Raw genomic sequence first — 144,179 nt, 5'->3', positions numbered from 1 at the left:
CACGGGCAGGGCAGCTGGCCCACGGGCAGGGCAACTGGCCCACGGGCAGGGCAGCTGGCCCACGGGCAGGGCAAGCCGAGCCCGTCCCGCGGCCGGGACACGCGTGGGGCTGCGCATTCGCGCCCGCCGCCAGCGCTGCCGCGGAGCGGGGAGAGGAGGAAGGCGGATACGCGATGTTTGCAAAGCAGGTCACTTTAATCCTTCACACTGAAATGTCCAGAGCCTCTTCTATTGCACAATAATAGGAAATAATAACTCAGGGCTGCTAATTGTTTGCTTTCGCTGAAAAGGACCTTCCTGTGGTCATATCGGATAAAAGGAGTTTTATCCATCCACTCAGTCCAGTGGATGACAAGAAATCGTATTAGACCTGGAAGACATCTGCTATTAGATGTCTCCTCAGAGGACAAAAAAAAAAAAAAGTCAGTCAGACAATAAAATCTGTGCATGGGTATTACTGTCTTTTAGCTATGTATGTATGTAAGCAAAATGTTAGTTTTTGAAGACATTATTTTAGGACGTGAGAAAGCTTCAAGACAGAGCTGTAAACCTGAAGGAGGTATGAATAGCAGATCAGAGTATGCTGATCTGATTCAGATCAAATTCCCATTAACGTTTAGCACTGGTTTGGGTTTAGTAAGGACTTTGTCCAGGTCTTTGGCGACAACAGCTTACCAAAAAGCCTTTGCTGACAATTGAGTCTCTGTCTTATTTTGAATCATGGACCAGCTCCAAGCCTCCTCAGCATAGGAGGTTTGCTTATTCCTATTTACCCCAAACAGGAAATCAATGAGTATTTCTAAAATATTTCAGATGATGCATGTTAAGGCCAAAATAACTTTACACAAGCGTGTAAAAGCCTTATCATGTTAACTTAAGTGGCTCAATTTCACAGCTCTGTTGTCTGAGAGCTATTGACAAATGACTACTAAACCCTGGGAGTCTCAAGCACATTCAGACTGTGTTACTTTGGTCACTTCGAGTTATATCAGCAAATTATTATTTGCTGGAGCCTTTCAATTGAGTTGGTCACTTGTGAATTTTCCCCTGTATGTTAGATACCCACCCATGTTATAAAGACATAATCTCTAATGGGACTAATTGAGACGTAGATCTTTTTTCCCTATCAGATTGATACCCACCTATGTCATTAAGCCTTAATAATAAATTGAACTAACAGGTTTGTTTGGGTTTGCTTTATTTGATTTTGTTTCTGTTTGTTTCGATTTGTTGTTGTTGTGGAGGTTTTTTTGTACATACAAAACAGAGACTGATATTAAACAGTCTGAGACGCTGTGTTTCTGCTCGTTTTAGAATTGTCATAGTGACTTTTTCATTTTTGATTTTTTTTTTTTTCATTCCTGAAGGTATTGTTCAAGATGTCAAAGATAGTAACACAATTCTAGGAAAGAGATATTCTTATATCTCTTACTGCTCTCCAGTAAGCTTGGTAGGAGCAAACCAGTGTAAGGATATGTATTAATGACTAAGAATTTATCTTCTGACTTTTTACCAGACAATTGTTAGAGTGGGTATGTGTGCAAGAATGTGGGCTAGACATTTTCAAGTAGCTGTTTAAAGGAGCAGATTTGTTCAAGGCTTTTGTCTGAGTACATTTTGGTGAAAACAAAGTCAAAGTCAAAACAAATTGCTGTGGTGGCCTGTAGGAAATGAATCTGTGCTCACAGTCAGCTAGAAATACTGAACTCTAAAGACAAACTGAACTTTGCATTTGTTGGTACAGTTTAGGCAAATTATTTGGGTTAAAAGACTGAAGAGGAATGAAAAACTAGCTGCCATCTCATCAGCCTTAGGGAAGGGGTCAGTTCCAGGAGACCTAATTCAATCAAGCTTATTTAAAGACTAAAAATCCCATCTGACAGACATGTAGACCTCAAAACTTTTAACATGGTTTTAGCAGGCTGAATTGCAGTCAGTGAGGAGCCCAGAATATGACCTGCTAAAACTTGGCAGATTGTATCAGTAGATTCTTAGTAGGTCTTGCTTTTGAAAACAGAGCTCCTGACTGAACTAAATCAACTGAAAAAAAGTATCCCTTTTCCCTTGTTGCCTAGACAGACCCTTCAGGATTTCCCTGCACTTCAGTCAGTGCCATTGCTTTGAAGACCTGTGTGGAGAAAATTCTTACTGATCCTTCCCTATGCTATTATACTCCTTGGCTGTTGCAGTGGGCATGCCATTGTAAGGAGTATTTTGTCCTTGTCTAGACAAGAAGAAAAGTTACATTTGTAGAATGACTGAGCAAACACTTTTAAACATCTTTTAGCATTTGACTTGTCCTGTCTATGCAAGGTTTCAAATCATGGTAGTCAAACCTTGTTAGGTAGTATCTTTTAAAACACAGTTTTTATCCTAGTCTAGACATACTGAAAGTTCTTGTCCTGGAATACACCCACATGAGGGTAAAGCCATTTTAAAATGAGTCAGGACTGCCCACTACGCTGCAATTGGATCTCAATGACTTACTGCAGCTATCAGAATAAAAATCACAGGTTGAAAGGGGAAGAAGTAACTTTGTTTTACACACATCAGTTCTTCCACTTCCTTCTCTGTGTAATAAGGAACCCTCTTACACAGCCAAAAACCTAATCTAGCACACAAAATCAATCAGAGACCTGTAGTAGTCCTAAAGTATAGAAGGACCCAGTTCTGCAAAAGGATGGACCAGTGGCTGAGATTACTTTCCAGGGACTTATCCTGGAAGTTCTTCCCAAACGTACCTTGGAAGTAGCCCAAGCTGCTGTAAGGAGTTTAGAGATGATAACCCCTTAAGGGAAAGGTGCCTGCACTAATTTGGTTCATTTTGGCTGGTGGATGTTGAAGCCCTGCCAGCATTTCAGAGAAAGTTTGGCTCATTGAGGATGTTTTGTTGGTTGGTTCTGGGGTCCATGGTAGAAAGACACCAGATTAAATTTATCTCTGAGCATGTTGGTGCCAGTTAGATGCGGGCAGGAACTGCGAATGAGTTGCTCTGCTGGCTGAAAACAAGCACAGGGCTGTATAAGTCAGGGTGAGAACAGCCAAGGGAGTTGAGCTGTAAGTAGTAGAGGTTTCAGGGGCCCAGAGGCAAAAATAATGGGAAGGGACAGTAGCTCTGCAGCCCCATGGCATCCTTGATGCAGGCAGTGGAGCAAACCAAAAATTTCTTCTGAAGTTTGACAGAAAATGGAAAATTATTGTTTTGGGTAAAGGGCAGAGACTGATCTGACAGTCTGTCAGGGACTGAAGTTTCCATCCCAAGTGAGATTTTGGGACAAACTAGTGGGCAGTACAATCCCTAGGAGATGGGGCTGGTCTGCCCTGCAGAGCTAAACCCTTTCTTGTGCCTTTGGCTCTGGGGGCTCAACAGACACTGGCTTGGTCACCAGTAATGTACCTGGTACAATATTGTCTCCTTGGTGCAATATCCTCTGAAACTTCATTCTCCCAGTGAAGCATCCTAATTTGACTCAGTGGAATAGCAGCAATAGTGGCAGCAGCAAAGCTGGCAGCTCTTGGCAGTCTCTGCCACCTGAACTCACCTCTGCCAACAGGCAGGAAATGTACAGCACTTCCCAAAAAACATTTCTCCTCATGGTAACTCTTTTTTGGGGGGAGGACTGAACCCCATCAGATCACTAGTTGCTTTTGAAAATCTCAGTCAGAGCTGTATGCAGATAGTCTTTGTGTTGTTCACCACTTCCCATACTGTGGTACTGGAAGAGAACGCTGACACTGCAATAGCTGAATAAAAGACACCCATTTTCTGCCCGTGTTATTCTCATAATGAATATTGTTCATGCTCAGTGCTGGTTTGCTGCCCCAGCTACCCCTACCCCTCACACAGCCTTTGGGAGTGTCTGGGCAGCCAGGGTATTCTCACAGAAAGTGCAGATGGTGAATATCAGCATACATGAAAACATATTTATGTCTTAATTACAAAAACTTGAGTTGAAAAGTACAGTTTTTTCTCCCTTTTCAACATTTGCCTGGTATTTTTGCTGTAGCAAAATATATGCTACCTGCACATGGAAACAAATGTTTTTCTAGAGAAGAGAATTATGCCACAGAGGCCTGTGGATAGCATGACAACAGAACTCCTCTGAAAGTAGTGTGTGGCACGATGCAACTGGCCAACTTCAGAGTCTTTTGCAAGACAGCAGAAGTTCCCTGTGCTCAAAGTCATAAATATCTTACATATGCACAATTGTGGCTGGGGAGGGCAGTTTATATTGATTTATCACCAACCACTCCAAAATGAGATTGCTGTGTTGTAATATAACCCTTGGAAGGGGTTTACTGACCAAATTATTTTCTGTTCTTTTGGGTTTTTTTCAAAGATGAAAATTTTGCCTCATGACTGTCTCCTGAGCTATCAACAGCAGGATTCATTAACACAACCTGTACAATCTTATTCCCGTACAAGGAATAATCTAGCACTGGCAAATGAGGCACACACGATGATACTTTAAAATGTATGTGAAGTATTAAGTTATTTGTTGGTAGCAGCAGAACAGATGTAGGATAAATAATGTCATTAAATAACAAATGGATTAAGGCCTTATTTTTCTTAGTTGATTACGGAATCTGCATTACTACATACTTTCCATTATTTGCAAATTACACCAGACAGATTGAATAAATGCTTTAAAATGGGTCCTGAACACTGGTTTAGAAACAGAGAGGAAGTGGTTTCTTAGACAACTGCTACCCACATATTGATTTAATAACAGAGAGGTGGAGGGGCAAAGATGATTATGTTGATGTACTGAGCTGTTGATTGTTTAATTGAAGGTAAAATTTTTAGCTTCACTAGTCAATTACCTGATCTCATTAAGTTCTTAAAAATCACTAAAATACCATTCTGGCTGAAGCAGTTGCACTTTGCTACTATATTGTCTAAAGCATTAAGAAAATCATTTGCTAATGGTGATTAACAAGTGTAAACATGTGATATTTTTAGCATCTGAATAAGCTTTCTCCATGTGAGAGATTTTGAAACACTACCATGCACCAGGTATGTAAGGGCAAAGAAGGATATGAAGTGTGTTTTATGCTTCCTTAAATGAACCTTGAACTTCTAAATATTTTAAGTTTTTTTTCTGTTTGAACCTTATCAACAGGGTGGAAATAGAAGTAGAAAAGAATGATCTTTTAATATGAAAGCTGTTTCAAACATAAATGCAAGAAATTACTCAGTGCCTGTCAGGTAACAGAGGTTGTTTTAAGGATAAATGTAAATTGAGATGGCATTTGGCATCCCTGTGGAGGAAGAAGCCCCACGCTGAAGGTGCTGAAGATGCTGGAATGGCAGCACAAGGTGATGATGCTCTGAGGACTCCAGAGCAGCAAGAACAACTCATCCTGGGCCTCTCCTTGTTACTTTGGAAGCTTCTGGAAAAGGACTTTGCATAGCACCCCCTAGATTCTATATGCTAAAATGTGCACAGTACTGATCAATGGCATTTTTTGTATTTCCAAACATCATAGGAACACATTCTTTCAGGTTAACACATTTTCATTTTGCAGGATGCCTGTCCCAGTAAAGGTAAGTGACCAGTCAATGGTCATCCAGTTATGTAGGAGCCTTGTCCAAAACCTGTGTGGCAAGAATTCTGTTCTTGTGTATTTTGGTTTTTAAATCAGCTCAGAGAAAGACAGCTGGTTTCCATGGAGAAGGAATCTGGGATGAATTTCTTCATTCCTGCAAGCAATGTCACATGAGTCACATGAACTTGATGAACTCTCAGAAAGGAGCTAGACATGTTTTTCTCTCACTGCAAAGATGGAACAAGGTTATGAACAAGTCCCAGAACAAGAGATGAAGGAAGACCTGGGTAGTATTTTTCCCTCTTCACAAAGGGTTAATGAGACAGTAGTAATAGAGAAATAATTTAGAAGAATTCCAGTAACACCAAGATTTCCCCATTTTTGGGGATATTCCCACTGATGTCTGGTTCTGTGCCACTTAAAATCTCTTTGGAGTGAACAATGACTGTCAAAATATGAAAATGGGACAAAAGCACACAGCACTGAATCCCCAATCTTAGAGCATATGCCTCCAAACTTCTCAGGAAATATAATTATCTTCCTATAATTACCTATTGTTGCTTGAAGTGCCCATACATGAGCAACTCCTAAACTACCAGTTTGGTTGTTACGCAGGTTTTTAGTTATTTGAAGTGCAAAGTGCAAGGCAAATCAAACTGCTAGTGTTGCATTTTGATATTATGTAATTGGCAATTACATTCTGCACAAGGCAGTGATATAAATTATGAGATCAACCCAAATTTGGAGACATTCACAGGGAGTCTTCCTTAATATTAAGCAGGTGCCAGAAAGTATTTTGTGTTGTAACAGAAGACAGTGGGCATGAAAATGAAAATCCCAGTTTTCTGTGAAACACTGATTTAGGTCTTTCAGACAGCAAAACTACTCAGGGTCTGGAGTTTGGGTTTGTTTTCTATTTTTTTGGGTAATGCCTTTTTAGGGTGTGGGGAGAGGGATGTTTTGGCCCTGCACTGTTCTTTATTGACTGTGGAATTGGGCAGAAAGAGTAGAAGCTGTGTAAAGCAGTTCCACAACTCACTCACACTGTCAGGCCAGAGAAGTTTGTTGTACCAGTGTTATCATGATCAACTAGTCTGTCCAAAATGGTGCTGCAACCTTTCTCAGGTTAAAATAGCACAAACCCATTTTTGGATGGGGTAGAGCCTGTGTATCTTGGTTCACCACTGCAGTTTTTTGGAATGATAGCAAATTTGGCTGTGATTTTTTAACAGGAACAATTAAACCATTTAAAGCACCAATTCAAAGGTAATTCTTGGTGATAGCTGGTATCAACAGTGGGTTGACTTCCTACTTGGTAAGTGGGCCAGGAAAGCCATCCTGGTGGAAAGGAGAGCTGGAAGGTTTCCTGTGAGCCAGGAGATGCTGCAGAGGGGAGCTAAGGGAGCAGCCAGCCCAGGAAAGTGCCTGGGGCCAAATATTTGCAGAACTGTTCTGAACTATCGTTCTGCTTAGGGTCTTTGTGGTTTTGAGATAAGGAAATGAGGAAACTGAATAAAAACAACTACCCCCCAAAAGGGTGAATTGTATGAGGGTAGCACTCGTGTGTGCTATCTCCTCCCCTTTGCAGACCTGTGCACTGGCAGAGGCTGCCTTGCTACTCTTGGTAAACAGATTTGAGGTGTTTGGCTGGCATTATAATTCATGCAGCTTCTCAGATGCCAAATATCTTGTAACCTGCACCCTGAAGATTGCACTCTGATACACAACCATCTATTTAAAATCCATTTAATTTCTATTTTTGAAATAAAATAGAAGAATCAAGGTGTAATTTTCTTGAAAATAATGAGTACTTAATTCTGAAGTTCACCTTTTAAGGTCTCCTTGGTATGTATTTTTCTTTTTTTTTGTTGTGTTTGTGTGTTTATTTATTTTTATTCTGCTTTTATTTTCAGTGATTTTTCACATTCTTCAGAGTAGGAAGAACTGTTCTCTGGTAGCATGAGCTGTACCAAATCCTGCAGGTTGCACTTAATGTTGATTTATGTGTCAAACTTAGCAAGGAGTGTCAGCTTCACAAAAGAGAGATCTTTTCCCTAACAAATAAATATACACATTTCCTATAATAAAGGTTGCAGATGTTTACTTGTGTTGTGTTTTTGTTTTTCAGTTGACTTGAGCTTATGCCAGCTTATACAGTGCTGGATTGCATTTAAGTTTTCTAAAATATATTCTCTAGAAAAGAAGCAATTATAGTGCAGTGTATTCTGAAACTACAAGAGTCTGAGGTCAAAGTACCTGCCTATAAAACACATTTCTCAAACTTCTGTCTTCCAAGAATCAGCTAAGGCATAATGCTGGGAATATAATGTATAATGAACAAAGATATTTCAGTGATTCATGAAGATTTGTCTCATTCTATTTCTAGATAAGAATAGGTCACTAACCAGCCTATACATATGTATACATATGTATTTAAAAGCAGATTTTTCCCTGGCCCACTAAGATCAGTAATATATGATACAAGAACACTGAAATGTTTCATCATATCTCAGCAATAATCTTTTCTCTAACTAGGTACATCTTATTCCCAAGACTATAAAATTTCTGACAAACCTTTCCATGCAATCACTCACAAATATTAATGCTTTTAATAGTCACATCATGCAATGCTTATATTGGCCTAGCCAACATTTATTGTGAATCTATTAATGCCCTGCTTTTAATTCCTAATGATACTAAAATTAAATTAGCTATGAACTCCCTTACAACGTCTGTCTCCTGGTCTGGAAGACTGTTTATACAAGCAATCAGGGAAGTTAGCTGCTCACTGGCAGGGCAAGTGTCTGCAAATAGTCTCTGCAATAACATATTAGCCACTGCAAATGGAAGAATATGAATTAAGCATATAGATTTTGCACTTGTTTCCTTTGTGCCTCCCCTCTTTCCTTGACATGTTTACTAACACATTTATAATGTCAGAAAGAGCTCTGAATGTTGAGCATTAATTACATGTGGGAACTGGAGCATAAAATAACATCTACATTTTATCCTTTTTAATCAAGAGGAAATGCTCTAATGTTGGATTTAGATTTAATGCAAAACTAAATATTTGACTCACAATATATTATGTCAGTAGATTAGCTGGTATTTATCACACTTTTCAAAATTTGAGCTTTAATGCCTCATTTGACATGATTTTGTCAGTCCCTGACAGAAAGCTGATAAAATGTCCATTTGTGCCATTACAGCTGCCTCTTGTAGCACTTGTGCTGCTATGGAGAGGGGTCAGTTGTCTTTTGCCTAAAACCTTTGGTTTTGATAATTTTATAACAGGTTGATCTCTAAAGTTCATTTGGCTGTATTACAGTAGATAAGTCCTACACTATAAATCAGGTTTTAATGGTACAAAAATAGCTTAAATTGACTAAGTGGCCAAAAGTTATCTAAATACTACATTCTTTCTGTCAAGGTAGCTGAAACTGGAGTTAAAACTACCACTGAATTTCCATTTCTTCCCTATTTTGAGTTTCTTCTTCACAGGAACCTTTTTTTCCCTTTACTTGGACATTTTTAAAAATTTCTTTTTTTGCACTAGTAGCAAGAAAAATGGTTTTCCACAAAAAATGGTAAAACTGAAATGGACCAAATTATATGATCCCTGCTGAGCAGAGAAGAAGGTCCAGAGAATTTTGTAGCTCTAAACTGCCCTCCAGGTGTGTGCTTTTACCCAGGCAGGGTTGTCAGAATGGCCAGGAAATTACCCTACACCCAGCTCATACATATATTGTGGGTATGCCAGTGCTAGGTACCCTGTGCTCAACAGATCTGCATTGGGAATATCTTGTTATAAACGCAGCAGAACTATTTAACACTTATTTCTAACCCACCTCCATCTTTCCTGGGTTTAGAAGAGGATGCTGTGTCACCCATCTACTTCTGGTTCTCCCCTGATACCTTCCATTTCATCAGGCTCTGCTCACATAATCAGAGCTTTACTAGTTCTAAAATTGGTAAAATAATAATAAAAAGACAAATGTGTCACCAGCAAGAGGGGCTGCTCAAATATGCAGTGCTTGGTCCCTCACCTGCCCTGGCAGGGACTGGCTGAAGCTCTCTTGGATAATTAGTGAGTTAGTTGCACAACAGCCTCCACGTCCAGTGTAGTAACACCATTAGAAATGTGATATGTGTGTCTGTTGAGGAAGACTGGCATATTTTACTATTATCTAAACAAAATGAATTGCTGTATTTCTGGTCAAGCCTGAACTTTGTCCTGTCTCCAGAAGTGCTAGGACAGTCAAGTCACTGACTTGTAAAGTGTACAACTCATCCTGCATATTTTCTTTCCTTTTGTTCCTGACTGATCCCATTGAAGCCAGTGTCAGCATCTGCATGACCTAAAGGAGCATTTACCTTTGGTGGCTGGATTTTGGTAAGGAAAGGATGTGGAGCCAGCTAATCAGGATGTTGAACACAATGCTTTTCAATTTACTGGCATTAATTAATTTTTCCCCCACCAAGACAGAAGGAAAAATAGTTTCATCACTGATAGCTTATACTCTGTGGAGATGTCCAAAATCTGAGGACACAACCTGTTTCAAGAAAAGCAGGTGCCACTTATCTCTTTTCCTGTCCTTGCTGATAGTGTTCAGCCATCACCAGCCCCAGGGTACAATAATCCTCCTTTGTGACCAGTGGCTGTTTGGGCAATAGGGCTTTGGCTTCTTCCTCTGCTTTGGGAAGGGCAGAAGATGGGGAATTAAAACAATTTCTCCAGTAAGACCCACTAGAAGGTGGGAGGAGAGTCATGCATATTTGTGCATGTTTGCAGTCCACCCACTCCTTCCTTCCCTGGGCTCACCCTTCCGCCCTCTGCGCTGTCCCCAGGGGCGCGGTGACTCTGCCTTTGCTGGATGCTGTGGCAGCATCTGGGGGGTTTCAGAGAGCCTGACGCCCCTGCAGGGCCTAGGACGAGGGGCAGAGATGCTCTGGGGGCCAGGAGTCCTCCTCCAGCTAGGAAATGGAGTCATCTGTGTAGCTAAAAGTGATAAAGAGCTTCCCTTCTACCAACAGCAACTCCCTTGGTATGGGTTTGACAAGCCCAGGTAGCTTTTTTCCTCCTGTGCTCCAGGCCCAACAACTGGAGCTACAAAAATCTCTAATATAACATATGTTTCTGGATCATTGTCAAGACAAAATTTTCTGTGTATTGGGTTGAGATCAGCACTTGTGCTGGCGTGGAGATTGACATTCTCATGGGAACCTGCAGAGGTGGCATCAGCCTCTGGGACCACTGGAACAGCACCTTTTGTTTGCTGACCTGGTGGAAAGGCAGCTCTTCTGTGCTCAGCAGTGCCAGTCAGCAGAGGCCTCAGAGCTTGTGGGATCAGCACTTTATTCACATGAAAGACCTGATGCCTTTGATTCAGTACTTCTGTCTTTCCAGGATGATGACACCAAAGCAAAGGTCTCTGTGATCTCACTGCCTCAGCAGCTTTCACATGTGAGCTTGGTACACAGAGAGTTGCCCCTCTGGCATCTATTTACTCAGTGGAAAGGGAGCAAAAAGGCACAGGCTTGCCCAGGGTCACACAGCAGAGGTGTCGCCAGCTCTTTGCAGTGCACTCCATTGAACCAGGTTTTAGAGTTCATTTTCAGTCTTGTTTCTTGCTGTTGTGTGATAAACTGGTTTTTCATTAAAAATTAAAAAAAAAAAAAACTAAACTAAAAAAAAATTTCAAAGATGCTCTAACACTGTCAAAGAGAAATTAGAAAATGTGCAGCTTTGGACTAAAAGCATCATAATGCAACTAAGAATCTATGTGATGTGTAAAACTAATATGCTTTTCTCAATTTTCTGACTTTTCTGGAACGGGGCAACTCACAGTTTTGACATTGTTACTGGAAATGGTGAATGTTATGCTTTGAAGTCCTCTAATGTGCTGAAGATGCTCCTGTTCACATGCACAGTTCTCAGGGTTGCCCTGGCCACAGCTTTAATGGGGCGATGATGTGGGTGGAGGCACCAAAAAAAAAAAGACACAAACCAAGGGCAGGAAGAACTCACACAACTTCTTTTTTCACTTCTTGTCTCCTCTGATTTCCCACACGACCCCAGCTGCTTGTGCCACACTCATTAGCTGATGGGCCAGCTCGGTGTCTGGCCAGTGCATTTTTTATGTAAGCACCATTTAGATGGGGCAGGTGCAGTACCAAACCCCAAACCTTTGTACTCACCTAACAGAGCAAAACAGGACAAAATAGCCTGACAAGGAGGAGATTTCCAAAAGTATTTGGTTTTAGTCTAACTGCTTCCACTGAATTTTTGAATAAAATCCCTCCCTGGCTATGTGTGGAAAAAGCCATTCTGGCCTCGTCCTGGAGATTTGATTGTCAGCAATGTCTCATCCTGATAATAACACAGCTCCAGTCAGAAAACCAAAGGCAGACACATTCTTAGGTTATGATATAGAATAAAATTATAAATACAGATAAAATTTATAATCTCAAGTATACACAGAAGGAATAAAGGAGAAGTCATCAAGATGCTCTGCAGATTTCAATAGACTTAGATTTGTTCAAAATTTAAAGCCAATGTTTTTAATGGAGAAGACTTATTTTTACTTAGCTTCTCTAATTAAACACTGAGAGACACTGTTCACCACATGCCTTGATCTTGTAAATGCTTGCTATTTACCCAGGCAGCTGACAGGACAGAGAAACACATATGGTTATGTCCTTGCCATCTTAGGCTGAAATAAATGAAATAAAACATTGGTTTTGTTACATGGGGAAGTCTATTATGGTTCTCTGATAAAGCATAAAGAATGTCAAAACAGTAGATTTAAATCTGCAGGTCTAATTTCTGCTGCATTTTATTTGATAAATATGAAATGCTATTAATTCAGACATAGGATTACAGTAAATAACTATGCAAGGTATGCAGAGTGAGGGGAAATTTTTTGTACTTGAAATTTGTCATGCCTGCTATAAGAAACTAAAGAATTAAAGACTTCTCTTAACTTTGCCAGCCAGAGGAGGAATAAAGTAAATAAAATCCCTCCTTGGGGAAAAAAAAAAAAAAAAAAGGCGCTTTATCCTAAATACTACGTATGTACATATACATACTAAAATTTGGAAAAAGCAATAAGCTTTGGTTCCATTCAGTGACAGATTCAAATCATACTGTTGAGATGTTGTGATGGTTAACTGCTATATACCGACTTGGAAGGGGAAAATTATGTGTATTTTAACCCATTAGGTAACATCAGAATTTTGTATTGATTTGAAATTAAAGAGGCACTAAAGACAGCACTCTGCATTAACATGTGCCAAGTCAAAATCATGTAGCCTAGAAAATAAAATAACTGAATGTACTAGACAGGTGAAACATGACATATAATAATCTCTTCATGTTCCAGTGTAGAGGAGGGAAAAGCTAAGTTTAATAAAGACATATCCCCCAGGATTTCTTATGGGGTGTGAGTTTTGCTTCAGGAAATGACAATCCTACTACCCATCTGCCACAAACAAAACACCTGTTGTCTCTTTTTCCTTAATTTACTTTTTATGGTCCAGTTTGCTCCCTTGTTTTCCTTCTGGAGACCTTCTATGAGGGCTAGTGCTTGGCTCTTTCTTGTCCTTTAGCATTTCTGATGAAATAAGTAGGTAAGTGTACACAGTTGTAAGAAATTATTTCACCTTGCTCTGTGTTGTTTAGTTTTATTTTTCTCCCATTGTTTTGATCTTGGCTTCTTTCTTAATTATCCAGCACAGTTGTAACTCCTGGAGGATACTTGTTTACGTGGAGTTTTGGTCTGACTCAATATGGCCATTTTTACATTCCCCAGTTATTAATGTCTTACAAAATGAGAAAGTCTAAACACCAGGAAAATGGAACTGATTGGTATTTTTTATCATCTTGCTGTGACAGGTAGATTTGTCATAAATTTCTCTTTTTTTTATGCCTGAGTAAAAAAAAAAAATCATGTAGATTCTCTATAATTGTGAGTTCAGGATTATTAAACCCCTATGTCTTCAGTCACACTGGCTGCTTCTTTTGCTATTCAAGGTATTAAAATAAAAGGGGAAAGTTCTGTCCACTGTCTATCATCGTGGGTTTTTTTTTGTAAAATAATTCAGCATTAATTTTAGAATGAGTAATACTTCCTGTTATGATAAAACTGGCTTAAGAAAAATGGAGCTAGCACATATCTGTTTGTCCCTTCTTTGTGGAAAAACCCACCTGATTTGGCTGCTTCTCTTTTCAAAGAGAATTCACACATCCTAATGATCATGTAAAAGTCACTGAAATTGTGTAGAACTATATATTCTCTAGGCAGCAAGAACAAAGGCTCCTATATGCGCTAAATATTGTTTCATTCAGGAAGTTATTCTTATGTGTATGTTTCCACAACTATTATCAGTAGAATTGAAGGGTAGCAGCAATATCCACAAGCTGTCTGATTTCCTTCCCACACTATCAAAGATTGAAAGAACAAAGATGAAAATGTCAGGGAAATGCCTTGAACCATGACAGAAATTTCTTTCCAGGAAAGGTTTTAGGAAGTTGCCTTTAACATATTGTTTACAGTATGGCACTCCTGCCTGAAAGAGTTTGGTTGTGTTGGATCTTCTAAGCATTTCCCAAGTCTGGCCTCAGGATGTCCTTCACTGGGTTATGTTCTGCTCCTGGTCAAGGTAGTGGAATCTCAAAGTTCCTGAACTGTTTTTATGTTGTTTATTCTGAATCCGTGCGGATGTATCTGAAATTGAGCTGTAGCAAATGTCTGTTAAATGCCAGTTCAACCAGCTCCAGAAAGTTCAGAGGATAAAATGACACAGGAAATTATTATTCTTATAGTGTTTATTTTATTTAATAAAGTTCCATCATTAATACAGATTATTTATTATTGTCACTTCTCTCGCAATGTTTACTAGCGTCTGTGCCTGGGGTATTATGCAGCAGGAAACTTTAAAAAAGAGAAGCTGCTAAACTCTGTGGCACTGATGAGATGTTGGAGCCTACATTTTCAGCTCCTGTTCCTGTCATTAGGACAGGACAAAAGCTTTCCTAATGTTCATCACTTTAGATTGCAATCCATGCCCAGTGAATGGGTTCAGACATTGCTCCACTCCCTTTTACGACTTTATCTTGTGTAAATGTCGTGGGTCGGTTTCATGCACATCCTGGGATAGGAACTGAGAGGAAGCACTTGGCATGCTAGCTAGTTGGGAAAGGCAGTAAAACTGGACATCCAGATGTTTCCTTGATTAAGATCTCCAGACTGGTGTTCCCCTGGAGCCTGGGAAGTGATGAACTGAACTGTTGCCTGCCAGGACACAGGTTGTCCTTCTCCTCCAAAGAACTTCTGTCCATCCTTGTCACTGCCCCACTCCTGGGCTCTGCCAAGGCTGAACAAGAACAACTGCAGAGATCTGTGAACCCCTGTGAAGGAGCAGGACACAAAGAGACCCTGAAGCGATGTGTCACCTGAGCCCTCAGGTTTGCTGTGTGGTAGTGTCCTCATCCCCTGTGGCTGCCATCACTGCTGTCCTGCTGCAAGATCCTCACAAGAAATACCCGATTCTGATGAGTCTTCTTTCTGGATCAATAAACCAGCATTTCTATTAGTGATTAGAAATGCTTGTGAGCAGTAAAAAAATAAGCACCTCCATAGCATCAGATAGAAACTGGTGAGACAAGATATTTAAGATGTGTTGAGGTGGGCAGCAGTGGTCAGATTGGGAAAGGCCTGCCTGCTCAAACACACAGCAAAGGGTCAATGCCAGGGAAATTAAATCTGCCCCCACTGTTAGGGGAAGGACCTGCATTACACACTCAATAAGTTTCAATGCCTCAGTTCTGCCATATCTTTCTTGTGTGTGATATTTTTATCAAAAATGAACAATATACATTGCCCAAAGTCTAGGTGAATGAAATATAGCATATTTGGAACTAGCTGAAAGAAGAGTTTGGACTTTTTTAAAAATTAAGCATATATTATAAATAACTGGATCCTCAGCTGGAAATTTTTGAGAGATGAAAACAGAATTCTGTACATTAGGATGTTAAGATGACTTCTGCAAAAAGAAAAAAATACTTACAGGCACCACTATTAATACCTAAAACAGGTGAAAATGAATCAGTACACACCAATCTTACTCAGTGGACCCAGTTGCTTTGTGCACATCAGCTCTTGTTACCTCTGTGGTGTCACCTCATGTTAACTCTGCAACCTTCATGGTTCCAAGGGCAGAAGCATCTTGTTTGTTTGTTGTAGGAGAGGCTATAAAACCACAAGATAAAAATACTTAACAACCAACTAGCAACTCCCTTTAGAACAGGTGAGATCTGAATATCCATTACCTCACTGTGTGTGCCGTCCTTCATGTCAATACAAAGTGGTGTGAAGGAAAGGCAGAAGTGCAGGATCTGAAACTATGATAAAGTGGGTGTTAATCTGATTTTTACCACTCTATACAGAGCAGTAAAATTTTGCTTTCTCAGCTGCGATATATATATGTGCTTTAAAGCAATGACAAAGATTTTTGTACCCTTATGTAATGTATGTTTGTAAAACGGAATAAAAGAAAATACTTCCTCCTCTTTCGATAGAATTATAGCTGTGGTTGTTTTCCCAGCTGGGAGTGGTATAACTTAACAACAGCCACACAGGGCTGTGCACACTCCTCTTGACTTGTCAGGGCTGACAGAACCGTGGCTCCCTCCTGTATCTCGTGACCAGCAAGATGCTGTGCAGGGTGCAGAGCCCCACCACAGGCACCAGCCCTGCACCCCCAAGATGTGAAACTGCTGTCAGACTCTGCTGGGGCTGCAGTCACATCTAAATGCTACCTTGTGCCTCTGCTGGGTTGCCCACCTTGTTTGCTCCCAGCAGACCTACAGGTGCCTCCAGGAGGGCGCAGAGCCCCAGGGGTGCTGCTCCTGTGCCTCTGCTCTCTGTGCAGCAGAGCAAGCACGGGGTGGCTACGCAGCTGCTCATTTGCCTAACCTGCTAGTAAATGCTCAGGGGGCATTTCTCAATGTTCTGCATGTTGGTCACAATCGATTTGTTAATTAACATAGTGGTGGGCATCAAGGATGAGTGATTTTGTTTTTATGTCTCCCTTCCACTAAGTTGCTTTTTGCTTCAGGCAAACGACCCAAGCTCTGTCCACATCCTCAATCCTGTAAGACAGGAGTGATAATACCCACCAAGGAGCTGTTTGGGAGCTTTGCTGAGCTCTTTAGCATCCTCAGCAGGAGGCAGCATAGAAACATACAGCAAACATACAATTTCAAAACAACCCGGTTTAAATAATTGCAAAGAGCTCCCACTAAGTCCGGGCATAGCTCCCAGTCCTTCCTGATGGTACCACCATTCCTTTAAGAAGTTGCAGCCAAAATAGTGTTTCTGGCCCTTTTCTTCCCTGTCATTGTTCCCACACACTTAGTAAAAACTCACGCTAGTGACAACTAACCACTTTATTTGTATTTTTTTCAGGTTAATTTTCAGCAGAAGTTCCCTGAGCTGAGGCTGCATGGTTTCCTGACTGCTCATACTCAGAAGCAGCACACTAAGAACACTTTGCTGAACAGGTACAGGGCTGCATCTTTCAGTCACAACACTCATTCGGGTTAGCTAAATTTGCTGGGAAATCTCATTTTCAGCAAAGCTTCTCCAGGTAGTGGTAGGTAACCTGAGCAAGCCCTTTGGGGCACATAACCTCACAATGTTTGTAAACCGTGCATCTTAAGCCTTCAGCACAGGTGAACATTTGATGCTGTGGGTTAGCAGAAATTCCCTGATCCACCATCTTTAGAAACAATGAAATACACTAATTGTACAATATCAGCCTTTTCCTGGCTGTCCTGCTGGAGGGAGAAGGGAAGCAGGTCTGGCTTGTGCTCTGACACAGTTGTCTTTGTACCCCTGGCTGAGCCATGGCCTTGCAGAGGAGGAGCAATCTTGGTATCTGAGCCCTGTGCTCTGGCTAAGCTCATTAAAAGCTGCGACTCAGCTGAGGTTTTCTGTAATCCCCAGGTGAATTGGAAGATAAATGGTTTATATAAGTTTGTGAAAGCCACAGAGTTAAGGAACTTTTCTGGGACAGTGACAGACTTCACTTAACACCTTGGAGACATAGTAAAGTAAGTTAAATAGAGTATCAAGAATGTCTCACATAGTTTTCTGTGCTGTTGAAGACCCTCCCTTCCAGATAACAGGATAGTATAAGCAAAGTACTTGAATCAGCATTCCTAGCTGCTAAGGTAAAGATCTAGCAATAGTGCCCATTATTCCCATTATTCAAAGTGCTATTTCTATTAAAAAAAAAAAAAAAAAAAAAAAAAAAAGATGGGAAAAGCATTGAGGTTCCTGATTTGTTTTGGTTATTTTGTTTTGTTTTTTTATTACAGAGGTATTTTTTCAGAATTACTGGGGGCTTTTTGTTTAGAAGTGTATGTATCCCAACAGCAATGGATGACCTGCATTATAAAGTAGTGCACCATTAAACAAATGTAAATGTGGAATAAAGGTTTAAACAAATGCTGGGAAGTTTCTGAAGATGGAATTGATAAAATGGGCTTAGTAACTAAGTATCTTAGTCCAGACAAGATGATAGTAAGTGTTCCCTTAGTAGGAGGGAATGGTAATGGGTTTTTGGTGCCTGTTTGTGAGAAGCTGGCTAGCTTTTGTTCAGTTCTGAACACAACTGCCCACCATCATGGTGGCTGGAAAGAAACAATCCAAGGTGATCGAAAAGAAAGTACTGCAAATGCTCCTCCTGCTAGAACGGGTCCTCATGGTGAAGTGTGTCCATTAGTGTGCACAGTGAGCAGCTAAAGGCATTGAATTGCACTGTTGAGGGTTTAACCTCCTGTGACGGACTAATGTGGTGCTTGACCAAGAATTGGTGCACTTCAGGTTCTCTTCAGGTTTCACAAAAAGTACTATAAGATGGCAGTTGGTAGCTTTTTGCTGAAGTTTAAATAAATTACACTCGACTGATCAACGTCCAGAGAATCCCAGGACTTTACAAGCAGGCATTGAAAACAAACCCTGCCACTACTCTTGGCTTTGCCAGAGTAAGTCTATGATAACATTAAAAAGGTCACTGCGTAGAAAGCATAGACAAATACATCAGCTTTGGAGTCACTGTGATGAATAGTTCTTTAAATCCAGTGGAATTACATGGTCCTAGAAGTCTAGTCTGCTTCAAGGAAAAAGTTCAAAATTGTCTTTTACTTGCAGTTATTAGGAGATCCTGCCATGTCTCCCAAAGTATGTGGAAATTATTCGAACTTATTTTTATATTTTGTTCCTTTTTTCTGTACATATATGATGGAAAGAAAGGACACACAACTCATAGGTCATGTTAAAATGACCTTTGAAAAGTTTGAGATGCTCTCGTTTCTTTGCTGTGGCGTCCTGAACAAAGATACTGGAAAGCTGAGTTGTATCACAGTAGTTTGCATTATTCTTTTACCTTCTTGATGGTTTACTTTCTTGATTAAGAAACAGTGTCTCCCCTGGGAACTTCAGACAGAGAGTGCTCTGACAGGAAAATATACTGAATCCTGTAGATCACTGGGTTTTGCACAGATAAAATACTGTGGAGAGATGAATTGTTAGAGAAACTGCTGATATTTTAAAACTTGTACACAAGTCACAGGTTTTCTGGCTTTTTTTTTTTTTTCTTTTTTTTTTCTTCTTTCTTCAAGCAGCTTATTCAGCTGTAAAGATTTGGGTTTGCTGCTTAATTAGCTGTTTAGAATTGTACACTTTGCATAATCACTATTTGACTACACTTTGATAAAAAAAGGAAGTTCAGTCTCTTTGTTACTCAACTAAAGCAATCTAAAAGGCCAATCATACTTTCTGATTTCTCTTCATTGCAATGGAATTTTGAGGTAACTAATTGTTCTAGTCAAAGACACTGACTTCTGCCTGAGCAGTATTATTTTAGTCTTGTGTGTGGTCTTATCTTTCAAGTAGAATTTTCTGTAAGGGGAAGTCAATATATTTCAAGGTACAGGGACATGAATAGATTACTTGACTTGGGGGATATGTGTGGAAACAGCAAACTGCTCTTCAGTGTTCAATGTAAAAAATCAAAACACAAACTGATATGCAAGTATGTGTGTGAGTTCTTAATTTCCAAGATTTTTCCATTTAGGCATACAAGTGTATGTGTATTGAGGTACATAAAAACCTCTTTAAAATGCTTTTTATTCTTTGCTTTTGACACTGCAGAAGGATCTGAGCACACCTGCCAAAGTTCTTATTTTATCATACTAGAAGAGAAAACTAATAATAGTTCCCCCCAAATTTTTAAACATCTTTTGTAGCATAGTTAGCTTAATGTTATCAGCATTTCTGAATTCTTCTCAGCGGCTCTGAAATGTGCAGTTCAGATTAGCAGGACAGTTACAGTCCATTCTGAAATCCTCTGTCAGATTATATTTGAAAGAGCCACCTTGATAACTATAAATGCTAAAATGTGCTGGAGTCTGAGCCAGACATCTCCAAGAGCATTTTAGCAGAGCCCTTTCTCTGCCATCCTTGCACTCAGATTTCTGCTCCAAGCTCTCCTGTCCCTTTGTCCTGCTTGCAGACCCAGGAGGTGCCTCCTGCCCGTCCCTTGCCCCTCCGGAGGGGCAGCAGCTGGCCCAGGGTTTGTGCCTGGGTGCCCTGTGCTGTCTCTCGGGGGCATTTGGGGCACTGCCACTGTCTGAGGACATGGGCTGAGGGGGCTGGAGGGGAGGCACTGGGGCTCCAGCACTTCCAGGCAGGTGCTCACAGAGCCTGCAGCAGCATTCCCCAGTTCCTGTTGTGACTCTTGTCTGTATTGATGAAAAGCGCCTTTCATGACAAAGGCAGGAAACTTTTAACATGAAAACGGTCAAACTGTTGTCACAATTCAAAGCAAATATGAAGTCTGGATAGAAACACAATATAAACATTCCCAGGAGAGCTTTTTGAGACTTGTTATGCAGAGCAAAGTTGGCACAGTGTTCCATTTGCAACAGTAAAAATCAAATGGGTTTTTGTTTGTTGTTTTTACAATATTTAAGTGACATTTTATTTATTTTAAGGATCAGTTGCTGACGTACAGTATTCCTGTGTCCACTGGTTCACATCAGATGAGCGCTCTTTCTGTAGCCACAAGTGTCTGCATGGCAGGCTCGTATTTGCAGTTGAAAAATCAATAATTAATTCATAGCCAAGATAAAGAGCTCAAGCCCATTAGGAGATTACCACCAATGGGAAGATTTTCAGTTGTATTCATAGTAAAGGAGGAGGAGACTGAGAATGTTTGCCACTTGGAGTTTAGTCTACTACCTATTTTTGTTCTTTCTAAGGTGCCTATCACTGGGCTATCTAAGTAACAATAAGCTAGTCACTCAAGTGTTATACTAAATATTGGTTTCAAGATAACTTAGTATAATGAAAATGAAACTTGTTTTGACAATGATAAAAATGTTTGTTCAATAATTTTTACCACAATTCCCAAGTGAATAAGCAGCCCTTGAGTTCCCCAAAGACAAGTAATTTCATTATTTTTTTATTCAAAAACAACTTGCACCTGAAACATATAAACTGTTATCTAACTGATTACATTAATTTATCTACAAGAGAAATCTCTCCAGGGAAGGGAATATACAAGAACTCAGAATAAATTTAGCAATTGTGTAAGGTTAAAAGGAAAGCAATCCATTTTGAATTTGATTAAGAATGAGTTAGTTTCTATATTTCTAATATAATGTAGAGACAATGGAAAAAGGCCTAAATTGATGAGCAGTTTTGTATTTTATTATTTATTTTAAATTTTTTACTTATTGCTTCCACTATGCTAGTTACTGTCTCATAAATCACAGGAATCCTGTAGTCATCCATAACATTTTTTTCTTTGCTCAAGTGTGTGGCTTGAGAATCATTTGGCCTGCTATTTTCTGCAGCAGCATACCCTGACAGCATAGTTATCAGCAATCACTGGACTTTCATTTACCATTTCTCCAGAGTCAAATCTGATTTTCCCCTTCTCCACCCTGCCTGATGCAGAGATTACTGCCAGGGCTGTGCCCCATTGCTGTGGCTCTGCTCTAACCCAGCCTTCCAAAATGGGACAAATAAAAAGGCTGCTGAAAAGGTGTTTTGTTTTTAATAACTTGGTGTTTCTCAGACTGGAAGCCCTGTATAGCTCTGCCTTGGTTGTGCTGCAGGCACCTTCAGCACTGCTCTGAGCACAGCTGGCTGCTGTGGACACAGCTGGACACTGGTGAGATGTAGCCCCAACAGCAGCATGTGGGGTACAAGAGGGACCAGAAGAAATTATGATATTATGGCTCTTTTTGTGTCTGTACAGGGCAAGTCCTGGAGAATATCACCAGAAAGCTGTCACATTAATTTAATTAATCATTGTTACTTCTCAAATTGCAACAGCAGCAGAAAATATTTTTTAATGTTTCAAAAATAGCTGGCATTTGATTGATTTTTCTACTACTACAGTTGCTTCTCTCACTTGTAACAGAATGAGCTCCTGCAAAAAATAGTGTAAATAGAAGGTTAAAAAGTGGTGCACAGAACTGATGAATGTTAGCAAAGATACTTTATACAGAACAGGTTGTGATGGCCAAACTCTGGAACTTTCTGGTGCCTCAGAGGTCAAGGCTGGTTCTAGGACATCCCCACGAGATGTGAGAGGAGATGTCTGCATAGTAGGTGAGCTCTTGTAGAAGCACCTGTGGAATATCTTCCAGGCTTCAGTGATTTCTCTGTGCTTTTGATAATGTGTAAGTGTTTTTCAAGCGTTGGTTCACACTTGAATAGTTTATTATGAATTCTTGATACTTTGTATTAGAAATTGTGTGTGCTTTGGAGCTTAAACTTCCATGGGTTTTCATTTTGTGTTCTAGTCAGTTTGTGTAAGAAATACTTCTGTATTTCAAACATTTTGTAAATTCTTATAAAAAACCCAAACAACTTCTGGTGTATGTTAAATACTCACATTTGAGGCTCATTTTCCCCACAGCTTTCAGTGTGAGGAAAACTTGGCTGCTCAAACAATCACAAAATTAATTCAAAGTAATAATAAATGTATTAAATTTCTTGAAGTTTGAGGTGACAATGATGCAAAATTGGAAGGAAATTCCACAAGAAGGAATGAATCCTATTTCCTACAGGATTTTTCCATCCTAGAAGACAAATCTAGCCTTATTCTTTAAACAATCCCTCCTTATTTCTCCATTTGACTAAAGTTTTTAGTTTAGCTTTCTTTAAAACTTTCTTTAAAATTTAAGTAAAATATTAGCTAAGAGGTTTCTGAATTGCAGGGCTGCAGCTGCCTTTGGGAGAACATGGATCTGGAGCTCAGAATTAAGTGCAGTTCCTCAAAGAATCATTTCAGCAATGTGTGAGTAGAACTGCTTTGCAGCTTACTGAATCTTAGTCACTTGTGCTTTGGCTTTTGCAATAGCCACGTGAAAAAGAAAGGGTTATTTATTAAGAGCAGAACAGTTCCCTTTTAGTTCTGTAGCAATCATGTCTCTTTTTTTCCATTCCATGGAAAGTGTTATCTCAGGCAGCTTTGTGCAGGAAGTTCTGTTTATCACTTCCTCACAGTTGCAGTTTGTCCAGGACTTAAATATATGATATCAGATTGCATCAAAATGTGGGCCTTTGTGTGCTTAACTCATCAAAGGAGTGGACCCTTAGGACTTGATATCACTTCACTGCATATGCAGTCATGTAGCAAAACAAAGTCTATCTAAACAGGACAGGACTATTTCTGTTGGTAGTGTAGCAAAGCTAGCAGAATTGGTGTAGTTTCAGGTATCTGCACTGTTTCACTTCTTGTTTTTAAATTTATCACTTTTTAAACAGTGACATGGTTTGCCTGTTTTTACTATGTAAACTACAACGAAAACAAAAATATTGTTTCTACAATGAAAAAAAAAATAAAAAACCCCAGACTCAAACAGTGTTTACTTGTTGTACACTGTTGGAGTGTCTGCTTATGTTACAAAAAAAAAAAAAAAAAAAAAAAAATCTGAAGTTTCGAATTCTTGTATTTTCAGCTGTCTATTGTTCCCACAAATCTGAAATGGTAGATGGTTATCTAGACAATTCTGTGTCAAATAAGCTTAATGAGGCTATAACAAATACCAGCAGTTACTGCAGGAGGCTGGGTACAGGTTACAAACCTGCTCTCCCACCTTGGTGGTTATGTTTCTATTTTCTAGGCTTGCCAGAGGAGTTCCCTTTCCAGCACAGCAGGCTGCAGTGCCAGATGTTGGCTCAGGGCAGCCACAGGAAGTCTATTCAAACTCTGCAGCAACACTTCTGCTCCAAGCAGCAGCTCCCGGCGCTGACTCTGGTTTTTAACACACCCTGTCCCACGCCCCTTGCAGTATCTTACTCAGCTGGCTTGGCCCTTCTGCTCCTCACAAATTGGCTTCATGTTGGCTGATAAAGGTCCAGGCACTGCACAGCCCCATATCCTCTTGCCAGGCTGGGAAACTGCAGCTTCAGGTCCATTTCTGCTCTTTCCCACTCACTTCTGGTGTGTGTTTTAACCATGTGATAGATGCAAACCTGAGAATATGAAATTAAGATTGTATCCACTCTCGGGTCCATGATGTAACATGCCCTCCGATTATTAAAATCTACTACTACTATACAAGAAAGGAAAAAATGTTTAAATTACTCAGCAGTAAAAGACCAAGTAAAAATCTCTCTTCTCTTCATGTTCCTTTTTTTTACCTGTGAAAGAAAAAACAAGTTGCTATTATTAGAAAGTGGACACAGAAACTGATTGAGGGCTTTTTCCTTCTCCTTTTTCCGATTATTTTAACTGTGTATTGGTTGATGAACACGATCAGGAGATTACTCCAAATCTCATCAAGCAGCTGCTGGGGGAGCCGGTCAGCAATGGGACCTGAGCAGAGCCACCCCATCTGAACAAAGGCACCCCAAAGCCAGACCTGCAGGGGGGACTCAATCTCCTGGCAGACACTGGTGGAATCCTGTCTATCCTTGAGTGCAAGCTGGGAAATAATCGAGTTTTCTAACTCCACTCTTCTCCACTCTGCCTTCCTGTGCCAAGGAAACCCTAAAATGCACTATATTTTGTCTTTCTGCCCTTGGTTGCTGCCTCCTACCACTTTTTCCACAGAAGGGGTGGTGTGGTCCTTAGCATTCAGTAGAGCAAAGGAAATTTTTGATAAATGTAGGACATGCTGCTGCGTGCTGTAATTTTGAGCCTTGTCAGTCTTTTTTGAGGAATGAACTCACTGCTGGTCAGAAAACAGGAAAGTGCATAAAACCAAGGACTTTTTTTAAAGAAGTTGAGCTTTTCTCCCCTTTCTTTCAGTTAAATTATATAGCAAAAGTGAAAGTCAGGAATCTACCTCAAAAAAAAAAAATTGTCCTGCTCTTCAAAACAGTTTTACTTCAAAAATAGCAGTACTTTGCAGGAAGTAAATGTGCACTGCTGCCTCATGAAGAATATGTCCATTTTCACTGTGGGTGAGGGAAACCCTGCTTTTGTTAGTCAATATGGATAATCAGTGCTGTGAAAAAGACTTTACAACTACTAATCAGCCATATAGTTTTTCACATACACACATTTGCACAGTGAAAAGTGGAAGCTTGGTGTAGTTCTGCTTTGTGGATCCTCACACTACCCTACAACTGCACTCTACAACTCAACTGCCCCTTTTTCAATTTTTTTTTTTAATTTAAATTCATAAAGTCTGAAATGTTTAAACAGGTGATGGTATCCTGTGTGTCACTGAGGATGTACAGCAGGTCCACATCTCTGGAGAGTCTATGGCTTGTGGACTTATGGACTCGAGTAGGCATGAAAGGTCTAAAGAACTTAATTACTAATTACTTTTGTTAATTAAGATGATGCCTTTAAATAGAAATCCTTCAGTAGTTCTCTTAAATGTTATTTCATTTTTATTTTTAGAGGGTTGTTTTTTGGGGGGGCATAAGTGTCATCCACTTTGGGGTTTTTCGTTCCTGATTCACAGCCCCACATCTCCTCTTAGAAAAGCTTGTAAGGTGATGTCAACTCTGCTTAAATCCAGCCAAGGTTAGCCAGGAGGAAGCAGCACCAGCTTAATGATTTCTTGGCTTGGGGCTGCTGTAGGACTCCCAGGGATGCAATGAATGTTAATTTAAACTTCTTATCACTACACTAGCAAGACCGTTCACACATTTTCCAGAGCCACCACAGGATTTAGGCTGTTGTCCTAATTGCCATTGTCCTGGCTGCTTGCTATTATATTTACCACAAGCTGTTTCCATCTTGTTGGGAGCATGGTGCTAAACTGAATAACACCTATCTTAGCAATTTGCTGCCTTTTGGAAACTGAAGCAATTAAAGCAGAGTATGCAGACAAGCTTCTATACAATGTGTGTGAATTTCTGTCTGTGGTTCCAATAGATAAATTTGAGTTCCTGGAACCTTGTACCTGATTGGAAATGTAGGCTCCATAACATAAAGCACAGCACACAGTCTTTCTATAAATGTCAAAGTTATTTTTATTTGATTCTTTTAAAAGATTAAATATAACAGATTTGGCAAGATGTATGTGATCATGGTAAACCATCTTGCCTGATCAGGTCTGAATTTATCCTGCTAGACTGTCTAAGGGTGAACCCACAACCTCAGTTTGTGTCTGTTTTCACTTAATTACTGTCAGAGACGGATTTCTCTATCCCACAGAAGCTGTAGCTGCTCAGAAGACCACAACATTTGCACAGTCATGGTGGCACCAGTCTGGAAAAAACACTTCAGGCAAGTAAGAGCAAAGGAGAGAAGCCTTTCTTCATCTCAGTCTGAAAGAAATGGCTACCTTAATCTGGGACCAAATTTTTCTCACTTAATGGAGTTTTTTGTTAGATCAGCTACTTGTGGCAGCCACATGATATGACAAAGCACAGTTCCCTTTCAACCTTTGTGCCACAATTTTCTGCTGCTTTTTGTGCAATGTCTGTCTGACCCAGCAGCCACCCAGCTAAGAGATAGACAAACAAAAGAAAAGCAATTGTATCCAGTATATTTTCTGCCATTCTCATTCCTTGATCTGGTTTTTGGAAGGTCAGGAAATTTTTGCCCTGGGCAACAGATCCAACATTTTGGGAAAAAAATGCTCCATAAGATTATGCTCGCCCACTAAATTAAGACTGAACCTTGAAGGTCTGACTTCCTAAATTGTTTTCTTCTCTTTCATATTTTTAGGTACTTTATTCACCTGCTTTAACAAGCAAATTCTTATCACAAATCCTAGACTTTTATTTAGAGATTAATTTGTCCTGGAAAAAAAAACCAAAACCAACTTTCTAAGTTTAAACCAAGCTTAAGGTTGCCAAAGAAGTTTGGTTACATGTGCATTTGTTTCATTTTTCATTATCATCTCCACTTCCTTCTTTTGCTGGAATATTTCCAGCTGCATGAGAACCTGAAAGTAAATAAATCAGAGGCACCCATTCTTGCAAAGCATAGGTCTGTTTGTGCTGAGAATCCTGGGCTAGGACTTGGGAAATCTGGGTTCAGTTTTCTGCTTTGCAGTTTGATATTGGATAAGGTATTTAATACAATCAGTCTATGCTCCAGGCACCCCTCTGTGAGACAGCTGCTATCTCCTTCCCTGGAAGGAGCAGGAGTTGGTTGGAGCAGGGATCCACAATGCTGGGATCACAGGTTAATCCATGTACAGGCCATTCACTAAAGAGCTGGACTCAATGATCCTTGTGGGCCCCTTCCAACTCAGAATATTCTGTGATTCCCTGTAGCTCATCTGGTTCCACACTGCTGGGGCGATCAGAGCTGTTTGTGAGCTCAGAGAGGCTCTTCAAGAAAAACAACAAAAAGCTGTCACATTTAAATAAACACAGGATTAATTTTTGTTTCCCAAATCATTGTTTTTATCTTGTTTCAAGCAGCTGGAGAACAAGCTGTTGTGTTTGTTTCTGCAGACATGTTACCCCAGTCCTAAGCAGCTCTGTGTGTGTGGTGACAGTGTCACTCCTGGCCAGGGGACCTGCAGTGGGATGTGCCCACCCTCAGTGGGGCTGTTACAGGGACTCACTGAAGATGTACTGTCTTCAGTAAGACATTTGTAATGTTTTTTTCTTTAAGATCTAAAGGTTAGCAAATCTTGAGCAATAAGTATATTCATGTTTGTATTCAGCTGTGAGACTTGCTGGGCAGTGCATCTATAAGATACATGTCTGGCTCTGAGTTCAAGCAGGGAAGGGATGATCTGACCCTAAGATTAGAGATCCTGGCTCTGGAGATCAACTTGTCATCTCACATACTCAGTTTCTTATGACCCAGTCTGAGTGTTCTGCACATGGAGAGCTGTATTCCCAGATGCACAGGAGAATGGTGCATTTGAAAGGTGGGACATAAATAAATGTCTAAAGGGTACCTACCTTTTCATCAACCTTGACTCCAGTTAATGATCCAAAGAATGTGCTTGTTATCTTGGGGAATGGCGAATCAATTCACCTGCCAGTTTTAGTGAAAGTTTTGCACTTTAGAACTTGTATTTGCAAAAATTAATAGAATAAGTATAGCACAGAGCCAGGTGTTGACAAGGATTTTTTAGCACTACAAGAACCCTCAGCTATTATATTATTATCTTATTATATTACATCAAATTCCATGGCCTTTCTTCCATCAAAATATACTAGGAGGCAAGGGTGTAACTTATTACAGGTATGAATAACACATTATTAACACATTACCTCTTTTCATGAGTTAATACTTTGAATATATCCTGTTAGATTTCATGAGTCAAATTTTTGAAAGGTCTAAATAAAGGCAAAAAATTAAAATATTTAATCCTGGACATGCCATTAGTTAGAAATTCAAACAATACAAACAAAACTAATTTCATCAAACTACTCAGCAAAGTACATTGTAAAAGAAAGTCTTACAAATAATTAGATTCCCAGAAAAAATTTAATCACAGCTGCCTCAGCTGTTAAAAAAAGACAAGTATCAAAGTTTACTATAACCTTGCTATATAATGGTTTACAAATTTCTGCTTAAGAAGAACCCAGACTTTGAAAATTATTCTCAAGCAAATGACTGAGCTCTTTATTAAGTGCTACTGTACCCACTGAGTCATTCATCTTCATTAGACAATGACTAAGCTATCTTTTGAATCTTAGCTATGTACCTGGATAAATATATTGCCATCATACAATTACTGTATTACTCTATTTTAAAATTTTCAAAGTATTGTCCACTTTTATATCATGTGGTCTTTGAAAAACTATCTACAAGAGGAACATGTGTATGCACACGTGAGTTTAGTTAGAAAGGCTGAAGTTGAGGTCAAAGGCATTTTCATTGCAGTATGTTCTAATGATGAATGAAAGATTGCTTTGAACTTGAAGCCAATTGCACATCCAAAATGAAGTATTTTCATTGTAGGTGTAAAACCTGGAACCTGAAATTGTAGCTAGCTGCTTCAGAAGCACTAAGAAAACCAGAAGTTGAGTAAGCTGGAGTAATATGATGCAGCTTTCAGTGTTGACACACTTATCATTCTTAGATGAATGCTGGCCAAAAGGAAATGTGATTATTAGTTACTGAGGTGTTGTGACATTGTATAATTGACATAAGACCTTTGAAAAACTAAGCAAACAGGTTTGGGTTATGATTGGATATGTTGCATAGGTCACATATGTTTCTAAACAGTTGCATTGCACTACAGAAGTGATGGGTGAGGTCCTAAGACTAGATTCAATATTGAATATAAACCAACATTAAGAAGTTCAAAGTTAGTGCCACAATTTTTAAGAGTTTGACAGTAGTCCTTGTCAGAATAAATTAATATCTGGTGAACTGTGTATAGAAGACCTATGCCTGTATGGTTATGAACACTCTGATTTATGAAAATGTGGGGGTTTATGCTAGACAAGAGTTTTTGTGGGTGACAAACATTCTTCACAACAATCATTGTCTCAAAATCTTCTTGTAAAGCTGTTTTTAAGAATTGAGTTTGGAGGCTGGGTTGGTTTTTGAGGGTTCTCCTGTTTGTGTAGATCTCTCTGCTTCAAGCTTGTGAGTAGGATATAAAAACCAGGACTCTGCCAAACACTCCCTTTTTTACAGCCTGTCTAGACCTCTACAAATTGGGAGTGTCCAGCACTTTAACAGCTGATGGCTGAGTGTGTGTACAGACTTGGTTAACTGCATAAATACCATATCAATCCTTAACTCTGAATTCTTGGCACCTGTCAATGAGTGATTTACTCTTAAATTAACCAGCAAGTGCAGTGAGGAATATCTCACCAGGTCTGCTGTACTGTACCATTACCAAAAGGTAAGTACAAGTACACCAGCCAGAATCAGCATTGATTCACAAAATATCCTGAGTTGGAAAGGACCCACAAAAACCATGAAGTCCAACTCCTGGCCCTGCACAGGAACATCCCTGAGTCACACCATGTGTCTCACAGCATTGTCCAAACACTTCTTGAGCTCTGTCAGGGTTGGTGCTGTGACCACTTCCCTGGGGAGCCCATTCCAGTGTCCAAACACCTTTTAGGTGAAGAACATTTTCCTAATATCCAACCTAAACCTCTCTTGGCTCAGCTTCAGGCCATTCCTTTGGGTCTTGTCACAGGTCACCAGAGAGGAGAGATCAGTGTCTGTCCCTCCTCTTCCCCTCACCAGGAAATTCTAGACTGCAGTGAGGTCTCTCCTCAGTCTCTTCCAGGCTGAACGAGTAACTCAGGTCACTCCTCATACAGTTTTCCCTCAAGGCCCTTCACCATCCTTGTTGCACTCCTTTGGGTGCTCTCTAATATCTTTATAACTTTCTTATATTGTGGCACCCAGACCTGCCCCAGCCCTCGAGGTGAGGCTGCCCCAGCTCAGAGCAGGGTGGGACAATCCCCTCCCTTGCCTGGCTGGTGATGCTGTGCTGGTGTCCCCCAGGACACTCTTGGCCCTCCTGGCTGCCTGGGCACTGCTGATTCCTACACAATTTGCCATCAACCAGGAACCCCAGGTTCTTTTAGCTATTCTTCACTGTATTTAGTGCAGGGCCTTTTTTTTTTTCTTTTTTTCCCCTCCAGCCATGAGGTACCAGCAGTGTCCCCTTGCATGACTGTGTGTAACTATGACATCAAAACAATTTAGTTAAAATACACTCATGTGCTACCTGTAAGGGACTTTAGCAGAGCAGAATAGTTCTGCTCTTGTCTAAAAGATTCAGCTTTATGCACATAGCCAAACTGTTAAATGCCACTAACCTGAAGAGTTGTACATCTTCATTTTATTGACAGGTGCCCCAATACATTTGATTATTTGATGCCAGTTACATTACTAATGCAATCTGAATGTTTTATCTGGAAATTATTTCTATATTTTCAAAGTTCCCTGGATGGATTTCAACAATAATTCACTAGTTTAGAGAAATGTCACTGCATTGTTTTGGTGGAGAAGATCACAGTTACAGCTAATAGATTTGGGGTTCTCAGAGGGGGAGAGTGAGAAGGAAAATTCAAGGTTTCTGCTTTCTTAACCAGGCACTTCTGAATTCAACAAAGTGCTTCCATTCTGCTCTCCTAAGAAATTTAGGATTTAACATTAAAAAGAATTAACCAGAACAAACCAGTGGCCTATAAATGTGAACTCTGTCTCAAAAAGTGTAAGGTTAAGTAAGGGAAATGTAGATGGGATAATTTTCTGAAAAAAGAGACAGAAGATAAATGTGATTCTTTGCATTCGTTGTCCTAATAACATCACATATCTGATGTTCCCAGAAGTTAACATGCAAATTTGCTGAAGTCATTCAGCAGCTTCCTGGTATCCACACAAAATCAGAATGCATTAAGTCCTTGTCCTCATGTTAGAAAACAGAAGTGATGAAAAATTCAATTTTTTTCTGTAAGATAAGAGCTTTTCCTAACGTACAAAATGAGAATTCCTAGGAAGAGACACAGCAGGGAGAGCTTTTCTTCTATTTTTGAGTCCTTCAGCCTGGGAAACCCACACAGTTCCCAAATCCAGCTTCAAGACACACCTGGTCCAGGCTGGAGCAACGTGTGGTGGCCACCTTGGAGGTTTGGCTTCCCTGTGAAACAAAGAGAGGACTGTGCTTCTCCTGATTCTTTCCTTACCCTCCTCAGAGGCTTCTCCCACAGCTGGCTGTGGGGATTTGAAATACTGAGATTTTTTTTTTCATGACTTGATTCAGCAAAGTTTTTGAGGGAGGAGAGCTTGGTTAATTTGTTCTGAGACACTGGGAAGGTTTTTTACCTGGTGGGATATTTAGGGACAGGGATTACAAGGGTGGATCTTCAGCAAATACTTCCTGGTACACTCTTGGGGAAATGAGGCCATACAGTCCAGCAGGAGATTGATGTGTGGATTGAGCTGTGTTGTGTTCAATGAACACCTGCCTAGGTGAAAAGCTTGTGCTGGGGATGCCCAGGTGAGGGATGCTCACCCTGAAAACGGTGCTGCAATGAGCCCTGTAGCAAAGGAAGAATTGAAGAGCTCAAGAAAAAGTGTTCTGAGACTCTCAAAGATGTTGACTGCCATTGGCATGGCACTTTAAGAGGCCCCAGCAATAAGCATCTCAGTGATGCACTCAACTATTTAAAGTGATCTTAAAATGCTTGCTGTCTTGCAACCAGTAGAAATGTTGAAGTAGCAGGCAGGGAGATGGGGTCCCTTATTTTTCTGGATGTTTTGGAACTGTTTCAGCTCTGACAAAGCAAATCCCATTGTGAATAATGAGCTTGCTTTAACTCTGCTTGCAAGGGGTCATCCTAAAACTGAGAGGTAATCCTGTCTCTGTCTCACTGCTAAACTAAGATGGGCTTCAGTCCAGCTGCCAAAAAGAAAAAAATAGGAAATAAAAAAGGAGAGGGGAGAGTTTATAAAACTTATTAAAACAAAACAAAACAAAACAAAACAAGAATGTTCAAACTACTTTTTTAAAAAACCCGCTTAACTGGCTGGATTCGAACTAGCTATTTATTGTCCAAAGTTTATTTTTGCTCTCTCATTTTGAATCTCATTGATGATTAAGTATTTTAAGTAGTATTGGTTAGTTCTTCTTTCTTATTAGAACATTTCCCTTCCTCTTCCCCCTCTTCATCTCATGCTTTATATTTACAGAGAACATCAGGTAACAGGGCAAGTCTGGCTTCTGACCAAAAAGGCATTTTAGCTAGAGATTCATTAGTGTGTATAAAAACAGGCAGCCTTGTTTAAAGGCACTTCTTAGACTAGAAGAAAGGGTTTCAATTACCATATTTCATTTAAAGTGAAGATTAAACATCTTTACCAGGACAGTGCACTAATCCCATGAATCCTATTTATGTTGAAATGTAGTGCTATTGGCAATAAACAGCAATTTGAGAAGTCATAACCCAAGGAAATAATTGTCAAGTGACTTTAGAGCTCCCTATAAATTTCCTCTTCATGACTTTGGCAGTAGTGTTCAACAACAGAGTTAAATATTTGTTTTAGGTGCTCCTGCCTTTCACAGACTAATTAAAAAGATGGAATTCTTTGATTCTATCTCAAATAATTTTACTTCTAATCTCTCTCAGGCAAAGTCAGCTCTGTAAATGGAACTAAACAATTTTTTTTCTGAATAGAGACTTTGCAGTATAGCAATAAATTCAAGCACTGGGAAAGTAAATGCAACTGAAGTACCCTTAATGATGCTATTGTGTAGTTGTTATGGTTGTAATCCCATTACACAGACCTTTACCTTGAAGGTCATAAATTCTTTGAGAAATAATTGTAATGGAGAGGTGCATTACTTAAACATTGCGCTTCAAAATGGTGAAATAGACAAGTCACACAAACTGAAGTAGTAATAATGGAGGGAGATTAAACTTTTGCCTATCATGCAAAGCTTCTAAATTTGTATTTCCTGAGAAACTGCGCAATGGAGCTGTTCCCGAGCTACTTCTTGTAATTTGCATCACCCACATGCCTGGAACTTGCCATTAAGGATCAGGCCCCCATTCTGCTCTATACCTGCAAATTTAAAAACTGTACCTGAACTGAAAATTGTCAGTCTAAATACCTGACCCAATGCCCAGTGGAAGATTTTTCATTGATTTTAATGATTTAGTTCAGGAGCTAAGTAAGTATTTCTAAGACAAAAATCAATATTGTCCCACAGTGGTAATGTTTTCATGTGTTTCTATTGATCCTTTTGACACAGATTACAGGATACCTTGGCACTGTCAACATACCAGGTTTTAACAAACTGATTTGATTTATTAACACCATTTGATTAACATCTGAAGTAGCAAGTATTTATCAAATGTCAGCAAACAAATGTTCAGCAGACGGGTCACCACAAAAAATGACTTGTTGCACAATGTAGGCTGAAGTTTAATAGGAAAGGGCTTTCTGTAAAATCAGTTTATGTGAGAGCCCTACCATGATATGCACAGTATGAGCTGGGTATGGAATAACTGTTTTCATTTTTTTTTAACCAACTATGTTATCAGGCCTAAAAAACACTCTTGCCTCTCCTGGAATATCTTAATTTACCTCCTTACATGAGCAGTGAAAAAAATATTGCCATGAGAGCACAGTTGTAAAAATTACACAAAGTTTTTCAAATCCAATGAAACTTCCTTAGTCTGTCAGTTATGTTTTATTATTTTATAACCCATCTTCTAAATAAATACAGTGAAATGCATAATTCTCTTTCAGAAAGACTGCAATTCATTGTGTATGGAGCATCTGACTTACAAATAGAAGTTCTGGGGCATCAGAAATGGGACTTGTTGTCAATGATATTTACAATGTGATTGCTCAATTGACAGCACTGTAATTTAGCTTTGTCCCTTTATGAACCAAGCAAAACCCTTCAGTCATTTCTTGAGGCTGACTCTGAAGGCACTAATTCAACTTGATTTTTGTATAGCTTTTTAAAAATAAGTAATTAATAAAATTTAACAATTGTATAATAATAATCTAATGGTGCACACCTTTCTTACTACATGAAAGAAAATCTATTATTTTACGACATCAGACTCTTCCACATGATACTGTTTCTCAAATTACTAATAGTCGCCAGAATGACCCCCAAGTTTAAAATATAATTTCCTCTCTTTGAAAGGGTCTTTTTCTCCTAGAAGAATATTTGAAACCTTTCATAATTTTCCTGATTCAAACCCAAAACTACAAGTTATATCTGATACAGTCTAGGATAGGTTACATTCTTTTGTATTTTCCAAACCAATGTAAAGCCTAATTTGCTAATTGAATTGGTAATCATTTATCACACATAACCTGTTACAGTATGAATATCTCTAACAGTTAAATCGATCATAACAAAAATGTGGATATCGTGTAAATCTTATCAGGATCACTAAAATAATGGGGCTTTTGTTTACAAGGTGTCGATTGGTTTTAGAAGCTTTGATAATGACTCCAGACAGTCAATAAATACAGAGACTTTTACACAGCCAGTAGGAGCCGAACTAAACTATCTAATCTTTTTAAAATGACAGACAACACAATGAACTCTGAACTTAATCCCCTCCAAACATTAAGGAGACAGTTCAGTGCTTAAAGTACTATTCAGACTCAAACCCTACATTAAAACAAAATCATTAAGTGTCTGATTTAAACACACAGGAAAATTCAGAGGCAAGGCTGATTTTCCTTCCCATTGTGCCTGGGCAATGGTCTGTGGTGGGCTCCAGGTCTGTCGGTTGCTTGTCTTGGGCAAGGAAAATACCTCTGTGCCTTTTGAAAGTTTGTAGTCAAAGCACTAAAAAACTGAAAACTTAATTGTTTTTTGCCTCTGTCAGGTAAAATTTCCCATAAGATTTTGCAGCAGACATGGGAGGCAACATAATATGCTACATTTCAGGCTGCAAAATTTGCACAGTTGGGCTCATAACCTCTGAAAATGATACATTGCCTTTAAGAGGAAAAGGAAACTGTAAATGTAAAGCTTATGTTACACTGGGAGGTGGGGGAGGAGAGTGGCAGGTAATGGCTAACATACAAAATGTGTATTATGAACATATAAATATATTAAATCACCCTTTATTTCAGCTTGTCAGTTTTTGAAATAGATAATAGGACCATCCCACTGTAGGTCAGTTTTATCCAGAAGTAATAAATTAAGAGAAGAGAAAATAAAAATATCTTTTAAATTATCACCAGCAATTTTTCTGATATATTTTTTAGCTTTCTAACATTATTAGAATCCTTATTTGCAGTGCAAATCTGAATCCTCCCAGTACTGCTGAAGGTTCATTATTGCCTTGTTTTCCATGAATTGCATCTTCTCCGTGGCTTTTATTAGTTTATCTTATAAATGTACTTCTCTGGATGATGAAAAGAGGAATTAATCTGTTCTAAGCTTTTCAGTGCACCCATCTTGCTTCCTAATGTAAAGCCTATGTGAAAAATGCTTTTTTTTTATTCTTAACGTGATCTAGATATCTTTAATGTCTTCCCAGCCTAATCGGAGATAGGATATATTAAATATCTGAATTTATTATTAATTAATTCCATTGAATAGATAATATTTCCTGAAATCATACTATCTCAGGTAAATTGCTGTATAAAGAGGTAAATACAGTTAAAATCATCATTTGGACTTTAAATTTTTTAATTACCAGAATCTGCTTACTTTGTAAAATGCAATTTGTTGTTCTATAATTTTGTAATTTTGTTTCATAGTACCCTCATTGTCTTGGAGAGTTCAGTATGCAAATAGCTTAAAATATTTTATGTTATTAACAATGATTCTTAAGTCAGGAATTTCTGATATTCCCACTAGCTGGGTTTTGCCATGATTAATTATTTAATCTTGTCTTTCCTGCAGTACTTGATGAGCAGACTATAGCTTCTTGTTGATGAGTTGTCACTCAGATGAGTTACATTATCAGGACAGCCTAAATCTCACAATGGATTGCTATCTGTGTTCTCAGGATGAGATCAACCAGCAGAAGTGAGAGTGTATTTATTGGCATCAATGTGTGATATTTTAAGCCATTTTCTAAAGTCTGAATTTACAATAACTGTATACAAACTCTATCTTGATTTCAGACTCCAGTCATGCTAATAAATTTTACTTACTGAACACAACGTCAAGATATTCTAATTTTAAAAACCTTCTAAATCCTTACATTAGAGTATTTTTATAAGTTTGACTGACATGTTTTTTGATAATCATTACTATCTCTGGTGATCATTTGTAGTAGAATTAGCAGAATTTCATGACAGCTTATTGCACAGAACTTTTCCTTAGCAAGAGTTGCCTTTCTTTTCCATGGTTGTGTGATTAGTATTTCCTGAACCAGAGAATAGCTACATGTTTCATAATGAAAAAAAAAAAGGAAGATAAAGAACCAGAGCTCTGCCAGGTCTGTGCTGAATGAAAATCCACAACTGCCAACATATTTGGCTTCTGTTTTTTTCCTTCTTGATTTCTTTTAAACTTTTCTTAGTCATTCTAACAGATTGCTTCCTAAATCTGCCCCAATAAGTTACCATGCATTTAAGGACAAGTACTGTAGAAAATCTTACAATAGGAAAGTTTGTGTTAAAGAACTACCCCACTGGTTGTCAATAACATCTAACCAATATTCAGCTAGAGCACAGGTGTCTAAAAGATACACTGCAGCATCTTTTGCTCTCAGAAGCTCCTTGGTACATGTTTTCTCTCCTGTTCTCTTTCCTCCACCATGAGTTCCCAAATCCACTGCATTTGGGCACTGCCATCACACATCAAGTTATAACTAAGATTAGTTGAAGGCATTTGTATGTTTTTTTCTCTATTTGTCCCAGTGGTAGCAATGAAAGGTTTCAGAAAGCTGAATGGTGGTTGCTGGCACTGTGGGCAAAGCATCCTTGGCATGGGCTGGATGGCAGAGGACACTCAGACTCACTGTGTCACTCACTGTGGGCTGTCCCTGGTGCACTTTATGTGCCCCAGCCCCAGCTCTCCTCGCCGTGCAGGGCAGTGGGGACCCTCCTTGGCTGTGCTGCACAGGCTGCCCCGCTGGGAGAGCCAAGCTGTCCCTGTGCCATGGGGTGTGCTGGCCTGGTGACATCCATGTCCTGGGCTGGGCTGGCTCTGCCTGCCCTGATTCAGGTTCCCTGCCCAAAGCATGCAGCTCTCCTGTCATTTGTAGCAGCCCCCTGTACTGTGGAGGTCCTGCTCTCCTGAATGGAAACCAAGTATTGCTTTTTGGATAAAATACCAGGCATGCCATGGCCTGTGAGCTTCCGAACCAAGAAGAAAAATAAAGATGACTTTTTTTTTTTTTTTCCTTCAAAAAGAATAGCATTTATCATATCTTTAATTCCTAACTGCACAGCAATTTCAGGAATACCTACCAGTTTTCCAATTTTTAAATTGATCAGACCCTGCTCTTACTTTGCCTGACTGTGTGTATTCATAGCAGTGTAACACTAAACCAGATTTGCCTTTGTTTTTGTGATTTATGCGTTTTTTTTCTTGAACAGGAAAACATTTATTATCAAATGTTGTGAGAACAATACAGTAACTGGAGGTTATTTTATATGAAAATATTGTTGATTGTTCCTCCTCTAGAAATCTTTCTTGGCAGCTCACTTCCTGCCAAATGAATCAGCAAAAGCTGCTCATGAAAGTTGTTAATATATAATACAATCACCCAGCACTGCACTTGCTCCTTATCTATAAAGTCCTTTCGTGATCAATGATTCACATCACCTTTTGATTATAGTCTCTGAGCACAAACAGTTTCTTAATATAAATTAATGGCCTTGGAATTTCTAAATAAACATTCCCTTTTGTTTAGCATCATTTCCTATTTTCGTACTAAAACAGAGTCTTATTGTAATTGTTCAGTTTTCACTGGAAAAAGTGTTTGTGGCCTGGAATGTTCTCAAAAAACAAGTGGTTCCTTTCAAAGCTAATAGTGTTGATTTGCAAGGTCTAATGTGCTACGTTAATTGGATATAGCTAGGAAATATTACAAAAAAAGCAGCTAGTGTGGTGTGATACTTTAAATAATGATTCTTGTACTCATTTACTGGAAAACAGGTTTTCTCTTGAAGTGTAGTATTATTTGGCAATGTTTGCTGGGTTGGTTTTTCTTTTTCTTTCACAGTAATTAAGACCCAGTTATCTAAGCAGCAGATAGTCAAGGTACTTCCTTTAAATTTCCTGATTGCTGTTAACACTACTGAATAGGCATGGGCTCTTCAGCAAAATGAATACTGAAAATTTCCTCTGGCCAGATCTGACTAGAAGAACAATTAAATACCAACTATCGCACAGTGGTAACCCAATGTTAACTGTTTCCTCTTACAAATTCCAGGGAAGCACGAGTGGAGAATGTACCAGAAGCATAAGCCTGACTTGCACAGAACTGCTACAAAAATCTATCTGATAATATTCCTTTCTAAGGCAGAGTTATTTCACTTAAACCAATTAGGTGGAGTTCTAACTAAACTGAAATAAGAACCTGAGAGACTGAAAATGCCTATGGAGATATTTAGTTTAATTAATTATTAGCTAAAGTGATTCAAGCCTATATTCAGACAAGTTTGGTTTTTTTTCTTCCTGAAGTATTGAAAGAATAAAGGCCATGATAAAAATGATCACACTTAGTGGGTTGTTCATAGTAGTTTCAATTAAAGCATTTCAGTTTTCAGTGAGAATAGACTCAGAGTGGGCACCATGTCTGTCACTCACTGTGGCTCAGCTGACAGAGCAGATCATCAAGCTGGGATCACTTGGCCATCACCAGTCACATCCATCATGCACTAATCTAACCTCAAAAGTAGTTTTATTTTCTGACTTGTTCATACCTCAAACTAGAACAGGAGCTGTTTCTCTCAGGAAAGTTCTCCTCTTACATAAGGAATATAAATGATGTGGCTGTCTAAGATTGGATGCCCTTAAAAGTGTGGAGAAAAACAAAAGCCCTCCTGAACTGCTGAAGGAAAGTCACATCCTTCAGAACAATATCTGTAATAGAGATCTTCATTGCCTATAAAGAAGCAAAGCCCTCAGGCTCCCAGGATATGTCCTTGACTCAGGATTTTAGTCAATGCCTGTTCCTTAAGGTAAACAGAGAGAAAATTTTTTTGTGCATGAGTGTTCTGTAGAGTGATAAAGATGCTATTTTGTAGCATCATTCAAATGCTATGTTAAAAATATGGTTTGTATGTTGAAATGAAAAAGTAGTTGTTCTTCAATGGTACCAAGCATTATATGAACACATGTAATGACAGTGACTCTCCTTCCCACTGCAGCCAGACAGAAGTGCCTCTGTTCAACCAGTAGTTTCGATGCCTTTATTGACTCTTACAAAGATAACATCAGCACCAGCTGAGGAGCTCTCCAGATAATTTTAGGCACTTGTAAGATGTCAGAAAAATGTCAAAAGCAGTTAGTGATGCACTACCCTTCCAGCAGGAAAAGATGTGTGCTGTTCTGACAATTTACAATTTCTGACAATTTACAATTAAAACACCATGTGAAATAAAACATTGATCATTCAGTATTTTGGTGAAGATGGTTATATACACTGTCCAATTCTTAAATCTGGTGTAATTAAAAAAAAACCAACAAAACCCATGTATTTATGATTTTGACTATTATTCAGAAAAATATTTTACTTAAATGCTCTGAAATAAAAAAAGGTAATTTCCCTGCTGACACTTAACATACTGGCTCTATATTAGGTAAAAAGGTAAAAGGCAAAAAATGGCAGTGGTAATTCCATCACCTCCTTTCTGCTTCTTTTCCCCAATAAGCATTTGATAGAGCTGTTGCTACCATGCTTCATCTGATAGGCAAAAATGGATCTGGCTGTCAGAAAAACAGGCACAAGGGGAATGGGAGCAGCTAGTTCAGTTTCTAGGGAGAATGAGCTGGTTTGCAAGGGTCCAGTTTGGGGATGAGCCCAGGAAAGAAGGCAGTAGCAGAGCAGGAGATGCCAGAGAAATGACTAATGGCATTGTTGTCCTTATGGAGGGATGTAAAGAGGAGATATCTGGGCAATGACCAATGAAGTAATTTGTTATGGATGGCATTGCATGTAAAAATTATCTATAGTAATTCCATTTGAGGATGGACATTTTCCCTCTTCTCTCTTTTCCATGATTCATTCAAAATGGATTCCAATCCAACTGGGAAAGAAAATTAAACAGACTCAAAGATACTAATTGTGCAATGGCAATTTAAAAAAAAGGAAGTAATCTGTACTGGAATTGCATACCCTGTAAAGACCCTATTCTACAGCACATTCCACTTCTTGTAATGGTCATGTGGGCAAAATGTATTTTTAAAGTATCAACACAGGCAGGCAAGATTTAAACCAGCAGTTCTTGGCCCTCTGGTATCCCATCAGGGTTGGGGAAAAGCAGGAATTAGTGGAGGAAGGGGAGAAAGGACATGGTGAAAGTGGTTTTGCTTTAGATAAGCCTCTGCATCCTGTTTCACAATATTGTTGATAATTTGCCTCAATTTCCCCTCTTGCTCTCTTCTGAGCTGTGAACCGTTTTTGCACCTTTAGCAATAAATAGGTGTTTTGGATAATTTTTTCAAAGGAAAATCTCAGGATGATTGATAAGATGGCAACAACTCTCTTTATAGCTTACAGGGCCAGAGGTTTCTGCCTGTCCAGATAATGAAATACTTCCTTCACAGAAATAGCGCGAGTTTAACCACTTCAGAAAATATCTTCTCTTTTTCTGCCAGGAAATTCTAGAAGATTAATACCTTCTCAAGCTTCTTGACCTGGTTAAATCTTAACTAGTAAAAGTATGATACCTCAGAAATGATAACGTCTACTGTAACTGACGTCTAACGTCCTTTTCTGCATGGAGAGTACCATAAATTTAAAAAAAAAAAAATTACTTAGCATTGTCTTTGCTGACAAACTATTTAGTTGCACCTTCCAAGTATGTTATGTACAGTTGTGAAGCAAAGATACACTTTTCTGCCAGAAGCGGATGTAAGTGCCTATACTGAATTTGTCTCTTTGTCTTTTTACAAAAATACTTTATTTCCTTGAACAAGGCAGTTCCCTAAAGCCTTTTGAGAGTGGCCCTGAGCTCAGCTGGAAAAAGGGAAAGCTCCTGTATGACTGAAAGATGTTGGGAACATCTAATCAGCACTGGAATTATGGTGGGGAGGAGCAGGTGACAGAAGTGGGGAAGGGAAGCACGGGTTGCACAGGCAGCACAGGGCAGAAGCAGGGTCATCTGCAGCAGAAAGGGCTTTTGGCAGGTGTTAATGTACTCCTGCCCAGGGATCTGAGGTCAGATACACATCCAGCTCTGTACCTTGGATCCTTCTTTGGATGTCATGGTCTCAGACAGGTTCAGGGGCAGTGTAACACACTCTGGAGAGCTGAGCAGCCAGGCCTGGTCTGATCCTATCCAGACAACCAAGGTACTCCAACACCCACTGCCTCAACCAGAGAGACTGAAACATCTGCCTATTTCTTGGTCATTCACCTTGTATTTGTTTGCTTCTTTTTACATTGTTTTGCTTTGTTATTAAACATATTTATTCCCAGACAGCTGTGATATCAACAAGAACATTTGCACAGATTCAGAGTCCTGTTTATTTGGTTAGTTGATTTCTGAAAGCAAGATACTGTTTAAATTTTTGGGAAAGGGGGAAGAAGAAATTTTACCCAAAGCCTCTGTAAGAATCAAAATAATTTAAGATCACATAAATATATTCATAAAAGCATTTGATATAAATGGTCATGCTTCCATCAGTGCATTCTATTTTTATTGCCAGCTGCAGTGTGTGATGGCTGTGTTTAGCTGTCTGAGACATCTCTGACTTACCTGCCCTGTCTCTGCTCTTCCACAGTGGCAGCAGATGCACTTTCTTCTATCACATGAATAAGCTTAAGCTTGTCACAATATTTGCAGCTTACTTCCACAGTATCACCTCATATTTGTTAAATTAATACTCAATCCTGTGACTGTTAACATTAGAATGAGTAGTTTCAATATCCATCCTTTCATCTGCATTTGTGTGACATCCAGTGGCTGAACGGGTCAATCACAGGCTCCCATTTCTGGTGAAAAGTGTAAAAATTACTCTCAACTCCATGTAGAACATGAAAGCAGGAAACATATTGCATAGTAATGCTAAGAAAGCAATTGCTTAATTTTTGTTCAAAAATAAACTGGTGATTAAAGCAGCTTGTTCAAGGAAACACATTGCAAATTTGCAGTGTTTGTGAACTGCAGCCGTTCATATCACTGCTACTGATGCGAACTCATCTCCTCAGTGCTCCCACTGGGCACAGAGAAGTGAATAAACTATTTAACACTCTGCTTGAAAATGAATAATCTCGTGTTTCCCTGCATTTAAATGTTGACTGCACCATGAACGTCTGGATTCACCAATTTTGTTAAGAGCAGTACCAAGATTAGGAGCCAAATTTTGATTAAAACCCTTGAAATGTTTTTAAAAACAAAATATACTGATTATTCAATGATATTGAATTAGGCTTCTAAAAAGTTGTTTAGACTTAAAGATCTAGAACTCCAGTCTCATGTTTGAAATAATTACCTGAAATTAAAAGAGTTCATGGCAGTTGTGCAAAGTGCTTTCTTTGCCAACGTTGTGAAAATGACATGACAGAGGCACTGCTCTCAACATTTGTTTATCCATTTTTTTCCATGCAGGTAATAAATTAGTAACAGGTGTATTTTTTGCTCACACATGTAAACCCCACGGTTATCATAGAGCATATTTTACAATTTGTTATTATAAGTGGCAACTACTAATGCTGAAAAGGAAAATGATGGGAACATAAATGTTTCTCTGTTTTTGTAATCTGCTTTAGGAGATCCACAAACCTATTTCATAAATCCACTAAGTCCTTGTGTGCAAGATTTTTATACAGCAAAATATAATTTTAAAAAAAATTAACCTCAGAAAACTTAACAGAGAAATTAAGCATTGATGTCTAGTGTCTGAAATCCCTTTAAAACTATGTTTTCAAAATGCCTAAATTTCAGGTTTGATATTTACTTCAAGGATGTAAAAATATTATGGCAGGAAATTTGTTGTTAAGACAAAATATATTGGACACACACAAAAAAGACTGTGCAGGCCTGGATAGTGCATATGAGGCAAATGTTACCAGCAGACAGGAAAAGAGCAGCTGTGCACCATTCTTGGACACAAAGTCCTCAGGAGTCACGAGGTTAGCACAGGATCTTTTTTTTGTGCCTGGTTTTGCTGACTACAGAGTCACTTAGTCAACTATAATAATCAGAATAAAAGTCTTCTCCTAAAGTTAGATTAGTTTTATGCTGCTCTATGGCAAGGAAAAGCAAGTCAAATCGCTCAGAATTATACCTAGAAGAAAATAAAGATCAGATATATGAAAATGCCCTTGCTGAGATCCAGTCCTTTGAGCTGCCTCTTGGAACCACCCTAAGGTATGCTTCTTTTTAATAGTATTATACTCTTCATGATGGATGTGTTCCATTTTATATCTGTTCTTTCAGTCAGCACAATATACCAGAAACTTTGTTTTCCTGACCCTGTAAAACCTACAGGAAAGTTGAGTTAAATTTCAATGTGATTTGCCCTAAGTGAAAAAATACAAACCAAGGTCACCTACTCTGCTCCTTCTTTTCACCAGGACAAAGTGATCTGTTTCTGATGGCTAGCTACGGATTTGTGAAAAAAGAAAGTGCTCTTAAAAATGAAAACAAGAGGAAATTTTCTCTTTTGTATAGTAGTGTTTTTGGTTTAATGTTAACAACTACATTTTAAAAGAATTAATTGCTTCTTAGTCTTAAATTTTTAATAAATCCAACTTTTGTTTTAATCAGCAAAGACACGACTAACTCAAGGTTTTACTGTTGATATTTCTAAATATCTGAAGTTGTTGCTTTGGTTTGGTTTTTTTTTTTTTTTCCCATTTATAGCATATGGAAACTGTTTAATAGTAAAAGTGCAACTGAAAAAATTCCTCTGCATAGTTGTCCTTAAAAAAAGTAATACATGCAATTTGTCTAGGTATATTGTCAGTATTTGTAGAAGAGTTTTAAAAATAGCCTGCCTGGCACTGTAGGCATCAGGTTGCAGGACTGATCATGCTAAAAAAAGAAAATTAATTTTACCCTGAAAAATGTATCAATATATAACTTCAGTATTTTGGTGATGGGGAAAAAGAAGGAATGTAGGAAGATTGTTACTGCATTTGAGAGATTTCTTTAAGGAAATACAAATGGTAGGATCTTTCTTTTTTTTTTTAAATTATGTGCTTTGTAAACACTTGTTTACATTCAGAATAGTCCTTGTTGATTTAGTAGGTGTCATCAAATTAATCTGAATCAACATTGAATATGATAAAGACACATGCACAGACAAAATGTGCAGCGTTTTCAGCGCTGTTTATTAACTCGTGTAGGGTGTAGCTGCACCAGGTCAGAAGAGATGATGAGCTTGATAACAGTAACTGGAAGGATGCCAAATGCAATTGTAGACTTCGATACATTCACATTTGTCAAATGCTGTCAGTTCCTTACTGGAAAAAGCAGCTACACATCACCCTGATGTTTTACGTATCTGGCCTATTTCTTCAGACGAGCTTCCCACTTGTGTGCAGACAACTTTGCCCAGAAAGCAGGTGCATCCTGTCTCCGGAGCATGCAAAACCCAAGGATTAGTTAATCCCTCACCACAGGACACAGAGTGTAAAATTTAAATAGAAAATAGGTTATTCCTCCTTCATTGGCACACGAAGCTTTGCTGTACAAAGCACTAGGAAACATTATGTCAGTTTCTAGTGAAACACAGCAAGCTACTGCACGTAAAGGTGCACTCTTTTCGTTTTGGCTTGGTTTTGTTCTACTTTTACCCCGACACCCAAGCTTCTATCACGTAAAGAATGGAAGGAACGAATTTTTTCATATTTTCTGAATGCAGAAACACCCGCAGAGCCTCCGCCTCAGGCGTCGGTGCCTCCCTGCCGGGACGGGCACGGCCCGCGTGTGCGGGAGAGGTCGAATCAAAACAAACATAAGAATAATGAATAAAACAAGTCCACACCATGCAACAAACAGAACTAGCTCGGTGGAAAAGGCGTGTTGAACCGTATAAGCCTCCAAGGCGTGTGTGCAGCGGGGCGTGCTCGGCTCGGGCCGGGCCGGGGCAGGGGCCGCATTTTGCGCGTCCCTCGTTTGTCACAGTGCGCTGAGCAGGGGGCAGCGGCTGGCGCCGGGCACACACAGGTGCCCGCGGCCTCTGCCGGACACCAGTGCCCGGAGGTGCCATGGGGACAGAGGGGCTTTGTCGGGCTCCCTGAGCGTCCCAGGCCTAGCCCTGCCCCTGACAAGGGCAGCGGAGCACAGCCGAGCTGGTGCGAACGTCAGGCGAACGACCTGCGCACCTTTACCGTCACCCGTCCCTCCCGCCGCCCCACGCCCCGTGAGCACCGGGGAACCCACCCCGGCGGCTCCCACGGTCCCCGCCTGGCTCCGCCGCCGCTCCTCCCTCGGCGCCTCCCGCAGCGGCGCGGCCGGCGGGTCCCTCCCATCCAAGATGGCGGAGAGTCTCCCCGAGCATGATCGGATCCTGCAGGAGATCGAGAGCACCGACACGGCCTGCGTGGGACCCACCCTGAGGTGCGGGGCGCGGGGGCCGCGGGGGCCGCGGCGCCGCCAGCGGGCGAAGCTCCCCCGCGCTGCCCGCCCGCCGGCCCGGGGAGCCGCGGCGCGGCCCGGCCGCGCTCTCTGACAGCTGCTCCCCGGGGGCCGCCCGCAGCGCCGCCGGCGGGAGCGGCCGCACCGGGCGCGGAGGGGACGCTCAGCCCCCGGCGCCGCTCCGTGGGGGCCCGGCCGCCGCCCCCCGTGCCGGGCGCTGCGGGGCGGAGGGAAGGGGCCGAGCGGCGCGGGCAGGGAGCGGGGCTGTCACCCGTGCCGGGGCTCGCAGGGAAGGGGGGCCGAGCGGAGACGGCGGCCGTGGCCCGGCTCCGGGCTGGTCGCTCCCTGGCATTGTCTACCGGGGAAGCAGCCGGGCACGGCCCGGCTCCGGCAGGGCTGGAGTGCGGCCCTGGGCCCGGCGCGGGTGGCCGGCCTTGGGGCGCCCGCCGTAACCGGTGCCGCCTGGACACGAGTCAGCTCCCTGGGTGTGCCGGCACCGGGCCGAAACCGTGTCATGGGTGGGTGCTGCGGTGCTCCACTGTGCAGCCTCTAATGATGCGCTCTGAAACCTACTACCCTGGTTAGTTTCCGTGGAAATGTGACAGTGTTTAGAACATTTCTGGTGCCATGACTTCAGTGGTTTGGTTTTCTGCCGTTTTCCTCCGATTCCACGTACTGCCAAATGGCTTAACCTGTGTGTTGAAGACAAGGTTTTGCATAACCTTTCGTCTTAGAGGCGAATGTGGAAGTGCCTTTCACATAGATCTGGGGACATAAGGGCAGGGCCTGTGGAGAGTGAGTTGGGTTGTAAACACAGAGGAAAGGGGATCTTCATCGTGGAGCTTTGCTGGTGCTTCCCCGATTAAAGATGTCTGAAAGAAGTAAAAACGCATAGGCACCAGCCAGGCGGGGGAGAGAGAACTGTAGATTTGAATGTTATCTTTTGAGAAGATACAGTGAGCCCGTGTGCAGAGAACTGGAAAAGGCAGTTTGTGTGGCAGCTTGCTGCAGAGCAATGAGCGTGGTGCTTTTCCTGCAGCGGGAACTGTGCCTGCTGGAGAGCGTGGACAGGGCTGGAATAGGGTGAATGCCAGCTGCACGAGTGAGCGACCCAGTCCAGAGAACTGGTGGAAGAGAACTTTCTGCTGTATGCCACATGGGTCATTTTGCGCATCATAGCAGTTGATTTTGAGGTTGGCTACACGTGTCTGCAGTGGATCCTCCTAAGCTGTGTTGGAGGTGGCAGTCTGGGCATTTATGTGAGGCTGGGGCTGACCAGTCCTCTGAGAGCCCCCATGAGGAGCGTGGTGGGGTTGTCTGGACATCACACAGGAGCTGCTTGCTGGCCCAGGCTGGTCTTGGAGGTCAGCTTGGAGCAAACTGCGCTCTGATCTCCCCTTATGTTCCTTAAACACAGCTGCTGTTGGGAATACAGTGTGGAGATGCTGAAGCTGAGCATCACAAGGAGCCTCACCTGTAAGAGTCTGTGGGCTAAGGCTGACAGAAAGCAGCTGGGATGCTTTCAGACTTGAGTTGTCCCTGGAGGCAGTTTCACCACACTTCACTTAACAAGCCCAGGCAGGTTGAAGCTGATGTCTGCAAAAAACCACAACAAAATATTATTTGCAGTTTCTCCACCATCTTCAGTATAGAGCTTATATCAGAGTAATCTGTAGAAAGGACAGAGTATTTGGCTACACAGCAGAAGAAGGCATCCACAGGTATGGATGGGAAAGGGACTATATGAATCTCTTATCCATATTAAGCATTTAAAATTGCTGATGTTTTTATAAACACTAGAATTTATATTTATTTTTTATCACTGACTTTCCAGTAAGGGAATTTTGCATTGCTGACTTCAAGGATTTTTATGGAAAAAGTGCATGTTGATCTGATTTAACCTGTAATGTTCAATTGCAAATTAAATAAAAAAATGGGGTTGAGAGAGTGGCTACACCTGGCTGAGTGTTTTGAAAGAAGTCCAGCAAACGCCACAGAAATGTGCTTCTACTCCATAAGAACAGCAGTGTTTAAGATCAAAACTTGAGCTGTCTGCTCAGCTCTGTGCTACAATTTGTGAGTTGCTCTGTGAAACTGAAAAGTCTTAAGTCCCACATCAAATTACAAGATCTATTTCAGTGAAAGAAGCATGAATGTAAAATGGGGCATTATTTTCTGCATGAGATCTAGGTTTTACTTGCTAAACAATATGAATCAAAGAAATGAGTAATTCTATGTGCAGTTGCATAAGGCTACAACATGAAGTGATCCATTGATTTCCAGTCACAGAAGCTATTGAAGCCAGTTGTCTCACGTAATGACTGAGATTACATTAATTTCATTATGTCAAGTGCAATATTTTTGTAATCTCTGGTTTGTAATGCTGGGAGAATATTTATAGCATTGCCACATGAAATAAAGTTCCAACATACCTACTTAAATAGCAGAACAAAAGTAGGGATGTGAGGTGAGTGGTTTGGATAAGTAGTATGAGGTAATATTAAATGCTGAAGACTAGGATATGCAAGATCTGACTTATCCTTAATTGTTAATATCAAGGTATTAATGTCTTTCTGGTGCATCCATGCTTCACAAAGGAAGTGCACTTTTTTTCTTGTGGGCCTGAAACACATTTTTCCTCCTGTTTTTATTCAGTGTTTTACTTGCTGGTTGGGTATAGCTGTCCCTGCCAGGGTGCTGTTTCTTACCCTGCTATTAGAGTGGCAGCACTTGTTCTTATGATAGAAAAAACAATATCATTTAATGATGTATAGTAGTTTTGTGTATAATGTACAGGAAAGGAACAACATATAGACTGATCCTGCAGATGATTTTCTACTGCTGAGGTCTACCCATAAAGAGAAGTGTGAAATGCATGTCCTTTATGGGAGGAATCAACATATAGCTGGAGCAGTTGGGATTATTTACTGTTTAGGATAGTTAGCTCCTAAAGGCTGTTCTGCATCTCAAGAAATTAAGAGATTAGATTGGATTAAATTAATTTTCTTTTTAGATTTTAACTGGATGAATTTATTGATTTTAAATTTACTGCTATTTTACTTGCATCTCTAAACTCAGTAACACATGCTGAATCATTATAAATGAAATCTAAGCCAACATGCCTTTCATTCAATAGGCAGACTGTGCATATAGCAAGCCAGGATTATTTTTTTTTCATCAGACTCTGTGAAGCTTTTGTCAGCATATTTTTGGCTTTAATGGCTAACAAAATGAGATTAATGACAAAACTTGTTAAAGGCTCATCACTCTCACCTTTTTATATAACATGTTAATATTGTATAATTCCTGCTGCATACATACTTTTGAGCTTCTTGCAAGGAGAGCTATCACATTTCTAATCTTTAGGAAGGAAATGGTAGAAGACAGAAAGAAAGGCAATTCCCATAATACTCTCAATGACAACAGAAAAATCAGAAAATTAATAACAAAAAACTTAAGGCTCTCACTAAACACTGTGTCTTAACACTTCTTGAATAGTCAGTTGGACATGCAGTGATAACTAGTAAGGCAAATCCTCTTCTTATTTGATGGTTAGATCATGGGTGGTTGAAAAAGGTCGAAGTGGGACTCAACAGAGTAGAAGTTGTTCTGCCAGTGCCCTGTCTACTATAGGTATGAGTCTCTTGGAGTCTGTAGTAATGTGTAGTATTTCAAACCTTTTATAAAAAACAAATGAATTAACTCTTAAACTCTAACTTGGCAATATATTTCATAAGCATATGGTAGATTTTCTCTAAACACTTTATCTTGTGAGCCTTGTGTCACTAAGTCTGCAGTGTTCTGTGTTTCCCATGCACAGCCTGTCAGGGGAGTACCTCCATGCCCACAATCCCTTGACTGAAAAAAATACGAAAGTAATATTAAGTATAAAAACTGCGGGGGATTTGATAATGGAAATTTTGTTGCTAAGGTGAAGTTGATAAGGAGGTCTGCTGATGTATCTATGAGTGGAATGTACTCTGTAGCTTTAACCCACAATCACAGCTTGGAAAGTGCTCCTCAAAAGTCAGTGTAAAAATGCTTTTAATCAAGTTCTCTCTTCCTGAAATCTGTCATCACCAAGCTGTTGCCTGGTAAATATTAGAGCTTCTTCTAGATTGCTCTAAGTTTTGCTGGCCATGAAACTTCTTTGCAGAGTTGTTAGAGAGCCTCCTGTGATGACATTGTGCTGTCCTGTTGTCACTGGCCGCAGCAATCAGACCGTTCAGTTGATGCATTTCTCTCTGATGCTGCAGTATGCTGCAGTCACCTTCCACTGATCTAGGACTGCATTGCACTGGTAAAAGCAGCACTCAGCTGAGACTCAAAGCAAAATCATTTCTGTATAGTGCTGCATTTTTCTCATTAGAGTTTGGAGGTCAGACATCATAAATGAGTTTGGCTGAAGTGTTAGAACCAATTGATAGCTGTTCATTCCGAATTTCTGTCTTTGTGTTGCAGGAAAGCCAAAGGTAAAAGCTGCACTTTAGTAAGGCATCATTATGAAAATAAGCAAGACTATTTTGTCCTTTACTGATCAAGGTCTCTGAGAAAATTCAGAGTTAGAGATATGGAGTGAGAGTCTAATTTTGCTGCTTTTACTGTTGTGGTACACTTTGCAACTGCAGGTGCTTTGCCCAGGCTGGGGTCTGTAATGTGTATTTTGGAGATATTCTTGTATTCATTAAGGGGGCCTGTCCAAAGCAAAATGAGCAGAGTGCTTAAATATTATGTAACTTCAGTTTTACTGAAAGTGTACGTTACAGTTTCAAGCTGGTTTAGTTGATTCTGTGTCTTGAGCATACCAGTTAGTAAGCAGTAACATAGGCACTATGAATGAAATCTCAAAATGTGTGAAGATTTTACAACATTAACACAATTTCAGGAAGGGAAATACTTTTTCTGCCTGTGATCTGTTGGGATTTGTGGTGTGGTTATCCAATAACGAAATGTGGTTGCCTTAATTTTTCTCCTGTGGTCTTATTTGTCTGGCAGGATTGTCTAAAGTATTTTTTTTCATTATTTTGGTTTTGGAGCATGAGCCAGCAATTGACATTTTTGTCTATAGCTTAGTCTTGTTTTAAATATAGAGCAGACATAAGAGAGATTCTGAGATCATCAGCCAGTGCTTTAGATCAGAATTTTAATGGTTCGATCATATATTTTTATTACAAATAGTATGATAATCTTTTACAGAATTGTAAGCTATTGATTTGAAAATCAGTAGACCCTATCTTTATTAATGGTCAGTTTTCAAGCCCTTCTCAGTTTTCAAGTTAATGTGTTTCATTCCTCCTTCCCTTTCAGACAGAAGTTACAAAGTAGCTCCAAAGAACTGGAAATTCCTTGTGTGATAGCTTTGGTCTCTTTTGGATCAGGACTGTGCTTTGATGTATGGTGGTTGTGGTTTAACCCCAGCCAGCAGCCAAGCCCACCTAGCTGCTCATTCACTGCCCCACTTGCAGCATGGGGGAGAGAATCAGAAGGGTAGAAGCTGGAAAACTTGTGGGTTGGGATAAAAACAGTTGAATAAGGGAAGCAAAGGCTGCACACACAAGCAAAGTAAGGAATGAATTCCCTGCATCCCATGGGACAGGCGTTCAGCCATGTCCAGGACAGCAGGACCTCATTGCACCTAGTGGTTACTTTGGAACACAGAATCACAGAATGAAGTTGGTTGGAAAAGGCCTTTGAGATCATTGAGTCCAACCTGTGACCTAACACCACCTCATCAACTAAATAAACTGTGGCACTGAATGCCATGTCCAGTCTTTTTTTTAAATACAGCAGGGACAGTGACTCCACCACCTTGCTGGACAGACGATTCCAGAGCCCAACCACTCTTTCAGTGAAGAATTTTTTCCTGATCTCTAACCAAGATATGCCTTGGCACAGCTTAGGGCTGTGTCCTGTTGTTCTGTCAGCTGCTGCCTGGAGGAAGAGACCAGCCCCCACCTGACTATAACCACCTTTCAGGGAGTTGTAGGTGGTGATAAGGTCTCCCGTGAGTCTCCTTTTCTCCAGGCTGAACAACCCCAGCTCCCTCAGCTGTTCCCTACAGGGTTTGTGTTCTAAGCCCCTCGCCAGCCTTGTTGCCTTCTCTGGATGTGCTCAAGTGTCTCAGCATCCTTCCTAAAGTGAGGGGCCCAGAACTGGACACAGCACTCAAGGTGTGCCCTCACCAGTGCCAAGTACAAAGGAAGAATGACCTCACTGCTCCTGCTGGCCACACCACTCCTGATAGAGGCCAGGATGCCACTGGCCTTCGTGGCCACCAGGGCACGCTGCTGGCTCATGATCAGTTGGCTGTTGACCAGCACCCCCAGGTCCCTTTCTGCCTGGGCACTGTCCAGCCACACTGTCCCCAGCCTATAGCACTACAGGGGGTTGTTGTGGCAAAATTTCATTACTACAAATGTCTCCTCCCTTCCTCCCTGTTCCACCACTTCATGTACTGAGCAGGATGCTCTCTGCTCTGGAATGTCCCTTTGGTCAGTTGGGGTCACCTGTCCTGGCTGTGACTCTCCCCAGCCTCCTCAGCAGTGTGGCAGCACAGAAAGGCCTTGGCTCTGTGTGAACTCTGCTCAGCAATGGCAACAGCATCTCTGAATTATCAGCCCTGTGTGCAGCACAAATCCAAAACACAGCCCCATACCAGCCACTGGGAAGAAATTTAACTCTACCCCAGCCCAAACCAGTACATATATTTATATATCAGTTTATCTTTATTATAATATAGCTAACTTCTGTTTTGTGACTGTGTTGTTATAGAGTAAGGATTGCCTGCTTGCTGTCAACCAGCGTATCCTAAAAAAATAGATGATTACTTGTAGTGTCAGTTGCAGATTTTGTTATTTGTGCAGGATTTGATGGTATTCCAAATATATAAGTTGAAAGACAACAGTCAGATAAAGCATCTGCCTATGTGATATATATTGCTGTGAAGGAGCAATTTTTTTTATTGCTAGTCTATTATTTAGAGTCAAAAGGCACATGAAGAATGTGTTCTGTAGACTGATTAATCTGACATTCAGCAGCAGAACTGCAGTTCTGATTTTTCTGTAGCCTGCTCACATTTGCCTTTGGTAGCAAAGGTGTTTTAGAAGGAACCACTTGCATTGCATCGCCCTGCAAGTTTCAACATATTACTTCTCAAGTTTTTATAAAGCCTGAAACTATTTGCAGGTAATCATATCTGCACTGCATTTTTTTGGTTGTGAAAAAATCTTTAAGTTCAATGCTGATTAAGTTTGTCATGAAATGTGTGTCTGCACATCAGGTTATCTTGATCTTTTAACTGTTCACGCGTCAGCTTCTGACTCAGTTCTTGCAGTGATTTCCAAATGGGCAACTGCCAAGTGAAGCTTTAACCTAGCTAGTAACCTGTATGAATTGTTCTGAAATAGCTCTCTCCAATTTCACAAGCATTAACAAAGAGCTTGAAATTGTCCCAGTGTTTAGGAAACAAGCTTCAAAATACATTAAAGCTTTTAAAATAGGGAGATCATCTGGTGCATCATCATCAGAATGGTGTACTTAATAGATGGTTCATGCAGTTTGTGTCACTGTCTCATTTAAATTCAGCCTTTTCTTCATATGAGCAGCTTATGCTTGTGCACACTTAACATCAGTTAAATTCAGAAAAGCCAGTTTTTATTCCTGTCATCTCTTCATTGACTTGTTCCTCAAGCTGAATTTAGTCAGTCTGGTGACCCAGATTTTGGATATGCCATGTGCATAGGAAGTGCATAATTTTACATCCTTCACAAATGCCAGTCACACCAGTGCTTACTTCCTTGCAGATTCTTTTGGAAAGCCAACAGCATAGCCTGTGCTCCAGCTTGCTTTGTGTGTTACTGAACCATTGATATCTACCTGAGGAACCTTAGCATAATGCAGTTATATAGAAGCTTGGTTTTGACTGGTTAGTACTGGTGTATTTGCAAGTTATGTCATGTTGCATTTTATGTATTATACTACTAAAATGAGCTCATCCAAATTGAAGAGGATTAATATGTCTTAAATAATGCTTTTAAGATAATGCCAGAAAAGGATTTGCAAATAGGAAACTATTTTTATGGGTTGTAGTAAACTATTAAGTACTAACTCATTAAAAAATATGGATCTAGTTTTGCATCAGCATCAAGTAATCACATGAGATTTTATCTTGCTAAAGGGCTTGCTGTGGCTAGTTGTAAAATCTAGCTGTGGCTAGTCTGTCTGGCTATTTTCTGGTGATGGTTGAAATGCCCAAGCTTAATCCCTGTCACCACAGAGCTTGGTATAACAATAGCAGTTCAATTTGACGTTCAGCTTGAGATGCATGAGATGCATTTTCAACAGTGCATCTCTTCTTCATCTTGTACATGTCTGTTACAGAACTACCTGTACTCCTGACAAACTGGGTTCTGTGCAGGAAGGAGTTAATGATCTCTCTTGGACCTTGGCTGAAGCCCATTCCATACCTCAGCCTTTGCCAGTAATAGCAAACTAGTAGGGAACTTAATCACTGATGGAGGAATTAAGAAGGAAGGAAACAGATTTTAGTGTGCATCAGCCTTGGTGGAAAGATGGGATTGGACAAAGAAGGACACTGGGGATTTTTTTTTTTTAATATATCATGAGGAAAGTGTTCAGTTCTAGTAGTGGGATTTTCACTGTGTCTCAGGGAAAGTAATTTGCTTGCAAAATTGCAGTGAGTATGACTTGCAATTCTCCTGTGAATCAAAGTAATACAAAATTAATAAAGTGTGTACTGTCATATATGTACCTGGGGAATACTTTTGAGACATTTCAGCTTCAAAAGGAAATGTTTAAATTATCAAGTTTTGGCACTTTCACTGTTTGCACACTTCCTTAGGCATAGAGTGACTTTGAAGGATTTTTACCCCATTTTTTTCATGGAAGCAATGTTTTCTTACAAGTCTTGTTTTCAGTTAATTTCAACATTAAAATAACATAGCAGATACTGTTTTATACTGTATATTTGTTCTGGTATGTTTTATAAACTTAGGAAGCTGCAAAGAAACAAGCAGATTTTCTTTGTCAAGCAGGTAGAGAACTGGAGTTAGTCAGTTGCATCAACACTTAATGGTTTCCTAACTGAGCGAAACACTCTGAGTTTCAGTTCAGCTTCTGAATTGAAAACAGCGTTTTTTTTAGATTTTTTATTTTCTTCAGTGATACTGGGAGATATGCAAAAAATACACAGCACAGGCTGTTGTTTTACATGAATTAAATACATGATGATTTTTTATGTATAGGCTAGGTGAGCTCATAGAGTTAACAAAAAAGAATAATACAAAATCATTGTAAAATACATGCTTGCATGGTATATGTTTGCAGAGGAGAGTGACACAGCAAAGAGTTGTCTGGTTTGATCTATATTGAGTAGAATACATTCTTAATCCAATTGCTTTTGAGACTTTTTAATTACTGGGTATTTTATTTTATCTGGAACTTCTTAAGTTTCTGAAATAAAGTATTTACATCTCTAGTGTTGATATTCAAAGCCTGTTGAAATAAGTAACTTACACATTGACATTAAATATTCTGTTCTGTTTCTTATGTCTTGTGAAGAGATAGATGAGATTGTTGAAATATGAAATTTATTTTCTTCCAAAACAATTGGTGTATATTTATCTTAAAGATTATGTCTCAAATGCTCTAGATAAAGTTGACAGATTAGCTAGAGGTTGTAATATATGCCAGATTATTTCTGGTACATGTGTAATAGAAATCTCCTCAATTTTTTTAAAATAACTTAGAAGCTCACAATTTGATTTACAGATGAATCCATTGCTCCTAAAATATAACAATTTATGCAACAAACAGTCTCTGGAAATATTAAGGGAAGATAAAAATATTGCTATATAGACTTGAGTTTTCCTACTTCATATTCTATGAAATAACGTAGGTTCCAGCGCCATCCACTTGTATCCGTGTAGGTATATGAAACAGATGGCCAAACTTGGCACTTCATTCCGTGGTGATAGCCAGTACCAGAGCAAGCAAAGCTGCTGTTTCCTTTGCTGCCTTTTTATCTGCTATTTCAACACAAAATTAGGAAAGAAAGCGGTAGCACTGCACTTGTTTTTCAGTTTCTTGCTTCATACATCAGTAAGTCGCACAAAGGCTCAGCAGGAAGAGGCATCTCCTTGGTCAGCAGTGTAAAAACAGGAAGGAGGAAGTCTATTGCAAATCTGGGTGTACTGATTATCAGCTCGTGTTTCTCTGCAGAGGATGTCCATTAACAGCCATCAGCATGATCCATTGCTTATCCAGCATGAACAATGACTGCTCTAGTGCTGCTACTACAGAATAAGGACCCTGCTTATAGGAAGTAATGTTAACTAACAAACTGTACTCGGCCCTTTCCTGCTCATAGAAACAGGATACTATTAGTGAGAACAATTCACAGAAATTGCACATCCAGGAAAAGCAGGCAAGCAAAGCATAACAGCTAAACTAAGATTAATAAAATCTTTTATCTGAATAGGCCATAGCTGAGATCTGTTTTGTTCTGGCATGTAATGTGGGCTTTTTAAATAGAGTGGTGAGGTGTAATTATGAGTAAGAATGGCAGAACTGGAACATAGGTAGCATCTGGCATTGAAAGGCTGTTTAGGTTTTAAGAAATGTGCTTATTACCATAACTGCAATTGAATTACAGGAAACACCTGGACATTATTTTATAAAGCTTTTTAGGGTGTATGCAACCACCTATATGACATTACTCCGTGGAAAAATCCTTACAAAGTTTGCAGATTGTGTAAACAGAAAATATCTTTGTATATTGTAGGACAAAGGAAGTTTCTGCAGTGTTTCCTGTGAAATTGCAGCTCAAATGGAGTGTGTGATACAGTATCATGGTTAGGGATGCCATGGTTATAGTCACAGTGTGACAGGGCTGTTTTAAGGGCAAAGTCTTAATTTGCATTGTCAGTATTTTGTGCTTGCAGTGATCCCACTAAACTCATCATGCAAATTTGAATTGTAATTACTACTTTATTTTAGAATTTTATTGTAAAAATATATTTTGTTTCATTTGGGGATCTTTTTTCAATGAAAGGAAAAATAGGGAGAGCATCTAGGGCGTCACTTCTTGAAGTGTTTGTATGGTAACTAGTTGAGAGCATCTCTAGCACCAGGACAAAATTAGCATTGGGAGTGAGATATGATTTCTAAAAACATTATTATCCATAAGCACGGTTTCTTCATTTGAGAGTTGTTATATCTGTTTGTTCTGTTTAAAATATTACTTTGAAAAATTGAATTAAAAATGCATGTTTGGGGGGATTTTTTTTTATGCCTTCATTTAATTGATCAAAGTAATCAGTAAATATTTTTCCCTCCATGGTGTTTAATTTGTAGCTCTACAAATGAATCTTTTTCTCTTGCTTCCGTTGAAGGTCAGAAGTCGCATGGTCAGACTCACATTCCATGTCAAACTCGTGCAACTGTTGTACAGATACGTGTAATTCCTGTCATTGTCACAGCATTCATGGACTTGTAACTGATTGGCATTTACTGAGTGGTTATCAGTATCCTGAAAGGAATGTGTACATACAGTTTTTTATTGCTTCATATGTCTTGTGTAATCAGGAAATGAAAGACTTTGTGGCAATATAGGCAGGGGTGGGGAAACCTGCAATTCATTCTAGAAATGGGACAGAACAGGATGGGTTGGGGGAGGTGTGAAAATGGTGGAAGGTGACAAGTCATTAATAAGGGGTTTCTCTGTCCTGTAAAAAGATTGCCGTTTTTACTCTTTTTTTTTTCTGGCATGTTTTTTGACTATTTTAAAATAGGTGATCTGTTTTAAAAGTCTCTGCTGCTGCTATTACAAATGATTACTAGAAGGAGAATTGTTCTCTCCAAAAGTTTACGGTAATGCTTTATAAGCTCAGATTTGTATTTCCTGAATATGGATTGCAATTAAAAGTCGAATCATTGCCCATTTAAAAAACCTTCAAGAAATAATAATTTTTAAAACTCCAATGGAATTTGTTAAATATTACTTTTTCTTTATCTAATAGACTGTTCTAGTAATGATTTTCAAGTGAGAGAGTTATCACCTAGCAGGAATTCATATTACCTTATGAATTACTATTTCCTTATGAAAGTATATATATTTTATTTTTAATAAAATAAACTCTTCAAGTTAATTTTTCTGGCCTGAAGCCTGAGTTCCTGAGCAGTTCTTCTCTCCTTCAAAAAGTTACAGCTATTGCTATAGATATGAGACAAAATTACTTCAGTTCCAATTCTGATTATTCTTGCAATCTATTTTTCCATGCTAAAACAAGAAGATTTCAGTAGAAGTTGTACTTAGGTCTGATTATTGGCCTCATCTAGAGGCCATAGGTGTGGAGATAGACTGGAGATAAGGAGGGGAAAAAGCAAATTTGAGGCATTTGCTGAACTTCCAAAAAGTGATTTTGGGCTCTTCAGCTTTTACTCTTAATAGTCTATATGCACTTATGTTGCCTGGCCTTCCAGTGTTCCAGTCAATGTATTAAATTAATTTCTGGGCTTATACAATAATTTTTTTTTTCCATTCTAACTCTCTATTTCCCTTCTTGTTGGTGAAATTGTCATCCTCTTTTACTCCTACAGTTAGTAGGAGTTAGTACAGTTAGGCATTTAAGGACATCTATCTTGATGCCATGCAAAGAAATATTCGTATGAAATGATAGCAGAAATATATTTTTGAAGTGAGATGTAACCATTTGTGAAGATATTTATGATGCTCACTTAGAGTGATAATGTGTATGTATGGAGGCTGTCATTATGGAATAGATCAGACGATTTCAGGATAATTTATTTTGAATATTAATTTTTTTGAAGGGTTGTGTGGAATTCTTGGCTTGAAAAGGTTTCAGATTTTTAACTGAATCTTAGTTCCCTGGAGATAAGCTTTTTTACTTAACTTGATATTTTTGTGCATAGGATGGTGCCCTCTGGTGCTTCAGTGTATTTTTGCATGTAAACACAAAAAGTCATCAGTGAGACCTATTAAATACACATTTTTCATATTGTGTTTCAGTTTTGAAAGTAAAAGTTTTAAGGAAGTTTTTTTACGGTGTAAAGTAAACTAATATTATTGTTTTCAACTGGAAAACGGTTGCATATCTGAAAATCCTCCTTTGTTATTTCTTGAGACCTAAATTCAAATCTGTTTATCCTTGTCATTCTCCCTTCAGCCTATCTGGTAAGAAAGATTGAGGTAAAAATATCCATAAATAAATAAATGTATCCAGTGAACTCAAACATTTTTCTCCTTTAGGTCAGTCTCTGGCTGCTCCTAGTTTATTCTTTTTCCTTTTTCATGTACTTTCTACACTTTTTACCTAGACTGGCATTAATATGACTCATCCAATTTTTGGAATGAGTCAAAAAAACCAAGTCTCTCAGTTTATATGCAGAGTTCTGGGAATATGGACAAATAACCTGCTACATATTACCAGGAAAGTTGTTCAACTCTGCTTATGCTCTTCATGGGTTCCCTGCTTGCCCTGTTCTTTAGGAAGGAAATCAGTACCTGTCCTGCCACTGATTTGCCATACTGGTGGCTAAGTAGTCACTCAAGTTAAATTTCTCTCATTCCAGACTGAAAATTAAGATGATAATGTTCTGTTGGTTTGGGTTTTTGGGTGCCAAAATCAAACATAAACTTTTTTCTCCAACATTTGTGATTTTCTCTCTTTTTTTTTTTTTTTTTTTTTATCCAGTCTGAAGACTCATACCAAGAAAAAAAATTTTCTTGTCAAAATTTCATGATATGATTCAACCACTAGTAGTCTATAGGCTGCTATAGTTGGGCAGATCAGAGGTTGAAAGCAGTTTTAGTAAAAACTGATCATGTCTTTCAGTTTGACACAGTTCAAATTTGTGCTGTATTTCAGACCATCAGTTTCCACTTCAGGGGCTCATAAAGCAAGGGGATCCTTGGGGCTCTTCATTCAGAGGTGTATAAATGTAAACAAAACCTGAAAGAACTGTGTATTGCACATGTAAACATTCCTTTGGTATCCTAGGCACCTATATGCCCCTTTTTATGATATTTCCTACTGCTGGATTTGAAGCAATTTACAGTGAGAGAGATTTTTAGGGTAGACATAATTGCATGTCATTGTCATCTCCTGAAGAAATGGAGCTGGAAAGGTTACTACTTCCTCACTTGCTTTCAAACAGAACTCTGTGTGTTGTAAATTCAGTTAATTTTGTCTTGCAGTTTTAAAGAATTATTTCTAGGATGGTTTTAGAATTTCACGTCTCTCCCATATACTGCACTATTGATGATTTGTCTGCCTGATAATTTAGCTCTCAAAAGTGGAGAATTGTAGTCAGCATCTCTTGCAGTATCATCTGTTGAAATGTATACTTTCACATAATTACTAAGAGGTAGCAATTCTTTATTTAGATAGGTGTAGGTAATCTTAGAAATAAGTGTATGTATGGAAAATGAGCTTCTAATCAGAAATAAGCTCTGATGTTCCCTAACAGGTACATCAGGTGTGTATTGTCTCAGTTGTGTTTTCAGATTTGAGAAAAAGCCTAATTTCTATCCATGGCCAAAGATGGCCTGTTGTACACTTATATTTTCAAAAAGGGTGGTTATAGGCCAGACATTGTTTTGAAGCCCCTGAAATTGCATGTGTAAAGTGTCCTCAGAGGACAGTGTCCTAAGGGAGTCAATAAACCTGTTTATTCATATCCTCACATAGATGAGAAAGTCGTGATGCAAAAAGTGAATTTCTTTTCAATACTCTGATGATTTATTTCTGTGAAGGTGAGCAGTTCTGTCTCAGGGTTTTTTCACTCATGTGCTGTTGAGCGTTGATTTGTTGTTCCCACAAGGTGGAGCTGTTTACTTATGTAATTAACATGGAATTTATACTACTAGTGCATCTTAGGGAGGTCTGTCAAAATACTGGTTTGAATCATAGGTCACAGTTTTAGTAGTATCCTTGCAGAAAAAGGTACAATGTGCAACACAAAATAGTAACTTTTATTTTAAGAAGATAGGGTAATCTTGTGATTAAGGTATTGGGAAAGTATTGCTTCCTTCCCCTTTATTTTCATCAATTATTCCCTGTATTATTTTCAATTAAATATTTTGATAATAACCCTGAGATTAAAAACCAGTACTTTATTATAATTAACTTTAAGCATAAGCGGCCTTAATATTGAGGAAAACATAATCAATACATATTTTTATAACAGTGAAAACTGTATTGCCAATGCTACATTGTATGTACTTCCAGAACTTCTGGCTATGTTTTCTGGAATTTTTTGATAACATTTTAAAGACAAATCCTCTGATTGCAAAAGATCTCTTTTTGTCAGTATTATAAGAGCATGTCTGAAAGTGTTAGCACATATGTGAAATGGATCAAAAGTTTTTAAGGCAGCTGTTGGGTACCCCCAAAACATCATGCAATAACTAAGTCCAAAAACATAATGTATTGCTACTGTCAAAGAAAGTTTGGTGGTACAAATTCAAGTATGGAATTCCTCTTGTACCATCTTTTCACGGTCTCATTCTCATTTTAGTTGTGTTTTCTGCTCTTTTCATTTATGCTTGCATGACATGATTTACAGTTTGGGCACATAGAAGTCGCCAGTCTTTGTGATAATGATGCTCCTTTCTCACTTCTCTTTGAGAACACTGGAAGGAGACCTAAACTTGTAGGCTTCTTACACCCTTAAACAAAAAGCCTAAAGAAAGCAGTAATAAATTGAACTTTCTTTTCTGTGTATGGTTTTTTTTTGTTTGTTTTTTTCTATGCGTTTGGGTTTGTTGGTTGGTTGGTTTGATTTTTTGTTTTGTTTTTTATCATGCAGTGCAGTATAGGTAGTGAGTCCAGCCCAATTTGAGGAGGCTCATGCTTGCCAGATATCCATGAAGGCACTTTAATGCCTCTGGTCCTCCTAATCTTTTTTCTTCTCCAAGAACTCTGCTGGCAGTTGGATGCAGCTTCCAGCATCTCCGACCCTTTCCTTAGCTAAACAGCAGTCATGTAACTGTAATGTGTATTTTGGATTGCTACCACATCAGTCATTGAACCTTTTTCTCATCCCTTCCCCATTTCTCTGCAGGTGACAGTGTTATGGTGCACTTGCCCCTGTGGCTTCTCATGCAGAGTGTCAGGCTGCCTGATGAGATCTCACTCAAAGCCAGCTGTGTCCTGCACTTTTCTGTCCTCCCAGGCCAGGATGCTGTTTCTTCCTTCAGCCAGTACTGGATTCTGCATGTAGATATTTCCCCTGGTGATGCAGGTCTCTTGTGACACACATTTGCTCCCTCCAGCCATCATGTGGTGGTAGAAATGGTGAGGGGTGAACTACCTTATGGTCAACAATCTTATTTTTCCCCTGGTGCACTTTAGAGGAAAGAACCTGCTTTCATTACCACAGACTTATTTTCCTATCATAAGCAAAAGTGGGTATTCTTGGAAAATTTTATTCAATAGATTTTTCTGCTGAAAAAGTATCTATAAAAAGCAGAATATAAGGAATTGGCTTTCTTCCTTCAACATGTAGGACATCATTTTGCCTTTGTTCTGTCACTTAAGTTCAGTTGCTTTTCTGAATATATTGTAAGAGGTCTAAAGAAACTCAAAAAGTATAAATAATCTTATTACAAGACTCTCTTCAATCTCTTCTGCATCCTTTTCCTCATTGAAAGGTCATGTTCCTGTCAGACACTCAGCGATAGGTTTGTTGTGCTGATGGTGAGCTCGAATCTCAGCAAAGCCCAGATGTCTGGTTAGAAAATAGAATCTTGAAGAATATGGGAAATCATACTTCTCCAGGAAGACTGGGAGGGAAGTACTTCTTGCTACTCAAGAGTTTTAGAGACTTGGACTCATGGTTGCCTGGGTGTTGAACTTAAGACTGTAATTCTGCAAGTAACACTGAAACTCTTGGAATTTCAGCCTTTTCTTTTCCTCATGTTAACATTTTTAAATTTTTCATTTTTCTAAATAATATTCTCCTTAGAAATATCTGGAGAAAACTTTATAATTGTGAAAGGAAATTAGAGGCTAAAAAAGCAATTTAAAGGTTTTTTGATCAGTTGTTTTTTAACACTTGTAGTTTGCAGTACAAACATGTTTGTATATGTATGATTAAATCATCCTTGTATTGCTGTTCTCGTTCTCTGTGAAAAGCTACTTCAAAACTTCCAGTCCTTGCTATTGTTGCTGTATGAAATTATTAACCAGTTTTTGGAACTGTCTGTGCCTTGCCTTTGTTGGGAGACTTCATACCTTTGTTTTTGGTACCGCTCTGTGTAAAACCTCTTTTCTTGCTTACTCTGCCAAAGTCTAAAGCTTTAAATTGCCCTGCACCTCCTTTGCTCCTTCTCATGTTTGAGCATTTTTCCATGCAGATTTCTGTTTCTGATGCTGCTTAAGAAACTACACCAGTAATTTCTCCCATGTTTCCTGCTGGCATTTTCTAAGTGAGCTAGTCAACAATTAGTAAAATAAGCAAGAAGATCTGATTCTAGCCCTTCCTAATAGTTAGGTGCCACGGAGGAGGCAGCCTTAGGTGTATGCATGTCATGGATTTTTGCCCTGGGAGTTGTTGGGCTTGGGCAGGAGGGGATGGAGCTTTGGGGATTGCCTTTGCCAGGGGTCCGGCTGCAGCCGCACAATGCTCCGGTCATTGTGGCTGGAGGCATCCAACCCTGATTTAGTTGGATAACTCTGCTGTTAGGAATACCAGGAAAGCAGATTTGTATGTTTGCACTTCTTTATATTTAGCAAAGAGTGGAATTTGATGGAAAACTGATCCATGCTATTTGAGGTGGTTGGAGAAACTGATTCTTTTGTACCCATATTTGAGCATTAGGGCATAAATAACAGACCAGTGAGGCTCAGGTCAACCATGATGTAACTGGTTAAGCACCTGGATTAATGCCATAAGGGCTGGGTTTTGTGCCATCAGTTCTCAATTTTGTGCCTTTTTTTTTTTTTTAATCCTATTTTGATGGAGTGGATCCACCAAAGGATGCCACTAACATCAAGTTTGCTTGCTTTTGTTCTCTTGTTAAGAAAGATAGGTTTCAATAAAGATTGTTGTATACATGCTATTTTCAACTGGGGGAAAAAGTAAACTTTTATTTTCTTATTTGTATTTGACAGGTCTGTATATGATGACCAACCAAATGCACATCAGAAGTTTATGGAAAAACTTGATGCCTGCATACGTAACCATGACAGGGAGATAGAAAAGATGTGCAATTTTCACCATCAGGGCTTTGTGGATGCTATTACAGAACTTCTTAAAGTTAGGGCTGATGCAGAAAAACTAAAGGTAAGGAAAAAGTTTCTCAGGGTTTCATATGTTATTGTCTTAGAATTTAAAAGAAGGAGGTGGACTCTCTACTGGAGATTTATTTAGTGTTTATCACATGTATTCTGATGTTTGCAGCAATTTTTTAGAAGTGAATTGAACAGGATTTGTAATTAGAGCCATGTTGCCTGATACAGTAATTTATATTTACAAAGCTGAATAATTTATTACATCTCATTTTGATTTTTTTAATTTATGTTTTCAGAAAATGCTACCAAATTATTTTGCCTTTTTTTAAAGGCTTTCTCAGAAGGTGAAGGACAACAAATGATAAACACAGTGTTTCTTAAATAGGTCTTTTCCCAATCATGTGTTTATATGTCAGACCTTAGAAGAATTGAAAGTCCTTATTAGAAAACTAAAAATACTACAATTATGCATGGAAAAACTCCCTGTTCTTTACTTTGTAATGAGCAGGAGAGTAGGTGATGTTAGTAGTTTTCATGAGATATGAGAACCAAGATTTCCTCACAGATCAGAATGCAGAATAGTGAATTATGAGATCCGTCCCTTTTAGCTCTCCTTACACTTTTGAGAGCAAAATATGCACACCAGACAGAATGAGCATAGTTCATCAGAGGTTATGATTAGAAGACCATTATATAAAGGATATTCAGATAACAAGAGACCAAATACAGCATCAATGAGGTCATTGAGCATCTTTGTTCAGAAATTAATGAGATTTTTAATAAACTAGAATGTGCTTCCTTATTATGATGACCTAATGAGTCACTTACTATGTGGGAAAATCTGAGGTTGAGCTTTGCCTGCACCTGCAGCATTAAAATGTTGCTGTGGTTTGGAGATTTCCACGTTTGATGTTAATCAACCACCCAGTGTTTGCATTCAGCAAAGTATGAATGTTTAATTACCATAAAATGCAATCACCATTTCTTACAGACAATGAATGGCCCATAGAGCTCATTGAGGTTATCAAAAAGGGACCAGTGGTCAATTGGGTCAATGATTTGAATTGTTTGACAGACCTACAGAAACAAGGAAAGTTCAAAAATCCCAAGTAAATTTGAGAAGTTTGCCACAGAATCTGTTAGAAAGAACTGTCATAAGTAATTGAATTTAACAAAAGCCCTTTGCGATCAAAAGTTCAAGTTCAAGCTGTAGAGTTAATTTGAATTTGCATTTCTTTGTTCTAAGTTTCTCAGGAAGCATGATCTGATTACAAGGGTGAGCAGTCACATCAGGGCAATATATGCATATTTGTCTAACAAAGGTGAAATTATTTTTAAGGTCCAAGTTACTGATACCAACCGAAGGCTTCAGGATGCTGGGAAAGAGGTGAGAAAATGGTGCTTCCTATATGGACTTTATGAATATTTGTGGCAAAATAAATTTATGTGCATAATTTAAGTGTGATTTTCTTTCCTTATTTTTTCTAAAAAAATAACCTTTAAGGTGATAGCCCAAACAGAGGAAATCATCCGATGCAGAGTTCAGCAGCGGAATATTACAACAGTTGTGGAAAAACTACAGTTGTGTCTTCCAGGTGAGTGACCTGTAGCTAAATACAATGGCAAGTTAAATAAAGTAAGTCACAATAGCCAAAAAGAAAAGTTTTCCATATTTTCTAAGTTCTGATCCTGTACCATCCAGTTTAACAAAAAAATGAATAGGTTTTAAGAAGATGTCAACATGTATGTTCTATGTCTTTTGCAATATTTGACACAGAGCAATTGTGACAATGTCAGAAGACAGTGAGACATTTAAATGGCACAAACAATGTAGCCACATACAGCTTTGAATGAACCAATATTTTTAATATGGTAAACAATTAATTTGTTGCTTGAAAGGGTGGGTTTTAGTGTTTGAATACTGGGGAAAATACTAATGATGCTCTTTCAGCCTTGTACGTTTAGCTGTGTGTCACTGCAGGTGTTTTGCAATAAAACAAAGGGGCTCTAAAGTTTCAGGAAGATAATGTTGTAGGATTGCACACAGCTTCATAAGGGTTTTATCCTGTTTGTCATATTGGTGTACAGTAGATTTGAGAATTTTCTTTGTGAAGTCTTGTTGACGTGTTCTGGATACAGTAGGTGGTACTGTTGCCTTTTGATGGAGATGGGCCACGGACTGGTAATGCAGATCAGGTTGTGGCATGTAGTAAGTGAATGAATATGCTTGATATGTATAGTGTTGACTGCTTGTTAATCTTAATTCTTTTTAATTTAAAAGCTGTTAAGAGTCCTGTTGTTTTTTTCTTTTTTTATCTGCATTCTAGAATATTTTTTTGCTAGTTTTATCACATTTATGCTACAGTAGGAATTAAATAAGGTAAATATAGCACATCGTTTTCTATTTCTAGTTTTGTCCTTTACAGTACGTATTTTCCTCTTTTATTAACTAAAGCCACAATAAGACTCACAAGTTAATCTGCTTGCTTTTATGCAGTGCTGGAAATGTACAGCAAACTAAAAGAACAGATGAGTGTAAAAAGGTGAGTAAACTTATTTCTGTGAGAAAAAATGTAACATTTGTAAGTCGACAGAATAGCAAATATTTATGTAGACAAGTAAGTGTTCTTAGTCTGTAGCTTGGTATATGTGTAGTCTTTGTTTTCTAATACTGGTCTGTATTTCAAGAATATTTGAAAATGTTGCATTGAAGAACTTCTAGGACCTTGGCGATTGCCATGTAAAATAATGCTTACTTAAATGGGTATGACATGTAGTGAAATTATGATTATAAAATGTGAAATAAAGTTTACTGGGTTTTATTACTTAAAGCAGTTTAAGGAGTGAGAAGAATAAGGTCCCGAGGGACTAAAGGTCTTTTAGAGCACATTAATATCTGATTAATATATCATGATACATTTAAATTAAACAGATAATGCCAGAAGAAAGGACATTTTGCTCCCTATACCTTTCTTTAGACCTATGTCGTTCCTGTATGCTTTTTGTGTAAATAGGACTATGAGAATGAAGTGCAGATAATGTGTTGTTTGGGGTTTTTCCCTCTGTGACTAATTGACTTGTTAAAAATAATTAAAACTATAATTAAAAATTAATTTCTAGGATAATAGTTAACTGGTACATGACCAGCTGCTCCTTCCTGTTGTGTCTCCACTTTTTATTTTCTCCGGGAACCACTCACTGCTGCTGTAGTCCCAGTATCCCCAGTTCTCTCTCCCTTCATGGCAGCTTGGCTGCCCTTGCCTCCTGCCTTAGCTGCATCCTGGGCTGCTGCCTGCACCTCACACACCCACCCCAGCAATACCACTGCTGCTGTTTTCTTCTTCATGATTTCCATGTCTTCACTGCCACCCTGATCCCTGCCTGCTTTTCACAGTGCCTCAGTCACACTGATGCTCTGAGCCTGCCCTTTCTGGGTTCCTGGTTGCTGGCGGTGCCTCTGTGCACTTGGCACCACTGCAGAGAGCTCCTGCTGACAAGTCTGTCTGGACAGGACTGTTTCCATTTGGAGCTAGCTGTGCACAGTCAGTTGTCTGCAAGGCTGCTATGTAATAACAGATTTTCTTTTGGACTGTCTGGATTTTGGTTTCTGAGTAGCCAACACCTCCTACCATACTCTTGGACATCTGAAAACCCTCAAGAGCAGCCACCATGTGAGCAATCAGCTCTTAAAGCCTGTATGCAGGCATGTCCAAAATGCTTCAGATTAACTGGGCATATCAGATCTATGAACATTGCAGTAAATCTGATGCATCTTTGACAGTGATATATGTGCTGTGTGATACCTGTACATGTTTGCTCTCTGAGAGGTCTTCTGCAGACATGCAAAAGCTTTAATAATGACCTTACAGCTGTGGCACAATGCTGTCTCTTATTACAATTAAAACTTGCTATATATGAACCAATGTGGTAGATCTCATCAGCTTGACTACTATACAGTGCTACCTCTGAACAGGACACTGGCTGAGCATCTGCTTAGAGTAGCTGGCATGTAGTAGTAGTAGTAGCATGTTGTTGCAGTGTTCTGGAGCAGCTCTCCAGAAAGATGTAAACTGTCCCTGTGCTACTCATGTCAGAGATCAGACTGAAAAATGTGCTGTCTGTATCACACCACTTCCCTCTGCAAGGTCTTCTGTGGTTAATGCTACACTTAGTGTCCTGGAAGTATTGAAAACACTGGGTTCAATGCCTGCATTCTGCCCTACCTTTGGTCCATCAGGCAAGGCAAGCATCCTGGTTTTGAGTCACAAGGGAAGTTGTAGTTCCTAATGTTGTCATGTAAACATCATTTAGGTGGGATAAAATTTCTGCTGTTTTTTAGCGTTTTGACTCTGTATTTGCTAGTGCTTTTGTAGAGTAAACTGATTGTTGATGTGCTTTCTGAGAAACCATCAGTACTCTTCAAATCTAATAGACTTCTATCTGATAATTTTCCTGTGGAAGTTGTTGCCAGACAGGAAGTCTTAAAAAGTCAAAGGACTCCTGAATTGATGGGTTTGGACATGTTATTGTCATACCATAAAGAGATCTAAAGGAGAGGGGAGATGCCATAGCTTTGATGTATCTTGAAATCACATGGAGTGCAGAAGGCTCAGACTCTGCTGCAGGCAACTGCTGCAGCTCAGAAAACTCTTTCATTAGCTACACTACAGTTACTATTTTGCCTGTGACTTTACAATTCTCTATAATACAGTCTACAGGTGGCTATCCCATGGAGCTGGCAGGTAATTCAACTGGTAATTTCCTTGTGGCTTGGCAGAGTGCATGTATTCTGGCCTTTATCACTACTAAAAGATTGAGCAGCAGCAAGAACATCCATAGTGTCAGTGCAAAGACCTGACAGCTGATATGTGCACACATAAGGGATTTCAAAATCGATTTTCCCAAGTTTTGCTGTGAAACTTCTTTATGGAAGAATCAGAGAGAGTAGCAGTCACAATCTAACATAACAAAGCAATGAGAAGTGTTCATTTTAGGCAAAAATTTCTCATAAACCTTCATTGAAGTTTGTTAATGCAGCCAATCTTTCACTTCTCTTTTTTATAAAAAGACATCTTGATTTTCTCTGCTTGTGGCCTTTTAGAACATATTTTCATTATTCCATTGTCTTACAGTCTTGCACCATAAATAAAACTCTCATAATGTTATCTGTATAATGAATATAACTTTCTAATGTTTAAAGGAAGGGAAAACCAAAAGTATGGATATTATATAAATTTGGGGGATAGTTGTTACAGGAAAAAGATTGGAATTTCATTTCCTTTTTCTGTTACAGACCTCTTTTAAGTTAATGCAGGATTTTGGATCTGGAATATTATACTGGTTTGTGCAGGCAGAATAGAGTTTTATAGAGAAGTCAAAAAAGTCATCTATTGACAGCAACTTTTGGTCCTTTACCAATATGGGTAACATTTGAACTGATGACCTAGAGGTGAAAGGCTCTGTATCCTATTTATCTGTCTCCTGAGCCATGGATAACAGAAGTTGACAAGAACTATAGTAGTGGGAGGAAGTAACTGCAGAATCTGCTCTAAGCAGACACAGTTGGACTGGAAAGAACTGCAGAGAGTTTAAAGTCTTAACTGAGGAAGCACAAAGGAGAAGTGTGGTTTCTTTGCTGCTCTCCCAACTGCCTAGTGGGGGCTATTGCACTTACACAATTTGAGCTTGAATTTTGAGTCAGGGATAAGGTCATCACATGTTTCATACAGCTGTGTTACCATGGCCTTAGTGTTTGGATTTTGATATGTGGCCTGAGAGGCAGGTCCCAGCTGCTTCAAGTGATTGTGGTCTAATTTGAAATAGTTAGAACTGGTGTTCTTGCAAGTCTTTTCCCACAGCAAATATTACAAAAAACCCAAACCCATCATAAATGGAAATAACTCAATAAGTCAATCTGCTAAGATGGTTGCTGAATCTTCTCAAATCTGTAAGATGGACTGAAGAAGAAGTGTAGTGTTTCAGAGTTTTTGCCTGGAAGGACTTGGATATGTTTTTTGACCTTGTTATAAGCTTTTTTCCAAACTGTGGGAAAGGCAGAGTTGATTAGTTATTTAGGTTACTAAAGCTCACTGAGACAGTAATTCATCCTTTCTCTGCAAAACCTTCCAAGCATCCAAATGAACCTTAAGACTTAAAGGATACAAATATGAAAAATTAATGATTTGTATAATCTGGTTCTACCCATGCTGTTATGGAAGATATCAGAACAGATAAAACCATGGTAATTTGATTTCGTTTTTCTACATTGTTTTGGAACAGTGTCATAATGAAGCACTGGATTTTACCAGCAGCAAATCAATACTTCCCAGAGGTACCATGGATCTGGCCCCATCAAAATTTATATGATGAGGCTATTTGATACTGAAATGTCAGCTGCTTTCTTTGTCACCATTCTCAAGTATTGTGAGTTTGATAATTTCACTTCCAAAAAAATTTCCTACCACATCATTATTGACAAGAAAGGTATTCCACATATCTTGGGTTTTTTTTCCACAGAGCAGCTCTTTAATCTGATTTTCAGAAATACTGAGCCTTTGGTTTACTTTACAGAAGTTTCAAAGTTTGTAGTGCCTCTATCTCAGTTCATGGTCCTTTGGGCAACTGGCAAAATTTGTATGCTGGGAAATTTTAAAACTTAAGTTTAAAGTTGGTAAGGCAACTAGATTTAAAAACAAGATAAATACTAGTGGTAAAAGGATTTAAATTGCAATTTCTACATGTCAACTTCAGGATCTCTCTGAATATGATTTTTCTGTAGCATTATCGAAAAATCCCAGGAAACTTCCTTAAATGTGTTTGGTAGCCAAGTTTTAGGTATTTACTCAGTGGAAATGTGGTAAGCAAGAATATACAATATTTCCTCTAAGGGAAACACTAAAATTGGAGTATAATGCTATTTTTTCTTTGTAAGCTAGGTTTGTTTCCTTAATTAAAATAAAATGAAGATTTTGTCTCTTGGTTTTTTTTCAGCAGGAAATTTTGGGATATAACTACATGTTTTTTTACTTAATAAATTTGTTTGCAAATGAATTATTCTTGGTGAAATTGAGTCTTTGAGTGTATCTTGCTCCTGATCTGTGTAATTTCTTTACTGCTGTAGTTTAACTTGATGGGGCATTATTAGTAGGTTATGATGTTTCTCTTTACTGCCTCCAAATTACACTCTGCTGATAAAAATATTAAAAGATTTCTTTATCATTTAAAGCGTAAAAGAATACTTCATGTACACAAAAGTAATGGTAATTTTATTTTAATTTTGAGGGTTTTGGGTGTTGATGCTTCATATTCTATACAGACCTGCCTGGGGCATTTTGCAAAGAACAAGATGATGCAAAACATTAATATTAATCTTTGCAGATGGGGAGGGTGGCTGTTTCTTTTAAAATTTCATTTGTGTGGTTTTTTCTTTCCTGGTTCTTGCTGGTATTAGAAGGTTCCATTTTTATTGTTTGCAGATTTTAGTAAAATTCACTGTGAAAAATCCACACTTTTCTAGTTCTGGTGTTGAAGTAGATCAGTTCTGCACAGTCTTATCATATGACCCACACTGATGTTTCAAACTTGTGTCTTCAGTTTGAAAAAACCAGATTTTGCATTGAGGAGCATATTCTTAAAAGATCAACTCAGAATAATAGACAGAAGACTGCTATATTTGTATGAAAAATAACTTTGAAGATATTTCTTTAACTCATTTGTAGTCAAATAGGCAGTCTTCATCTTATGTGATTGGTAATACATGCTGGGAACTAATAATATTGTCAAAACCTTCAGCATTGAGTTAAATCTATGGGAAGTTTTAAGATCTAAATACATAAATACATAATTTATGAAATGATATGCAAAACTTTTTGGTTTAAATCCTGACCTGCACATGACCTTCAAATTAATAAGACTTCAGTGCTTTATTAGAACAGATGTTAAAAGGGCAAGGTCCTGAGCTCCATATATGTATAATTAGTAAGGGACTCTAGAATGGATTTAGAATGGATTATGTTAATTCTGATCTTAGAGCCAGCAGTCAAAAACCTTCCAGATGAACTAACAGTGTTCTGATAAGCTGATCTGTATAATTTAAATAAAAACCTTTTATGCTATTTTGATGCTATTATGGTTTTATTCCCCAGAAGTCTCACCATGTGGCACTCTTGGCCATTTTCTATTTAGAAAAACAAAACCCACACACACAAACCCCCCCAGACCTTTTCTTATGTGCAACATTCCCGTCCCCTTATGTATATTTTATATAAACCAAGCATATAACAAACAAAAGCTCCTAATTTACACTTGAAACCTCTTTATTTGCAGTCTTCTGAAAGCAGCTCTGTTCTGGCATAAAAGAGAAGATTTTTCCCATCCTCCAACTATGCTGATTTGTTAACTTAGAAATGTCTTGATGAGAAGATTCAAAACACTGTCTTAATTTCAGAATTGAGCAAGGAGCCATGGCTTTAGTGGTAGTAATTTGTTATTGCTTGTCTACTGAAGGAAACCAGAAACTTGAACTACATTTTTTGAAAGTGTTTGCTTGCTATGTTTACAAAGTAATGTCCAGAAACTAAAGAACCGTAAAGGACACTTTTCTAGGTTTTCTCATTTGAAAGGATTTTCCTCATATTCAGCTTTTTCCCTCAAAAGAATTTGAAAATTTTTCAAAACAGATTATGTTGGACTTATGTTGGAAGAAAAAGGAATTAAAATTATGGAAGAAAAGCTGAAAATGGGTTAAGGATATTACTCCATATTTGTGGAAAGAAAAGGTTGGAACTAGCAGCAAGTTAACTCCATCTGATCTGAGTGTTTCTGCTTTTCCCATTTAAGACGAAGGTAGAAAGCATCAGTTTACCTTATTCTGTTCTAATCAGACAAATGAAATTCATTTTCCCAACTTCCTCCAGGGCTGAGTAGCTGGTAAGAATACTACCTAAAGGGAAATTATTGTCACATCTGCAGTTGACTGCTGTCCTACTCATGTTTAGCCTGGTTCCTGTGCGTCCATTTAAACTGTGGTTGAGTTCGCAGGTTTATTGATTATGGTACTTGGTTAATTCAATGTAGTTGTTTTCTAGGTGGGATAGACTGTATTTTGTGAGAAGAGTTAATAGGTTGATGGTTTTCAGCAGCATATGATATGATCTGAAAAAAGCATTGGTCAGGATAGGCATATACGTGGCTTTTCTGACTAAGAATGGTAGAAAGAGGGTTGGCATAGGTGTGTGTGTGTGTTCACGTGTACCTGGAGAAGGCAGGTACCTGCAGGAATGCTTTTTCAAGGCTCTTTTCGTTGTTTGGTGCATATACTGCAGTGTTGGGTGGTTATTGGCAGTTTGTGTTTCAGAAAAAACCTCAAATCATAAAAATCCCTAATCAGTTCAATTTAGATGGGAAGATAATGGTTATGACTTCAGTGTCTACATTCTGCAGGATGCTCCATATGGTATGGGACTATTGATCAGAACAGTTAATACTACAGGAGCCTACTTAAAATTTTGATGTAGCTGAGTCCCTCTGGCACTTCACTGGGTTTTTTTTCAAACTAAAGCATTAAATGGATGACCTTTTGATTATTATTTTTTCTAAGAATAGAGTAAATTAATTTTATGCATATTGATTCAATGTGTGATATTGATATATATATATTTTATATAAATTATTTTACCAATCTTTTTATGAGAAACTACATAATTTTATTATAATCTCTTTGTAGATATTATTCTGCTTTGAAAACAATGGAGCAGCTAGAAAATCTGTATCTTCCTAGAGTTAGCCAATACCGCTTTTGCCAGATAATGATAGAAAATCTTCCAAAACTGCGTGAAGAAATAAAAGAAATATCCATGTCAGATCTGAAGGATTTCTTAGAGAGTATTCGAAAGCACTCCGACAGAATTGGGGAAACTGCCATGAAGCAGGTAAGCCAGCCAAACAGAATTACCTTGGTCCTCTTGTTAACTGAAAATTTCACTTTCATTAGTCTCAAATTATCCCAGAGGGTTTGTTCAAAGATTACAGTCATCCCACAGACCTCTGAGTAAAAATGGAGAGCTGTGAAATGCATACATATTGTGTGGTTTTTATCAGTGTCCTAGACATGAAGTAGTTTCCTCCCTGAAAGGAAGGAGAGATGCTGTATATCTCAGGTTTCAAGAAACTATGAAGTACTTTGAGTAGTCAGCTCCTAGATAGTCTGTGTCTCAGCAGCTACTGCACCAAAACAAAGAGCAGCCTATTTGGCCAGCTGGCCAGGATGAATTAGACAAAAGAAGTGTTGAGATAACTGCTAGTTCTCTCTAAAGTGCTACTCATACAGAAGACTAAGTAAGAGCCAGAAGGAGACTGAAACAGCTGGAGGCCTTGCCTTCTCTGTCACAAAATAATCTGCCACTTCAGAGCACCACTGCTGGGCAAGGTTTAAAGCAATAATTACTTTAAAAATTTATTTGGAGAGCAAATAGCATTTTCATTTGACTTCTCATTGGCAGAATTCAGGTTGGGTTGCCGTTTTGTCATCTAAGTTTCTTGTAAAATGCAGCATTGATTATTATAAATGAAACCTAAATGCAAGATTATGCTGTGTTGCCTTCAATAGTAAGGGCAATATAGTGCCTTTGACTTCTGCAGCTGACTGCTCACTTAGACTTAACTGAAGACAGCAAAAAAGTATCTGGGAACTCATAAACCTCTACTTCATTTAAATATTGATTCTTTGCAATTTATGATCAGGAAAATTACAGATTGATATTTTTAAATTTTTCTGCCTTTAAAATTTTATAATGATGATTAGAGAAAAGTTATGCAGGATTCACTATTGAATTAATTTTTCATCCCAAACTGACTAAAGGCAAAATCACTGGTGAAGGCAGAGGGTATGCATGCACCTTGCAGTTATACTGATGTGTATTCAGTTGCATCACCTGCTTTTCATGTCCTAGCATATGCTCATCAGTGATGAAATTTGAATTGCATTTCTGCTCTTAAAACAGGCACAGCAGCAGAAGACCTTTAGTACTGCTCTTCAGAAGCAGAATAATGTGAACTATGGTCGGAATATGCATTTAGGGAGAAACAGGATTTTGGAATCCAAGAATGAAATCACATTGAAGCGAACATTTGAAGATGAGGATGAACATGAAGAAGAGGTAACTTTGTACTAAATCAGTTGATCTTATTTAAAGTGAATTTTGTAGGTTTATTGAACAAAATTACTGTCTTTACACTGTGTTTAGATGCTTAACATTAGAAAAATACACAAAATATTAGTTGTATTAATGCTGGCTTTAGTGTTATGTTTGAGGACATTCAGTTGGACAGGACCTGCAGTTATTCTGGAATTCAGTTGCAATTTGCACCACTGTTAGTGTTATGTGGCCTGCTAGAATATTCTGGTATTGCTAAATCCTGCATTTTGGTGTTGAGGACTTCAGCTTAGGTAAGAACTCTTTCATCTGTTAAATACTCACTATTCCTAAATTGAATATCACAGCGAGTATTTAGACCTTTACATCTGATGTTCTGTAAACACAGACAAAGAAGTGTGGTATTGCAACACAAATGAAATTTATGTCTGTAATGAAAAAGGAGGAGAGATTGGAGCAATTGTTTTATTGTTTTCTGATAGAAGCCATTCATTTTTTAATCCTTATTACATAGGCAAGTTCTGTAGGTAATGTATCCAATTTTGCAGATTACTTGCTTATTATGTTTCATATACTCTTGTTTTTCCTTTCCTTCTTCAGGTTTTAACTGCCCAAGATCTTGTAGACTTTTCTCCAGTATATAGGTGTTTGCACATCTACTCAGTTTTGGTATGTATTTCAGTTTTAGAAGTTACATATTCATTTTCACATTGTTCATACTCTTAATAGTTCCCAAACAGGCAAATATATTACTTCTAGTGTTAGTAGTTCTGGATGAACCAGCTGAGATGGGTATGGGTACTCAGGGCATCAGCCCATGTGTTCTTTTGTGTGCAAAATAAAGGACACGCCACAAGGCATTTATTGCCTGGATGTTTTTAAGTATATGTGTAAAAATATGCATTTTTGCATTAATCCACACTTTCACAGTTCCCACAAGTGTTCCATGTTACCCAAATATTTTGATGAATGTTACAAAACATAGGAATATTCAGTCAATCTTGTGGAAATCAGAGTAGTAGCAAAAAATAGGAAGCAAATTCTGGAGATTCTGACAGGATGAACCCAGGCAGATTAGATTGGATTCAATGGCAAAAACACAATAAACTATTTTAGCTTCTATAAAAGAGATTCAGTGCACAAGCTTACAAGGATGAAAACTTTTTTTGAGAAACATGGTATCAAATTATTTGTTGTTTCCTTATCTTTTCCTTGTGTCTCAGTTAGTTTTGAAGTCAGATTACTTAGAGACAGATGGTTTTTACTGAATGGTCATCTTAATGAGATGAGTAGCATGTCACTTGAATTCCTCATAATATAATCTTTAGGCACAGAAGGTATTGTATTTTTGAGGATTGTGATAGGAAGAAATCCAAATCCAGACTCATTATAAATTCAAAGAGAATAAGCAAATATTCAATAAATCTCATGTGTGTCTTTCTTCAGGCAGAATTAATATAGACAGTATTCAGAGGTCTCACATATTCACAGAAGCATTTTTGTAACAACTTTATAATGTAGTTTTTCTTGAATAACCTAGAGAAATGTTTTAGGAGACAATGAGTTTCAATATACAGTAGTAGGCAATACACCTTGTCTATGAATATTAATATACTTTGAAAATTGTAGTTTAAAAATGGGCTTACTGTTTTAAATGCATAATGTTGCTTGGCCAAATATAGGCATGTGAACAGAATTTCTATTTATGGTACAGACTGTAAGGTTCTCTATAGAGAAAGGTAATTTCTGCATATTTCATGCGTGCAAAACTTTGCTGGTGTCAGCTGGACGTTTACGTGTGGAATAAATGCAAAATATGTGCTTAGTTTAAGAGAATTCTACCTTTAAATTAAGAAGGGACTTTTTCACACCGAGACAGTATTCTTTTTTTGACTACTTATGTTTTTTGTAGGGTGATGGAGAAATATTTGAAAATTATTACAGAAAACAAAGGAGGAAACAAGCAAGATTAGTTCTGCAACCACAGTCAAGCATGGTAATTAATACTTTCAGTTTTGCATTGATTTGAGTTGAAATTAATGCTTGGTATTTTTGTTCCTAAACTTGTTTTCTTTTTCATTGAAAGCATGAAACAGTAGAAGGCTATAGAAGATACTTCAGTCAAATTGTAGGGTAAGTTTTCTAAATGAAAATTTCAGTTTTACTGTGTTGATTTTTAATTCAAACTGTGTTCTTCCATTGTCCAAGAACTTTCTTCTGCAAGACTCAGTTTCCTCACAAATCATGTGGGTGGTTATTGCTGGATCTGAGCAGGAAAGAGCATCCACATCCTACCAGCAGGGTGCCCTACAAGGGCTCTGAAGCAGTGTGTGCTCCAGATAGCATGAAATAAACTTTTCATATTTTTACTTCATTCTGGGTGAAGCAAACACCAAACCTACCAAGGTGTTACTGCTCCAGTGGGGAAGGTTTTGGCTGTGCTTGGGTGTGAAGGGTAGTATTTGCTCTCATATTAGAAGCAACTTAATAATATAAATATTATTTTGTTTTAGTTTCTTTGTAGTAGAAGACCACATTTTACATGTAACTCAAGGATTGGTAACTAGGACATACACTGATGAACTCTGGAACATGGCCCTTTCCAAGATCATTGCTGTTCTTAGAACACATTCAGTAAGTGAGAAGTCTTATCAGTATTGCAGTTTAAATCCTCTTACTTCAGAGCTCTGTGTATTTAAAGCTGGGATAGCAACAAAGTGAAAAATTACACCTCTCTCATGTTTTCTTTTTCTTGTGATTAAAAATTGCTCAGATTTGGGAGGGAGCCTGCCAAGCTTTTGTTTTTCCCAACAGTATCAGGCTGTGATCCACAGCCATGGGCTATTTGCATAATCCTCCACTGATTTACAACTCACTGGGTCTTCCAAACCTTCTCTTAGTCCAGCAGTTTAGAATATGCAGAGTTAATCTGCTGTTATTATTGCAATCCTTCCTCATTAGTCTCAACTGACCTCTTCATTAGATCAGATTGAATAGTTCAGCACTGAAAGCACCACCAGGAAATAGTTCCTAATTATCATTCCAAATGCTGTGTTTCCAAAATAAACTCCACCAGCAAAACCCTTGCAGCTCTCTCTTCAATGATATAGTAGTGTTATGTTTATGTTGAAGTAAAGGTATTAGAAAAATTCTATATCACTTGGGTATTTCAGTACATTCAAGTGTATCTCCTAAAGTTATATTCCTACCTTAACTGCTGTTTCTTATTCCTCTGTGGAAAACCAATGGAATATACATTTTTCACTCAGACTGACTGATAATAAATTACTTCAGAATTTACTCTTGGTGTAACTTTTACTGTCAGAAAAAATACAAAAACGTATCTTTCCCTTTAGAATGTTTGCTAGCAGCATTTCCTTTATGCAGTTCTATTTTTGATTTTTATTGAAATTGATCTTAATTCAATAAATATTTTATATCTCATATATGCTGGAGAAAAATGAGGGGAAAAGTTGAGATTGCAACCATAGTTATCATAGTTATCATATCATAGTTATCATAAGTTTATTAACAGAGGTACATGAGATATTCTCATAATTTTACTTCTTTTGAGAGGAATTTTGAGATATATTCATGCATCGTTTTTAAAAGCTAAATACTTTGCTAATTAATTACCTCCATGTGGATTTATATACCTGTATAAGAATATGATAATTTAAAGGTTGAAAGTAATGCAGTCCCTAAAGAACTCTTCAAAGTCTTGCCATGTTCTTGGTGACTATTTCTTCTCTATATGCATAACTCCCATCAAACTCAACTCTATCAGAATCTCTCTAATATCATCCTACTGAAGAGTAATGTTTAGATAAATAAACCAAACCCTTCCTTTTAATAAAGTATGCTAAGAGCAAAACTTCAAGAAAGGTTAAACAGGTATATATTGTCTTCAACCAATACTGTATTCCCATGCAGATTTAAATTATTTTAATATAATTTTTTTTTTACTTTATCCAGTATTTCAAATAGTGAAGCTGAAGTGAAAGCTTTATTTGTGTGACTCTACACCTCTGAAAATCAAATTTCATTTTCAGTCATCTAGTAAATAACTTAATGTCTAGGCCTTTTTATCATCCAATTTAAATTTGAAATTAATAAGAAAAAAGTTATTAAGTTTTACCCATATAGATGCAGAAAACTGTCTGAGGTGGCACAGTGTTAGTTACACCCAGGCTTGGTGGTCAAAAGAATGTTCTGTGGAGCCTCTCTGATACTGATTCAGCCAAGTGTGCTTATGTTCCACTAAAATAAATGTAATGTGATGATTTTCAGTCTCAGTACACCATGCTGGTATTTATTGAATCTCATATTTTAGTTGACTTTTTCTGGAATTTTACACCATTGATAGCTATATAAAAATTTAACAAATCCTTTTATGTAGCTGGACTAAGTAAAGACATGTCTAAATTGTTTTTCACTAAGGCTGGAGAGTTTAACATATGATACTATTCTTTGAAAATGTATGTCCCATATTTTAAATCCTTTAATAAAACCAGAATTTCTCACTTTCAGTCATATTGCAATGATCCCGACCTTGTTCTGGAACTGAAGAATCTCATTGTAGTATTTGCTGATACTTTGCAGGTACATACTGTATTACTAATTTAACTGAAATTCTTGTAGTCGGATTTTAACTTTAGATGGGTACAATGTTTGTGTTTTCATTAACCATATATACAAATCAAACCCAAAATTGCAAAGTAATGATAAAAACTATGTTTCTTGCCTTAGCTCCTCATTTTCAGTATTATGAACTGAACATACGTGTTCTGGACTATCCAGCAAGCATATTTGTACAACATTAGTGTTAGTTTTGTAATTTGTGTATGTTTTTGTCTTTTAAAAATGCTTTATTTCTCATCTTAAGAAAGAATGGCATTCCAGTTATCATAAACTCTTTAGCTGAAAGACATAATTGGAAGGTATTCTTGTAATTTTTAACAAACAAGGAGAAATGGGGCAAATTTCCCAGTGCATAGGATAAATGCTTTGGTAAAAATTTAATAAATCAACATGTAGTAGTGTGCTAAAAGTACTAAATTTGTGTTATAGAGGTGATAAGGTTGAATATGTTTCACCTCAGACTTCTGAAGTGTTGTGATAGGAATAATTGAGTGTATTGGTTCTTGAACTATCCAATCTTCATTTTCATCCTTTAGGGCTATGGTTTTCCTGTGAACCGACTATTTGATCTTTTATTTGAAATAAGAGACCAATACAATGAGACGCTTCTTAAGAAGTGGTCTGGATTGTTCAGGTTAGTATATCAAAGTAGTTGTGCCTTTTGTATTGCATCTATTATTATTGTCTGAGCTCAAATTTTTATGATCTAATTCAGAAAGAATTTGTTAACTGAAGTGTTGTGTATGAATTTCAGGTTGGTTAGGACTAAGATATTCATCACACATAACTACTAATTAGAAGTAGAGACTTCAGGTCTGCTTCTATAGTTAATGGAAAGAAGGAAGGTCTCTAAATGGACATTATCAGAGAAACATGCAGGAGAGAGACATCTGTTTCTCTTCTTTAGGAACCTGGTATTTCCAGGTTATTGCAATAGGGCTTTAAGTTCCTAATTTAGGTTATGTTAATATTTACTGCTAGCTGATACTCATATCTGCCTGACAAACTACTGACATTGCCACTATGTCTTCGTGTTCTGTTAATGAAAGATGTTTCTCACCAATTCCTTGGGATCATTTGATTGAATAAAATCTAAACCCAGGAATATGTCAGCCTGAGACTGTACTCCAAAGCCTATTTGCAGATAGGGTGTGATGTCTCAATGTGCAGAAATCGTTTGCCATAACATTTTATTACAGAAAACCTTAATATAAATTGACCATTTAAGGTTCTCCAGTTCCCTGTGCCTTTATTGTAGACATTTGCCTAGAATAGAAGTGCAGTGGTGTGACCATATCCTGCTTGAAGTTCTCTAAGGAATCTCCACTGACCGTGTGTAGCTCTGGTGCCAAAATGAGGCACTGAGTATCAGCTTTAGAGTAGAAATAGTGCAGGTTTCTGTAATCAATAGATATATTACAGTTTACTCTGCAGTGGATTAGATGCTGTAAGGTTCTTTTGCTATATTATGCACATATGAAATCACTTTTGGGTATTTTTTTCCTTTGTGATTAGACATACTGTAAAGAGTTAACATACATGAAGTATTTCCAAAGTAATCAAAAATACTTAGGATGTGTACAGTTCTTAAAACTTTTTGAAGATGCAGACCTAAGTGTGGTGGTAAAATTTATATTTATTTACACATTTTAACACCAGAAGATACTGTAAGTTACAAATTTGTTTCACTCCTTCACCAGGGATATTTTTGAAGCAGACAACTACAGCCCTATCCCTGTAGCAAATGAAGAGGAATACAGAATTGTTATAAGCAAATTTCCTTTTCAAGATCCAGAACTTGATAAGGTAAGGGAAACTTTTATGTTATTAAAGTTTGTGGAAATCCAGTTGAAGACACTAGGGACAGTAATGATTTCTATAATTAAAAAACAATTAAAATTTGAAAAGCTAGGTTGATTAAGAGGCTAAATCACCTTCTTTTGTGTAATTATCTAGTCATAAGTAAATATGAAAATGAAACGTCGAGTCATTTGTTCAGATTTTTGAGTGAGTAATGAAACCCACTGTTTTGTAAACAAATTAATAATACAGTTTAATTGATAAAGTCTTTATGTAATTATAATGCAATGTGTCTTCAGCTAAATTTTTTTTGCAACTCGTGTTTAATTATTTAGTATTCGCTGTTGCATTGCAAAAATACGTCTAAAATAGAGACTGGTTAGAGACAACCATTTCTGTATTTCACTTTTAGATTTAAATATTTGTGTTTGGGTATGTGGGGCAAAATAAACATGAAGGGACTGTGAATACTGCTGTAGGGAGAAGCTGTTTTATACAAGATCCGTTGCTACAGATACCTGCAAAAGTGAAAAGCTGTTTTAATTCTGTGGTTCAGCAGGGATTTGCCAGCAATTGTAACAGCTGCATGTCATTAATACAGTGTTGCAATGAAGATGAAAAATTAAAGGAGGTGTTTATGCTGATTTTTGAAAAGAGCTTCCAGAGTGCTTTCTGGATGCATTCCTCCATCAAATTAATTTACTTAGCTGTAATAATACTAAAATAAGTTAAATAGAATGGAAATCCCTTGCATTGTTGAAAGTGTACTATACCCTGGATACTATTTAGCATGGCATATTCTGCTAATAAACTTCAGAAATTTTTATTTTGTACTAATCAGTTTTATCTGCTATACATACGATTATTGAAAACCTTTGGCTGTTGTTGATGGATGCTTTTCTTGTAATGAGAAATTGAATTATTCATGGATAATACCAGTTATTATGATTATTTTTTTCATGCATTAGTCATAAACACAAAAGTATTTTTTTTGGTCAATGTCAAAAATTATGTGTTCAGTGCAGAAATACCTACTTAATCTGTATAGATTTAATTGAATTTATTCACTTTTGTTCTCCCAAATACAGTATCAGTTTTAAAATCGGAGTAAGAAACATGATTTTATTATTGCAAACTTATGACTATTTCCCACGTTAATCGAAATTCCTGAAAATAATTCAAACTGCTTTGGTTTTGTGAATCTTAAAAAAATAGTCTAAGCATTCTCAAGATACCTTGAGAATCCCAGAACTGTTGAACTTCTCAAACTTTTTTTTTGCACTGCTTTCTTTGGGAAAAAATGTTTGTATTTTTTAACCTCTTATCCCAATTACTTCTATCTTGTTCATTCGGATTAAAGCAATTTGAGACCTGTTTTTTAATGTATGTTTGTAAATTGCTTTCTGCAAGGGCATCTTAAATTACAAAAAATCTCCAAGCCTTATCATAATTTAAAGAACTGTTAAATTTATATTCCATTTATAAGTTGTTTAAACAGATGTAGTATTTAGCTCAACACATGCAGCTTTGTATTTGGTGAAAATCAGAAAAAGTTTAGATACATTAGAATGTTGATAATGTTAAGTGGCTTTCTGATTGTTGTGTTTAGTAGCAAGCTCTAGTTGGAATCAATTTCAAGTGTAAGACACTATTATCTCTTATTTTCTCAGCAATCCTTCCCAAAGAAGCTTCCAATGTCTCAGTCAGTGCCTCAAATTTATATGCAGGTGAAGGAATTTATTTATGCAAGCCTTAAGTTTTCGGAGTCACTTCACCGCAGGTAAGCTTGAACTCTCAGCATAAAGTAGCTTGTAACTTTCAGGTGACCTAAAAAGATATATGCTAAAGTGAAAATATGCTTTCTTGTATACTTACTTGCTATGCTTGTTTCATAATTTACATATATTATTTTCCATATATATTTAAGCTATGATTCCCAATGCTGTACCATATATTTATGCATATGTGGATATGTATATACTGTATAATGTGTGCATTGGTGAGAGTATCTTTGTGTGGTAAACAGTTAAAAACGCTGCTGGGGTTCTTTAAACAGTATTAACTGGATTGAATAATCTAGAGAATTTATTTATATAATAAAGTATGTAAAGATTGAAAAATATACTTCGATAGGGATGGTTTCAGAAGTCATTGTTTATCATCCCTGATTACTTCCTAATGTTTCCCTACTCAGTGCTTTGAGTTTCCTTAGCAATGATTTCTCCTGCAATAAAATGTGCTGTCTGTGTTTCACTCCCTCTGCTATCCCACCTTTTTCTCATGGAAAACATCACAATTCACTCATTTCCTTTCCTCTTCTGGCCTTCAAAAGCTTAGTTTTAATTGCATGAAATAGAATTCAGAGATATGAAATCTGGAAGGTATTTGTGGCCTTGTCACCCACTTCTGCACTGTTAAAGATGTAAATTACTCCCTTTCACACATTCTTAATTGATACTGTTTATAATTTACACGTACTAATGAGCACATGTTGACCTCCTTAGTAACTCATTAAAACCCACAAATTACTCTTTACGAACTGCTGTGTCAATAAACATGTCCAAAATCTAAAAATAACAGGTTTTGCTTCTGTGTTAAAAATCAGTTAATGGATAATTTGGTAGGTGAAAGAGGTGTTCTATCTGCTAGATCACAGCAAATTCGGAGCAACCAGAATTTAGATGCACATAGAGAATACTTAGCATCAAAAGTTCCCTTTGCAGGGAAGAAATTAAAATCGTTAAGTATTGCTGTCAAAGTATTGTTATGTACAGCATAATTATAAACCTTTTTTTTTTCAGTTCAACAGAAATAGATGACATGCTCAGAAAATCTACAAATTTGCTGCTTACAAGAACTCTAAGTAGTTGTTTACAGAACCTAATTAAAAAACCTCATATAGGTTTAACAGAGGTAAGTTTTGAAACACATATTCAAAACTATGGGTTTTAAAACAGTCCATGCTAAAACTATTTTTGTAAATGTATGTACACACATACTGACACCACAGTATGAGAAGATCAAGTGGTGTTTGTTTTAAAATGAAACATGAAAATAAGTATAGAAATTATCATTATCTATTACATACGTAAGAACTGTTGGGTCTAGCTAAACCTGGGGATGCCTTTTGACAGATATGACAATCAGAGTTTTGTGTTTTTTATGATTAGCAGAGAGTTGCAGGAAATAAGACAAAGACATTTACATTTTTGTTTACATGCAGAGTATGATTTGTGTGATCTGTCCAGCAGTTAGTACCACTAATGTTCAGTTTCTCACTCTTTCTATAAAAAATAGAGTGGAGTGGAATAGAAGATATACTTGAATGCACCATTCTGCAGACAGTGTTGTGACTTTTTAAAAGCAGTAAATTAAAAAAAATAAAATGGCACAAATTAGTGATTTTATCTCAGCAATTTATTTTCCTCTATTTTGCCCTTTTAAATTTTAAACTATCAGTTGGATTTATTTCACTGGGTAAATATCAGAAATATTTGTTTCTGAAATGGTATAAATTTGTATTTAAGCTACATTATTACTCCTTAGTGGTATTTGAAAGAAAACTTGAAAACTAACAGGAAATAGGTGGCAACCTGAAATAATGAAATTAATTTCTGATAGTGTTATTCCTGAAAGAAATAACCATTTACAAAATTAGATTGCAGTAGGTGATATAAAAAGGTTTTTACAAGAATTTTTTGTCTCTTGTAGCTTGTTCAAATCATCATAAACACAACCCACTTGGAGCAGGCATGTAAATACCTTGAGGATTTTATATCTAATATTACAAATATTTCACAATTGACTGTTCACACTGCAAGACTTTATGGACTTTCTACGTTTAAGGTATGTTGTATCTCATCCATTAGATGACTGTGTCTGAAAAGTTATGTACATGAAGTATTTTAAAACAAGAATGGTCAGAGCAAAGCTGCATGTCTTCTCATCTTTAAAATAATTCTGGCCTCTTAAGCATTCAGTTGTAGCACTGAGCAGATAAACAGTGGTTTTTAATGTTTTTAGTATGTTCTGGAATATGTCAGTACATGAGAAGGTTTAATATTATCTTTCAAGTGCATTTTTTATGAAGTTGTGAAATGACAGTCAAGGCTTAACTTCACAAAGCTTTTAATAGATTAAGCTCCAATTTATATAACTTCTCTCTTTTTCTGAATGGAATCAAGCAAAACAGCTACCTTAATCTAAAATGTTTGAACCTATTTTTTATTCTACAGTAGAATTATTTAGTGATGCATTTTCAAAGGGTGTAAGTATTAGTATAAAAGAAATATTAACAACTAGTGCTCAAACTAAAATTATTCTATATTTATAGAATTTAAACCACAAAACAAAATTGAAAGTCATCAGGGATTCTACAGCAGCTGCAACTTGAACTTTAGATATTTGGCATTTTTTCCATGCACACTGAAACAAAGGAGAGTGATTTCTTGTATTTATGGGATAAAGAGGATTAATCCTATTGAGAGAGTTCTGTTTTTTGCAATTCATTTTTCTCTTGATGCAGTATGTAGCCTGTAACTTTCTGTAATACACCCTCTGGCATAGATGTTAAAAGGTGGGTGAGGTGGAATAAGATCATCATTGCAAGACACCTCGTATTTCCAGTTGATAGCTAATAATTCTCCCATTTGCTGGTACTTGTTTTGCTGAGGATTTAGTGCATAAGGCAGGACAGAAAGTCTGTGGTCTAGCAATCATACTTGGTATTGCCCTTCTAACAATTTTACTAATTTTGGTCTAGGGTGCCTAGTTTGCTTGTGGTTTACCAATAGTGCATGTGTGTCTTGGAATTTGTGTATCCATAGCTATTTTCCTCTAAGGGCAATTCATTATCTTTTTACCAATCAAACATGCATTGAAAAACACTTAATACAGCCATAGTCTTTGATTTCAGTAAGAGATGAGATATTCTTTATCCTTGAATTTAATTTGATAAATGCATTTGCAAGTTGCGTTATATTTTTTGTAGATTGCTTATGCTGTTTAAGTTATGCTTAACACTCCTACAAACTAAGTTCAGTTAGAGGGATTCAATGTGTTTGTTCTTAGTGAGTTTAGCATGTATGCACTTTGGAAAAATGCAAGATAAATGCTGACAAACTGATGGAATTTTTTGTGTGTGTGGTTTCTTGTCTACTTGCCTGGAGAACTTGTTAGCACAATGTTCTCCAATTATAGTAGAAAATTCCTTCTTGTTAATCTTTTTTTTCCTCTCTATTGTAATGAAAAACTGCTCACAGTTCCCCAACTGGGACCTCACAGAGTTTGGTATGTTCTACTGTTATTAAATTCATCTCCTGGTGGCAAATTGTGTCACCTCCATTCTTTCAGAGTGGTCAAAAATCTCCTTTGATTAGCAGCATTGGTCAAGTTTACATTCCATGAGATGTTCCATCTACACTGTATAATACACTGTATATTTTTCATGCAAGACAAAACCAGAAGGACTAGTCTTGCCATTGCCAAAAAAATAATTTTAACATTTAAATGTTAAATATCTTTAAACTCCAGGCTGGCACAACTTTCCAGCAACACACACCAAGCATCTGCATATAGATCCTGTTGCATCTGTGAGAATGTCTCCTACACAAACGAGGCAGAGACAGCATTGTAAACTCAGTTCTCAGTAAATGCAGGACTTTGCTGTTCCAAAAGGTAGAATCCAGGGTGTGGCAGAACAAAAATAGGAGCAAGTAGGGGAGTGCTCTGCATCACCGTATGTGATGATCAGGACACTTAAAAGAGGATGAAAAATTATTAGTATTTTGCAGATATGCAGCTTTAAGACGGTAATTACATAAAAATTATGTGATTGCTTGACTTCTGTCTGTAAAAGACAAAATTATTAGATTATTTTATTATTTTCTTTGTAAAAGAAAAATCAGCTTTGTGTCACAGTTAATAAATTTGTAAGGCTGAATTAAAGGTGATTGTTGTGAAGAAAATAAACTAATTGTTCATTTTCAAATTAACTTAATTTGTCTGAAGACTTTGATTATTCTGTAAACACTCATAGTGTATAAACACTCAGAGTATGCATTTTGGAAGTGTTTTAAAAACCATAGCCTCAGATGTAAGAAGACATTAAAGTACCAATTTCAATAAAACATTTTTTAATCTAAGAAAAACACAAAACTTCAGTTTTGTTGATGGATATAATTTTATCTGCCTTTAATAATATTTTAGAATTCTGACAAGCATTGCATGCTTTTTTTTTTTTTTTTTTTTTTTTCAGGATGCAAGGCATGCTGCAGAAGGAGAAATATATACAAAACTTAACCAAAAAATAGATGAATTTATTCAGATTGCTGATTATGATTGGACAATGTCTGAATCAGATGGAAGAGCCAGTGGATACTTAATGGACCTAATTAACTTTTTAAGAAGCACGTTTCAAGTTTTTACTCACTTACCTGTAAGTGTTTTAAAATTAAGTTTAATTTCAAACTATTTGAACATAATTTTATTTTAAAACAGTAAGGTTTGAACCAAAGGTTCTGGTTTTTGGTGTGTGCACATGCTGACAGGTATATTTTTAAGTTTTTCTCAGCACAGAAATATTGGCAAATGTGTATTAGTGTGTTGGTGGAGCTTACCCATCAGAATACTTAGAAAATACTTTCAAATACTTTAGTCTAAATATTGTTTCTAGCAACTAATTTACAAATAGTGTAAGAATTCATGTAGTTTTTTAGACCTTTTGGGTTATCCATCTTGGTTTTGTGTGCACATGTGTTGGTTCAAAAAATGCAGAATTGGTGTTAATCCTCCATTTGTGCATAAGATTATGGAGGTCTTATTCTCCAAGGTTTTTAGCTAAATATTTTGTATCATAAAAAGTTATTTGATTCTAGTTAACAGAGCTTAATTGAATGAATTCTTGTTCATATTCAAATATATCCTGTGTTATTTTGTCCTGGGAAAAATAGTACTGTTTACCTGTCTTATGTATGAATTGTTACATTCTGTTGTCTGATTTCCCCTTGCTTTCAGATAAAAAAGACTATTTCTAGTTTGGCTTGTCATCATAATGGTTTATAGCTTTGTAGGTCTGGAGTAACTTCAGTAAGTAATTCAAGCTACATCTGCTTTTTATCAGCTTGTCTTGGTTGTTACAGTGACACTGATGTCCAAGTGCTTTGCCCACCTGCAATGCTTATAAAGAATAAGTCCTCAATGCATAGAATGTTTTGAGGCTTCTGACTGAAAGAAAAAAATTTATGTGCACAGCAAGATGTTGAAGTTGCTGGCATAGCAGGCTTGTCTTGTCTTCCAGATCTTACCCAGAGACTGTGATTCTTCAGCCTCCTGTTCTTTTAACTGACTCAAAGACAAAGCCCACTCAGAATGTATCATGTGATACTGATGTGAATGTGTCATGTGAGGCATGTGCTTCTGTGCCCAATCAGTGGAGCGTTTTTTTGATAAAGAATAGCAAGTTTGTTAGACAGTGTAATTCATTGTAATTTTGTATACAAAGCAGTGTAAACAAATGGCACTGCTCCTCAGAGTGTCCATATGCATATGGCAGTTAAGGGATGTGGAATTTGTAGAGCAGGATGTACAGAAATTTGTCATGAGTGCATATTGCTCAATGGCAGTTCAGAAAAGAGCCACAGACAAAACGAAGTAATATGGTAAGAGGAATGCAAAGAAGCAGCTGTGGCATTAGGACTTAAGAAGTTTGGAAGGTATAGAATTATGTGCCTGGGGGTACAAGTCAGCCTTTGGAGAAAGCTAGTTTCTTAATTTCAAACTCTGTTCAGGCAACAGGCAGGATGCAGAACTGTATGGACAAGTAGTCTGCTGTGGCAAGAGGTTTCTTGTAATTTTTTACTTACCCTGCATCTTGTTCCCTATCCTATGTTGGCCAATTGTAGAAACTTTCAGTCCTGTAAGTGTCGTGTGTGAGCTGTGGAATTTATATGAAAATGTGTGCACACTATGGTGATTCTTATTAGATTTGTACTAGTAAGTTATTTTTGTTAAGAGAAAATTTACAGTAAAAGTATTTTCCAAGATTAGCCCACAATCAGGTTCTATAACTCATTAAAATAGTAAGTGCTTTGGAGTGATAAACTAAGCTAGATTTTCATGTGCTGTAATTAAGGCTTATAATAGTTTTAGAATTAATTTTCATTTATGAATTATTCCACTAATGTCTGTGTCATTTCCATAATAATTTTTGTATGGCTGGCAGAAACATTCCACTGTTCAAAATGGTTTATCAGAACCTCTTCTGCAATTAGAAGTCAAAGGAAAAATTCCTAGCACACTGGCCATCAGTCTAATAAGGAAAAGAGTGGGACAAAGAGAGAGGGCTCTTCTCTTCTAGCTTTGCATACCCAATTGTGTTAGAGGGCATTGGGCTAGGACTGAGGACACTAATTGGCCACACTATTTCTTTGTTGTCACATTCCAGGGTCACTGACTTTCTCTTTTGTATTGTTTCAAATGCTATTCTGCCTGTAGAATGTTATGATATGTTCTTTAACTTTTTTTTTTTGGTGCAGTCATTGGGTTCCTGTCATTAGAATCTTGTTTTATTTTTGCTGTATGTATAAGCTGTGTAAATGCACAGGGATGTGTCTCCCTTTGTGCTTTCCTGTGGGGCTGTACTGAAGTATTTCTGTACTGATGTAGGCAAAAATTTTCAAAAATGCATCTTATGTTGTGTATCTGTTGTATGCAATCTTCATACAACATTGTATGTTGTATTTTCATTGGAATATTAGAGCTCTAAATCAGGTGGAGCATGAACTGTACTGAATCTGCACACAAAGGGACATAGGTTAGTTGGGGCCAATATCTCTGTTGAATTGTGTCTCCAAACATTTTATTCCCTCTCAAGTTTTGCATGTTAGTTTTCTCCTCTGTGTTTGTTTACTGTACTTAAGAAGCAATTTTGGAAAAGAAAACAGCTTTCTTCCACCCTACAGTTATATTGCCATAAGTTTTATGTTTAAATTTATTAATGGGTCATGTTATATTTAGATTCTTACTATCCTGAGCCATTTTAAGTCTTGCTTAAACAAAGTATGTTAATAGCATACAGATAGCCTCTGTAAACCATAATGGTAAATATAGCATTTATTTTTTAACCTAAGACTTTTGGAGTATATTCTTTCTTGTAATGAAAACATTCTGGAAAGGCATTTAAACAGACACTTCATCATTTGAAGTTTGCTACTTTGATATTTTGGCATACAATTCCTTATTACAGAAAAACATAATATTGTCAACTTAGTATTATTTAAGTTATAATCTCTTTGTAACACTTTAACAAAATACTATAGAAGTTCAGAGGTTTTAAAAAAAATTATTATGATATAGCTGTAATTGTTCTTTTTGTACGCTTTTTCTTATCTTTTATTGCTACCAATTTTTTATTCTTTTTTTTTTTTGAAGTTGACAGTACATCTTAATTTTTTTGTTTTGACTGCCTTACTGGTTTCCTTCTCAGCATAACAACAATGACCATGCAGCTATGTCGGTAAGTAGATGCAAGATGAAGAAAAAGCATGTGAACGGAAAAACTATGAACTGCCTGCAGGCTTATTGCTTCAGTTTTTAATCATTTAATAAAAAGAGCCTTTCTGTTTTGCTGATAACTTGCTGTGTACCTTGTGTGGATGCATGCAGGGATCAGGTTAATGACTAACATTGGGCTTTCATACATTGGGACAGACAGCAGGAGTGCTAAAAACCTTGCAGAAGGTTGATGGGGTGTGCCTTGCATCCCAAATAAGGTAATTTAGAGACTGAGACCTCTTGAAAGAGAGGTCAGGTATCAAAATACAGCTATGAGACATGCATACAGAGTTAGGATAGAGTGATATAGCTGAATAAAGAATCAGTGAAAGTTCCATCGTTCTTCTGCTACATTTGTCTGGGGTCAAGAAAATGTGTGTGCTGGTGTTCTTTATTTGCTTTTAAATTTTTTTTTTAAGAAGCTGATGAATTTCATTTAAGAATTTTCCCATCCCCTGATTATTTTCAGGTTGTATTTTTTTTTCTTATGAGGAATTTATTTTGATTTGGCATAAGCATTGCCATGGTAATGAAAGTGATGATGTTAATATTATTAAATTATTAAAACCTGGAGAATGGATCTTGCAAAGGGCTCCCAAGTTGTTTGGAGCCTAGAGCATGAGTTACAAGTGAAGGTGTACATAGGTGGAGTATTTAGTCTGTTAAAGAGAAGAGATCCAGTGGCAACCTACAACCTCTTGAAGAACAAATACAAAACTGATGGAGCCAAACTTCTTGGTTGGACTGACAAATTCAGACCTGGCTGTGGTCCCAGGTAGAAGCTTGGGAGGTGGAGCTTTGGTATTAGAGGGAAAGTGTGCTTGAAGAAAGCAGTGCAGTGTTGAAGGAGATTGCACAGAGGCTGCTGAATTCCCATCCTCAATTACTCTGAAGGGTCCATAGGAAAAAAGGTCATTGGACCTGAAGTAGTGTTGGCAACCGTTCTCCAAGTAGAAGTTTGGGCTAGATGGCAATGGTTGTTCATTCCAACCAACACTTGCATCATTTGAATGCTCAGCATCTGGGTGACCTTCAAGCTAATAGGTGTCATGAGCTCTGTGTTTCGTGTAGAAATATTTCCTGTTAGTATTGTAAAGGTCTAAGGCTGCTAGTTATTTCATGATTGAGGACTAGCAGAATTTCAGCAACAGAAGCTGTGTGGCTTTTGGAAAGTTATAATTGGAAAGTCATGCAGTATTTAATGGTTCACTTTTCTGAATTCACAAGAATTTAGTCTTTTACATTTATGTTCATTTTAAGTTCATCTTACAGTTTATAGTGCCATTAGATGCTTTAAATAAAAAAGCAAGTTAAAATTCCACTATACAGCCATTAATCTCATGAAATAAATTGGATAATCAAATTTGTTATTAAGGAACTACCTTTTTGAGTTTAATCTTGAAGAGTTAGGTGAAAATGTTGCCTTGTGTTTCCAGATCAGTTAACGTGAAATTATAGTGGGTCTGTATGTAAGTGGTTTTAATCTAAATTTAGAATTAGCTGAAATTTTATTCTAGAGATGTGTCTTGTCAATGCAAAGTTGGAAAAGAGTGAAAAGAGACTGTTGCAAATTACTTTAAATTAGATATTTTTAATTGTTTCAGTAGTATTTGGGGCAGAGACTGGACGTAAAATTGATTCTTAAAAATTCCATTCATGTTTTTAGTATATTTGTAATCTATCAATAGTTCAGAAGTTGGAGTTTTTAACCTTGAGTGGTAAAATTTGTATGTTTAATTTATTCACAATTTCAGAGAGAGTAACATTATGTTATTTCATGTTGCTAAATAATTCCTCACCTTAGCATCTTAGATGAACGGAAAAGTTTTCTTATTTTCTTTTTATGCTGAGGATGGCAGTTTGTGTTACTTTATTGTTTCTGTGATTGGCAGCAAAAGCCTAATTTCACAGCTTGCAGTGAGAGTGCAGGAGTGGTGGTTTTCTGCAGCTATATTCAAAAACTGTCAATCAACAGCCTCCACAGGCTACTTAGAGAATGGGTTTTCTTACAGACTTCTCCAACTGCTGCTTCATGCTGTCTTTGATTGGCACAGCCTGGCAGGGAGGATGGATGAATCTGTCACTGGCTGGTTAATTGTGTTGCTGGTCTCAGCCTGACATCAGGTCTTTGACTCCTAAGTGGCTCAATACAAAACAAATTAGCAGATTGTAGTCATATTTCTCATTCTATATGCTTTGACTTTGTTGAATGCAGTCCATAAATCATATTGACTGACACCATAGTGAATGATGAAAGCTGCTTTTGAGACAGCTAGTGTGGGTTTTAGAAAGCAGCACCGCGAAGGTGCCGTGGAAGGATGCATATGGCTGACCCTTTGGGAATTTCCTAGGAGCCAAATGTCTCTTTACTACAATTGTTCTTAGGAGAAAAGCTTTTGGGTCCTATAAAAAGGATTTAATATGTCAGCAGATTCTCTTTACAAGCTCCTTTGAAATATAAGAAGTTTGTCTAAGGGTTTTCTCTTTTTACAAACTTGTATTTCAGCAAAATGTGAAGGCTGGGTGAAAAAACAGTTGCCTTTAACACTGTTAGCAGGTGTTTTTGTGTATAGAATAGGGTCCTTGTTTCCTAAACTTTACACTGATTGAGTGGAAGAATAGGTTTTGTAGATAGGAGCAATTAGCATAGGCAGAGCAGAGACAATAGTGGTGTCTCCAAATGGGAGGCAACTGGGGCGAATGTGAGAAGCCTGCTGAATCTCTGCATGCTGCTGAATATAGGTATTTAATTGCTAGATAACCATGGCCACCCCCACCCCCTTAAATAATAATAATAATTTTAAAAAGCCGAAATAACAAACATCAAGACTGCTTTAAAATTAACTGACATTTGTTCAATCCTGAAAAATAAGTATTACTTCTGTGTTCATGAATCCTTGCATTTCCTCTTCAAAATGCTTTATGAAAAATTGGCAAGGAATTGATGATGTGGTACATGTTGGAAATTTGAAGATGAATTTTTAGCTTGATCCTGTTTTTCAAACACAAATGTTAATTTCATTCTTTTCCGGGTATCATACATCGAGTGTATTTTGAATTGGGAAGCACTGAATTTTGAAGAGGATAACAGTACAGTTCGCATTTCTCTTAGTTAAAATTCAGCATTTTGATAGATATGCGTAACTTTATTTTTTTTCTCTAAATTTGCAAATATTAAGTGATCTTTGTTAAGTATCAACTGTGTATAGCAAACTTGTAGTATTTCTTAATGTGTCATTTGAACAATAAGCCTGGAGTTCAAGTTACATAGTTGGAAATAGTTCATGTTAGGATGTTTCCATTTTATGAAACTTTAAAACCAACATTAAATGTACGTGTATTGATATTTACTTGAAGTCAAAGTGGCTTTAGCTGTGTCATTTCTGTATTGTAACCATTATCCTGTGCTCCAGTACTATTGATATTTGCCAGATTTTAACAATTAACTACACATGCCTGTTAGAAATACAAAATTCTGTCATTTATTTAAGATAACAGAGGAGTATGCATTGTTTCCATATGAAATAAACTGAACTTTAAAATATTTCATGACAACCTATTAATCTGGTTGAACTTTTATTACATTATAGTGGCAGCATAAATAGGACATGGAGCTGATTTGATGGAGCAGTACATTAAACAGAGATGCACTAGTTGTTCCATTAAATCAAAATGACATTTCCATTAAGTATTTCAAACGCACTACACTGTAATTACATGAACTGTGGCCCATTTAGTCCCCTTCTCACCTCCCTTTTTCTTTCCTTTTTTGCCTATTCTTTTTTTCTTCTTTTTCCCCCATTCATATTGATATTGTTCTGCTTGGGGAATAGAGCTGCATGTCTCCCGGTATAATTGCTCTTGGGTTTGGGAGACTTTTAAGCATGCTGGTTTTGCATTGTTTCTTACATTCTTTGTTGTCAGTTCATCTATTTTGCTCAAATATGTTATTTGCTTTTCTGAGATTTTCAATTAAGAAACTGACATGTAATTTTAGATTAAAAGCTCCTTACAAGTCAAGGTGTCCTAATGCTAAAAGGGAATTAGCAACAGCTATTTAATGTTTCAGTGTGAACGTGAGAAGAGTTGAAGGCTTTCTGTTCTATTCTCTATATTTTAATTACCTTTTAACAAATAATGGATTTTTGAAGCATGAAATACTTGGGGCCAAATTTGCTTTCTGTTATGAAAATTTTCTGCATATGGAATTTCAATCATCTTAGCAAGCTGACTTGTTAAGGACAGGATCTGGCTCTTCAGATGCTGGAGCAGAAGTTCCCAAACTTTTTGATACAGTGAACTGTCCATTGTAGTTGTTCATTACTTATATGTGTTTCTGGGAGTCAATAGTGAATGGATCAACCTGACTGTAGAAAAGAGCTGGAGAACCATGACTTTAGAGAAAAAGGTGACATCACTGTACTGGTGGATAGAAGTAAAACAATAGTGGCGTATGCTCCAGTAGCTCTGCTGTGTTATTATGATTTCTTTTGTTTAAATGTGTTGTTACCTTTGTTTCAATATCATTATAACATACACATCAGTTGAAAAGAGTGGTTTGAGTACATTAAACTACAGAGTTTCATATAGTTGTATTTGACACCCAAGTTCACTCTGTTTTAAAAGATGGCAGTTGTGTAATAGAATGGGGCCATCTGGTTTGGTATCTGCTCTCAAGTGGTTTTGGTAACTTTAAGGTAGAATGAATTGTGTTATCTTTACATTTTTCTGTACTAAATTTTAAATAATTTATTAGGGTTAATGTCTAACTTTGTGTTTTGTCTTTTGATCCCATGTTGGGAAAATTGTCTCAATTATGTGTAATGGTACACAGCAATATTGCCAGCTAGACTGTGATTGGGAAATTATTTCTATTTTGTACAGCAGAGGGCTACATTTCATTTTGCAAGTAGTTGATCATTGACAGTACTGATTTATTAAGCACCCGAGATGGTGGATAAGCATGAATTTTTAAAATAATTTAGCAACAAACATTTTTTTTTTTTCATTACATTCTCGCTTTCATTCTCTTTGGGTTAAAAATATATAAATGAATCCACAGAGCTGTTCATATGCTTCAGCAACTTTAATTGTCATTGTTTTGGAAATATCCTTGTATTCATGAAGACTGTTGGATTGCTGGAAGAAATTTAAATAATTGCTTTAACATCTATTTAATCTACTTCTCTGTTTGATCTAATAGAAACCAATCTAATAGGTCAAAGAAATAACAGAAGTATGATCTATCTCTCTAATCTAAGCATTGTATCATTAAGACTTATATATTAGAATGTATATTAAAATCAAATCAGATGAGCAGTTCTTTAATGATGTATCATTTGTTTCTATTGTAAAACTTGTTGCTTTTTCTACTAGGGAAAAGTGGCCCAGACAGCTTGCATGTCAGCCTGCCAGCACCTTTCAATGTCCCTAATGCAGATGCTACTGGACAGTGAATTAAAACAAATAAGCATGGGAGCAATTCAGCAGTTTAATTTAGATGTGATACAGTGTGAATGTAAGTATATATTCCCATCTCTGTTGGTCTTACAGCGAAAAAAATTATGTAGTGTAAACTATATATATATAGTGGTCCTTCTCCATAATCTACTGAAACTTTGTCTTTTATTAAAAAAAATGGTATTACAGTACATCTCCTTGTAAAAGCAATTATGAGTGAGTATGTTGGCATCCCTGGGAAATTTTTTAATTGCAACTTTTCTTTTAACTAAAATATATAAATTGAAACATACATTGTTTTTACTCCTAATGGGATCATAATCAGTAAAGATTTAGTTTAGTACAAAATTGCCCAAAACTACTACATAAATATGATGTTTTGATGGTTAAGAATAAAAGATCAAATGTCTATGAAATTTTAATGTTTCCTCTGCAGTTCATCTATTATGATACAAAATTTAAATGTGCTGTTATGTAGGGTTTCCTTTCTCCTAGAACTGCTACAGCCTTCCTGTGCAGAATAATGGTGCTCATTTAGTAAAAATCAGCTGTTGTTTTATTGTCACTGTTCAAAAGATGGTATCAGAATTGTTTTATAAACTGGTTCAATACAGCACTGAAGGCAGGATTAATTACCTCATGTTTTGCTTGGAGCTCATGGCTCAGGGTGAGCTGTTAATCTGTAAGAGGGAAGTTCCATGAATAGGTGTTAGATCTAGTTTTATAGCTGATGCCTGAGATACAGTGGAAAGGTTCACTAGAGTTTTTTCAGTGTGTATTTTTCAGATTCTTCTGCTCTGTTTTTGGGTTTGTTTTTTTTTTTCCTAAGTATCTTTCCTGTTACGTGATTTAAGCACAGGTCTCAATTATTTTGGTGACAGCTGTAAAATGGGGCAGTTAAACAGGTCATATCCTGAGGCTTTTACTTTGGATATATTAAAAATTTTATGACTACTCCGTTAGAAGCCACCTATGGAAAACTGAAAATTTAATTTCAAGCAATTTGGTTAGCATCACAAAAGATTCTTGTGGGAGTCCAGAGACAGACTTAAGGGGCATTTTTGACATTTTAACCATATACTTGTCTTTTTTTCTCCTGCCTTATTTGTGACATTCCAGCTGAACTCAGTAACAGGTAGAGCAGAAAACTTTCTGACAGTCCCCCACTGTCCAGCCTTAAGGCCTTTCAGGGCATGGAACAAACTGACAGGACTAGCAGGGTCAAATTGATAGAGTATTTGTGATTGTGACATCAAAATTCTGTGATTGTACAAGTTAACCAAACAGATCATAGTTTGACTTTTCTTACTTTTAGTGTGCTTGATGTTGCAAATTTAATAGTGTAATTTTCAGGTAGGTACATAGCAGTGTATTTGTGCATCTGTATAGTTTCCTAGATGTAAAAAAAAAAAAAAGTATTGATAATACTGACATCATAATCATCCATTTTAACAAGTTGAGTTAATGCAACCACTAAACCATTATGTGCCTTCTGAACAAATAGTGCAACAGTAAAGAAAACTTGTCCATTACAGTATTATTCTGTTTCTGTTATTTAAAATATCAGCTGTGAGCAACACAGTACCTTATTACATCTGTAGATTACCAATGCTGTTTCACCCTGGGATTTCTAGCAGTACAGGGGATAAAATGCATGTCTTGCAGGTGACTTTCACAGTATGAACAGTTTGTTCACAGCAAAGAAGGGAGTAGTTCCACTGTTTCCAGCTGCCATCTGGGCTTTGGGTTGTTTTCAGACCTTTTTCTTCTCAGGCAAATGCTGATGCCCTGATTAGTGTAATCCTAATTTTTATTACCGTTCTGTCTATCATCTTTGGTTGATGCACAGCAGAAGCTTTAATCAGTGAAGAAATCCTAGTAGAGTTTTATTTGATCTAAAATGATAACATTTCATTATTTTAAAATAATAAATTAACTGTAAGATGACATGTTTTTTCATATGTAGCTGTTATTCTGAGTATATGGCATGGACAGGACATAACAAAACTTTGGTCAGAATAAGAAGATTTCAGACAGCTAGTAACTTAAAGCCTGAAAAATGCAGTCTTCCACCACTGTGTAATTTCTAGCATGGGCTGCACAGCTGCTAATAGAATGAACTTTATTTCTTCCTTTGTGAAAAGCTTTTAAAGCATGTTAAGAAAAAAAAGGTTTTGCACAGAAACCCTTTGAGTACTTTAAATACAATTATGGAAGCTTGTCAGAATAGTGTGTTGCAACCAACTACATTTTGCAGTCTGTGGAATAAAGGAGTGACACAAGATTTTGCTCAGATTGCTTTGCTGATGTGGTTTCATTCATAAGGTCCATCACAGGCACATTCCAGGCCTCACTGTGATGCCTGTGATTTATGTTCTTGCTCATCACCCTCCCCCAGCTTTATTCTTTGATGCTTTGGGATTAATGGATACGACAGTGACATTTCAATTAGTGCTTAGAGTGTGCAAATAATTCACAACTGTTGAGAGTCTTCTACTGTATTGTATTAATGGGTTTGACATTTTACTTAGTGGAGTATACTCAGATGAATTTTGAACTAGGAAATTAGATTACATGTAGAAAGTCACTAATATCTGAAGGTAAACTTTTAAAAATTCTTGCCAATATTGTAGAAATTTTTTCTGATCTTTAACATTATAATTTTATTCTTTCTAATATGAACTCAGGAGATCTAAATAAAATCAGAAAAGTATGATAACAGAAATTAAAAAAACAAATAAGATAAAAAACAATCAACAGTCCAAATAACAATCCAGCAATCTGTCAAAGTCAGTAAGTGCTCTTCATAGTGGCAAAGGATAAGTGGACTTCCAAGAAAGGAAGGTGGAATGGAAGGAAGTTACCTGGTGGTGAACTGGGATTTTTGTTATCCTGCACTAAATTTTCATACAGTGGAGTACCTGTAATAGTTAACTTCAAAAAACAGAGTAGAAATCTGGAAATATCTGATATTTTTTCTCAACAATATAATAGCATCAGGTGGTATTATCTCATCATTTCGAAGGGGAAAAGAAAGTAATCATCTTGCTCTTCTTCTAGCATGTTTTTTGTTTCCTTCCAAACATTCCAAAATATTTCAGTTTTTTTTCAGTTTGTCCTGTTCTAATCAAAGTATTTCTCTACTTCCTCTGCAAATTTTATAACCTAAAGCATTGTTTTACCCCTGTATTTTGCACTGTTCTTTCTCAGTGTTTATTTCCACAAGGATGATTGAGATTCCTGAAGCACCGTTCAGAAAATAGGATGTACTAGGTCCCATTGAATAAAATCCAAAGAGTAGTCTTTTGTTTCAGTATTACATTTAAGTTCCCCAAGGAAGGAAATGGATTGGGAAGGGGGTGTTTGCCATTTTTTTAAGATGAAATTAAATATGGATCACTGTATCTCACTTTATAGGAAGAAGGATGTACATAATAAAAAATGAGCTTTTCAGAGACACCAGATATACTTAGCTTACATTAGATTCTTACTAAGGAATTAGAACTTGTTTGAAGTTGTAATTGTTGCAAGAGCTAAATGTTTTTTAAAATTTTTAACATAGATGAATTGTGAGGTAGGATTAGTTAACAGAATGAAATATGGGTGAGTGGGCATCCTTCTTGACCAAGATGTGAAAGGTTGAAAAGGTTTTGGGTGTTGCCTATAAACAAGCAATAGTTAGTGGAGAGTCAGTGCAAAGCTGGGTGCTCTGTATTTTCCTGATCAGCCCTGAGTGTGGCTTCCTGGCAGTCCTTCCTGTCACCCGCTGCGTGGAGAGCAGCAGTATCCAAGAGCAAGTGACATCCTGACCAAATTCTCTGCAGAGCACGCACAAAAGTAGTCTCCAGGTGGGCATGCCAGAAGCTGAGGCACCCAGATCCTGTTTTTCCTTGAAAGGGCCCCATGTTCTTGTGTGGAGGGCTGGGTTTGCCTGCTCCTCTCCCATCTGGGCAGTCAGGTTAAGCTCAGTGACGTTGGCCGTCCTTCATCTGCCGCTCGCATACGGCAGCACGGGGGCACAGGAGGCAGCGAGCCCTTGCTGGCACTGGGGGCTGCTGCCTGGCCAGCTGGCAGCTCCCTCAGCTCCCTCCCTGTGTTTGAACAGCTGGAGTATCCAACAGGGCTGCAAAGTGCCTGAGGCAGCTGAGATGGTCACCTGATTCTCTGCTCTTCCTTTAAACATACTTCTGTAGCTTTGCTGTCCCGCCTTGAATCAATGCTATGAGACTGGAGTTAAACTGTCTTACTTTAGCTTTGAATTCAAAGTCTGGACTCTGGTTTTTAGTTTCTTCCACTCAATAGCAAAACTATTTGTCAAGAATTAGGTATTGAATTCCCAAACCAACAGAGAGGCACAAAATATGGGATTTTGGGACAATAACATTTGGACACCTGTTAATAAATCTAGATTTGTGTAGAAATTAAGTGCCATTTACAGTTAAAAATGTCTTAAATTCCACTTAGTAGATACAGCCTTTATCTTAAGATCTCCATTAATACTTATGTATGGGTTTGTCAATTTTCATATATCCTGTATACAAAATGTAATTATAAGATCAAAGCAAAATATTCAAAAGAAAATGGTCTGAAGTAACCTTTACAGCATTTATATTCACCACTATAATTTATGTGTTACCTCCCAGCCTGTTTTTGTATTACTACATATTTGTTTCATTCGATCCTATCTTCTTTATATTCCTGAACTGCCTGTTACAGGAAGTATGTTGAGATTGTATATATTGAGGACCCACATTGTTCTTGTCCTATATACACAGTATCAGCAAAGCAGAGGAAGGAAAGATATTAATAAAAACTTTGTGAATACCAGACTCATATAATGTATATTTTCAACTGATTTTTCCCAGACGTTTGAGTTTCAGATTCAAACTGCCAAACAGCCAGTGAGTGACAGTTTAATAGTGATCTTTGCATTTCATTCTCCTATATTATAAAATTCCAGAATGCTTTTATGCACATTAAGCCAAACAACCAACCAACCCCCTACCCCTGCAAATCCTCTTTAAGCCTACAATGATTGTAGGGGGTGAATATTTTAAAAGATGTATATATGACAGTGTTTCATTACTATCTAGAAAACGGCCCTTAGGACAAAGACATTAAGAATGTTAATCCTGTTCTTATATCTTCCTAATATGCTGTGCAGTAGAAAATATTTAATTAGCTTTGTAAAATTGTTAGCAAAACTTAAAAGCCCTGTGCTGAGGGCAGAGGGGGAACTGTCGGCCTGTTACCATAAGTAGATTATCTTTTTGCCCTCTGAACTCATGAAATTATAATAATGAAACAAATTCTATTGTAGTCAACCTGTCAGAGTGTTCCAAATGTGAGAACAAATGTTTGTGCTATAATGAGTGTCCCTAATGTTGTAAATGCATTCATAATATAAATTTGTAGTTTAAGAGAACAAAGCTTATACAACAGTTAAGTTTGGTACATTTATACTTCTTGTTGTATAGCTGCAATACTAGTAGGTATTATGTAGAGAAATAAAATTAAACTGCATTATTTAATGCATTAGGATAAATTCCAAACTCTCTTAGCCTGATGAGCACAGAAAAGATGCAAATATTTGCCCTGTGGCATGTAATGGTGTTAAGAGTATTGTGCTGTAGGAAGATACCTCCCGAAGTATAAAGTGCCAAAAGCTAGCTGAAAAGACTTTCTGAAGGTCACACTTTTCAGTTATTTTTACTTTTTAGTTCTCTAACCCTTTTTTTGCCATTGATCTTTTTTCTCCCAGTGTTAACTCCAATTGTGAAGTGGCTGGAAGAGCTGAGATACTGGTGGGGAAGCTGGTCACAGTGTACTGTGTATGAACAGAAAGTTAGGATCAGATCAGGTGATTTGATAGGCTTTGCCTTTCTGGTTTAAGGAGTGTAGAAAAGATCCCTTCTGACCATCATTTGCATCCTCCTTATCAATGTGCTACCATAGCTCACAACTCATGTATCTCTTCTCATCTGTTTGCTATGGAGCTTTGCTTAGGCTTCTCTGCTGGAGTGTGGTATTCTATTTTAAACTCTGGCTTTGACTGACCTCAGAGCCCAGCTTCACTGTCCTAAAGAAAGGGAAAGAAATGGCCATGAATTATCTGCAGAAGACAGCCATGTAGACACACAGGCCTTCAACCTAGGCTGTTCAGAAGGGTGCCTAAAGTTCCAAGGCTTAGGCACCTTTGTAATTCTGCAATTGGTGATTGCTTGGTACAGGTTGTTTTGTCTTTGCTGGTTTAAGGAGTTTATTATGAGAAAATTCTCCCTATAAAATACCGAGTATAAGGTATGTTTTTTCTACTGGCTGTTTTTTTGTTGTTGTTGTTGGTTTGTTTAATGTTTTTGTTTTGTTTTGTTTTTGTTTTTTTATGCATGTTCATGGTCAATTAAAATTCCCTGAAAATGCCTCTAAAAATGCCTCTGAGGTGGTCCCAAGTAGGTGTTATTTATAAAATAGGAAGACCAGACAATTTAACATTCACACTTGAATACAGTAATCAGTGACCATTTGCTGATGTTGCCAATACTTGTCTGTGACATTACTGTGATCTCTCTAGGGCATTTGATTGCTATTTTTTATTTCTTTAGTTGATAAATAATAAAGTTGTATTGCAGTTGAATTAATTCTCCTATTACATGACTCTCATAAAATAACTTTTGCACTAGTGTAATACAAATAATAAATTCTACTTCTACTGGTAAAATTGCTACTCTAGTACTATATCACTTATCTATATCTCTTACATCTATTATTTTTAAGTATTCGGAAATGGTACTAGTAGTTTCTTGTACCATTTAAGTAAGAGTCTTTATCTAAAATTGTGTTCCATATAGTAATTTTTAGACTTGTGAAATAGTCAATCTGAATTCATTAGTCTGCTTTAAATTGAAACCTGCTGCTTTAAATTAAAATAATTCCAGAAGTCAATGTTTGAGGCCATTATTTTACCATTGTGCTAGCTCAATGGTTTTCTGGATTTTACTTCTGCATAATCCACATTTTCTGACTAGCCATTAAAAAAAATATACTAATATTTAATATTATTTCTAAATGTAAGTATTAAGGGCAGTAGAGTTTAGCACTGGGTCTGGAAATTGGATACATATGTTTTGTTTCCTCTATCATTGAATGACCTGTTTCTCAGACTTGGAAAAACATATTCCCTTTCATGCCTCAGATGATGCTTTTCTAAAGCTGTTGCAGTAGTATCTACTTCGTTTTGTTGAGAGCTCTACCTGAAGGGTATAAGAAAAATACTCTGAAGTTATTTTGAAATAAGATATCTAATCTGAATGAGGATGTGAAGTAGTGGTTGTTTGTCTTTGTTATTAACTTGCCACTGGGGTAATAACAACAAATAGTGTATTTATTTTTAAGTTTAACAAGTGTTGATCTTTTTGTGATTTAAATAAATAACTGACTTTGTTTCACTTACCATGTTGCCGCTTTTTGTATTCTGAATATATTTTTGTCTGACAATTTTGACATCCAGTTTTGGGTTCAAAGTAAGCAGAATTTCATTACTGGTAAGCAGGCTAAAAGGCATGAGCAGGCATTTCAGCTATGCTCTGACTGTGGACATAGGGCTTTCTACCCGTTGTCTACACATGAAACTAAGTCTCACTGTAGTGTTTGTCCTTTAATGCTGTTTGGCTGGAGGTGGAGGTTTTATAGCATGGATGCTGTAACAAAGGCAGATGTTTGAAAATACATTGACAGCCATGGAATTGGTATTATTTTGAAATTCTTCAGTAATCGTGCACCTCAGGCTAAAAAATACCTTGGTTTCTGTGGTTGTGACATTACTACTTAGTTAGAATTTTAAGCAAAATTTCTTTTAAAAAAAGAATTTTTAAGCATAATGCTCCTAAAAGTATTATTCTTTGGAATTATTGGAAAAACTGTCAAAAGGTTTTTTTTGTTGGTTTGTTTGGTTTTAATCTCTGTGAGTTATTAAACTAGTCCTGTGAAACTATGCTACTTAGCATTTATCTTGCATAGAGCTTGATTTTTTTGTTAGATTTAAAAAAAAAAAATTACATCCATAATATTTTAACCTTTTTTTTGCAGTATTTGCTAGTTCTGAGCCTGTGCCAGGATTCCAGGGAGACACCCTGCAGTTAGCTTTCATCGACCTCAGACAAGTAAGACACTAGTTGCTGTTTTTTATCCTACTAATTTCCCCTTCTGACCAATGCTGAAGTTATTAAATTCAAGAACCTTTCATGTTTTTGCATTCCCATGTAATTAGTTGTGAAAAGCAGTTATTTGAAGTGTTGTTAGTGGCACTATTCCCTGTAATTTAGCGTAAAACTGTTTCTGCAGTGTGTGGTTAGGGGGCACTGTGCTACTGGTAGTACCGTTACAGGAGTATTGGATTGAATTTTGGTCCTGACAATTTTATGAAGATCCTGTGATGCCTTTTTGCAAGAGTGTATGTGTTATCCTGGTGTGTGCTGGTCTTATTCCACTCTGGGCATTTTGCTCCTGTCTACAAAACTACCTCTCTGGGTAGCAGAATTAAACATGTATTTAACATTTCCTTTCCTGAATTTGTTACATAGAATTCTTTTAAACTGTTGGAGAGCAGCTGTATTCCAACCCAATGATCTTTATTCTACATAAAATTTAATTTAATTTAATTTTAAATGCTGTAACATTGGAAGCACTTTTCCACAGATCTTGCCAAAAGGAAGGTTTTCCCGGACTAAAATTGACTAAATCTTTGGACATTATAACCACTATAACAAATGATCTTCAAAACCTTTTTGTACTTGAAGTTAGCTTTTACAAAGGATTTATTATTTCACAAAATTGTAAGTGTAAGTCTCATTTAAATAGTGAAATGAAACATTAACTGCATGTGGAAGATCTTCAGCTTTCTGCAGATGTTGGTGATATTTTTCAGTGCCGTTATGAGTCTATCAAAGTCATTTAAAAATAAGAGAAAGTAGAAGCAATTCTATACCAAATTATCTATATAGTAAGAATATTTTTGCTTTTTTAATAACTTAGTAGGTTTTTCACAGCAAGATTATTAAAGAGCATTTCAGAAGGGAAGGCAAAAGTATTCAGATTTCTTCTGGTAGTTAGAAAGGACTTCATTGAACTGTCTTTTTAAAAGCAGAAGTTAAAAGGTAGAGTTCTGTGCTATGTTCTTACAGTAAAATAATAATGAACAATATCTCCAGTGGGATAAGTGTGTACTGTGTGAGGAGGATACAGGATTACGGCTACAAGACTTACTCATGCCACAGATCTTGCCTTGACTAGCAGCCTTCCTCGTTTGTATTTTTTTAAACTCTCTTTTTCTTGTCAGTGTTAAAAGAGACTAAACATCTTCCAATTTGTACTTAGATCACTTCAGTTGAAGGGAAAGCATGTTGAGGCTTTGGCACCATTTCTGTCATCCACCTAAGTGGAATCCTTGCAGGGTCTACGTTTGCAAGAGGGCAGGGTGTGTACATGCTACAGGAAATAAAGATTTCATATGTTTTAAGCACCAGCTGAGGAGTATGTCACTTAAATAGGTATTATGTTGTTTATGATAACTCTTAGTTTATGTTAGCAACTTATAGTTAGAATTCTTTTAAGCACTTTATCAAGGATGAAGTCATGTGAATTTAATTGACTTAATATACATTATAAACAGGAAATGTTTGGGCAACTCTCTATTGGGTTGCAACTGGAAATTGCAGATGTAGAACAGATCAAGCCTGTTTGGTTTGCTTTGCTTTTTACTATATTTTGGTGTGCATCACCAGAAAGTATTGCAGGCACACATCAAAAACTTCTACCATTTAGATTTTCAGTGCTTTCCCTCTTCTCCTTATTTGTGATCTATTTCTGTCTTAATAGGGTAGATGACAGTTCTTTTCAAGAATACTTAGAAAGGCAACAGAGCCTTTTTCAGAAGGTTCTTATAAAAGGTCATGCTTCTGTTTTTTAGTTTGAATTTGATACTTCTGCATGAATTGCAGGATATGAAAGATAAGGAAGTAGGTCCAGTGGTCAGGTTTTACCTGCCCACCCGGACTGTGCCCTGAGGTCAAACTCCTGATATTGGCTGTTTGGTACAGAGGAGCTGATGACAGGTAGGGGCTGATACAAGGGGGAAAGCTTGAACCGTATCAAAGCTAAAAGGCAGGAGATTTGGGACTCACTGAGAGACTGTAGCTAAAAGATGGATCAGCAGGATTGCCCTCTTCTTAAAAAGCAGCTGACCTGCAAGGGAAAAGACTTTATCGTCCTGCCAATCACGTGGTTGCTAATGGAAGCCAGTTATCTCAACAACAGCTACTCACTCTGTGCTGTGCTAGTGCAATGTGTGAGATTAATGAGGATTGGGCAGTAGGATATTGTAGCACATTCTACTAACGAAGTAAAGTCACTTACAGGGAGCCAGTTTGGAAGACTGAGAGAGGAGCTACACTTGAGTGATTGTAGGGAGGAGCAGCTTTGAAAAGAATTGCCATAGGTATTTTCAGCCTAACTGTTCTTGATCCTCTGTCTTTCCTTGAAGACAATGTATAGGCAGCATGCTGTCCCCAGCAAGCCCACTTTCCTTCTTCCTTCCACAGACATAGAAAAGCAAACAGAAACAGCTGGCATGAGAGAGTTCTGTCTAAGAAGACAACAGTAGTTAGTAATAGGAAGCTCTGAGAGGACAGAAATCACAAAGGACCAAGCACTCACCAGTTGTCCTGTTTGAGCCACCTCTGTCTCTTTATGCTGTTATCTACTGAAGTTTTTGTTATACTTCACATGCTCTTTGAAGATCTTTGCAATCTGTAGAAACCCTTCTCAATAGAAATTTTTGTGCTATTTCCATAACCACAGTATCTCAGCATGTTACAGAGGTGACTTGGTGGGGTGATCTGATTACACTTGATCATCTAGAAAGAAACTTGTAGCTCCAACTCGTGTAGCAGGTAGAAAATTTGGGCAGATTCATGGTTCTGTGCAGCTGCAGTAATTGTGTCATGCCTTATGCCACTTGTCATAGCATATGACCTGAGGTCACACCTACGTGCACCCTTTGACCCCACTTAAAGCCATTGAGGGGCCATCTCAGCAAGGCAATTATCAAAGTGGCATGTGCTGCTTTACAGAGACTGGTCTCCAGCATCTTGGGAAGATGACCCAGCTCTCCTGCAACTTACATTGCTCTCTGATATCACTGCTTGCTACCGTCTGTACAGGGAACCTGGGTAAATAGTGCAGTGGCCCAAAGTGAGGGGGAATAAACTTTGGGGATTTTGCTACTAATTCAGATCTTAGGTCAATTGGAATTAACCTTGTAAAGTAAACAAGTTGTAGTTTGTCCTGCTTGAATTGTCTCTGAGGAGGAAGCGCAGCCTCCAACCTGAATTAGTTTTTTCCTGGTTGTGATCTGTTCTTTAGTGCCTAAAGACTAGGGTTACAGTTCTGGAATGTGAGACAGTTTCTTGTATGTCTTGTACACTTAAGTACTGTTAGGATAAAACATGAATTTTCTAATTTGTGTGTTATTCTTTGGACAGCCAGTGTAGTATGTAGTGGACAAGAACAATAACCTTGTGGTAGGCTGAGAGTTCAGCAGTTGCTGTCTTAGGCCAAATATCTTGATTCTTAACCAAGTGAGTGCTTACAAACACCTATTCTTGAGATCAAATAATTTCCTGCAGAGATATAACTAAGCTGCCAACATAACTTGACTTTCACTTTTGACTTGACAAGTTGTTCCTGATTTTTCTCTCCACCATCAGCACTGCTTAGGGGCTTCTTTTTTTATTGTCTCATCTCAAAGAAGTACTCAGCTAGCTTGATGATTTGTGGAATTTCCTTGTTTTGCTGGGTTAGAACTGTGTCTTATCTGTGTTCTTTTGGCACTTAAGTACATGTTGTTAACACCCTCCAGCTGTTGTCAGTGTTGGTCCTGCAATGGGCGGCAGTCTCAAGTGAAAATAATCATATGCTGTTGGTAAATCCAGAGTTAAGCAACCACAGTAGCAGTATCTCCACCCACATGGCAGAGTTTACAGTCTGATAGTGGTATCCTTCAGATTGGAGACCAAGGGCTGTGATCAACAATGTCCATAATCTCCACTTAAGCATGGGGGGAAATTTCAGAAGATTTTCAGTAGTTTCTGTTTGTATTTTCTCAGTGTTAGAGTTAAATTGGACACAAAGTCATGATGCAATCAATGTGATTAATATATAGAGTAATTTATCATAGAAACATTAGAAGATACATTTTTGTCAGACTTTTGTTTATGATGTTTGTAAATAAGCATATCTATGAACTGAAGTTACTTGTAATACACATCTGCATTTCATCTGCAAATTGATACCTGATCTTTAGGAGCATAGTACATTTTCTTCTAATTCTGAATAATCGATAGTTTATTGAGTTGCTTGTCCATTTCTATTGTAATGTGTTTTCTGGGGAGAAGTATTGTTAACCTTGTGAACTGTAGTTTTCCATCCAACAAATATAATGTAAATTTATTTGAATGAGGAAATTGTTATTGCTACTTAATACAGCCCTTCTCATTCTTCACATTCATTACTGAGACATAACATTGTCCTTCTGCTAAACTCAGAAGTAACTCCTTGTAGGTGGGAATTGTGTAACAGACCACTGGGCTTCAATCCCAGGCACAGGATTTTCTGCCACTAAAGGCAGGGTGTCAGTTCAGTTTTCCCCACTGTTATGTTTGCAGTGTTTAATTTGAATCGATTTCCTGTGGCAGTAAGTACATTTCAGCTCTGGCTTTTCTCTGATTCCCAAATGTGCAGCCTGCCAAAGCTCTTCCATCTGTGTTCCCTGTGGAGAATGCTCTTGAGCCCTTCAGTAGACCTCAGAGAGTAAGTTGCAGCCTGTTGGCAAACCTGTTCACCATAACTCATGGAGGCTGAGGGCTCTAAAGGTGTGGGGCTTCCTTTACAGGCTGCCAGCCCACAGAGTGCCTAGGCTTTGAAATTAGTGGGGTACACCCACCCCAACCTCTGTTCTGAGAAAGAGTCTTGAACTGAAAAAACATCAGGAGTTTTCAAGAGAGAGAAATCCCCAACAGTATGTTTAGGAGCAAGTCTTAAAAACTTCAGAGTTTGAAGATAAAAGTAAGACTTTTTTCATAAGGCAACAGTTTGAATTTTTAATTAGAAAGTACATAGAACATTTCATCTTTTGCTTCCTGAGGGAAATGGTTGCTGAGACTTTCATCTTCACACAGGCTCTTTCACAATGCTTACTGATCCCTTTCCCCCTGTTATGCACTCCCCAGCTTCTCTGATCAAGCAGAGGAGCATGTTACATCTGTAACATGAAGCCCAGCCTCAGGGTGCTATGTAATGGGATTTGTGCTTCTCTAGTTTTCAGTGCAATGCTGCTTATTTAGCTAAAGAAAGGAGCTCAGGTTTCAGACAGCAACAAAGCAGGAGTTGCATCTCCCTGGATTTCAGAGCATAGATCCTCACTTTGCTTGAGGAGGAAGGCAATTCTTCATGGACTTTCCCTTCAGCTAAATTGACTTGGCACTAAAGCAGGAGGGCTTGAGACCCTGTGAGAGAACAAGCCCAAGTCAGGGTTCAGTATCTCATGTATTTGCATCATACAGTGGTAGCATGCATATGCATGTCTGGGTTTATTTGAGTATGATTGCAAACAAAATGTGTGTTACCTGGCTTGCACGGAAGACACAATATTTCTTCTAAGTAAACATGAATTCTTCACAGAAATGTGGCAACTTGTTTGTAAGTACGTACATTCCCCAATGAAATCTCTTTACTTTTGATTTCTCCTTCTCAGCTAGGTTCTGCAAAGCCTGTAGTTAATCACAGTAGGCTCAGATCACAAGCTGTGTGTATAGATATTTGTGAGGAAGATCTCAATCAGTGCTCTGTACACAGAAGCAAGCTGGCTCATTACTAGGATGGGATTTATACTTGCCAGCTGGTAAGAATTAAGAAGCTTGGGAAACAAATGCGCAGAAATTAGCAGCAGGGGGTTGAAAACAAGCATGGCTTTGGATTCACTATCTTGATAAAGATTTGCAGAATCAAAGCAGAATGGCAAGTTAGTAATTTCCTGGTAGTAAGTATTGCTACCCTGTTAGTGCCAGAAACTAAAAGCACACATGCCGGGCATTAGGTGTCTGTATGCTTTGAGACATTAAATCATTCATCAAATTTAGAGCAAAACAGATTGTACCAGTTCATATAAATGCTCCTGTTTCAGCAGAGAAATGTAAATAACATGCTGATCATACTTGAGCATACTTGAAAACAGGTTTGAAAACCTCAGTGTACAAATGTTGTTACTTCACTTCACTAGCTCTATCAATACCTCACTTAACAAAAATGGTATACATATGGCCATTTAACTACAAGATACCCCATTCCATCTGTGGCAAAAACCTTAGCAGTTTCTCCAAATGAATGTATAGTATATTGTGCACAAAAGGCTATGAGGTGTAAAGGTGTAATGCATAAACAGAATGCCATCTCTTAAATGACAGTAAAGAATGGCATAAGTACCTAAATCATGGAAGTTATAAAATCAGAAAAATTCGTTGTTTCTTTAAGCTAGTTAATTTAAGGGGTACAGTTCTCTGAGTTCTCCTCTTACTTAGCAAGATACTCACAGGAACTAAACGAGCCTACAAGAAATCTGTACTGTGTGTTTAGAAACTACACAGAACTTGTGAAGCACTGACTCAGCCTGACTTAGAGACCTTCAGATAACAGTTTTTGAATAAGAACATAAGCCTTAGTTAAGGCACTTTTTGTTATTGTTAGGTGAATTTATAATTTCGGGAACTGAGATAGGAAATCACATTGTTCTCATTTGTGCAGGTGAAACTCTTGACTTAGAACTGTGCAGGGGAGTTTCATCTTCTAAATGCTGCCATCATGGAAATCACTAGAAGTTTCACTGGAGAGGTTGATCAAAGCAGATATGAAGAAAAAAAAAAAACAAAGAAGAAAAGAAAAAGTTGGCAAAGCTGCTGTCAAGACTATTTAGATGGACATATCTGGATCCCTGTCTGAATACTACCAACTGTCACATTTAATCAGCTTTGAGCTCTTCTTGGTCATCATTACTTTTTCAAGACACTGTTTAGAAATAGTTAATCAATTAATTCAAAACCTACAGAGCTGTTGTTATGATGAAAACTTCATATCTCTGGAAAACCTTTCCATTCAAGAAATCTCATCCTATAGTTGCAGAGAAGTTCCTATAAGACTGGGAACTAAATGGAACTAATTTTTATCCTTGGTAGTTGAAGCAAAATCCTGAAAATACTTTGCACATAATGTTAGAACCTGAAGGCTTCCATTTTCTTGGGCATGACACTGAATTTCATTAGTAACTAGCATGCTGTGGAACACTTTGTGAAGCAGACATTTCCAAAGACACTATGAGAGAAGCCACTAAATAAGCTTTATGTGGAAAAGGTTTTATTCTTTTGCAGAAGGATCTGTTGGTAGGAAAGTTTCAGAAGGTTCACTTCCAGATACTTTCTCAATTAACAAATATCATCTTTGAATTAGAAGTTGATCTGTGTGCCTATTTGTGAAATCCTACTTACCCTTCAAGTCGCTGATAGACATTGCATCCAGTGAAAGTTATTCAGTGTAATGAAGATTCTCTTTAGTTATTCTTCTGCTAGCAGTTTTACTCCCATCCAGTCCTTGCCTTTGTCATGTAAGAAATTATGTACGTGCAAGAAAGAAAGATTTGAGTGCACAACTTCCCAAACTTTGTGAATACATTATCAAGCTGTTCTCTTCCTGCTGACAGCCAGTTGCTGCAAGATCTCCATCGTTGTGACTTGGCCCTTCTGTAGCCCTAAGCTGATGAGTGAAGTTCAGTTTTGGAGCCCCCATCTCCCCAACACTTCCTCTGAATTCTGTGAGCAATATGTGGTTCCTATGAGTAATGAATAAAATTGTTAATTGATCAACACAAGAGAGGAAAATTATTGGATTTCTTCAAGTTACATGTTATTTGTATTCTCTTAACATTTCTAAGTCCTAGTCTTCCATTGGGGAGCCATGGAGCTGGTAGCTGTGTTAGTGTATTAAGTAATTTCTGCCCCAAAATCACTTACATTCTTCAGCCTTGTATAAACTGGTAGTACCATTGGTATATATGTGTGGTATGTATGTATGTACTGAGCAGCACTACTAACCCTTTAACCCTACAGGTTTGCCTTCAGTATTTTTTCAGTTGCATCAATCAACATACTTAGGTTCCATTCCTTTTCTAAATTATCTGTCAATCACATGCAGCAGACAGAATACCCCATATTTTTTTCCTTTTGCTAGTTTCTTGTGTGAAAAAGAAAGTCTATCTCATGTTTGGAGGTTACTGCAGGGCAAATACAAAGTCCAGTAAAATCGAAGGAATCTTTTACATCAGGAAAACTAAACTTTTTCTCTGCTTCAGGACAATAACAACACAAGGAAGGAATTGCATGGACATAGTAAGGCAATTACTTGAATTGATGAAATGTAGTTAAAGAATGTTTATTAATTTGGATCATAATATCATAGGAAAAAAGATGTTCAAAAGTGTATGTGGTGTACCATAATGTCACTCTGACCTGCAGTTGGCTGCCTTAGAACTGCAGAAATACAAATTAAAAAGCATTATGCTTTTTAATGCTGTCTAGTCTAGCTAGACTGCTTTCAGTCAGTCAGTGAAATTTGGGAGATTAAGTTAATACAAAGATACCAATAGCTGGCAAAAGAAATCATTGAATTTCATCCTGGTTTGTTATAACTGGTCTCTGGACGAAGTGCACTGGTATTGTAAGCAATATGGCTGAACCAGCATGTTCTTAGGGACAGTTTATCATATATGCTAACATTTATGGCTCTCATGGAGTAATTTATCTTTTTACAAATTATGGTATTTTAAAGAATATTGAAATAACAAAGTTCAGATTAGCATATAGGTTGTGTCCCCCTTGCAGAGGAGGACTTTCTCTCTCCATTAGTAGCAAAGGAACAGCGCAACTTAAAAAACCCTGCAATTACAGAAAGTGTAAATGAAGAGTGAATAAAAACAGAAATGCAGAAATAAATCAAAATATGAGTAGTTGGAACCACTAGATGATTGGGAGAAAAGCACATAAAAATTACCCTTTTCTTTTTTCTTTATTTTTTAAAAAGTAGAAATTTGAAGAGATGTTTTTACCCAAAGAAAAGAAAGGACTTCCAGTACACAGTTAATGGTGTATAAAGACCAGAATACCATCAGGTTGCCTTATTCCCAGGAGAACTCAAGCTTTCCCAGTTTCAGTAGTGTGCCTCCAGGAAATCGTTCAGAAGGATGTATAATTAGCCCACACTCTTCCAGAGTGCACAGTGTAACTTGATGCAGTTAAACCAGAAGACAGTTTTCATCTTTTGACCCTGTGTCAAATGTGGCAGTTGAGTAGCTTACCTGAGATCTGTAAGACAAAGTTGGCCAACAGACCTTTTCCTGTAGAAAGGAACACGCAGTAGGACACACTACCAAACCCACAATTTTAAACCTGGCTTATTTTCAAAGTAACAGAAAAAGTGGCTGTTGTTAAGTGATACAACTCAGTGCATTCAGATTCTATTTCTTTTTGCCATTCTGAAGTTTAAAGAAAAATTTTTGCCCTTGCTTAGGATGTATGAAAAGGACAGTGAAAGTTGCTTTCACTTTAGGTACTAACAAGATACATCCTTGGAAGGATGAATGTCATCCTATAATTCCAGTGTACATCCAAATGATAGTCCTGGGAATGGTAAAATGTTTAGTGTAGTGTCTGTGTCTTGCATCCATTAGCATGCAGAATAGTTGAAAAAGTTCACGGTGGAATGGAATAATGTTGAATAACTCCTGGACAGAAATGCCCTGGTAACTGTGTAGGTTGGGGTGGTGGTGGTTTGTGTGTGTCAGGGTGTGGCAGCTGCAGGGGGGACCTGCGCAACTGGTAGAAAATGCACGAGTTGAAAACTCAAATGACACTGTAAAACAACTCTCATAGCTTAATTAAATAAAACCAATAATGCGATTTAAACTTCTTTGAGTTAAAATTACTTTAATAAGGGTGTTAATTACTAGAGGATTAACACTGCTTACATGTGATAATAGATCTAGTCAGTCAATAAAGGGTGAGAATAATGTTCGTTTAAGAAGCAAAAGAATCTAACACAGGATTACTCACTAGAAAGGATAACATTTCAAAGTGGCAAGTAAAATCAGGGGAAGATGTTTTCAAATTGCAGGAGGCATTAGAGGCTGAATTTTGCCATCATTGCTCAGCAAAAGTTCCACGTGTACTGGGATCTGTTGGAGCTAAAATATGAAGAGTAATTATTGCAAATGACATGAAATAATTTGTAATTACTTGGTCTTCCAGAGAAATCATAAGAAACAATTTTTTAGATAAAACATTTAAGTAAAATACTGTCTATAGAATTGAGGAGAAAATGCATACTCTAAAGGGAAAAAAACCCCCATCTTCTAAGGAGAAGAATTTCTTGAAGATGTATTTCGTAGAAAAATGAATTATATTGGATTATTGCCTTTAAGCAAAATGGGGGTTTTCCTAATACATTTGCAAACAACAGCAAGAGGAGAAAGATCTTTTGCAAAAAAACCCCAGTTTAAAAAACAGAAATTTTTAGGTATCCAGGTTTCAGCTTGCTAGGCTTGGAAGCCTTTGTTAAACCAAGTTATCTAGACAACAAGTTAACAAAACAAAACCAGGATTTTATATGGGCTATAGTATTTGCTAAAATGTTTTGTGAGTCATTTGATAGATACAAATAGGGAAGTAAATACTTTCTTGTAGATGAAAGTGAAGGTTATCCACGAAAGAATATGAAAGTTTTTTCCTAGTGATTTTGGCTTTCCTTTCAACTTGTCTCTATTTACATTCCTGAGCTACTGATTGTGGAATTCCTTGTCCAGAGGTTCTCAGGTCTAGTATAGCTTTCCCTAAGGGATGTAACTTCATCTGCTATACAGGGTGGTTATGCAGCCATACCCTGAGTGCACTACTTTAGAAGAAATAACTATCTGTTTACAGTAAACTTATGATGGCCACATATGTAAGTATTTGTGCCTTATGGATTTTTGTTTCTGGATGCAAACAAAATTATGCTGTTTTGTGGCCTATTATGTCTTGTATCTCAGTGGCTTTTCATATATTCTAGCTCAGCACCCAAGATCAGTTGAGATACTTTATTGAGCAGTTGCTGTATTTGTATCTGTTTCTGCAGAAGTTTTCAGAGAGGCACTTTATATATAAAATTCTGAGTGTTTTGATGACTGCCTAAGAGAAGAATCTGGCACACTGTGGCTGTAATTTTTTATTTTAGATGTGCAGCTTTTGAGAAATGCACAGATGCTAAAAGAAACTAAAGCAAAAGAAAGTTGTTACTTAAAAAATAATTACTCTGTTGTTTTGAAGCAAACTGTTTCCCCTTACCTACTGTAGAACCTCAGGTTATCTCAATGGAAATTATGTGATTCTTAGTACACACTGCAGATCATGGACTTCTGTGGAGACCAATTGCTGCAGATTCAAGAGTGCTCATAAACTTTATAGACCTGATGTTTATTCTCCTGTTAAGGTGAATCCATTACTGCAGCAATGTAATTTCAGCATATTTCATAGATGTAATTTTCTCTTGGTGTTTTTGTCCAAGTCAGAATATGACAAGAAATGACTGGAAAGTTGGGAGAGGGAAATGCTCTGTTCACTGAATCCCTAATTCCAGCAGCACCCATACTGGTGGTGTCCTGGGTCTGTTCTTTAGCTGCAGCTTCCCACAAAGGGCTGAAGTTTTGGCTTCCTCTGTAAGCACAAAACTGATGCCGTGGAGCTGCTCACTTGTCTTCCCATAGGCATCAGTTTGCATTTGCATGCCAGGACTGTGTATCTAAAGCTCCTTCCTTCAATCCTAGAAGTAACTGGACTGCAATTCAAACTTGGAGTTGTATTCTGGGCAGACCACTGCAGATGATTAGTTCTTGGGTGCAGCACCTGACTGTCTAGATTAGGTGTGTGTGTATACAAGGACAGTTCTGGGACAGTTAAAACCAGCATTTGTCAGATAGTGACTTCTTGTGGTATGGAGCATCTGGAGTTACTCTTATGGATAGTACTAAATATTAAATGTGACAGCTGGGACAAGAGTGTTCAATTCCAGAATGGAAATGAAAGTGAATGTGTTTTGTGTTTGAATTTTATGCTAGTTACACCAAATTAGATTAATTTAAATTTAAGGATACTCTGCCTCATCATATGCTATTTATGGCTTTATTTCATAGATGAGTGAATGGTCTAAAGCAAACCTGTTGTGGGTCTTGTGCAAGTAAAAAGAAGTGCCTGTAGAAAATTAAAGATTAAATAAACTAAAATAAAAAAATTCATTTTGAAATGTCAGTATTTAAGTACTACTGGAAAACCTGTGTTTAAAAAAACAACCAGAAGCCAAGTGCAAATGCCAGCTGAGATTTAACTGTGCTGTATTAAAGGATTCATAATTTTTACAGCTGAAATTGTGTTTTCAGAGTTTCATTCAGGTGAGAGGCAGATGGTCTGTTTTGGGGGCTGCACTTGTCAGCCCTGTGTGCTGTTTGAGCGTGTACACCTCTGCGTCAGGAGCTCAAAACCAGAAAAAATGGTGAATGACCTGACCATTGCATAATACACAATTTTTAATCCACACAAATTTTGCCATTGACATAGTTTTATGCTTTGTCTGAAGGGACTTTGTGTACGGACTAACACGCTTGACAGGAGCAATTTGGCCCGAGCCGGTGCCCTCTGGAGCCTGACTGTCTGCCAGGCTCCTGCTTTTCAGACTCTTCCCTGCTTCTAGACTCAAAAGATGGTTCTTTTGCTACTAGTCCAGCTTATTCTTTAATGATGAAGAACAACACACTTCATAATAAACATTTTCACTGTAATTAAAGAAATCTTCTTTGAAGAGGTATTTCTTGTTGCTGTACTGAGTGTTTCATAGGGCTTAGCTATTTACATTTGTTTCACAAAACTACTTTTCTGCATCTTCAGATGTTGCATCTTGGGCTGCTTGAAGTTTTAATGGGATTTGTAAAAATTATACATTGTGAATGTTTTTCTGGTTATGGTAACAGCAACAAGCTTGTTCACGTGACTTCAACAGCAAGTATTCTATTTTGTAGGCAAGCCTAAGTTCATTTGGAGTGCCAGAGAGTGAAAAGAAAACATCATGAATGTAACAAGACCAGGCATCTCTCAAAGTGTACCACAAAGTCCAAATTTTAGGAAAGAGTTCTGCCCTTTGCAAGGATTTTTTCATATAAAAGATACATGAATACTTCTGTTATAAGAAATAACTTCTGTTTTTTCTTAGCATAGCAACAAATCCCAATGGTTTAGCTGTCATAACATTATACATTGTACATTTATGAATGTGTTGAAGATTGTATCCCAACACTCAAGATAGTGACAGATAAAATTTCACTGATAAATTTGAAACAGATGGTAGATTTAAATAAAAAATTGTTTCATTCTTGTGAAAATTTCAATGTCCTAAGTTTAGACACAACTTCTAAATGCATAGTGCTTAAAAGAAGAACGAATATTTTAATGCAGTGACTTAAATCTGAAACACGCTACCTTTCTAACACGGACTATCCTTCCTTTGAAAATCCAGGGCTCAGTTTTCAAAGCATTGTCTAGGAATTTAGCCTGCGACCCCCATTGACACTAATGGGAATTGCATAGTAAGTCCCCATAACATCACTTTGAAAATCCATTTGTTGTACCAATTCAGAAAAAAATAGCATAAACTACAGGGAGACATTCGCAGATCAAGTGTAGACTTTGAAATACAAGACCAGTGTACGTTATTTCAGTTATGTGATCAGTAGAGGGGATTCTGAATTCACCACATTCACAAAATAAGTCACCAGGTCTAAATAAAACAAAATATTTTGGCAAGTGGCAGGCAGACTTGCTAACCAGGCTAACAAGATGCTTGTCAGCAGTAATGAACACCTACTGATCAAGTGATAATTGTGTTTGGTTGGTACAGTGTTATTCTGCAGTTAGCAAACTGCCTTTTTTTCTTTCAAGCTGGACTTAGGTATCTATATTTTAAGTAGTTCTGTTGTTCCTTTGCAACCAAGGAATGTTTAGAGTAAACAGGACTTGTCTTTGTCCAGTTTTGATTCTGATCCTTGTCCTTTATGTTTTGTTTTCCAATTTAGTAAGTGCTTTCATGGTGTGCATGCTTTAATTAACAGGAGCATAACTTGGTCAATAATGATGGTGTTATCTTCATGGTCATGCAGACAGTTTTTGTTGGAAATAAGTGTACCTGGGTAGCATATGTTCATGTATACTTGTGCATGAAACCTGAGCAAAGGTTTAAAAAGTGTTGTTGTTTTTGTGTAACTGTGTAAACTGCAGTGCCTATGAGTCCCAGTCATGGACCATGGCCCCATTATGCTGGGCAGAATATAAATAAGTGTTTTAACAAAAGCAAGACAGTGCTGCCTCAGAGTTCCCAAAGCAATGAGATTATAGCTCCACTGAAAGGTTAACGTTATGTCAGAGATTATGAAACAGCAACTCTTCTGGTTGACAGGCTTCCTTCTGGGTTCTGAAACCCATTTGTCCTCCTTAAAACAGGGTGGGGTGGGTTGGTCCAGTGTGAACTCCCTGCAGTAGGAAGTGTTGAGAACTGGAACATTTGTGAGTGGCTTTTGTGAGTTTATTGTGTTTAAAATGAAAAAGTCACCTTCATGTTTGTTACTTTTTAGCTCCAAAACCCAACAGAAGTACAAATACTAATGTGTTTGCTTTTTCTTTATCTTGGTGACTTAAATGATACACAGCTAGCAATAGCTGGGGGTTTTTTCCTAGGCCAAGAGCTGTGTACCCTCAAGGAAAGAATTATAATGTTACTTCTGTATTCTTTCCTAAGAAAAGATTGGGTGTAGCTTGCAGTTGTATGTGCTTGGCACTATTAATTTCTCAGAAGAGTTCACCGTATTCTAGGCTTTGGGTTTTTTTTAATTAAAGAGGTCAAAATCCATTATATCAAAATTTCAAAGAATTTACCAATTAGCTGTAGTCTGTGATGCCCAGCAGGTGGCTTTTATACTATTAAAGGGAGATTGTTTCCATCTCTGATCAAAGGGAAAGCAAAACAAAAGAAAATATAGAATATTTTTCTGTACACAGTGCAAACCACATGCTGTGTAAATGATGTGAAAACTGTACATGAGAGACTACTCAGTCATCCCACTTCAAGAAAAAGTTCTGTATATTTTCACACTGGTCCTCACAACGATTTCAATGGTAATGTCTAAGTCTGTTTAGATTACTGATTAGCTGAGAAGGTTAGACAGCTTGCTATTTCGTAAAATGAAGACTTTAGCATTTTTCTTATTTAAAAGTAAAAGTAAAAATGTACAATTGAGTAGATAATGAATTTACTAGAAGTGAAATTAGAAAAAGCTGAGCGTGCTGGAATGTTTCAAGACGCAAAAAAATTCCAATTTGCACTTTTCAATGAATCTAAACTTCCCCGATTTTTGCCTACTTAAAAGAATGTTTGTGACCTTTTGACCCTTTTGTTATCCCTTACTCAGAAAGGCCTTTATTCTGTAAGACTTAGGTATAAAAAAATAAAAAGAGCATTAATGGCGTAACAGTCCTTTCTGATCACCCTGTGTAAGATGTTTATGCAAAGTGTCAATAGAAGCAATTGGCCTAACAGTGTGACAACCTGCTTTGCTTGGAAATGGGCTAATCTCCTGTTTGGGTTATCCAGAGGTCAGGTAAGGATTTCTTTTTTCGCACTCCCCGTAGCGCATGGGTACATAACCTGCAAACACTACAGGGCAGAAATCAGAAGCTATTGAGCCCAGGGATGCCACAAAGCATTTTTAGTTAATCCTGACTGGTTTGCTTCTCCTGATTTTTTGTTTTTTTCTTCTGCCTTCTTTTAGTTTTTCCATTCCTGGTCCCATCCCAGAGAGTCTGCTTGAGCGTATAACACATAATGATGACAGGGACTCTACCAATTTCATTATCTGCTGCTTCACTGTGTTGTTTTTTTCTTTTTCTTTTTTTTCTCTTTTTTTTTTTTTTTTTTTTTTTTTTCCAAACAGGCATCATCCCACTCTTTTTTTGAAGTTCACGTGGAAACCTACTTTAAATCTCAGTTTTTGAGGGCTGCCCCCTTTGCCCTGTCACAGCAGGCTGGAACTCAATAAGAGCTCAGGCAAGCGTAGCGGGCCGGGCAATGGGCCTTGGCGGGCTGCACGCTGTGAACTCCTGCCTCACTGAATCAGCTTCTGTGTGTTTTTATAACTGCCTTTTTTTTCCCTGTTAATTATGCCCCAAGGCTGTGGAAAGACAGCATTTATCTGTTTCAACAGACTAAGCAGCAAGTGTTCTGACATGTTTATCAGGCAAATTGTACCTGACAAAAGGTAATTACACATGCAATCAAGTCCAGAAGTAACTGGGTGATTAGGGGTTAATAAACTGTTTAGCATAAAAAATATTCAGCTTGTGAGCAAGGAGAGTGGGCCAGAACTGACATAACTGACAGTGATATATTAAAAAACTACTTTTCTTTGGATGGAATATTTGACTTTATTGAAAGGTAAGTAGGAAATAAAGTGTACAACTCAGTTTTATCTCCACCTCCTGAAGCACTGGTGCCTTTTGTACAACCAAAGATATTTGCTGATGCTCATGCTGCTTCAGAAGAGATACCAACTTGCACCATTCCAACTCGCACTAAGCTACCTTGATAATTCACAATTAGGATTTTTGTACTATAACCAGTGCAGTGTCTAATGGACACTGCCCCCATTTCCATCTGCAAAGCTCATGTCTCCTCCTTCTGTCTGTTGCTGTGTTCACTCTGTGCATAGCTAGTTCCCAAAGTTGCGTTCTCTTCCAAGATTATTCCTGACAGTTGCCCAAAAGTAAAAAGGAAAGGGCATCTGTATGATATCTGAGGATGTGACAAGAGGCTCAAATGGCATTGTAAGGGCCGGATGGTCGATTCCAGCAGTTCCCAGTGCACAAAATTCTCACGTAATTACAAGATGGCCTAAATACAGGACTATGGCTGAGCTGCTCTGAACTTTAGGTAATACAATACAAAGCTTTAGTGAGCAATGATGAAGAATAATTTCCATTCAAACAGGGCAATATCACCTAGGTACTGGGAAAACGCTGGAGTACTAACTTTGAAGAATAGGTGCAAGTACCCTATTTGAAATCAGAATTCTGTCCCTAAAAGTTTAAGATCTTTTCCCCTCATAGCATCGATATTATAATGTTTTTTGCTAACTGATCCTGTTAGCTGGCAAGGTCTTGCAGCAGGAGCTCTTTCAACCAAAACATAGTTTAGTATCTTCTAAAATAAAAGTCTTCCAATTAAAAATAACAGTTATATGTATGTCAGAAATTACTATAAACTTTTGCATAAGTACATATAAACACTTTTTCTTTTCCAAGTGTTGTTTATTTCTACAGAGAGACCTAATGTTAGACATAAAAGGCATTTAGAAAATACCTGCACATGAAGAGAAAATTACAAAATCAAAGCACTGTAGAGCATAATTCAAAATAAAAGTGCACTACAGCAACCAGAGGCTGAAGTTACCTATAATGTTAGAATTATATATGTGACTAATAATGTAATGGTTTGGGAAAGCAACACTTGCACATACAGTAGAAGAAACATGCTGCTCTCTGATCATCAGCCCTGATGTTTCCAAGATGTTGGATAAAGGTTCCCCTTATATCATACCTTTAGAAGAGGCAGAATCCTCTAAATGAGGTGGAAGTGTAGACTGTATCTTGTAAATGTAAGTAAGTGGACAATATATAGGATGTTCTCTGTGGTGTACAGGAGAGGCTAAAGCTTGTTTTTTTTTTTTTTTTGTTTCCCCCTTTTTTTTCACCAATGACTCAGACTCACATATTTTCAAATTGTTCCTAGTCAGAAGGAAATAATTGCTCTTTGCTCCTAGGGAAGCATATTCTGCTTCATTATAAAATACTCGGGTATAGTATTGCCTGTCTGAGCTTATTCTTATTTTTCATAGTTATTATGGGATAAAGAGCACAGCAGGGCTATTGTTCTTGGGTAGCAGAGTACATATATTTAGTTTATTCAGTGCTTCACAGTGTTTTGGCTGCATGATAAGCTGGTTCTGACTGAACACCTTTGGGTGGCTTCTTAGGTGGGGCTGAGTAGCTTTCTAAACAGCCAACATGGGCTGTGCTGCCACCAGACTGAGAAGTGAGGGACATTGCCTTTCTGAAGTTTTTTCAATACATACTAACTTCAGAAAGATGCATGTACAAAGTAAGCATTTTTCCTATTGTAATTTCAAAGCAAGCTGTGCACAGTCTAACCTTGGAGGAGTCGCAGCCAGTAGCACCAGTATGAAGTGATACACTCATCACCTCAAATCAGCCTTTGACTGATTTTTGAGGCTGGGGAATACTTACTGCCAGGACCTCCTATTTGCCCATATTTATCTTTTGACAGAGTGTGCCAGTGTGGTGCATTCCTTGTTAGATAATACATCTCATTTTCAGTTATTGTCTCAGTAAGAGTGAAAGCTTTACTACATAAAATAGTAGTAGGGAAGTGTATCTTTAACTTGGCCTTTAATCATTTTTTATCCTAGATGCTGCAGTAAAAACTACTGTGACAGAACCAGCAAACTGTCCTGTGCTTCATGCACATCATCTGCCTATGGCTAAGACACCTTACTCTATGACAGGGAGAGAAATTATTAATTTAAATAGGACACGCATTTGTGTAGCAAAAGATGCTGTAAATCAGAGAGGAACAGAGCAGCAGAAATTGAAACAGATTGATGAGTTAACACCTCTGCCTTGTTGCTGCAGGAATGAAAGTGAATTCAGTACTGTGTTGGGCTCAAGTGAAGCTTTGCATGAATGGATTGAAGTTATTTCCCACCACCCATGTGGTGGTCCTGGGGCCAGTGAGTCATTTCTGCTAGACTGTCCTCTCTGCCCCTGGCTGCTCGCCAGCCTGCTCCCGTCACAAAGCATGGGCTGTGCATCCACTGAGCCCGGGTGCCGGGGCAGATGCAGGTGATAGGAATGGCCAGGACACAGATCCTAAGAGCTGCACACCAGGCAGCTCTGGCCCACCCCACAGCATGCAGTACTTGCTGTCAAAGCCCACTGCATAAAGCAGTATGCACCACTGCAGAACTGCAGTGAGTGGGACAAAATGCACAATGCATAACTGTGCACAGCAGCAGTCCCTTCTCCAGCAGTGTCTGCAGCTCCCTGCTGCATTTAATCCACAGCCAGGATATCATTGTCACGCTGCAGCCCCCGAACAGATGCTCAGAAGGAGGGAAGGAGGCTGTGACTGAGTGGCATGTGTCATTTGATTGCATGTCTGGGCCTTTGAGCTACCTGCTACATGTCATGACAGCTGCTTGAACTTAAGAAATTTATTAGCCTGAGGTTAGTTGCATGCGGCTCTTTGACCATGCATGGAGCCAGGAAGAAGCTCTGGGTACATTCCCTTTGCTGATAGTGTCTCTTTGGATGTTCATTCTTTAGGGCCAGGACTGTCTTGGAGTGCACAGAATATGCTTCATGTTCTGTGTGACTTTTTTTTACCTGTTGTTAAAAAACAACAGACTTTATGGTCTGTTTAGAGCCCTACATGCTTACTTGTGTTTGGGCAGGTGACAAATGAGGAGTAATCTTCCAGCCATCACTATCATGGAGATTTCCCAGAGCCATGGCATGATCAGTTGAGTCAACTATTGAAAGCATCATATGAAACTCACTCATGCAGTATGGTCAGAGAAATTTCTTTGAACTTGTCAGCCCTGTAATTGTGTCAGTCATCAATGGCTTTGGGCTGCACAAGGCTAGCAGAATACCTTTACATACCTTTCACCCATGTGAGCTTCAGTGTTGTTTAGGATTTACCCAGAATCCTCAATTTCAATGGTACAATAGGGATAAGAAATTAAATCTTTCACCTCTGACTCACTGAATACAACTGCAGGAACATTGGTCCATCCATAAGGACCATGTCCCATGTTCAGCCCATGACACTGTAAGTAGCAGCAAGGTATTAATGACCAGATTAGTTGGTTTGGGTTCCTGTCAGCTTTATCCTCACAGCTTGTCTTGTGCATCTGCCTGTCCTATCTTTTCACTCTCTTGGTTGTGCTTTAAAATATCTCTGTGAGGACTGGGCACCACAAACTGTGTAACTCAGGTAATAACAAATGATACCAGAAACATGCAGTAGTAACTGAGGCTGTGAGTTTCACAACTGATTCTAATTTTTGGGTTATCAAGGCTTCCCAAGTCCTTTTGCTTGGTCACTGAAGGCATGTTCTCAGCAACTCAGTAAAATTGGTGGTGTCCATCTTGAGAAAGGGCTTTGTGGGAAAGAAATGTTTGAATTTGACCCTGGTGGTTATCATGGAATATCTAGTCAGCAGAGAATGAAATAGCCTCATTGGGTTTTAGATCCTTTCACCCCTATGAGATGTTAAATGTAAAATGTGTCAGTGAGGTTTGTAAGGGTCCCTGAAGGTCTTTGGGATGACAGAGGAGCAGGTCTGTCAGAGGTCCATTATAATCCCAGGAAATGTTGCTACCTAGTCCTAAAAGACTACACTACAAATAGGGAAGGAGTAATTAATTAGAAAATTATGCATTTAAATTAGACATTATATTTGAAAATAACATCAGGAAGTGGTTTGGAAGTGGAAAAATTTGCAAAAAAGTGACATATAAATTTGAAGCTGGGAAAACTGTATGTATGTTTTATTCTGTAAATAAATTGGTGTTATGATTTTGGGCATGAGCTTTACTAGACACCTCTGATAGTTTATCAGGCTGAGAATTTTGAATAAGGCAAGGTTCTCGGGGGTGCAGACCTCCTCTTAGTGTAGCCTGAGAAGTCAGAGGAGCGGGCGCCTGCTGCAGCTCTGCCTGTGGGAGCGAGGGCTGCTGCTGTTCTGTCCCAGCTGTAACAGCTCTGGTCTGGCTTAGCAGAAGCAAATGTCTGAAGTGAACAGGGCTCTTCCTTGAAATAGCAAAATGCTGTGACTTGTAGTAGTCTGTTACATTTTTCTAAGTGGTTTTGTTACACGAAGTCCTGTTCCGGCGCACCTTTCCAGCGTTACTGAGCCAGCAGGTCTCCAGGCAAGCGGGGCTCTAGGTTACACTGAGGACCCAGCTGAGCGGAGCAGCCGCGGGCACTGCGCGCTGGGGCAAAGTGTTGTTAATGGTTCTCAACGCTTATTTTAACAGTAGGTTTGGCTAACACGGGGCAGCCTGAGAACAAGCCCTTGTTAGCCCTCAGCAGCAGGACGGGGCCAGGCACCAGACGCAGGGGGAAGCTGGGGCGCCCCGCCATTGACGTCAATGGCAGTGGGGCCGCTTGCCCGCAGGTAGCCGTGGGAAAGACATCCCCGAGCCGGGCTGCCTGTGCCCTGGCCCCTGGCAGCCTGGGCAGGGTGCCCAGCGGTGCCTGGCCTGCACCCCGTGATGGTGGAGGGAGAATTAGGCTTTGAGGGCTGTGAGGGTGCTGGCTGCTGGAGGTTCAGCATTGCGGCTGATTGTAAAAGCAGGCTGGCTTTTTGTTGAACAGCATCTCTGAGCTCGTGAATCAAAGACCTGATTTGAAACTGCAGCCAAGCGTAGGACTGTGCTTGGAGACTTTTTGTTCCTCCACTGAAGTGTTTGGATTTGTTTGGGCCAGAAGTGTGCCCGGGGCTTGGCGCTGAGTTTCAGGGATCAGTCACAATGGACAGTGCAGCCAAGGAGGTGTTTAATTCACTTAGTTGAGACTACCTGAACGTCTCATTTAAATTATTGTGAGAAGCAGCAGACATGAGCATCCCTGTCCTTCTCCCTACGGTAAAGCAAGTTCCCCAATAGCAAAGTATGAAGCCATTAGCATCCCCTCCTGGGGCCGAACCTGCACAGCCGCCTCCCTGCACACCGAGGGAGGTGAGAGACGTTAAAGAGAGAAATGGGCAGGTGAAGGGGGTGTCGGCTGGGCTCGGCGAGGGGCTGTGCCCGGCCTCTCTCCGCAGAGCCGCCCGCACGCCCTCACCCGCCTCTCCCCCCGCAGCTCCTGGACCTCTTCATGGTGTGGGACTGGTCCACCTACCTGGCTGACTACGGGCAGGCCACCTCCAAGTACCTGCGGGTCAACCCCAGCACGGCCCTCACGCTCCTGGAGAAGTAAGTGCGGGGGCCGGGCCGGAGCTGCCGGCGCGGGGCTGCAAAGCGGCGGCGGAGCCGGAGCCGCCGTGCCGGGAGCGGCGGGGCCGGGGCCGCGGGAGCAGCCAGCGGTGCCCGAATTGCCGCTCTGGGGAAGGGACGCGCTGAGCTTTGGCCGGGGTGAAGCCAGTGCGAGAGTTTCGGCCGGCCCGGCGGGCGGGCAGGGAGGGCAGGGTGAGCCGGGCGCGGTGCTAGCATCCCGGTACCAACCCGCTGGTAAAAACCGCACCAAAGCTTTCTAACAGTGTTTTCTCTCCTCTCCTGCCTGCGATGGAAATGTCATTTGCAGAGTTCACAGAGGGTACGTATCGCCTATATTGTTACAAAATACTGTTTCTGTAACTTACTTAATTTCCCGAATTTCGTTTTTGTATTCGTTGGTATGGGAAATCAGTAATATAGATGCCTGTTATTGACGGTGAACAAAACTCACCCATTTGCCGAGTCTGAATTTACCATGGAAGCAGATGAACTAACGGGTTTTCTGACTTGCTTCTCTCCTAAGGCAATTGGTAGGGTCGGGGTCCTGCTGAAGGGGTATTTGCTTAATACTTACAGGTTATTTGGAAAGTAATATTTAAACGAATAAAGTAAGTAGTATAAAACGAATTCTGCATTGCAGAAGTTTATTTTAAGAACACATAGTGAACAAGTTTTGTAATCTTTCAGTTCTTATTAGCAGAAAGATCAGAAGAACAGTAGTAAACCGATCCAAATAGTGAAATTTTTCCTTTTCAATTTACATTTCTAATGTGTTTGTCATTTGCTTTTTTATTTCTCTAGAATGAAAGACTCCAGCAAAAAGAACAACATTTTTGCTCAGTTCAGGAAGAATGACCGTGACAAGCAGAAGTTAATAGAGACTGTAGTAAAGCAACTTAGGAGTTTAGTGAATGGTATGTCCCAGCACACATAGGCCTCTTAAATCAACAGTATCTTATCACATCAAGAGGTGTTTCTTAGCCACTGTTTCTACTAAGCAAATGGTGATGCCAGTTAGGACTTCTGTTTGATCGAGAAGAGGAAAAATGCAGTAGATGGATTGTACATGTAGTCTTCAACAAACAATTCTTTGTACGTATTTTTAATGGATCGAATACTATTTTGTATATTGTAAACAAATGGTGAAAAATGAGGTTGTACAATAAAAACCAGCGCAATTGTATTGTACATGGAACAGCTGAACTGTAAATATGTTATTTAAATATCTGCAGATATGGTGTCCAAAACTTTGCTCTGAGTAGGAATTATTTGAGAAATGATCCCTTAGTTGCTGTTTTCTGGTTGAATCCTAATTTAATGTTTTTAAACATTGAGATACTTGTGTTTTAGATGCCGCCTATTGTTTTCCTGCATTAAATGTATATTAGCCTTAAAGTGATTGGATGTAATTTTCTATACCAGGTTTTGTAGTCTGGAGGTATGAAAAAGTCTTCTGATTTTTAGTACCTTTGAAAACTACCTGAGAACTAGACTTGATATCTATTTAGCATTAGGACTTACAGGCTTCATTCTCCAAAAGGGTTTATCTGGGGTTGTGATTGTAAATAACCATTTTAGTTCTTTATAATGTGACATGTTGTTTCGTTTTGGTTTTGTTCCTCAGGGTTACTATTTCTAACTACACTTTTGTAAGATCTCGGATTCTTTATCCCAGATTGCAGTAAGGAATAGGTTTGCCGCTGTTGGTTTTGTGCTGCATCTGTTTGTTAGTTTGTGCTTTCTCCTGCCAGCCCCATCCCAGCGATCAGCATTTTGTCTCTTTGCACTGTCCCCTCCTGGCTAGTTTAGACACTAAGAGAATGTCTAACAAATACAAACCAAATGGAACGTGTAAAAATAATGTACATTTTCGCTGTATTTTTAAGTTATTGACAGTCTAAATACAGTAATATAAACCTCACCCGTATTCCTGTTTAATTTCACTCCGGAACACGCCTCGGAGCCGGTTTCGCGGGACCTGTGCAGGTCCAGACTCACGGGTGATTTGCCGCGGAAGGCGGCGGGGGATCCGCGCGGCCCCGACGGCGGTGCGGGCCGGGAGCCGGGGCGGGGGGGCTGCGGGAGCCCGGGACGGGACTCGCTACCTGGGCAGGCTGGCCCGAGGGGGCGCGGGTGGGTTCCCCGCTGCCAGGAGTACCCCGGTACCCCCGGCTGGCGCCCCGAGGGGTGGGCGGGGGCGCGAGCGGGAACCAGGCCCTCAGCCCCGGGCTGCCCCGCCGCCGCCCCGAGCCCTCGGCCGCGGTCCCCGGCCCTCCCGCGCCAATCACCGCACTTGGCCGCGCTGCTTAAATATGCAGCGGATACGTCATCTCCGAAGGTGGATCGGGCGTAAGTGGCCAATATCTATATAAATGTGGCCGAGGGGCGAACCGGCAGCAGGAGGCGAGCGGGGCCGGGCGGGCAGCAGCCGGCAGGGCCCGTCGCGCAGCGCCCGTAGCCGAGTCGCGGGGCGCCGGCCCCCGTCCCTGACAGCCGCCGCCTCCCCCGCCGCCGCAGGAGATGCCGGCCGGGCTCTCCTGGCCCGAGGCGGCGGCGCTGGGGCTGCTGGCCCCGGCTCTGCTGATCGTCCTGTGCCGGCACCTGTGGGCGCTCCGCTGGAGCCTCAGCCGGGACCGCGCCAGCGCCCTGCCCCTGCCCAAGGGCTCCATGGGCTGGCCCTTCTTCGGGGAGACCCTGCACTGGCTGCTCCAGGTAAGGCGCCGGGGGACGGGGCGGGGTGCAAGGGGCCGGCGGGAGCCACGAGCTGACCCGCAGCTCGTCCCCAGGGCTCCCGATTCCACAGCTCCCGGCGGGAGAGGTACGGAAACGTCTTCAAGACCCACCTCCTGGGCCGGCCGGTGGTGCGGGTGACAGGCGCTGAGAACATCCGCAAGATCCTGCTGGGTGAGCACACGCTGGTCAGCACGCAGTGGCCCCAAAGCACTCACATCATCCTGGGCTCCCATACTCTGCTCAGCTCCACCGGTGAGCTGCACCGCCAGCGCCGCAAGGTGAGCCTCGCAGGCACCCGACAGGCACACAGCCCAGGCAGCACCTGGGGCCGGGCATGGGCCACGGTGCCGTGGGTGCTCCCTCTGCTTTAACTACCTGCCTCTCTTCCCCCCTTCTCCTAGATCCTGGCCAGAGTCTTCAGCCGTGCCGCCCTGGAGAGCTACCTGCCGCGGATCCAGAAGGTTGTGAGCTGGGAGCTGCGGGGCTGGTGCATGGAGCCAGGCTCTATCGCAGTTTATTCCTCCGCTAAAACCTTAACTTTCCGCATTGCAGCTCGCATTCTGCTGGGGCTCCGCCTGGAGGAAAAGCAGTTCAAGGATCTGGCCAAAACTTTTGAACAGCTGGTGGAGAACCTCTTCTCCCTGCCCCTGAACATACCCTTCAGTGGGCTGCGCAAGGTACTGCTGCCTGCACTGCTCCCTTTGCCCGGGGGCAGGGCCTGGGCCCTGGCAGCACAGACCCCTGTCCCTGGGCCCACCAAGGGACATTTCTGATGGGCCAGGACATCTGCAGCACTCGGTTCTAGATCTGAGGGCTTGGTGTCTTACCATCCCCAGCCATTTCTCCTCTCTGCCCTCACCTGCTCCTGGCTGGTTTCCAGCACTTCTGGACACTGGTTCCAGCACCTTGTGCAGCACAGGGCTCCTCCCTCATCCCATATGTTTCCTCTGTGAGTTCATTATGTCTGACCCTGTCCCATCTTATCCCATCTGAACTCATGTCAGCCCATGGCAGAATGGTCTGTGGGCATAAGCACAAAGACAGGTGGGCACAGCACACCTCAGCTTAGCATCCCCTCTGCAGCTCAGGCAGGCTGAGAACTTAAGGCACTCTTATGGTCCTCGGTCCAGTGTAGTCCAGCAGTCCAGAGAATCCCATGAAGAGGGACAGTCTCCTCTGCCTCCTTCAACCTGCAGTTCTTCCCTGCTGCTCTGCCCCTCTGCCTGCCTCTCCACACTGCTGCTCTAGGTACACGTCCTGTGCACCATTCTTCTTACATTCCTTTTTCCCCTGGCTTCAGGTTCTCCACCCTTTTCCACAGCTGAAGTATCCTGTCCACTTTACCCAGGTCTTTCCTCATCTCTTATTTCCACTGTGAGCTTTGCCCTGTTAGATCATCTTATCCAGCCAGTCCCAGTTGTCTCCCAGCCTACCTGCTGCATCAAAGCTCTTGTTTTCCCTGTCCAGTTTCCCTTTGCAGGTTGTTACCAGTATGAGCTTTCATCCCTCCTGTCCTATCCCTCCTTACCCTCAAAGCCTGGCTGGCCCCAGACCAGCATCTTCAACTTGCCTTCAGGTCAGTCCCTTTGTCTTTCTCCTTGCTTCCTGCCTTGTTTACTTTGTCCAATTCTTCCCACCTCAAATCTAAGCCTTTGTATCTTCTTCCCAACATCTGGCCATGGCCATTTTTAATTTCAAATTTCTGGTCCTTCTGGCTTTTACATGAGACATTTTTATATAGAGTTTTATGCTTTGAGACTCCATCCATCACACTTTGCAAAGACATTGCTGATCACTTGACTTGCTGAGATCTTAAATGAATGATTTGCTGCACTGGAGTGCAACACACCTGAGGATGAGCTGACTGTGATTAATGTGTCTTTATCCACTATACCCTTGTAAAGCCATTCATGCCTTGCTGTCCAGACTCAGTTTTCTTGTTACCTTTTCTTGTCACTTAGGATAAGCTTCTTTTGGACCTGACATAACTAGGTTTGTTCAGTGCAGATGCCTCTGAACTTGGTAGCAGGGGTTTACTGCTGTCTTTTCTCACAGAGTTTCTTGGGACTTGTTGAATTTGACTCACAACAGCAAGGCAACAAAACGTGCAGCATTTTCTCCCAGACTGCTGCCTCTTGCAAGGCTCTGGGGCTGGGCAGCAGATTAAACAGTTCTTGCTGTTACAGGTCCTGGGATTAAGGATTGCTACACTTGGGTTTCCCTGGTCTCTCTAGAGAGGGGGCAGTTCCTAAAGTTCTCCTGAACTGTGTGTGCCTCTCACAGGGAATCAAAGCACGGGACATGCTACATAAGTTTATGGAGAAGGCTATTCAGGAAAAACTGCAGAGAAACAACCCCGAAGACCACAGTGATGCTCTGGATTTCATAATGAACAGTGCCAAGGAGCATGGCAAAGAATTCAGCATGCAGGAGCTAAAGGTAAGGAGAACCTCTGCCTTGCAGAGCTGCCTTGCAGCTGCTGGCTCCTGCCCCCCTCTTATCAGCAGTGAGGACACAAGCTCCAGCAAGGAGGGAGCCTGCACTCAGCACACTCATGTTCTTGTAGTCTTGTGTCTCTTTGCATTAGAAGGGTCCCTTTTAAAAGGGAATGAATGCCCCTTCTACCTTTCCTCTTCATGGCCACCAGCCTTCAGCCTGAGGTAGGGTGCTAGTGGGGTTATGTGGCTGTGTTAAGGTTCTGCATGTCTGTGCACTCACTAACCTCCAGGACACTCTCTTGGAAATATTCAGAGCTATTTGTGTGCTTCTCAAACACAGCCCAGCACCCAGCCCAGGGCAAGCAGGGTGCAGATCACATCACTGGACTCCTCAGGGCTGTGAGGCCACAAATTTCTGAGGTGATAAATCAGAATGGGTCCAGGGATGGAATGATGGATTCCAGGTCATTCCCTATTATCTCCTCATTCATCAAATCATGTAGTTTGTGGATTGCTATGGTGAAATATGATGTATGACTGTGACATAGGGATGAACCTCTGTAGTCCTTATTGATCCAAAATCACCAATTGAATGTGACGAGTATTTTGCCAAAGATCTTTGGAAAAAAATTGTCATTAGTACTGGATTATTCATAGTTCCAGGTCACTTGGTATCAGTGATACATGACATTGCATTTATATAACAAGTTTTGAAGCAGTTTTGCATGGATGCAGCAGCTGGATATGGTTTTAAGGTATTTTAAAGGTAGTTTTACTGTTTATTTAAGTATTTCAGGATACCTATCCAAAGACTAATGTTTTGTAAATATTTTGTAAAAATGCCATCTCTAAAGCCAAAATATTTGAAAAACTTTGAGCAACTATTAGATATAATTAGAACCAGCTTATATTCCAAAATATTTTTATTATAATTATTAATATTATTTATTCTAAATTTTTATTATGATTTTTAAAAATAATTGACAGATTCAAAATGTGATTGATTAATTAATCTCTGTTAATATTCATATGAATATCATGCAAGAATAATTTCACAATCTCTCATCATGTCCCTGGCTCTAAGCACAAATGGAATAAGGAGATATTAAGTATGTAACATAGACTGAGTGACATGGCAGCGATCTTGGGCCAGTTGATTTGAATTATAATATATTCATATGTTGTTCTGTACCTTAATGGTTAGAAAATTTCTGTATTTAGCAAAATTACTTGCAAACTGAACTGCCTATGCTTACAATTATGGCAATATTCTTCACTCTAATAAAACAGTAATAGAGGTCTCATTTAATGAAATGGTGTAATTGGATAAAAAGTCCAAAGCTGTTTCATTTGTGGATATATCTTTGAGAGACCCTTCAGACACTGGCACAAACTAGTCATTAATCTGCTTTTTTTGCTCAAATTATCTGGAAAGACAGTTTTCCCAGAAATTTTCCTAAATACATTGTGATTTGCACTCACTGCTGCCATGAACTCACCAGGTAAATGTAAAGGTCATTAAAATGATACTGCTTTGCCAACAATACTGTTTTAAAATATTTTAAATCTTGGGAAGATTTTAAAAAACCCCATCCTGCATAATAATGCTGTCAATGGCTGGGTGTAATGCTGGCTGTTCTGCCTCCCAGGACAGGGACAGTACTGATGAAGAAGCTTGGGAATATCCTGCCTTCCAGCCACTGGTTCTGTTGGCCCTGTAGAAGTAGGGAGGGAAAGTTGTGACAGCAGCTATGACCCAACTTCTGCAGCAGCACTGTCAGAGGTTGATGCAAAGAGCATAAGGGCTGTTATTTCAAACCTAAGAGCTTGCCCTAAATTCCTTGCATGCTATTGAAATGTCTTGGGGTTTAATTGCATGTGGTGGAACTGAGAGGTTTCTTTTCATCTGGGTCTGCTACCTTGTGAATGTAAAAATTCCTGCTAATGCCTGCAGGAGGTGTGATAGGGGTTGACAGGGATCTGTTGTTCCAGGGGTTTTATTTCAGCTGAAAGATGCCCTTGAGACCTGCTCTTTGGCAAAAGCATCTAGTCCAGCCAATATATGGCACTAAGGATGGTAGCAAAGAATCATCTTTGTTACATTATCCTTAGCTTTTTCAGACTTGAATCCAAGTACCTTCAGTCTTCAAGTGTTCTCTATGTGGCTTCACCTCTCAAGAACCGGCTGTGTCAGAACAATTTAAAGTCCAGACACAGTCATGTGAAAAGAAACTGCTCTGTGTCCCTGGAGGATTTTGCTCCTCTTTGCCCCTGGGCTGGAGCAATTAGAGCTCTGTAATACCAGTCAGGTCCCAGGCCTCCCAGGGGGGCAACTTCTGGTACTCCCCTCTTTGGCTAGCTCTGGGCATCTCTTAATTTTTGGAAAAACATTGGTAGAATTTGATCAGAGGGTGCTGCAAATGGCCCCCAGCAACCTGGCATGTGCTGTTCCATATAGACCCTGCAGACAGTCCCACCAAGCCTGGGAGGCTGCGGGGGGACCCCTGACCTTGGACAAGGCACATATTAGATTTGACTGTGCTGTGGTCCATGTATGTGAGCTGGTTAATTTCATAACTTACTATGGATACATCTGCTGTGGAGCTATTGGGGTCTCTGCTGTGCTTCATTCTGTACAGCTTGAAAAGCAAGCAAGTCCTTTGCCTGGTGTGTGCTCCCTGCTGGTTACAGCACTTCCCAGGCTGGCCTGCTCTAGCAGGGGGGCCTTTATGCTTTTGACTCTTGCCTTGTGTCCCCTCTCAGACATGATCAATCATAACTGGAGATGGATCAAATCCAACCCATTTTAGCTGCCAGCTCATCTAGAATTTGTGCATAAACCACTGCCCATATCCACCACCTGGGCAGAAAAGTAAAAGCTGAGGGCAAAGGCGAATTGGCAGATGAAGAGAAGCATAATACTTGAAATAGACTTCACTCAGTGTGCTATAATGCATGCCTAAGTGCTGCCTTAAAATTGGTAAATCTTATGAGGAAACCTCAGAAGAGCTGGACTGTAGGTAATGTGTACTCATCCCAGCTGTGGTTCTTCATCAGTCACTTGGCAAGTGGATGTCCAGTTCATACAGAAATGCTTTGGTCCCTGCCAACCGAGGATGGGTGCGGGTTTGGGGAGAGCAGAGTGGGGGCCAGGGCCCTCTGCACAGGGCACAACCTGCAAAAGGTGAGAAAGGTCTGAGACACAATCACTTCAAAAGATTATTCAAACTTGTCATTTTCATTCCTCTCCCAGGAATCAGCAATTGAGCTCATATTTGCTGCTTTTTTCACCACGGCTAGCGCTAGCACCTCTCTGATCCTCCTGTTATTGAAGCACCCCTCAGTGATTGAAAAAATAAGGCAGGAGCTGATGTCCCATGAATTGTACCAGCAGAGTCAGTGCTGCCCTGCAGGATCCTGCCTGGACACCTTGACCATCCAGAGCAGGGACAGAGAGAAACCACTTTCCTCCTCCATGGCCAAAGAGATTCACAAGGACCAGAGCCAGCCCCCAGCCCCAGTGGAGGAAGATTCCCTCCAGCCCAGTGCCCTGCTGGAACCCACTGTCCCCCAGAGCAAGCCCTGCTCTGGCCCCCAGCTCCTGGCTCCACCAGGGCAAAGCTGTCACTGTGCCTCGGACATCAGCCTGGAGAAGCTGAGCCGCCTGCGCTACCTGGACTGTGTGATCAAGGAGGTGCTGCGGGTGCTGCCCCCAGTCTCCGGAGGCTACAGGACGGCACTGCAGACTTTTGAGCTCGATGTAAGTGCCTCCCACTCTGGCAGGCTGCTAAAGGTAGCTGCTGCTGTTATGTGCAAGCACCCTGTGTCTAACACAGTGCTGGTGCTTGGCAGTGTAGCTCAAGGGGAAATGTCACCCAGCCACCTCTGTGGGTCCCAGTTGGGCTGGGGGAAAAAGGAACTGTAGAGCAGGTGAGAAGTGCAATGGGGCTGTCCCCAGGCACTCTGCTCACCCTGCAGTAGCACAGGTATGTAACAGTCTCTCCTCCCTCTTCTCTCCCTCTCCAGGGCTACCAGATCCCCAAGGGCTGGAGCGTCATGTACAGCATCCGTGACACCCACGAGACAGCTGCAGTGTACCAGAGCCCCCCTGGCAGCTTTGACCCAGAGCGCTTCGCTGCCGGCCGGCCGGAGGCTGCAGGGCGCTTCCACTACATCCCCTTCGGGGGAGGGGCACGGAGCTGCATCGGCAAGGAGCTGGCACAGGCCATCCTCAAGCTGCTGGCCATCGAGCTGGTCAGCACGGCCCGCTGGGAGCTGGCCACCCCTGGCTACCCCAGCATGCAGACCGTGCCCATCGTGCACCCTGTGCATGACGGGCTGCAGCTCTACTTCCACCCCTTGCAGCCCAGCCAAGGCCACGAGGCCTGAGCCAGGGGTACACTGCTCCCCTCAGCCCTGGAGCCAATGGCCCTCTACAGCTGCCAGTAGCAGGTCTCTGCTGCCCCATGCTGGGTGTGCTACGGGGTCACTGCCAAACAAAAAGGTCTTTCTGTTTTTCCTTCCCTGGGGTACAGGCTGGCAGGGTACTGCAGTAGGATGTCCTGCAGAGTCCCACTCCTGAGCACTGGTGCAAAACCTGCTGAGCTGATGGCAGGGTGCATGTGCCATGGGGGCTCAGTTAGCCCCTGCCACATCCCCGGCTACCAGGGGTGGGGAACAAAACTCCCAGACCCACAGCTAAGACTCCCAGGGTTATCTCCTGTAGGTGTGTTATAGGAGAGGCAGGACAAGCGTCCTGCACACTGTAGCTTTTTAGATGACAAGAGAGGGAAGGTGGGGGGGCTCTGCAGGAAAACACAAGCCAGAGTTGCCCAATCCACAGCATCAACTCTAGCTAGAATAATAGGGTGTAAAGTGGTTTTTATTGTAAATATTTAATCTCATTCATGCACTTCCCATTAGAGCTGGCACAAAGAAGACATCTCTCACCCACTAGTAGTTGCTGTGCAAGTTGTGCTTGAGCACTGTGCTGCTGCTTAGGGTCTGCTATGAAGTCCCCTCTGAGATCCCCCCAGGATATTCTCCCCAGCCACAGCCTGCCCATGGGATTGGACTGAAGCAGGGGAGGGGGCTTTGGGTAGCAAATGTTTAGAAAACAGACATTTCTGAATATGTCTGGTTTGTGGTAGAAAGTCCCTTGTTCCTGATGATGCTGTTCACATTGCAGAGGGGACATCTGCAAGGTGACACAGGCCCTGTAGTAGCTGGCTGTTTGGCCAGACTGACTCTGTCACCTCTGTCAGCCCAACTCTGCCAGGGAAAATGTCAGGACAGCAGTTCCATGTGTTCATCCAGGAGGTGGTACCCAAGGCTGAACGTGGGTGTGAGGGCACCCTTTGAGATGGCTTTTGAGTACCCCCAGGGTATTGCTCTCCCATGTAAAATAAAATGAAGTCAGTCCTGTTACTTGTGTACTTGAGAACAGAGCTGGACCTGGGTCCTTGACCTACGTGTTTATACATTTCTTTCAGCTTCACTTCTATTCCCCACTGTCAAGCATTCTGTGTGAATACAATGGGAAAATAATCCTCCTTGTCCCACCAGAGCATCCCATGCCTGGTGGTGTCGTGTGCTCTGTGTGAAGAACCAGCTTGAAGAACCAGTTTGCCCCCTGTGAGGGCCAAAACATGGCATGAAGACAGTGTCCTTTTGGAAAGGCTTTGGGGAGCTCTCCAGTCTCCTGAAATTCTACCATCATTGTTCTTCATTGCTGGAGATGGCCTTGCCCTGGCCAGTCCCCCTTGCCTGTCTGTGCTGGGGCATTGCAGCAGGGCTGTGCTGACCTTAGCTGCTAGCCACCACCACGCTACCTCGGGCAGAAACCTGGCTCCCAAATGTGACAGATCAAATCTGCAAGAGGTTGAACTGCAGGGCTAAGTTAAGTGCTATTGGCAAGTCGACCCTGTAGTGAACCAGAGCCTCTAGCCTTCCTGACCTTGTCCTGAAAGGTGAATCTCTTTGCCTATCAGAGGTGAAATCAGTAGATGGTGGCTGCAAGTGCCAATGACTAACTTTAATTAGCAGGAGCTACTGGCTGGCTTAGACCGCGGCAGGGCTTGGGCAGGGCTGGGCCTGCAGGAAGGTCAGGGCTCCTCCAGCAGTGCACTTAAAAATTACCCTGGGCGCCAACAAGCCCGCTGAAAAATGTTACGTGAATCTAGTTTAAAAAAAAAAAAAAAAAAAAGGAAAAAAAAAGAAAAAGAAACTGATAAACCAATTTTGTTTGTAGATAAACACAAGCATTTACAAATGAAGTGTAATAATTGTTACTTGTAATCAAAGTTTGTTCATATTAGGCTGTTAATTTCTTGACCCCCTTCCAAGATGTTTTTAATTATCCCTTTCACTCTTTACCATTTGATTCTTTTCAAGCTGATGGCTGGGGAATACACAGCTGGGGAGATAATAAAGCCTTCCTGTGGCAATTATCGGTGCTCAGGCCACCGTATCTCGTTATTTTGATAGACAGTGAACTTGGCGCGGTTGCCGGCCGGGTTCACGCAGATGTCACGGTCCGTGTTGTAGGTCACAAGCAGGTCAGCGCCCGGCGAGGGGAGAGCGCCGGGTCAGGGCGCGGCCGCCGCTCCCGGGCAGCACCGGCCGAGCCCCGCGGAGCCGCCCGGGCCCGCGGTGAACCCCGGGGGGCTACTGCCCCTGGGATCGGGGCAGAACCCTCCGGGGGTGCCCTCCTGCGCAAGGGGCTGCGGAGGCGGGCAGCCCCGCTCCGACAAGGCATCGTAACAGGAGGGCGGGTCCCGTGTGATGCGTTGATTGTTAGAAAAATAATTATTAAAAGTGACATCTCCCTCTCCCCTACACAGAAACACAAACAAGATTTCCAGCGTTTATTGAGCTTGTCTGGGAACAAGAAAGCAAAAGCAAGGAGGGAAAAGATAAAATCCGTAGAGGAAAGAAAAGTGTATTGGCAGCAGCCGCGGCCGGTGGAGAGCTCCCCAGCCCCGCAGCCGCGGTCCGCGCCGGGAGCCCCTTCCCCACGGCCGGCGGCTCCTGCGCCCCCAGCCAGCAGCAGCCCTCCCGCAGCCTTCCTGCAGCCCTCCCGCAGCCTTCCTGCAGCCCTCCCGCAGCCCTCCCGCAGCGCTCCCGCCACGCTCCTCCTGCCCGGAGCCGCCGCTCCCGCCCGAGAGCAGCGCGGTGCCCACCCGCAGCCCCTCCGCGCCTCCCCCCGGCCGCGGCAGCCCCGACGGGATGCCGGAGAGCCTCAGCCGAGGGCGGGCAGCGGATCCCGGGGAGAGGAGCTGGGCACGGCGGGTTTGGTGTTTCCTTTCCGCGCTCACCTCCTTTTCCCTCGGTGACCCGCGCTTGAACCTGCATCGGGAGGCTGAGACGGACTGCTGCCGGCGGCTCCTTCCTCCGCGGCCGGCAGAAATACAAGCCGTGCCTTTCGAGGTGAACCAGGGGACAGCGGACGCTCATCCGCCGATATGCCTGCGCAGCTTCGGCTCTGCTCAGGGGGTCTGGGCTGTCCCAGCACGGGGGACCGTCCGCTCCGGCCTCCCCACGCTCCCGGCCCGGCGGCTCCCGGCTCCGGCCGCTATCTCGCCGCTCCCAGCCGACGGCGGCGGCATCAGAGCGCATCAGCGCCGCGGGGTCGGTGTCTCCGGACAGCCGGGCCCCGGTGCCGCGCGGAAACTTCTGGGTGCCGCCGCTGGTCTCCAACGAGCATCGGCGATAAATCCGAGGAGAGGAGGCGGTAGCGGCCGAGCACCGGCTGTCAGCTGTCAGCTGTCGGCGGCGTCCCGCAGCCCACTCGCCGAGCGCGCTGCAGGGACAGCGAGCCCGGAGCCGCTGCCGCCGCCCCCGACAGCACCTTTCCGCAGCGGTCTACGCGGGTAGGATGCTCTACGCAAAGCAAACAGTTAAAGATTTCGGGGGGAGGAGCCAGGCCGCAATCCGCAATTAAAGATGAACTTTGGGTGAACTAATTTATCGGACCAAGGTAGGGGTGGGCAGCAACCTGGGAAGGGTATAAAAGGCGGGCCGCGGCGAGCCCAACCCGCGCACTCAGAGCTCCCGGGGGGCCGGGTGGGAGTCGCTCCCTAGTCATGGGCTTCTCCGCCCTAGTCGCCAGCGCCCTGTGCACCTTCCTGCTGCCCCTGCTACTCTTTCTGGCTGCCGTCAAGCTCTGGGACCTGTACTGCGTGAGCAGCCGCGACCCCAGCTGCCCGCTGCCGCTGCCCCCGGGCACCATGGGGCTCCCCTTCTTCGGGGAGACGCTGCAGCTGGTGCTGCAGGTAAGGCGCGGCGATGGCGCGGGGAGTGGAGAGGTTCCCCTCTGGAGCCGCAGCTCCTCTGGCTGCAAGGGAGGGAGATAAGCGGCAACTTTGACAGGCTCCCGTGCCCAGGTGGGAAAGAGCTGTTTTCCTTATGTCTTCCTCTTATCCTTTCTAAAATTTATTTTGTCATTTTCCCCCTCTCATTCCCTATCTAGAGGCGAAAATTTCTGCAGATGAAACGCAGGAAATACGGCTTCATCTACAAGACTCACCTCTTCGGGCGGCCCACGGTACGGGTGATGGGCGCCGAGAACGTGCGGCACATCCTGCTGGGCGAGCACCGGCTGGTGTCCGTGCAGTGGCCCGCCTCAGTGCGGACCATCCTGGGCTCGGGCTGCCTCTCCAACCTCCACAACGGGCAGCACAAGCACCGCAAAAAGGTACGGCCCGACGGCGGGCGGGGAGCGGGCGCGGCCGCCCCGGGCGCGGCGGCTGAGCCCGTGTCCCGTTCCTCCCCGTCCCCCCGGGCAGGTGATCATGCGTGCCTTCTCCCGGGACGCCCTGCAGCACTACGTGCCCGTCATCCAGGAGGAGGTGAGCGCCTGCCTGGCGCGGTGGCTGCGCGCCGCCGGGCCCTGCCTGCTCGTGTACCCCGAGGTGAAGCGCCTCATGTTCCGCATTGCCATGAGGATCCTGCTGGGCTTCCAGCCCCGCCAGGCCAGCCCTGACGGCGAGCAGCAGCTGGTCGAGGCCTTCGAGGAGATGATCCGCAACCTCTTCTCCCTGCCCATCGATGTGCCGTTCAGCGGGCTCTACCGGGTAAGGGCCGGGAGGAGAGAGCTGTGCCAGAGCACGGGGGAAGCGGCGGGAGGGACGGCAGTACGGCCCGAGACACACACTACTCTCCCTCCCGCTTGCTCAGGGCTTGCGGGCTCGCAACATCATCCATGCCAAGATTGAGGAGAACATCCGTGCCAAGATGGCCCGCAAGGAGCCTGAGGGTGGCTACAAGGATGCGCTGCAGCTGCTGATGGAACACACACAGGGTAACGGGGAGCAGCTCAACATGCAGGTAAGGTTCCCCAGGACTAGACTAATCTCTTTCCCTTAGGCCCCCTGAGAACATCACATTTACCTTGTGGGAACAAAAGCAAAAAGTTCCCCATGAAATAAACAAGCTTGTATTGAGCACTAAGGTGCCGAGGCTGCAGTCGGGCTGCTGGATGGGGAGATGTGTTCACAGGGACCATAACCACCACCAGCCATCACCATCCTGGCCCCTGGGGTCTATTCTGGGAACAATGTACAGCATTGCAGTGATGGAGTGGGCCTGGTAGAGATACTGTGTTCAAGGCCTGGTTTATGCCTCTTCTATCCTTTGTGTAAGGAGCTGAAGGAATCTGCCACAGAGCTGCTGTTCGGGGGCCATGAAACCACTGCTAGTGCTGCCACGTCGCTGATCGCCTTCCTAGGGCTCCACCACGAAGTCCTGCAGAAAGTGAGGAAAGAATTGCAGGTGAAGGTGTGTGTCTTCCCCAGAGGCATTTCACAGGAGGGGGCAGTGGGAGGAAAGTACCTCCAGTACAGGTGTCCCAGCCAGGGCTTCCTTTGACTCAGGTGGTGCCCTACTTTTAGGGATGGCAGGAAAATACTGCTTACAGCTGAGGGGCAGCTGCTTTGCAGTGCCAGGAGCTCTGGCTGCATGGTTCATGAATGTCATGGCAGTATTTTCCTTCCTAGGGGTTACTGTGCAGTTCCAACCAAGAGAAGCAGCTGGACATGGAGGTCTTGGAGCAGCTGAAGTACACAGGCTGTGTCATCAAAGAGACCCTCAGGCTGAGCCCGCCTGTTCCCGGAGGATTTCGGATTGCGCTCAAGACCCTTGAGCTAAATGTAAGCAAGGTTTGAGCACAGCTCAGAGCAGCTGTAAAATATTTAGTGTTCATGTAGCCTGTCTGCCTTAGAGTGACCTGCAGGAAGCCAGGAGGGGAGGTGGGGTGCACTCATGTGTCCTGTGCTATCACTTCATGTTATTTAACACAGCAAGATGCTCCACATCTCCTTTCTGTTCTTTTTTATAGGGTTACCAGATCCCTAAAGGTTGGAATGTTATTTACAGTATCTGTGATACACATGATGTGGCAGATCTCTTTACCAACAAGGAAGAATTTAACCCAGATCGTTTCATGTCTCCATCTCCAGAGGACTCCTCTAGATTCAGTTTCATTCCTTTTGGTGGGGGCTTGAGGAGCTGTGTGGGCAAAGAGTTTGCAAAAGTCCTTCTAAAAATATTTACAGTGGAGTTGGCTCGGAGCTGTGACTGGCAGCTGCTCAATGGACCTCCTACAATGAAAACGGGCCCCATAGTGTACCCTGTGGACAATCTGCCTACCAAATTCATAGGTTTCAGTGGCCAAATCTGAGAGCTCAACACTCACCTCCAACTGGATTTCTATATAGCATTTAATATGTACATAGTAACTTTTTATAGTGACTTTAAATATTTAAAACTTGTAAATGTACAATAGTTATTTATGTCTTCTAAATATTTCAAGAAGCTATGATATTTTTTCCCCCAAGCACTACAATTATGGGTCTCTGATTCATAATTAGATAATGTTATTTCTATAGAAATAAGTTTTCCCCTATTTAAAAATATCATTGAAAGCTGGCTAGCTAAGCATTTGAAGACATTTCAGGATGATGTATTAGAAATACTCAAAAAGCATTCAAAACAATGGTAATTAGCTGCTCATCCAAATTACCTGAAATGGTTTTGTTTGAGAATGTTTTCAGTATTATTTGTGTCTAGATTGTATGTTTAATGTGTGAATTTTAAGTTTGATAATAAAGTTTATTTTTGATGATCCTCTGTATGAAGATCCATGTGTATGTTAGACAGTAACTTAATGGATGTGGCTCTAGGATTTGAATGTAAAGTCAGATCTACCTTTGTGAACGAGTTATTTGTTATTTTTGTGTTCATAGCACTCCCCTCTTTCATGTGTAGTTGCTTGTGAGTAGTTAATTGTTACAAATTTTAGCTTGTAAGTGCAAGAGCAGTACAAAACCACATGCATGGAGTGATGACAAGTGCTACAGGTCTTATCAAGCACATCATGTTGAGCCACAGTAAATAAGAAAGAAAAGGAAAGAAGAATAATGTCCCATAAGTCTTTCTCTGGAGCTGGTTGAGGAAAAAATTCCATAAACGTCCTCTCCTCCCACATTACTGCTGACCTGTGTAAACAGGCCACTGAATCTTGTTCTGTGTTGAGCTTGCTGGCTATGAATCTTTACTTACAAAGGTGTCTCTTATCAGCTGGTAGAGCAAATAAAATCTGCTTATTTCTCCTTGAAATGCAACAGCTCTGACTAGGTCAGAGAT

At 39.6% G+C, this 144,179-nt stretch overlaps 3 protein-coding genes across 14 annotated transcripts; all 3 read left to right on the top strand.

Annotated features, from left to right (window-relative positions):
• The first annotated feature begins 43,729 nt into the window (after nt 1-43,729).
• EXOC6 (exocyst complex component 6) lies at nt 43,730-129,286 on the top strand. 9 transcript variants are annotated; one of them, XM_079312393.1, is made up of 24 exons: nt 43,742-43,965; nt 64,335-64,506; nt 65,794-65,841; nt 65,959-66,049; nt 66,952-66,997; nt 74,179-74,383; nt 75,455-75,610; nt 76,208-76,276; nt 77,520-77,603; nt 77,694-77,740; nt 78,121-78,241; nt 80,138-80,209; nt 80,785-80,882; nt 81,949-82,054; nt 83,719-83,828; nt 84,850-84,961; nt 85,760-85,894; nt 88,305-88,484; nt 91,533-91,562; nt 96,977-97,118; nt 105,146-105,219; nt 127,232-127,344; nt 127,673-127,684; nt 128,167-129,286. In XM_079312393.1, the coding sequence occupies exons 1-24, from the start codon at nt 43,844-43,846 to the stop codon at nt 128,297-128,299; spliced, it is 2,478 nt and encodes an 825-aa protein (XP_079168519.1). In that variant the 5' UTR covers nt 43,742-43,843; the 3' UTR covers nt 128,300-129,286. The 9 variants fall into 9 exon arrangements, with proteins under 9 accessions (XP_079168525.1, XP_079168519.1, XP_079168521.1 ...); XM_079312396.1 differs by lacking the exon at nt 43,742-43,965 and adding an exon at nt 46,006-46,161; XM_079312399.1 differs by lacking the exon at nt 127,673-127,684 and having other exon boundaries at nt 43,730-43,965; nt 127,232-127,356.
• A 314-nt stretch (nt 129,287-129,600) lies between these two features.
• On the top strand, nt 129,601-137,963 carry CYP26C1 (cytochrome P450 family 26 subfamily C member 1). 3 transcript variants are annotated; one of them, XM_079312406.1, is made up of 6 exons: nt 129,601-130,077; nt 130,152-130,376; nt 130,500-130,559; nt 132,382-132,537; nt 135,790-136,296; nt 136,563-137,963. In XM_079312406.1, exons 1-6 carry the CDS (start codon nt 129,886-129,888, stop codon nt 136,923-136,925), a joined length of 1,503 nt encoding a protein of 500 aa, XP_079168532.1. In that variant the 5' UTR covers nt 129,601-129,885; the 3' UTR covers nt 136,926-137,963. The 3 variants fall into 3 exon arrangements, with proteins under 3 accessions (XP_079168532.1, XP_079168531.1, XP_079168533.1); XM_079312405.1 differs by having other exon boundaries at nt 130,500-130,775; XM_079312407.1 differs by lacking the exon at nt 130,500-130,559.
• A 2,545-nt stretch (nt 137,964-140,508) lies between these two features.
• On the top strand, nt 140,509-143,658 carry CYP26A1 (cytochrome P450 family 26 subfamily A member 1). Of its 2 annotated transcripts, none has more exons than XM_079312408.1 (7): nt 140,509-140,809; nt 141,007-141,231; nt 141,323-141,610; nt 141,714-141,863; nt 142,179-142,313; nt 142,532-142,684; nt 142,873-143,658. In XM_079312408.1, exons 1-7 carry the CDS (start codon nt 140,621-140,623, stop codon nt 143,212-143,214), a joined length of 1,482 nt encoding a protein of 493 aa, XP_079168534.1. In that variant the 5' UTR covers nt 140,509-140,620; the 3' UTR covers nt 143,215-143,658. The 2 variants fall into 2 exon arrangements, with proteins under 2 accessions (XP_079168534.1, XP_079168535.1); XM_079312409.1 differs by having other exon boundaries at nt 140,553-140,809; nt 141,359-141,610.
• Nucleotides 143,659-144,179: the final 521 nt, after the last annotated feature.

This window comes from Erithacus rubecula (assembly GCF_903797595.1).
Source record: "Erithacus rubecula genome assembly, chromosome: 9".
NCBI lineage: Eukaryota > Metazoa > Chordata > Aves > Passeriformes > Muscicapidae > Erithacus > Erithacus rubecula.
The sequence above is the reverse complement of the archived record's forward strand: the minus strand, read 5'-3'. Positions and strand labels throughout refer to the sequence as shown.

Coding starts and splice junctions, on each gene's coding strand:
- EXOC6 (XM_079312393.1), top strand. CDS start 43,844: ATGGCAAGGAAAAGCAAGTCAAATCGCTCAGAATTATACCTAGAAGAA. Junction 74,384..75,454: donor GGGAAACTGCCATGAAGCAG/GTAAGCCAGCCA, acceptor CTCTTAAAACAG/GCACAGCAGCAGAAGACCTT. Junction 83,829..84,849: donor TCGGAGTCACTTCACCGCAG/GTAAGCTTGAAC, acceptor TTTTTTTTTCAG/TTCAACAGAAATAGATGACA.
- CYP26C1 (XM_079312405.1), top strand. CDS start 129,886: ATGCCGGCCGGGCTCTCCTGGCCCGAGGCGGCGGCGCTGGGGCTGCTG. Junction 130,078..130,151: donor CCCTGCACTGGCTGCTCCAG/GTAAGGCGCCGG, acceptor GCTCGTCCCCAG/GGCTCCCGATTCCACAGCTC. Junction 130,377..130,499: donor TGCACCGCCAGCGCCGCAAG/GTGAGCCTCGCA, acceptor CCCTTCTCCTAG/ATCCTGGCCAGAGTCTTCAG.
- CYP26A1 (XM_079312408.1), top strand. CDS start 140,621: ATGGGCTTCTCCGCCCTAGTCGCCAGCGCCCTGTGCACCTTCCTGCTG. Junction 141,232..141,322: donor AGCACAAGCACCGCAAAAAG/GTACGGCCCGAC, acceptor CCCCCCGGGCAG/GTGATCATGCGTGCCTTCTC. Junction 142,685..142,872: donor TCAAGACCCTTGAGCTAAAT/GTAAGCAAGGTT, acceptor TCTTTTTTATAG/GGTTACCAGATCCCTAAAGG.